The following is a 137,821-nucleotide window of genomic DNA, read 5'->3' as shown; positions in this document are numbered from 1 at the left end:
GGCTCAGTGGTTTGGCACCTGCCTTCAGCCCAGGGCGTGATCCTGGAGTCCTGGGATCAAGTCCTGTGTTGGGCTCCTTGCATGGAGCCTGCTTCTCCCTCTGCCTGTGTCTCTGCCTCTCTCTCTCTCTCTCTCTCTCTGTCTCTTATGAATAAATAAATACAATATTAAAAAATAAAAATAAAAATAAAATAAAATAAAATAGATCTCTCAACGTGTCTCCCCAGAATCAATCAATACCCTATAAATAAAGAAGCCCTTAATGGCATCAAGCCCATAATAGAAAATTACAAGCCTCAGAGGCTCACCATCCCCTGCACTACTCCCTGTAATGGTCTGTTTTTACCTGGGAGAAAACCCAATGGCCAACGATGGAGGTTTGTCTAGAACCTCTGAGCACTATTACCATTGTTAACCCTTGGCACCCTGTTCTTCCTAACACCCATATGCTACTGACTCAGTTTCTAATTTATGCACATTCCAGGAGGAATACATGACTCCAGGTTTTTATCAACAGAATAAAAAAATTTCCCCACGTCTGAAAACTGCCAATATTCAATTGGCTACTTTTAGACCTAGGGTCCTGGTTTAGAGCCGTCAGACAATTTGCAATTTTCATGTTACTTTTGCTTTTATAATTGTTGCTTGTCAAAATGTTTTAAAAATGATATATCCATCAAGGAGATAATCTCCAACGCTTACCAACTTGATAAATAGGGACCAAAGATGAGAAATGCCTGAGACTCCTCCCTTCTAATCTTTCTTGTTACTCAGTTATGGCCTTAACTGGTTTCCAACTGCTATGCACTCTCCCTGTGCCATGGGACATCACAACCAGGAAAGGTCTTTCCTGGCACCAAGGAACAAAACCACTGAACATGGAAAACCAACTTGTAAAAAAAAAGAAAGAAAAAGAAAAGAAAACCGACTTGTAATCAATCAGTGATACATTTGAGGAATTTTTTAAAGATTTTATTTATTCAGAGACGCCTGGGTGGCTCAGCGGTTTAGTGCCTGCCTTCAGCCTTCAGCCCAGGGTGTGATCCTGGAGTCCTGGGATCAAGTCCCACATTGGGCTCCCCACATGGAGCCTGCTTCTCCCTTGCCTGGGTCTCTCTCTGTGTGTCTCTCATGAATAAATAAATAAAACTTTTAAAAAAAGATTTTATTTATTCGTTTGAGACAGAGAGAGCATAAGCAGGTGGGGGAGGGGAGGAAGAGGGAGAAGCAGACTCCCCACTGAGCCAGAAGCCCAACATGACTGATCCCAGGACCCTGAGATTATGACCTGAACCATCTGAGTCACCCAGGAGCCTGAGAAAAGATCCTTATCAGAGGGAGATGTGTAAAAACTAATATAGGAAAACCTTGTTGGGAATGGAGTCAGGAGGGGCGCCCGGGTGGCTCAGTCAGAAGCCTGGGCTTCTGACTCTTGATTTTGACTCAGGTCATGATCTCAGGGTTGTGAGACTGAGCCCTGCATTGGGCTCAATGCTCAGCAGGGAGATTCTCTCTCTCTCCCTCTGCTCCTACCCCAGCTGTGCTCTCTCTAAAATAAAACCAAAAAAAAAAAAAAGAGAAGAAGAAGAGAAAAGAAGAAAAGAAGAAGAAGAAGGAAGAAGAAGGAAGAAGAAGGAAGAAGAAGGAAGAAGAAGAAGAAGAAGAAGAAGAAGAAGAAGAAGAAGAAGAAGAAGAAGAAGAAGAAGAATGGAGTCAGGAGGCCAGCAGGTGGGGCTCCCGCACCCTACCACTCAGTCAACTGCAGACCCAACAGCAAGAGAAGGACCTTGCAGTTGCAAGTGGATACCACTCTACTACGGCAACAGGAGGAAGGTTATTTTCCCACATGGCAACAGCCCAGGCAGTGAGAGACCATCACAACTCAGCCAATGAGACGCAATAACACTTCCAAGCCCAGTTTGTGCCAATGGACTTCTTGTTTGCAACAGCCCCTCCCCAATCCCCAGTTTCCTCTATAAAAGAGCCTCCTCTCCTCAGTTCTCTCTGGCTTGTCTGTGGTTTCACTGTAGCCTGCTTTTCGGAGTTGCAATTCTCACCTATTCCAGAATGAACCCATTTTTGCTGGCAAAGGTAATAACAGTTTCACTTTGAAGGGTAACAACTCCTTTTTTTTTTAAGATTTTATTCATTTATTCATGAGAGACAGAGAGGGAGAGAGAGAGAGAGAGAGGCAGGGACACAGGCAGAAGGAGAAGCAGGCTCCATGCAAGGAGCCCAACGTGGGACTCGATCCTGGGACTCCAGGATCACACCCTGGGCCAGATGCGGGCACCAAACCGCTGAGCCACCCAGGGATCCCCAACAACTCATTTCTTAGGCATATTCATACAATGGAATATTATTCAGCAATGAGCAGAATGAAGTACTGATCCAGGACACAAAACCAATGAACCCTGAAAACATTCACAGGCTTCACAAAGACCACACATGGTAAGATGTCATTTATACAGAACGTACAAAACAAGCAAATCAATAAGAGAGGAAGACTAATCAATTGTCTAGAAGCCAGGGCTGGGATGCACTAGAATGTCACGTGACTACCACTACATGCAGATTCTCTTTACGGAATTAATATTTAGAAATGAGAATGTGAGGATGGCTGAACAATTCTGTAAATACGATCAATACCACGGAACTTTATACTTTAAGCAGATAAAACATCATGGTATGTGATCCATACCTCAGTTAGAGCCATTAAAAAAAATAGTCATAGAGGGGCGTCCAGGTGGCTCAGTTAAGGTTGAGCATCCAGGGGAGATATATATATATATATATATATAATTAAAATAAAATAAAATAAGATAAAATAAAATAAAATACCCACCATTTGCTTCAATGTGGATGGAACTGGAGGAGGGTATGATGCCGAGTGAAATGAGTCAATCGGAGAAAGACAAACATTATATGGTCTCATTCATTTGGGGAATATAAATAATAGTGAAAGGGAATAGAAGGGAAGGGAGAAGAAATGGGTAGGAAATATGAGAAAGGGAGACAGAACATGAAGACTCCTGACTCTGGGAAATGATCTAGGGGTGGTGGAAGGGGAGGTGGGTGGGGGGTGGGGGTGACTGGGTGACGGGCACTGAGGGGGACACTTGACAGGATGAGCACTGGGTGTTATTCTGTATGTTGGCAAATTGAACACCAATAAAAAATAAATTCATTATAAATAAATAAATAAACAAACAAACAAATAAATAAAAGTACTTCAGAGTCACAAAGGCCTTTATGGGGAACGTCCGATCTCGATCTGCCCCAACTTGTTTTATGGATAACTCGTCAGGAAGTCATGACTCTGAAACCCCGAACGCGACACACCTCCTAATCGGTACCTCCAGACTTGCAAACACGTCCAGGCGTCTCCGTGGGCCTCACAAAAGCCTGTTTGGAACTTAGCTGCGGCCAAGCACTGAGTGGGCACAAACGGCTTCTGAAGCGTCGCCTCCACGTGCCCGGCTGGGCCCCCCACCTTCCCACACGCTCTGCCGACCCCTTCCTCTGGCCCCGGCCTGCTCCCTCCTCACCTCAGCCGATTAAGCCCCAGGCTCCGTCGAGACCCGGCCTAAAGGCCCCCGAAGCCCCCGAGGCCCCCAGCCCCGCGGCCCCACGGCTTCCCGGGTCTGCGCCAGTGGCACGCCGCTGACGGCCCGCCGCGCGTGGGGTGACCCTGACCCCGGAGGGACACAGACCCCGAACTTCTGGAAGACTCTACGACACTCGCTGGAAATCGCCCCTGAGCAACTCCAGTAGCCCCTGCGGACGCCGAGGAGGACCCAGAGCCCAGGCAGAAGGGCCCGCGCCCCCCAGGGACCCGGGGTCTTTCCGGCCCAGTGGAACCTGCCACACCGGGTCACGGGCTCGGCTCCTTCTTTTACTTCCAAGCACCAGGAGGGACTGGGAGGGCCCCACAGGCAGCCCTGGCGCTCCCCGACTGGCGACCAAGGCCCCTCGAGCCCGACGCCTCCAGCTGCCACGACGGCTGCGGGGAGCAGGCACATCTGCCAGAAGACTGTCACCAGCTCGGCCCCCAGGCGCCGGCGCCCTGCCCCGGCCAGTCCCGATCCCTCGCCCCCCGGCCGGGCTCCCCCAAACCCCGCCGACGCGCGGGGGAACCTGTCAGGTGCGGAAGCCGGTCTGCACCCCCGTCGACCTGGACCTCCCCACCGGAGGCCACCCCCTGCCGCGGGGCTCCCACCGCGGCCTCCCCGTGAACCTCGGCAGGTCCGTGTCCTGATGCCCAGGCCCGGGCCAGGGACGCCTCCCACTGAGCCCCCGCACCTCGATGCACTCGCCGCACTCGTTCCTCACAAAGGGTCACGCGAGGGATCCCTGGGTGGCGCAGCGGTTTGGCGCCTGCCTTTGGCCCAGGGCGCGATCCTGGAGACCCGGGATCGAATCCCACGTCAGGCTCCCGGTGCATGGAGCCTGCTTCTCCCTCTGCCTGTGTCTCTGCCTCTCTCTCTCTCTCTCTCTCTCTCTCTGTGACTATCATAAAAAAAATTAAAAAAAAACAAAAAAAAAACAAAGGGTCACGCGGGAGCTTCATCCTCCCAGGAGGGGAAGGTCAGTGCACAACTGGACAAAAGGGACTGAACATACCTAAGGGTGCATGAAAGGCCCTGGACACCTCTCATCCGCTCCAGCCCTGACGGCCATGGAGTCCGGCCGCCCCCGCCCCCCCTCTCCGGGGAAGTCCTCCGCTGACATCGGCAGGATCCACGGGCGCGTCCCGTGAACACGCGGGATAATCCCTCAAAGCTCTGCCAGGAATTAATCAATTCCCCGTAAATAAAGAGGCTGCAAAGGCATCAAGCCCATAAAGGAAGAAGACAAGCCTCAGAGGCTTCTGGCCCCATGACACGGGCACCAACCCTGTAACGCCCCCCCCCCCACCTGTGAGAAAACCCAAAGCCTGGCACCCTGCTCCTCCCAACCCCCACACGCTGCTGACATCCCTTCCCACCGAAGGAACAAACTTTCCACGTAAAGAAACGACGCGGCACGTTTCTCTGGTCCGGTTGGTAAGACGGCCCGCTTGCTTTGCTTTCATTTGGAAGGAACAGAACTGGGGATCCCTGGGGGGCTCAGCGGTGGCGCGTCTGCCCTCGGCCCAGAGCGTGACCCCGGGGTCCTGAGATCGAGTCCCACGTGGGCTCCCCATAGGGAGCCTGCCTCTCCCTCTGCCTGTGTGTCTGCCTCTCTCTGTCTCTCATGGATAAACAGGAATCTTAAGAAAAAAAAAAAAAAGAAGAACAGAACTACACGTGGACATTCAGGCCCAGGGCTGCACAGTCGTCCTGATTTCCGGAGTCGTAACAGCCCATCTGGGATGGGAAGTCCGTGCAGGGTCTACTTTGCTGTAACACCTGGATGAGGCTCTTCTCTGTCCCCTCAGGCCCCTTCACAGGAACACAGGATCCACCTGTTTCATCTGTTTGCCCTCACAGGCCAGCAAGTCTCCAAAGAAAACCTGCAGGTTGTTCTCAACCTCAGGATCCATACACAGGGCGTCTCACCCGGGAACAGGCCCCAAGTGGGGCCACGTGGGACCCCTCGGGACCGCGTACCGCCCACAGCTCACCTCCAACTCCCTGCACGACCCACGGGAAGTGCCTCCCACGGACGCAGGGTCCCTGGGCTAGGGGTGGCTCCTATTTCAAACCTGAAAACGGTGGGGGCCCCAGGCTGGCTCAGTCGGCGTGCACGGGCTCAGAGACCACACACACACACACACACGCATAATTACAAGGATGAAATGAAATAAATAAAAGTTGAAAAGGGTACACAGGGGGATCCCTGGGTGGCTCAGCGGTTTGGTGCCTGCCTTTGGCCCAGGGCGCGATCCTGGGGTCCCGGGGTCGAGTCCCACATGGGGATCCCTGCATGGAGCCTGCTCCTCCCTCTGCCTGTGTCTCTGCCTCTCTCTCTCTCTCTCTCTCTCTATTATGAATAAATAAATCTTTAAAAAAAAGAAAAGGGTACCCGGTGTGCTGGGTCCGTGAGGGCAAGGCCCGGGAAGTCACCGAGCGGCGCTTTCCGCTGGCTACTTCGGCTCAACACGCCGCGTCCTCCGCCCCGACTCCGGCCTTTGTCCCTCGGCACGTGTGAAACTACAAATGTTCAAGCGGAGAGTCACGCCTGTCGGGGAGCTCACGACCTTGAATGTGATGGAGACAATGAGGTGCCCTCCCTTCCAGTGGGGATCACGTAAAAATGGCTCCTCTGCCCCAAATTTATTAGATGTCTTACTTTAAGTGACCTCTGGCACGAGGACGGTTCCTGGTTCCAGATTGGACCACCTGGAGGCCCAAAAAAAACGTTTTGCTGATATTTCTTCAATAAAAGAACAGAATGGATGGGACCCCTGGGTGGCTCAGCGGTTGGGCATCTGCCTTCGGCCCAGGGCGTGATCCCCGGGTCCTGGGATCGAGTCCCGCATCGGGCTTCCTCTCCCTCGGCCTGTGTCTCTGCCTCTCTCTCTGTATCTCTCATGAATAAATAAATAAAATCTTGTTTAAAAACAGAAAAAAAAAAGAGGGGTCCCTGGGTGGCGCAGCGATTTAGCTAAGCCTGCCTTTGGCCCAGGGCGCGATCGGGGAGACCCGGGATCAAATCCCACGTCGGGCTCCCAGTGCATGGAGCCTGCTTCTCTCTCTGCCTATGTCTCTGCCTCTCTCTCTCTCTCTCTCTCTCTCTCTCTCTCTCTGTGTGTGTGTGTGTGACTATCATAAATAAATAAAAATTAAAAAAAAAAAGAAAGAAAAGAAGGGGCGCCTGGGAGGCTCAGTGGGTTGACCATCCCAACTCCTGGTTTCAGCTCAGGTCATGACTTCAGGGTCATGAGCTCGAGCCCCAGGTCAGGATCTGTGCTGAGCACGGAGCTCGCTCACGATTCTCTCTCTCCCTCTCCATCAGCCCCTCCCCACAACCCCATGCTCACATGTACCTCCCCCCCAAAAAAAACTGAAACCCTGCCCTAGGAAACCACAGGCAGACACCTGTCTTCGTCCAAAGGGATGTTTTCCCCAAATGATATTTTACAAAATTGATAAGAGATACCCAACAACTAGCTCCAGAGAGAGGCAAAGAGTATAGCAATCTAGTCCTCCTCAGGCCAGTGAAGAAGTGTGTTTTGGACCAAATAACAATCTCGCCCCACAGAGATCCCATAGTTCCCTCCACTCATCGCAGGACGTGCGTGAACCGACCCACTGGAACAACCCAGCCCTGTTTTTTTTCGCCGGCCGTGTTCAGTAACAGTACTAGTGCAGAAATGTTAACGAGGCCACAGAGTGCCCAGCTCCCGGTCCCAGGCGTCTACATAAACGGGGGTCCCACCTCTTGTGTGGACGGGAGGACACTGTGGTCACCATTTGTGTGTCTTCTCACGGGACAGAAGCCTTCGTGTAGACAGTCCAGGGCCTGTCCTGCGGCTGCAATTCTCTGAGATCGTGCCCGCCTGGCGAGCAGCTCTCACCCCTCAGGGTGACCAGAGCACCCATGTCACCAGCCAGGTGATTCAACAGGTCCATTCCATTTGCCCGGGTTTACACCATCACTTCGCGAACCATCCACAACCCCGGGCGGAGGGAAGCTCTCACGGCACTGCTGATACTCAACTGACACGGTCCAGAGAGACACACACACTCCCCACCCCCACCCCCCACCACCACCCCCACACACAGACCACGTCTGACAGCCCTGCTGTAGGTCCCTCTACATCTACACCCCCCACCCCCCCAGGACCCCCACACACCCACCACCGAGATGTCACAGGGCGTCCAATGCACGGCCCCAGCCTCCTCTGACCCTCAGGGGACAAAAGGAGACAAACTTCAATACTGGGAAAGACCGATCGCTTCTACTGCAAACAGCCACGCTGGGGAGAGCGGCGTGCACAGCGCCCGGCCCGGGAGGACCGCATCACACCCGCCAACCTGCACATTTCGTCCCTGAAAAGCCACCTCCGGCCTCTCCCTAGCTGGGCGGGCCCCCGTGTCGCCACCCTCCAGGGAGGAGGCCCTGGGATGCACCTGCTGCGTCTAGACTCGCGGTGAACCCCGGGGGGCCCTGCACACCCCGTGCAGACGGGACAGCGACAACGTCCCAGGGCGACAGCCGATGACACCTGAGCCACGGGCTTCCGGAGACGTGGGGCCCCAGCCTGGGCTGCTCCTCACTGCGCCTCCTTCTCTCCTTCCCGGACAGACACGCTCCTCGTCTGCCTGTGCAAGACCCAGCGGGAGGGGGAGCCTCTTCGGGGGCCCTGGCCTTTCGGGAACAGGCTCATCGGGATCCCAGGACAAAGTGATCGTTCCCTTGCCTTTTCTCAAGTGTCAGAGGGCTCTGAGATCACAGTCTTCCCTCACCTGAGCTACTAGCCGACGCTGGCTTTGTACCCAAACTCACGGTCTCTCAACACACACCCCTTACAGGCTGTCTTACTGGGTAACATGAATTTGGTTCCAAACAGTTCTTCCAAGAAAAATAGTTTCAAAACAGGTTGGAAGTTGTGCTACTTTGGCAAACACGTCACCAGCTAAGCCCGTGTCCTCACCTGCCCTGTCTCCGCCCAAAGCCCTGGCCTCATTCTCTCCCCGAGCTCCTGCAGGATCCCCTCTCCCGCTCTCCTGCCGCCCGGAGCAGGGACCTCCAGGGCACACAGGACTCCGGGTTTGCCCACAGGGAGGACGTCCTCCCCCAGGTTGGAACAGGTGCCAGTCAACATTTCCGCTGGCTGCCTTCAGGCCCGGGGTCCTGGATTAGAACGGTCACACGATCCGGAATTCTGTTCCTCCGGTCTCGTATTTTGCTGCCTGTGAATTTGTGACACGATGCATCTCACGCTCCTGGTGAACACGGAGGGAGGGCAGGTGCCCGCGAGTCTCTCCCTCCCGTCCTTCCTTGTTACCCAGGTGCGGCCTTACCTGGCTTCCACGGCTCTGCACGTTCCCCGCAACAGAAGACATGACGACCAGGAGAGGGACCAGCCTTCCTGAAGCTGAGGGACAAGCCCACCAGTACCGCAGACCTGCCTCTCGCTCAGAGATGCTCCAAGGAAAGATGTTGTTCCAATGAAGGAAAGAAGAACTTCACACAAAGTTCTCTGCGGTAGAGTGGGAGGCCAGCAGGGGGGCCCTCCTGCCCTGCCCTGGCCCTCATTGGGGGGCCCCACAGGAAGCCCAGCACCCTGCAGGTCCACACTACTCTCCCTGGGACTCCACTGCCCCAGCGGGAGGGAGCCAGCCTCCACCTCCCTCCACCGCCCACCACCGTCCAGCCACTGAGGAGCCCCTGGGCTTCCACCTGTCGGTTTCCTCCAAGACCTTTGTGTTTCCACAGCCACCCTGGCTCCTCCTTTCCCCTGTAAAAGAGCCTTCCCCCCCCTTCCAGAAATTGCCTGTGGTTTTGTGACCTCACACTCCACAATGGCAATTCTCTGCTAATCCGGAACAAATTTGGTTTTGATGGTAAAATAACCAACAGTTTTCATTTTAAAGTTACCGGTGATTGGAACGGTTGGCAGTAACAGTGAAGGATGGACAGATACCCTGATGGAAAAGAGCGGAAAGCACGGACACCTCCCCCTGCCCTGATTCTGGCAAGTGGATCTACGCACAGCAGGTGCTCCGGGGCAGGGGCAGAGGGGGTGACGCTTGGACGCAGGGGCCGGGAGGACTGGCTGTCTGCAGGGGAACAGGAGGTCCTTTCCCTTGGCAACTTTACGGGCAACAACCGATCCTGGGGATTTATTTCACTGTAGTAGAAACAAGCAGAACACACAAGGAGGAGGTTCCAGAAGGTGTGTTTATGCCTGAGCCATGGAAGGGTTCTCTCATGGCACAAAAGAAGGGTGACCAACACAGGAAGACACAGGGAAGGCCAAGTGTATTAAACACGTGGAGAGTCCATCCACGCAGACTCGCAGGCTACAGGGGACAACACGCTGGAAACTCTTCCACAGGAGGCGGAACCCCACCCGTGAGGATGCTCCGCCCTAGTGGGGATCAGAGGAGCCCACGGGGGACCCCAAGGAGATCCCGCGTCCCGCCCTCCAGCTGGACATGAAGCTGCATAACCCGCAGTGCCCGAGGGCCAGGCATCGGCCCACGTGAGATTCACACACCACATCCGTGTTTCTCTATAAATTTTAACTTCCCTTGATGTACGATATGCAATTTTCTGCAGGTGTAAATAATTAATACGGGTTTACACCCAGAGACCAAACAAGACCGACGCAGCACGCTGACAACCCCGAAGCATGGACTTGGGACCTCGGGCCCATGAGGCCCAGGAGGGAGGAGCTCACGGGGTGACCCGCGTCGAGGGCACCTGCCCAGCGACACAGACCAGGGCTGAGCAACCACACAGCAGCCATGACGTCCGCAGGGACACTGCCGACATATTCACCGGCATCTTCAACAGGGCACAGTCAGGTGACACCGCCTGGTGGTGGACACGTGTCCAGCGGCCATCAGGAAGGGGCAGGACACGGGTCACCTTGGGGGCAGCACACGGGTAGATGCTAACACACGAGAATTCAAAGAGCCGAGTCCTGCAAATGTGGCCACATGACAAAAGTCGTATCACCCATGCTGGGCTTACTGGGCAGCAGGAGCCTCTCCAGGAAACACGCGGGAGCAGCAGCAAGTGGGAGCCAGCACAGGTCAGCCCCCGCTGCACCCACACAGCACCAGAAACCCCAGGGTGGGGGTCAAGGCCGGTCCCATCACGGGGGCCAGCTCTCCCCGCTGACACTGGCCAGGGTGGCCGCTGCCAGGGAAGGGGGAGGGGACCCTGAGCCCCCGGGGAACGGTTCTGCAGCTCCACGCACCCCCGCCCCCCCTCAGTGTGGAAACGGCCCCTCCTCCGGGACCCCAATTCTCACCAGGGAGGAAACCCTCAGACTTAGGTGCTGACCCTTAGAGGCTCGCGCTCATCAGCCCTTCCCACGGTGCTTGAGCCCAGGGGGCCCCCTCAGCCTGACCTTCACAGACGGCCCCAGTTTGCACAGATCCCCCCTGACTCCACCAACTCTGTGGCTGATGCCAGGACCAGCTGGGAGGGAGCAGCCCCAGGGCAGCCCCAGATCGCCCCACACTGCAGGTGGGCACGACCCCCCGGCCCCAGGGGCAGCCTGTCTGCAGCCCTGGGAGCACCTGCCTCCAGCACCTGCGTCCCTGCACCAGGACCAAGCCGCTGACCCACGGCGTGAAGCACAAGGTTCAGAATCGCTGTCCCCCGCCCTCCCCCACTCCCCACCCCCCACCCTGGGCTTGAGGGAGCAGGGAGGGAGGCTCGGGGTACACTGATGGTTTAAATAAACGGGAAATGTTTATCCTTTTCAGAAAACACGCAGTTGTTGACTTTACCGTCGTGGTAACAAATCATAGGTCAGAACTGACCACGTTCAGTTCACAGAACCTCCACGATCTCCGTCCGACCTTCGGCAATTAGCCGGAGGGAGACAGGATCGCCCAGTGTCCCAGCGCTGTCCCCGCGTGAACACTCACTAGGATTAGGAGGAATCCTTTCATCCATGAGTCCACCCGCCCGGCATGAAGGTGCGGACCCCCGCACGCGCCCAACCCTTGTGCACAGGGACAGTGTCGGTACCAAGACATCTGCCCCCCCACCCCCGGGCACGTCCCCTGGAGAAGCCCCAGAGCCACACAGTCAGCAGGAGGAGGGCAGACCTCACGCCCTCCGCCCTCCACCCCCAGGGGAAGAGAGGAGGCAGGAAGGGGTCGGTCACGCTCCACCTCCACCTGCTGAAGCCCAGGCTGGCCCGGGAGGCAGCTGGACGGGGACCAGGCTGCCACCGGGGGCGGTGAGCCTGCGGGTCCCCCCAGAGCCCATGCTGCTGGGCACACAGCAGGCGAGCGGCCCGTGGGCCTGGACAACAGCAGGCTGCAGAGAGGGCCCGGCCCCGGCAGAGGCACGACTCCCAGGGAGGTGGCCCGTCCCCACCAGGGCCGCGGCCCAACCCCCAGATCCGCGCCGGCTCCTCGGCCGGACTAGCGCGGCTGCTTGTCCCGGGCCCACGGGCACCCAGCACCTGCTGCTCCCACGCGGCCTGGCTTCGCCCTCCTCCGGCCCGCACGTGGGCCCGGGAGCTGCCCTCCGGGAGCCCCCACGCAGCACCACGCGGGGTGGCCGGCGCTGTCCTCTCCAGCAACGCCTTTGCCGCCGCACCCACGGGTGTCACCGACTCCCCCAGGCCTCCGGCCTCCCCACGGGCCCCGACTTTGTCTCCCCATCGCCACCTGGCTGGAGCAGGTGCTCGGATGCAGAACGCGCCACTGCCCACCTGAGCAAAGGAAGCTCGGAGCACAGGGAGGCCACTCCGGCCAAACCTCCTTTCCGTCGCTGCTCCTCCCGAGGAAAAGCCCTGTTTCTGCTGGACCGGAGGTGCCGGGAGCCTGGGGCCCGAGCAGCAGTCCTGGGAACGGCAAAACGGAGACAGCGGCCCCAAAATGGACTCCTGCGTACCAGGCTCCTTGTCACCAAACCCAGAATTCGCCTGACTGCAGTTTCGGCCTCTCCCAGAAATGGAATGTGACACCAGCCGGTCGCGAATGAGCTGGTCAGGAGCGCCCAGGTCCTGCGGCTGCTAGACCCCAGCCACCCCTGCCGCGGGACGGAAGGGGACCTGCCACAGCCGGCCCACTTTCTGTCTCACAGGCTCCTGCTCCCACTCCTGGAGCCTGTGAAAGTCTTTCATTTTGTGCAGCTCCTCCGAGCTCCTTCCTGCCCGCGAGATGGCACGCTGCCCGGCTCATGAATCACTGAAGAGAGCCCATTACTCGGCTGGATTTTGTTTTCTAGCAGGAACAAGGTGTCCTTAACCACGTACGGATGGGACTGTGTCAGGGGGAGGGAGGGGCCCCCCTCCGCCGCCCCCCGGGGCCCGGAGCCCCTGCCCGCCTGCCCTGGGGTCCCTCCACCGTCTCTGGGATCCCCACCCAGGGGAGGACCCGGCTCGGCCCCGGGGGGGGGGGACAGGGCGCTGCGATCCCACCCGCAGCCGAGGGCACAGATCGGGTCACGACCCCCCCACCCGGGGCGGGACCGCCTCCTCCAGCCGGTCCCGGCCGGTTTCCAGCAGCCCCTTCCCGAACCCGCGCACTCACCATCTCGCGTCCCGCTCGGGGCTGTCCCTGCGACCCGGGCCGCCGAGACCGAGGAGGACGGGGACACCCGCGGCCGCGCGAGGCAGGTGCGCACGGGCGCCGGGACGGCAGCGGAGCGATGGACACGCGGCTGGAGCGCGCCCTTCCCCCGCCCTGATTGGACGGCGCTCCGGGCCTCTGCGCCCTGATTGGACGGCGCTCCGGGCCTCTGCGTCTGATTGGCTCGTCTTCCGGGCACCGCCCCCGGAGCGCGGGCGTACGGTTAACCACCGGGGGCTTCCACGCCTCGGCCCCGCCCCTGCCGCCCCTGATTGGACAATCCCCCAGGCCCCGCCCCCTGCGTGCTGAGTGACAAGCCGTTCGGACACATGTGGCCGACTGGCCTGGGCTGGGAGCAGATCCGCCTCCCAGCGCTCGGATCTCCGGCCACCTGTGTCTGGCTCCCCGACCGTGAAGTCCTGACTCAGTTTCCCCGCGGAGCTCCCCTTGCTGAGAGCTTGGACCGGAGCACCGGAGTGGATGATGAGCCCTAGGGTCAAGGGTTACCGTGGGGGCAAGGTCAGGGCGTATCTGTGCCTTTTGTTTAAGAACAAAGATCCTCAACAATGACGTCACTGCGTGCTGGGAGAGGTCAGTGGGTTTTGACCTGTGACCTTTCACAGCTGGAGGCCCTGACCTCGCTCCCGTTGTTCCCACCTCTGGGGCTTGCGGTTAGCAACCTCGCCCCAACCTTGGGGATTTTGCACCACTACCACCACCTTCCTATCCACCCCCCTACCCCCCACCCCACCCCCGTCCCCGGAAGTGGGACCCTAGCTCTGCAGCCAGTTGTAGGACCCCTACTCAGCACAGCTGCACTGTGAAGTGTTAGAATCCTCAGATGTGCACTGTCCTCTTCACAGTCAAGGCCGCAAGACTATAAAGCATCCAAAAGCTTTTATTTGGGGTCTTAGGCATTAGGATCTGGGAGGCACAGAGTCAAAATCCAGTGTGCTCCAAATTGCTAGCAAGGAGTGCAAGCTTATAAAGGCGAAAAATACACAGTTACATAAGTTGTTTTGAAAGAATTATGATTGGTGCTGGCAGAGTTTGAACTGACTGTCTAATCCGTGATTGGCTATTGCGCTAACAGGCATTACATTATCTCTATTTCAGTCCCCAGTAGGAAGATGTGTTCCAGGAGGTGGTCCCACTGCAAAAGACAAAAGTCAAAAGTTCATGGTGTTCTGAAAATTGAAACAGGAGATGTGCATAAACCTTGCTTCCTCAATGTCCTTCCGACTTTCTTTTGAGTGACTCTTTTAGAGATGCCTTCATTTTCAATCTTCCTTCACACCCTACAAGGAAATGTTTTTAGATGTTTCTGAGTGTATCTCTAGAGAATTTTGTAATATAAAAGGCTGTGATATCCTGAAAGCAATTGAATTCATATTTTAACTGATTTAAAAGCAATAAAAGCTGAAATAAATTTATGTTGGACCTGAAACTCTTAATACACCAGGAGCAGCATTTAATATGACTGCTCATTTCAAAAATCTCTCCCCGCACCCCCCTCCAGTTTTGGATAGAGAAGCATAACCTCCAGTAGCTACTGACCATTTTACTCACAAACATAATTATAAAAATTAATTTTCTCTGTTTTGCAAAAAAAGTCTTACTTTCATAAAAATAAGTGTTCGGGGGAGTTAACAAAATTCATCTCAGTAATTTGAATTTGTAATTGGCTTTATTTAATGATTCATGAATCAGGCGACATCGCATCTTAGCAGATGGAAAGGAGCTCCAAGGAGCTCTGCGCCCTGATTGGGAATGGTAAAACGGAGACAGCCATTTTTAGAGGCAGAAGGGGATGGGAAAAGGAAGTTTCTAGCAATGACTGGATTGTTTCAGGCAAGGTCACCTTCCTTTGAGGAAAGGGGGGTCTACCCAGCAGGTTGTCCCACTGGTGCTGACCAGGCAATCACAGGCTGACTGGTGAAGTTCACATTCCTCACAGAGGCCAAATCTACAATTAGGTTAGGTGTCAAGTCTCCATGTGCTGATGTGTGACTTAGCACAAGTGACTCCATTTGGGACCTGTTGTTTCTTGTGTGTGTGTGTTGTTGTTGTTGTTCTTTTTTAACAAGAAGAATATATTTGAGAATGGTTTCCTATTCAGAAAAGTGACTTTCAATTAAAAATAAATTACTTTTGAGGGCCCCCCCCCGGGGGGCTCAGACCATTAAGCCTCTGCCTTTGACTCAGTTCATGATTCCAGGGTCCTGGGATTGAGCCCCACATCATACTTTCTGCTCAGCGGCAAGTCTGCTTCTCCCTCTCCCTCTGCAATCTCTCTGGCTCTCAGGCTCTCTCAAATAAATAAACAAAATCTTTAAAAAATAAATCACTTTTGAATTATAACTACCTAAAAATCTTTTCTTTGTATGCATTAATAATGAGTGTCATGCATAAAAAAAAATCAGCCTGAGATTTAGAAATCTAAGACTTTAGCCAGGCTTAGGTAGCATGTCCTTCAGCAACTGCTTTCCTGTACATCTGCTCAGTGTTTGTGTAAAAAGGAACAAGTTCACCTACCTGTGTTGTTTTATTTCCTATGTTCTAAAAAAGTAACAAGGTGTACACATTGCAATACAATTTGCTTTTTTGGTTCAATTAAAAATAAATCCTACAGCTTCTCACTTTAATTGGTGACTTTCATAATCTTCCTAAGGGGATATAAAATGATAGAAGTTCATGAACCAGTTCTCTCTACTTATACACTGGGCTTATTTCCAAACTTCTGCTACTCAAATACTGCTTTCTGTTGGGGCAATATGATTGAAAACAAAACCTCCTGCCAACCCAGAAAACCCCTCACAAAGCTAGGAGAAAACAATTTCTGGATCAGCACTAAACCAGAATGTGACATGCGTCACAGGCAATCCTCTAAGAGACTGTAAAGACAGAAAGACATCTCTCCCACTTATACAGCCAAGCAAGGCCAGTGGTGACATACCTGTTCTCAAGATGAGTGTTAACCAGTCCTCACATGACAAAAATCAACAATCGTGTATCCTCCATCCACCCAGTAACTGGGTGGCCATCCGTATTAGTTATAATTGGCTTTCTGCAAAGAAAAAGAACAAACTTCTCTTACCTTTATGGCAGTAGGTAGTTTTGGAACTGATGCATCTCGAAGTGATAGCTCCCAACAAAGACTCCTGGTGGTAAAGCAGGCAGCTTCCTTAGCTTTTATAGAGGTTTATATAACATTTCAAAAGACAGAGAAAGGGTTTATAAACACAAGTTCTCTAAAGAAAATGCTCTTAAAAAAAAGAAAATAAAAATGGAGAGAGAAATGTGTTTCCTTATTTTCAACAGGGAGAATGAAAGCTCTTCGTCTGATCTGATTTGGCCTTACACCTATACACAGTAAATTTCAAAGGATCCCACCATAAAAGTCGTGAGAACCTCTTCCAAACTCAGCGTAAAATCAAAGCTGGGGTGTCTGGGTGGCTCAGTCTGTTGACATTCTGCTTTTGGCTCAGGTCATGATCTCAGGGTCCTGGGATCGAGCCCCACGTTGAGCTCCCTGCCCCTCCCTCTCCCCTCTGCTCTTCCCCCAGCTCGTGCTTGCTTACTCTCTCTCTCTCAAATAAATAAAATATTTTTTTTTAAAACTAGGCATTAAGGGGACACGTGACGTGATGAGCCCTGGGTATCATATGCAGCTGATGAATTACTGAACTCTACATCTGAAACTAATGATGTTCTGTATGTTGGCTATTTGAATTCAAAACAACTGGGAGAAGCTCACATCACGTGGGAAAATAAATATTTGAAAACTGTACAGTTCATGCTTTAAAAAGTCTTTAAATTTGTATTGTGAAGCACATAGTATTCCGGGGGGGGGGGGAATGCACTGAATGTTTCATGCTAAGTTTATTTTTAAAATTTTTTTTAAGATTTTGTTTATTTATTCATGAGAGACACAGAGAGAGGCAGAGACGCAGGCAGAGGGAGAAGCAGGGGGACTTGATCCCAGGACCCTGAGCTGAGGGCAGAGCTCAACCCCTGAGCCACCCAGGTGCCCCCTCATGCTAAGTTTAGTAATTTTAAGTTAAAAAAAAAAAACTATGTGACATTTAAGGAATAAACAATAAAGGCGACTAAACCCAGGCACCCACATTCATGAACATGCTGTTCATCTCTTGGGGTGCCCCCCTCTCCTGACTCGTCATCTCCGGCCTCTGGAGGTGATCACCACCCTGAATTATGTCTTGCTCTTCATCACTTTACCAGCTATTATTTGTGACTAAATGTTTGGTTTAATTCTGTCTCTTCTGAAATTTCAGAAAATGGGTATTCCTGGAATTACACTCATAAGCCGCTTTTGTAGGGTGCGTATCTGTGTTTTCTTACAAGGCTCTGGTCGACCGTGTGGGGTTCCCACCATCCCCTAGTGTTTCTTGTGGATGAAACCACAGGCGAACAGATGTGGAGTTGCGATTTTGCTCAAATTACTCCCTAACATATTAATTATCTCGTGACCCATCTGGTGTTCGCAAAGCAAGTGCTCCAGCAGAGCTGACGCTGCATATTTATTACTTACACTGAATTGTTTTAAAGTCAAAACCGAAGACAATGTAGCATCCCTTAATACTTCCAGTGTATTGGGACTGGCTCAGTCGGGCATGGGACTCTTGATCTTGAGATTGTGAGTTTGAGCTCCACGTGGGGTATAGAGATTACTTTAAAAATTTTTTAAAGATTTATTTATTTATTTATTTATTTATTTATTTATTTATTTATTTATTTATTTATTCATGATAGACATAGAGTGAGAGAGAGAGAGGCAGAGACACAGGAGGAGGGAGAAGCAGGCTCCATGCCGGGAGCCCGACGTGGGACTCAATCCCGGGACTCCAGGATCACGCCCTGGGCCAAAGGCAGGCGCTAAACCACTGAGCCACCCAGTGATCCCCTTAAAAAATTTTTAATAATAAACTTAAAAATACAAAATAAATACTTCTAATGTGTTATTTTAGACAAAAAAATCTACATAGAGAACCCTTCATTATCACCATTATCAAAATTATCATTCCTTTATATCTAGTCTGTGTCTATATTTACTTCAATTGTCCCCAAAATGTTCTTTGTAGATGGTTGTCCTAACCAAGATCCAACACAAGCCATATGGTGCATGGCTTCTTGTTTTATGTTGTATTACACACCAAAATTGATTTTATTTTGGGGGTGTGCGGATCTATAAACTTAGTATTAGTATAGTGTTATGGAAATGAGTTGTGTCTCACCTTCTATTTATTTATTTTTTTAAAAGATTTATTTATTTATGATAGACATAGAGAGAGAGAGAGAGGCAGAGACACAGGAGGAGGGAGAAGCAGGCTCCATCCCGGAAGCCTGATGTGGGGCTCGATCCCCGGACTCCAGGATCGTGCCCTGGGCCAAAGGCAGGCGCCAAACCGCTGAGCCACCCAGGGATCCCCTCACCTTCTATTTGTTTGTGAAAGTCCTGACCTCCAGGACCTCAGAAGGTGACTGTACTTGGAGACAAGGTCTTTAAAGATAATGAAGGTACAATGAGGTCACAGGGTGAGCCCTATGCCCATCTGACCCGTGTCCTTATAAGAAGAGATTAGAGGGGTGCCTGGGTGGCCCACTCGGTTCAGCATCTGCCTTTGTCTCAGGTCAGGATCTCAGGGTCCTGGGATCGAGCCCCGTGTTGGGGAGTCTGCTTCTCCCTCTCCCTGCCCCCCACTCGTGCTCTGTCTCACTATCTCCCTCTCTAAAATATATGAATAAATAAAATCTTTAGAAAAGAAAAGAAGAGATTAGAACACTCACACTCAGAGGGACGGCCCAGTGAGCTCGCGGGGAGAAGACAGCCGTCCACACACCAAGGAGAGCGGCCTCTGAAGCAACAATCCTGCCGACACCTTGACCCCAGACCTCCAGCCTTCGGGACGGCGAGGACATAAATGTGCTGTTCCAGCCCCCCAGCCTGTGGAGTCCTGTGACGGCAGCCCAAGAAGAAGAATATGTAAGTAATCCAGACCGTGCTTTTAAAAAAACGAAACAGGGCTCCTGCTGGCTCCATTGGTAGAGCATGAGACTCTTGATTTGGGGTCATGAATTCAGGCCTGATGTGAGGCATACAGCTTATATAATTTTTTTTTAAGATTTTACTTATTTATTCATGAGAGACACTGAGAGAGAGAGAGAGAGAGAGAGAGAGAGAGAGAGGCAGAGACACAGGAGAGGAGAAGCAGGCTCCCTGTGGGGAGCCCAATGTGGGACTTGATCCGGGGTCTCCAGGATCATGCCCTGGGACGCAGGCAGGTGCTAGACTGCTGAACCACCCAGGGATCCCCCTATAGATTTTTTTAATCAATCTTGGGGCCCCTGGGGGGCTCAGTGGTTAAGCATCTGCCTTCAGCTCAGGGCATGACCCTGGAGTCCTGGAATCGAGTCCCACATCGGGCTCCCCGCAGGGAGCCTATTTCTCCCTCTGCCTATGTCTCTGCCTCTCTCTCTGCATGTCTCTCATGAATAAATAAATAAAATCTAAAAAAAAAAAAGTGGGCAGAGTGGGCAAGCTGTTTCCTGCCTTGGAATTGGTGACCCCTGATGGGCTGTGCCTCCAGGGTCAGGAGGCCCTAAATGTCCAAGCATCAGAAGACAGAAAACAAAAAGCCATGAAGATACATGGGTGAGGACGTGGAGAAGGGACGGCTGCCCACAGCTGGTGGGAATGTCGGGTGGTTCCTCAAGCAGTCAGAGGTAACGTGACCCTGTGACCCAGGGACCCCGCCCGTAGGTACGCACCCACAGGAGCTGGAAAGGGTCTTCAAATAGATGCCGTTCGTCACTGATCATCACAGTGCAAGTCACGAGCTGAAGCTCAATGAAGGGACACGCACAACGTGGCCACCACCCATGGGAACGCCACTCGGCCTTGAACAGGAGCCCAGGCCCCAACGCTGTTCCCACCAACAAAGCCCCCCAGCCCAAAGCCCCCTCCCCAAGGGACCGGGCACAGCTCCTGCTTGTCCCCCACCCCCAAGCCTTGGAATCATTCACACAAGCCAATCTCATCCCACTCCAGGAACCAGCGCCACCACCGTGTCACTCAAAGCCCTCCTCCCGCAGCCCCCGTGTTCACTCTGTGCCCCAGTGTGTCCCCCAAGTGGCCTATGGTATCTGCTCCCCCAGGCTGTGAGTCTACATGACGAATTAATGGCTTGAGTCTCATCTGCCCATTGTTGGATGCCAATGTTGGTTGTCCCCGTAACCTTGGGGTGAGGATCCCCAATGGGTCAAGGGGAGGCGATTAGAACAGATGGTGTCTCACATGGAGAGGGGCACGATGCCCTTTATTGCTTTGGACCAGCCAACTCTGTCCACACACGCATGAGACTACTGGTCACCCTCGTGCCCTCAGCACGGGGAGAATGGAGCCAATGCAGGACCCGGCATTAAAGTGGAAAGCGGGGCCGCCTGGGTGGCTAGGTCCCTTGAGCCTCCGACTCTTGATTTCTGCTCAGATCATGATCTCGGGGTCACGGAATTGAACCCCGCTTGGGGCTCCACGCCAAGGATGGAGTCTGCTTAGAATTGTCTCCCTCTCCCTTTGCAGCTCCTCCCCCCTAAAAATAATAAAAATCATTTAAAAATAAGGTTTTTTTAAAATTTATAATAGTCACAGAGAGAGAGAGAGAGAGGCAGAGACATAGGCAGAGGGAGAAGCAGGCCCCATGTACTGGGAGCCCGACGTGGGACTCGATCCCGGGTCTCCAGGATCGCACCCTGGGCCAAAGGCAGGCGCCAAACCGCTGCGCCACCCAGGGATCCCTAAAAATAAGTTTTTTAAGGTGGAAAACACTGTCACCACACAGAGAGGAAAGGAACCAGCCAGCCCACATACAAAGATGCAGGACACTCAGTCCTCATCCGAACTCGATGCATCAGGGGTTGTGGCGTCCTTAAAACAGGAGCTTCAGGAGGGACCTCTGGGGGGATGAGCGGCTGTGTGTCCTGATGTGGCTGGCGGCTGCACAGACCCACACGTGAGGTAAAATGGCACAGAAGTCTACACACACACACACACACGTGCGCACACACACGTGCAGATAAAGCTGCTGAAATCTGAACGAGGCCTTCGGTTTGTAGCAACGTCGCTCTCCCAGTTTTGATATGGCGCTAAAGCTGTGTCCCGAGTCACCCCCTGGAGTGATGCACAGGGGACAGGAGGCATCTCTGTACTACTGCAACGTCCGATTTTTTTTTAAGGTGATTTTAAGGGACGCCTGGGTGGCTCAGTTGGTTAAGCATCTGCCTTTGGCTCAGGTCAAGATCCTGGGCCCTGGGGTCCTGGGGTCCTGGGGCCCAGCCCTGCATGGGGCTCCCTGCTCAGCCCGCAGTCTGCTTCTCCCTCCCTCTGCCCACCCCACTGCTCATGCTTGTGCTCTCTCTCTCTGAAATAAAATCTAAAAAAAATAAATAATCAATGGCGTCAGCCAGCACACACTTCTTTTCCCCACACGTGGAGGTGCAAAGGTGAGGTCACGGGGCGGGGGCCCTGGAGCTACTGCAGGTGCAGGCCCCGCGCCCGGTGCAGCCTGTGCCTGGGACCCTCCGGCCTGCATGGGGCTGCCTGCAGCCCAGGTGCAGTAAGAGGCCAGGGAGCCGGGGTGTGGGGGGGAGGACCCGCAGGTCCTCTCCCTCCTGGTGACTCCCCCCACCCTGTCACCCAGGAAGTGGGGCGCCGCAGCCATCAGATGCAAGGAGAGGCAGGGCGGCGCTTTGTTCCCGGAGGCCGCGCTGCCCTGAGCGCAAGGGCCGCTCGGCTTGGAAGGACGCAGCGGGTGGCCGCGAGGGCGTCTGCTCTGCAGCCGGGGCACACCTGTGAGGACGCAGAATTCTCCTTCTCAGCACAGGCCCCGAATCACACCATTCGCACTGGCTGGTGAGGGGAGCACCGGTGACCCAGGCCAGCAGCAAGGTGCCAGCAGGGCGGGCGCCCCAGGATCCGCCTCCACTCGGGGGGGGGGCGCTCCCGGGGGGGTGCCCTCTTCACCCCCTTGCACCCAGAGGGACCCCAGGTCACCGGAGGCGACCCTCGGGGTCACACGGAGGGGCTCTGGCCGCTGCCAGTGCACACCCTTGTCCCAAGGGGTGTGCGGTGACCCCAGCTCTCGTTGCCGGAGCCCCCAGCGCACCTGCTAACAGGAGAGGACCAGCGGCTGCGGGTCCCCGCCCGGCTGTTCGTGGGGGCGCCCCGGGGCCTTGAACCCCGCCTGCGCTCTGGGCGCAAGGCTCCCCGGCGCTGGGCTTCCAGGGGGCTCCATCACCCACAGGCCTGTCCCAGGTGGCTGTCGGATCACCGTTTCCTCCTGACTTCTCTTCCAAACACTCCTGCAGACCTAGGAACGGTTTACTTGCGAGAATGTTCCAGAAAGCAACGTTTGAGTTAGGTTTACGGTGGAGCTGACAAAGGATGACACGCAGGCCAAATCCAACCCACTGCCTCCGTGGGTGGAAGTTGTGCCAGGCCCTTCCTCAGGGCCGCCTGCGCTGTTCTCAGGGGCAGTGGCAGAGCCAAGTAGCTGCCCAGAGGACACACGGCAGCAGGCCAGAAAGAGTTGCCAACTGGCCTTTGCCAGAAAAAGTTTGTGTCCTTTTCCCCCAATTCATACTTTGCATGGACTTTTCTCCTGAGACACAAAAGGTCTTGAACAAAAGCCATTTCTCCTACATTTCTCTCCTGCTCCTTTGCTTATTCCCTAACTTTGGGTACCGACTTCTCCAACAGCAAAGGACAAGATTCACCCCTTTGTGAGTCTTAACATTTGCATGCCACCCAACATCTTCTCTCCCAGAATATCCTGTTTAGAAGTTGGCTTCTTGATTTTTTTTTCTAAGCAAAGTCTGCGCACAATGTGGGCTTCAAACTCATGACCCTGAGATCAAGAGACACATGTTCATTCCACTGACTGAACCAGCCAGGAGTCCCTGGCTCTTTGAGTTAGGGTTAGGGTTTGAGTTTGTTTCCTCCACTCCAAAACAAAGTGGACAAAATATATATATATATTTAATGTCATAGAAAAAAGATACAATACTAAACAATAAAAAAGACCAAAACATATAATCCCAGGTTCCTAGGATTGAGCCCCGCATCAGGCTCCCTGCTCAGCAGGGGGCCTGCTTCTCCCTCTCCCTCTGCTGCTCCCCCTGCATGTATACTCTCTCTCTCTCCCTCAAATAAATAAAATCGTGTAAAATAAACAAAAATGAAAAGACCAAAACAGGGTGTCTGGATGGCTCAGTAAGTTGACTGTCCAACTCTTGGTTTCAACTCAGATCATGATCTCAGGGTCCTGGGATTGAGCCCCATATCAGGCTCCCCACTCAGGCGGGCTCCTGCTTGAGCTTCTCTCCTTCTGCTTCTCCCTCTGCTCATTCTATCACTCTCTCTAAAATAAGTATTTTTTCCTTTTTCCATTTAAAAAATAAAATAAAAAGATCAAAAAAATGAAAAATGGGCAACACATTTTAATAGGTATTTCTCCTAAGAAGACATACACATTGCTAATAAGCAGATGAAGAAATGCTCGACACCATTATTCATTAGGGAAACATAAAATTATAACAACACGCTGCTTCACACCCACTGCGACGGGGATAATCAAAAAGACTGAGGATTAAAAAAAAAAAAAAAAAAAAAGACTGATGATAGCAGTGCTGACCAGGACAGGGAGAAGTTGGAGCACTTTGTATACAGCTGCTGTGAATGTATAAATGGTGCAGCCCCTTGGGACACAGTTCTGCAGCTCCACAGAAGGTCAGACATGGGGTTACCACATGACCCAGCAATTCCACCCCCAGATATACGCCCACAAGAATCACAAGCCAGGACCCAGGAGGAAGGAAAACGTTTCTGCACAAAAACTTGCTCATGTTGTCATTTCCGGGCGGCGCAGGACAGAGTGGCCAACGGCCTGCAGAGCAACATGCCTAAGTTTTATTGTGACTACTGCGACACATACCTCACCCATGAGTCTCCATCTGTGAGAAAGACACACTGCAGCGGTAGGAAACACAAAGAATGTGAAAGACTACTATCAGAAATGGATGGGAGAGCAGGCTCAGAGCCTGATCGACAAGACAACCGCTGCATTTCAACCAGGAAAGATACCTCCTACTCCATTCTGGGCTCCTCCTCCTGCAGGGGCAATGATCCCACCTCCCTAGTCTCCCGGGTCCTCCTCGCCCTGGTATGATGCCAGCCCCCCATATGGGGGGCCCTCCCATGATGCCAATGATGGGCCCTCCTCCTCCTGGGATGATACCAGTGGGACCTGCTCCTGGAATGAGGCCACCTATGGGAGGCCACATGCCAATGATCCCTGAGCCCCCAATGATGAGAACTCCTGCCCGTCCCATGATGGTGCCCACTCGGCCGGGAATGACTCGACCAAACAGATAAGGAGAGACAGGAACCTCTTTATATTCATTTTATATTACTTGTTCTACTTCACCAGGAGATCATGGTGCTGTGACTCTGGGTGTTTTCTAACAGCATGACAAGGAAGACTTGTTTCCCCTTCCTATCAAAGAGAGAATAGTTTTTGCAGGGGAGTAGTGGGACAAAAAAAAAAGGGAGGAATTTTCGTTTGTATTGTGAAATGTGAAAATAAAATTGTCAACTGTTTTAGTTAAAAAAAAAAAAAAACTTGTTCATATACGTTCATAGCAGCACGATTCCCAACAGCCCAAAAGTCCAAACAACCCAAACGACCATCAACTAATGCATAAACAAACGTGTCCATTCATACCGTAGAATGTTAATCAGCCATAAAAACGAAGCAAAAATTAATAAAATAAAGCCTTATTAAAATAGAGGCCGGCCCAGGTGCACCGAGCCCAAGTGCCCATATGAACCTCTCTGCCCCAGCCGAGGGGAAGACTATCTTGAAGTCAGAGTGTGCAGAAGCCAGAGTATGAAGTGGAATGAATGCTCCTGTTCTGAGAAGCACACTTGTTGTAACTGCATCTTTTGGAATCCTTTTTGGGGGAGGCGGGGACTTATGTATTTTATTTCAAAGATTCTCTGGTCACAGGTTTTCCCCAGGGAAATTCTGAGAAATTTGCATTTCTTACCAGATAAAACATGGAGATTTTTGCCCTTAGTCCTACCCCCCAACCCCTCCCTCCTTTTTTTAGTTTTAATTTATTGGTTAAATTGATGGTGGCAATCCGTGAGGTGTGTCAAAGAGCGTACAGATGTATGTGTGTATATTGTATGTATGCTAACATATTACTGAAGGACACATTTTAATAAAGATTTCTGTCGTAATTCAAAATAAAATAAAATAAAATAAAATAAAATAAAATAAAATAAAATAGAGGCCAGGATGAGAATCCCTTGTCCCTACCCTAGTCCTCCCTGGTCCTCAAGGCAGACCCAGAGGGAGGCCCAGCATCCTGGGGGCCACACTACTTTAGCGGGGGACTTCATTGCCCCAGCAACAGCCCAGCCAATGAGAGACGGTTACAGCCCAGCCAATCAGAAGCCACCACGGTAGCACCTCCCCCCCACGTTGCTCCAATGGATGTCTCTGTTAGCGCAGCCCCGCCCACATCCTCTGCTCTGTAGAAGAGCGGCCCTCCCTTCCTTCTCCAGATTTGCCTGTGGTTTGGCTGTGTGGCTCCCAGCTTCCCTGTTACAATGATTTATTCCCACATAAACCCAGTTTTCCTACAAAACAACTGACATAAAGTTTTATTTCTTTTTTTTTACGTTTCCCTTTTTTTTAAGATTTTATTTATTTATTCATGACAGATGCACAAAGAGAGAGGCAGAGACCCAGGCAGAGGGAGAAGTAGGCTCCATGCAGGGAGCCCGATGTGGGACTCGATCCCGGGACTCCAGGATCGTGCTCTGGGCCAAAGGCAGGCGCTAAACCGCTGAGCCACCCACGGATCCCCTAAAGTTTTATTTCTAATGACAAACCTGTGACTTGGTGATCATGCACGGGCCCAGAGAAGACCCCAACCACTCCCAGCTGCTGAGCAAACAGGTACGGGTCCCCCCAGGACCCCCCACTCTCCCCCCGACCCTGAGCTGAGGCTAAGTCCTGTCCTGGGGTCAGAGCCCCGCTCCGGTGTGCTCTCTGCAGGGTCGGCTTGGGACCCGTGTGAGGGGCTCGTCCTCTGAGACGACTCCCCGGGCTTTGGTTCCAGCTCCTTTCCTCTCTGAGCGGTGCCTGATGGAGATGTGCTGGCTTTTGGGTTGACTCCTGGTGCTCTAGGGGACATTTCCCTTTTTCCTCTAGAGAAAAACCTCTAGGAAATGGGATCTCGGTCACCCAAGTGCTTTGTGGGCAGCACTCCCTTCTTTCTCGTGTGTAAAAACTGGGCTCCCGGGGATCCCTGGGTGGCACAGCGGTTTGGCGCCTGCCTTTGGCCCAGGGCGCGATCCTGGAGACCCGGGATCGAATCCCACGTCGGACTCCCGGTGCATGGAGCCTGCTTCTCCCTCTGCCTGTGTCTCTGCCTCTCTCTCTGCGTCTCTCATGAATAAAATATTTTTAAAGACTTTAAAAAAGGATCCCATGAGCTGTTTGGAGGGATAAAAAGTTCAGAAATCACAAGTCCTTCCTTCATTTGAACTATTAAGTGAGTTAGGATTCTTATCCGAATTCAAGGTCGCTGAATTTGCAACCTTACAGGCTGTGTTACTGATAACACATTCAGTTCCAAATAGTTTGAGATAATTACACAGTTTCAAAACAGGTTGGAAGTTGTGCTACTTTGGCAAACACGTCACCAGCTAATCCCGTGTCCTCACCTGCCCCGTCTCCGCCCAAAGCCGTGGCCTCATTCTCTCCCCGAGCTCCTGCAGGATCCCTCTCCCGCTCTCCTGCCGCCCGGAGCAGGGACCTCCAGGGCACACAGGACTCCGGGTTTGCCCACAGGGAGGACGTCCTCCCCCAGGTTGGAACAGGTGCCTGGATTAGACTCATTTTACCACTTGGGACTGTCACGTTATTTCTGTTTTGTAAAATTATTTCAAGTTTGCATACTGTTGCCTGTGAAACTTTTGTGGAAATGATGTACAGATGGGATGAGCACTGGGTGTTATACTATATGTTGGCAATTTGAATTTAAATATTTTTTTAAAAAAAGAAAATGATGTACATAATAAGTAGATGCTCCCCAGAGCTTACAATCCTGATTAACTCAGACTAGACGGGAAGTGCCTGAGTTGGATGCTTGACAATGAGGAGTTTAACAGTATCTAAATTACACCTCAATTTTAAAACATTAATGAGAGGAAGAGGAGAAGAAGAAATCATTGGATGAAGGTGAGTAGGAGCCCGAAGCCCCCCGGAGGTGTTTTCAAGCCTGGATCCCGGGTGCGGGCAGATGCGGGGAGCCCCCCACCCCGGGGGCAGAGAGCAGCGCGGGCGGGCACTCCCGGGGGTTTGCTGCCGTCACCCACAAATGGCACAAGTGGTAGATACTTGGGGAAGGATTATTTTACAATAAATGAGGCTGATCCTCAGAAGAAGAAACGGGGGTGACCCACATGGGAAGCCACGCGCACAGACCCCACGTGAAGCTGAGCTCGTGCGCTGCAGGTGTCTTTTTCCCAAGGTCCCTGTGGGCACTGGACGGGGTCCCCCGACATTCCTTCATTCAGTCCCGACCCCAGCGCGGGGGTATTTGGAGATGGGCCTTTAGGGAGGTAACAAAGGGAGGTTAGGGGGAGGCCCAGATCCAACAGGACAGGTGTCCTCGTTAAGTCCAGACAGCAGAGAGCCCACTGAGTGCACGCAGCTGCCCGGGTGCCACGGAGAGTTCCTCCCCAGGAGACCCCGGGAGGTCCAGGGGCTGACACCCCGATCCTGCAGGGAGATGTGGGGGGACCCAGCGAGGAATCCCAAACCCTTCCCCAAACTGGGGCCGAAACCACAGACCCTGGGGTGCAGGTGTTGGCAGGTCTGACTTAGGAGCAGCAGGGAGGGGGTCGCACCTGTAGGGACACAGCTGACGGTCCTCATGGGCCCGGCGTCCCCAGTCGCAGCCGAGAAGCGCCCATGGCCTCGGCCGCCGGGCTCCGCACTCCCCGGAGGACAGGACCCTGTGCTGACCAATGAGCTCCCCGCCGGCCGCACCCGCAAGAGTGGTGGCAGCTGCTGTCACGGGGCGAGCCTGCCCCCGGGGGGCCCTGGTGGTCCTCAGGGCCGGGGGTGCTGGTGCAGACACACGCGGCTGGGTGGGGCGGGTGAGGGCTCCCGGGTCCCCACTTCACCCCACAGAGATTCCGGGGGGGGCTCCGGCCACGCCCTCCACCAGGGGGGAGTCCTCGGGGAGCACCCAGTCCTCCCACAGCCGCTTGTGGCTTAAAGGCTGCTCTGGGGCCCCTGAGTGACTCAGTGGGTTGAGTGTGCAACTCGGTCTCGGGTCAGGTCACGGTCTCAGGGACGTGAGACCGGGCCCCACGGAGGAAACGCTCCCCCACGGGCCGGGCACAGCGAGCGGGCAGGAACGAGCACCTGCAGGGCAGCTTCCACCTGCTGTGAGGCTCAGGCACCGGAGGGAAGGTGCAGCCCAGGCCCCGCCGGCTGCCCGGCTCCAGGCCTGGGAAGGAGGCGCCTCGGTCTCGGCCTCGGCCTCGGGGTGCAGGGGTGCGGGGGTGCAGGGGTCCTTTGGAGGAAGGAGGAATTGGCCAGCTCCTGAGAACGCAGCCACCGTCCCTCCCTCACGGGCGTTCCCCTCATGGGGATGCACAGGTGCCCCGGCCCTGGGGGCAGGTGGGAGACGGGGGCCGAGCACCCCAGGCCCACGCCGTCCTGGAGGCCACCACACGCCGACCCCAGAGCTGCGGCCTTGCCACACTCACGCCTTCACGGCCGCTTTGCAGATTAGCTCAGGGTCCTCTGGCTGCCGCCTGGGCCAGGCGCCCAATGAACTCATGAATGGGGTTCCGGGATTGCCCCCGGGAGAACCCCCTCCCCATCAGACACCGGCCGGCTGGGCACCGGGGCCTTGGCGTCGCCAGCCTCTGGTGCGGCCAGGAAGCAGCCGGCACCGCGCCGGCCCGTGCCCGCAGCCCGATGCCGCCAGGACCAGGAGCCGCTGGGGGTGCCCACCTGTCGGGGTCAGCAGCCGGGTCGCTCCTGGGCTGACCCGCGGCCACGCCAGGATGCTCGCCGGCGCCCCCCGGCCCCTGGGCGTCCTGTCTGAACCATGAACCCCCGCAACCGCCTGTCCAGCACCCCGACCTCAGATCGTCCCCGTCCCAGGGAAGGAGGCGAAACGGGAGCGCCCTTAACCTTGAAGACACAGCACTGCCCGTTACTGATAGGGCACCGCCGCGGAGCCCCCGGGAGGTCACGGGCGTCAGGCGGGCACCAGTGAGCTCATTAAGCTTTCATAATCAGTGTAATTAGTCAGCTCGGGCCATCAGAACAGCGGGCCCCAGGTGCTGGCCGGCGGGCTCTGCAGGCCCCACGGAGCTCGGCACGGCCTGGGCTGGTTTTCTGGAGACCCCCACCCTGCAGCCGGGCCATCCCTCCCCGCCCGGGGCCCAGGCTACCCTCATCTCTTTTTTTTTTTTTTTTAAGATTTTATTCATCCATTCATGAGACACAGAGAGAGAGAAGCAGCGACACAGGCAGAGGGAGAAGCAGGCTCCATGCAGGGAGCCCGACGCGGGACTCGATTCCGGGACCCCGGGGTCAGGCCCTGCACTGAAGGCGGCGCTAAACCGCTCAGCCACCCGGGCTGCCCTCATCTCTTTCTTTTTTAAATATTTTACTTATTTATTCATGAGACACAGAGCGAGGCTGAGCCACAGGCAGAGGGAGCAGCAGGCTCCCTGTGGGGACCCGACGTGGGACCCGATCCCGGGACCCCGGGGTCACACCCTGGGCCGAAGGCAGACGCTTGACCGCGGAGCCACCTGGGCACCCCTTGGAAAGCCCTTAGTGACATAGGATGGGGCCATAGCCTGGAGCACGTTCGTCCCACCGGCCCCCGGCGCCCCCACGACCCACGACAGACAGCACTGACCGGCCAGACCCCACGCAGATCACAGCATCCAGGTGTGTGTGATGGGCCCTGCTGAGGGGGACGGCAGGCAGGAGGCTGCCCAATATGCTGGCGACACGGTCACCTTGATAAGGGACGTGCACTGGTCACAGAGGATCCTTAAGGCTCAACACCAAGGAAGCGGGGGATGCCATCGGAAACGGGCAGAGGACCCGAGAGACCCCTCCCCAAAGATGCGGGGACACGAAGCAGGACATGGGCGGATGCCCCACCTCCTAGGTCATCTGGGACACGTGAATTAAAGCAACGACAAGCTACCAACACAGGCCTGCGACAATGCCCTGCACCAGGGCGCTGGGCCCCAAGTGCAGCAGGAGCTCCCTGTCCAGGCTGGTGGGGACACGAGGCTGGCGGCCACCCGGAGTCAGTTTGGTGACTCGCTACGAAACTGATGAACGGCCTCTCACGGGACCACCCGACTCCTGGGGGTTTACCCGGACTCGAAGGCAGGGCCACACAGAAACCCCGGCGGGGACGTGCCCGGCCGCTTGGTGCAAAGTCGCCCAAACCCCAAACAGTCCTGGTGTCCCTCCCGGGCAAGCGGGCAAGAGAACTGTGCGACAGTCGCCCAAGGACCTTATCAGCCCTGGAAAGGAAGGGACCTGAACGCAGCCGGCGTGCAAGCAGCCAGTCGGGAAGGGTCCCCGCCGTGTGATTCCAAGTCTACGACAATTCTGGAACAGGAGAAAACCGTGGGGACAGTACAAAGATCAGTGGCTGTGGGGGCTCAGCGGGGAGGCAGGGATGCATGGCCAGGCGGGAGGGGGCTGGAGGCAGTGTCACGGCGGTGGTGGGCACATGTCACCCCGCACCCGCCCGAAGCTGGAAGGCAGCGCGGCGACCCTCCTGTCAGCCACTGGCTGTAGTAAATAGTCTGTGGACACCAGGTCCCCCCGCGACGACGAAGGCTCCAGGGGGGCAGGATGCTTCGGAGGAGGCGCAGCCTAGGGCCCGTGGGAACCCGTACTTTCTGCTCTAAGTTTCTACAAATCTAAAGCCACTCGAAAAAATTAAGTCTAGGGACACCCGGGAGGCTCGGCGGTTGAGCGTCTGCCTTCGGCCCAGGGCGTGACCCCGGGGTCCCAGGATCGAGTCCTGCGTCGGGCTCCCCGCGTGGAGCCTGCTTCTCCCTCGGCCTGTCTCTCTCAAAAACAAAATTTTTTTAAAAATAAAAAATTAAGTCTATTAAACAAAAAATTAAACACAGTTAAGATTGTATTGGGGTGTCTGGGTGGCTCAGTCAGTTAAACGTCCGACTCTTGATTATCTGCTCAGGTCATGACATCAGGGTTGTGAGATCAAGTCCCATGTCGGGCTCTGCGCTCAGCGTGGGACCTCCTGAGGCTCTTGTCTCCCTCTGGCTGCCCCCCACCCCGTCGCCCCGCTTTCACACATGCTCGCTCTCTCTCCAAAAACATAGAAAAAGATTATAAGTACTGCTTTGTAATATTTTTATTTAACTATACATCTTAAGGGGAAGCTGGCTGGCTCAGTCAGTGGAGCAGGCAACTCTTGATCTTGGGGTTGTGAGTTCGAGCCCCGTGTTGGGTGTTCTTACTTAAAAATGTAATGGTTGTAGTACTTAAAAATAAAATCTTAAACAATCCAACACTTTCCCATGTCGTCAGAAAATTAACAATAAAATTTTAATGACTGGTACATTTTTTAAAAATAGATAAATGGGGATCCCTGGGTGGTGCAGCGGTTTAGCGCCTGCCTTTGGCCCAGGGCACGATCCTGGAGACCCGGGATCGAATCCGACATCGGGCTCCCTGCATGGAGCCTGCTTCTCCCTCTGCCTGTGTCTCTGCCTCTCTCTCTCTCTCTGTGACTATCATGAACAAATAAAATCATAAAAAATAAATAAAAAAATAGATAAATGGGGCGCCTGGATGGCTCTGTCATTAAAGCTTCTGCCTTTGGCTCAGGTCGTGATCCCAGGGTCCTGGGATGTCATGCTTCCTGCTAAGCAGGGAGTCTGCTTCTCCCTCTCCTTCTGCTGCCCCCCCCCCCCGTGCTCGTTCTTTCTCTCAAATAAATAAAATCTTTTTTTTTTTTTTTTTAAAGAGCTAGCTGGAGCACCTGGGTGGCACAGATGGTTAAGCACCTGCCTTCGGCTCAGGTCATAATCCCATGGTCCTGGGCTCGAGCCCCACACCAGGCTCCCTGCTCAGCAGGGAGTCTGCTTGTCCCCCCATTTGTTATCTCAAATTAATTTAAAAAAATCTTAAAAAAATAAATTCTAAAAAATTTAGAAGATACCTATATGAAGGACAATACCATTTGCATTTAGGTAAGCTCTCCGAAACCACCCCGAAAACCCATACACTGTTGAAGGATGAGGACATGTGAACTGGAAAAATACACCAGCATAAACACTGCATACCTCTGGGGAGGCTGGAAGGGGTTTCAGAGAGAGCTTCAAACTTTACCTTCTTTTTTTTTTACAAAACAAGATTCAAAAAAAATTTATTTACTCATGAGAGACACAGAGAGAGGCAGAGACCCAGGCAGAGGGAGACGCAGGCTCCACGCAGGGAGCCTGACGTGGGACTCGATCCTGGGTCTCCAGGATCACGCCCTGGGCCGAAGGCAGGCTCCAAACCGCTGAGCCACCCGGGTGTCCCCAAACTTCACATTCTCATGCGTCGAGACCACCGCGGTTACATTTCACTAAATCTGAGTGTCAGACACAGCGAATGATGTTGCATTAGTCTCTGAGCTTTCCTTCGACTTACTTCACACCAAACAAGAAATACAAACGCAGATGGAAGGGAATGGTTTAAAGGGAATCCCGAACGCAGGATTCAAGAACTAAACTGGCTTCTGCACAGATGAATTTTGCGATGGAAACTGGCTACCGAGAATAAGGAGCCTTTGCCGTTTGTCGGGGTTTGCTCCGCGCCCTTCTGCACGATGACAGTAAAACCCCGGCTGCACAGATACAACGTCCACCAGGTGCGCAGACTGCCGGAAGTGCTTCTGTATTAGCCCGGGTCAGCGCTTCCCCCCACCCCGTGCGCACACACACGCGCACACACACGCCTGCGGCTGTGCACCCCGGGCCTCGGGGGAGCACACACGACACGTCGCTGCAAGAGGCGGCTAGAAAAGACCGATCACAGGATCTAGGCTTAGCTCTGGGAATACCGAGGAAGGCCTGAGACAGCCGGGCTTGGCTCCTGGGCTCCGGATCGGGTGCTGTCCGGAGCTGGGATAACCCCGCGATGGCCCAGCTCAGCTACGGAAGGGGAGGCTGCGACTGCCCGAGCAGCGGCCCCGCCCACACCCGCGCGGAGGGCTGCGGCGATCTCCGTCTCCGCCGGGAGCCCAGCAGCCTGCCCCCCAGGAAGCGGTTGCGGAACGATCCGCGTTTGTCCTGATCCATCCGGGTCCGCGGCTGGCTGCACCCGTCGTGCTCGGGCAGCCCGGGTGGCCCAGCGGGTTAGCGCCGCCTGCAGCCCAGGGCGCGACCCTGGAGACCCGGGATCGAGTCCCGCGTCGGGCTCCCTGCGTGGAGCCTGTGTCTCGGCCTGTCTTTCTCTCTGGGTCTCTCATGAATGAGTAAATAAAATCTTAAAAAAAAAAAAAAAAAAAAAAAAGAGCGTCCATGCTCACGAGGAGCCCCCGTCTGCCCCAGGGGGCAGCGGCGCGGTTAGACGCCCATCCGCCAGGTCCCTAAGCCCAGGTCCTCGCCGCCCCGCCTCAGCCCTCCCGGCCCCGGGGTGCGGCCCGTCCTTCCGCCTCTGCGCCGTCCTGACCGAGACGTGACCCGGGGTTCGGCCGTTCGCTCAGGACCCCGACCCTGTCCCCCCGCCAGCTCCTCCCGGGGTGGGCCGGACACAGCCAGACCTCCCCGCCCCTCCCGCCTCCCCCTCCGGCCCCCGCCGGTCTCTAATCCTGCGAAGTCCGGGGCCAGCGCCGCAGCACCTCCCGGCCCCCCCCCGGAGGGAGCGTGGCGCGGAGCGGGTCCCGAGTCCCCGCGGCCCACGGGTCTCCGGAGCCCCCTCCGCGGGGTCGCACACGGACCCGCCGCCAAAACCACGCGCCCAGCGCTTCGACCGACCCCCGCAGAGCCCCGGGGCCGCGCGCGAAGCCACTCGCGGTCGCAGCCAAACGCTTCCGCTTCCGGCTCTGGAGCCGGAAGGGATGAGGCTTTCGGGGGCCGGGATAGGCGGAACCTCAGAGCCGGGCGGGGCGAGCCGAGCCCTCCAATCACCGGGTGGAAACACCCTAGTCCCCGCCCACCGGAAATGCCTTGGGCTTTAGGACCCAACGGGGCGACTAAGGTGTATCCAGGGACTGAGACTGCCCGTGGGCGTGGCTAGAAAGGCTCTGTGGGCGTGTCCGGGGGGGGGGCCAGGTCTTTTAATTTTTTTTAAAATGAAAGTGGAATCATTTCATATACACATTTCTGCAATTAACTTAAAAAAAGATTTTATTTATTTATTCATGAGAGACACAGAGAGAAAGGCAGAGACATAAGCAGAGGGAGAAGCAGGCTCCCGGAGGGCCTGGATCCCGGCCCTGAAGGCAGACGCTCCACCACTGAGCCACCCAGGCATCCCTACTCCTAGGTATTCTTAAAAAAAAAAAAAAAAAAAAAAAAAAAAAAAAAAAAATATATATATATATATATATATATATATATATATATATATGTTTTAAAGATCTTATTGGCGGTATTTAATGAATCAGCATGTGCTCTTAGCAAACAGAAAAGAGCTCCAGAGAGCTGTACAAAATGAGAGGTTTTCATAGAAAGAGGGAGAACACAGAAGTTATTAGTAGAGCGGACTGGTTTCAGGCAAGGTCACCCTTGTGGGACAGAAAGGAGCCGTCAGGCAGATCACCTAACCGGGGGACTCCCAGCTGCCTGGCTGAGATTCCTGGGAGAGGCCGAACTGCAGTTACGTTAGGTGTCACGGCTCCGTTTGGTGGCATGGGCTTGGCACAAGTGACTCCATTTCGGTACTGCTGTCTCTTTAACAGTATCTAAGGAAAGAACTGAAAACAGTTTCGAACATATCCTTGTACACAAATGTTTACAGGAGGGGATCCCTGGGTGGCGCAGCAGTTTGGCGCCTGCCTTTGGCCCAGGGCGCGATCCTGGAGACCCGGGATCGAATCCCACGTCGGGCTCCCGGTGCATGGAGCCTGCTTCTCCCTCTGCCTGTGTCTCTGCCTCTCTCTCTCTCACTGTGTGCCTATCATAAATAAATAAAATTTAAAAAAAAAAAACAAATGTTTACAGGAGCATTACACACAATGGCCCAAAGGTGGAAGCAACCCAAATGTCCACCGACAGGTGAGGATATGAACAAAATGTGGCCCATCCACGCCCTGGAAGATCATCCAGTCTTTTTTTTTTTTTTAAATTTTATTTATTTATGAGAGACAGAGACACAACACAGGCAGAGGAGAAGCAGGCTCCAGGGAGCCCGATGTGGGACTCAATCCCGGGTCTCCAGGATCATGTCCTGGGCTGAAGGTGGTGCTAAACCGCTGAGCCACCGGGGCTGCCCAGATCATCCAGTCTTAAAAAGAAATAAAGCACTGACAATGTGGATGAACCTTGAGAACTTTATGAAAGAAGCCAGTCACAGAAGACAACATATTGTATGACTCTATATATGAAATATCCCAAAGTGGGAAATCTCTAGATGGAAAATTTATGAGTGGGGGTGAGGGGATAGGGAAACAGGGTGGTGGTAGCTAAAGGGTAGAATTTCTTTTGGAAGCGACAAAAGTATCCTAAAATTGTGGCAATGGTTGTGCAATTCTGTGGGTGCTAAAAGCCCTAGATTTTTACACTTTATATTTCAGTAAAGCTGTTTAAAAACAACATACGCTAAACTCTTTAAATAAAAATACAATTTTTTGAAACCGCCTCATGGGGCTACCACATGGGACAGCATTTGCTGCTGAAAGCAGCACCACAAAAATCACAGGTTGCAGAGAACAAGGAGAATTACAAGAATTAATTCTGAGAAATAACTGGAAAAAAATAAGTGTGTATAAAAATAACAGAAGAATCAAATCTTATCAACAAGTGAGTTCTCCAACACCCGGCCGAGGAAGCGTGCCATAGAAAGCAGCTTCAAGACACAGGAGCTTCAGTGAATAATTTGAACAGTCGCACAAGTGACAACTGAGTCAACCCTTCTGGGTGACCATGAACTCAAGATTTTCAAGTACTGGCCAACGTTGGGTAAAATCAGCTCTTATCAGGCCCTGCAGGCTGCTCCGAGGACAATCGGGCAGTTTGCATTGCAATTTAAAATGTACACGTGGGGGGATCCCTGGGTGGCGCAGCGGTTTGGCGCCTGCCTTTGGCCCAGGGCGCGATCCTGGAGACCCGGGATCGAATCCCACTTCAGGCTCCCGGTGCATGGAGCCTGCTTCTCCCTCTGCCTGTGTCTCTGCCTCTCTCTATCTGTGTGATTGTCATAAATAAATAAAAAATAAATAAATAAAAATATTTAAAATGTACACGTGGGCAGCCCAGGGTGGCTCAGTGGTTTAGAGCCGCCTTTGGCCCAGGATGCCATCCTGGAGTCCCGGGATCAAGTCCCACGTCGGGCTCCCTGCATGGAGCCTGCTTCTCCCTCTGCCTGTGTCTCTGACTCTCTCTCTGTGCCTCTCTGGAATAAATAAATAAAATATAAATGAATGAATGAATGAATAATAAATAAATAAATAAATAAATAAATAAATAAATAAATAAATAAATTGCACATGCTAGGAGCACCTGGGGGCTCAGTGGTTGAGCATCTGCCTTCCGCCCAGGGCGTGACCCCGGGGTCCCGGGATCGAGTCCCACACGGGGCTACCTGCAGGGAGCCTGCTTCTCCTCCCTCTGCCTGTGTCTCTGCCTCTCTCTCTCTCTGGGTCTCTCATGAATAAATGAACAAAATGTTTTAAAAGAGAGAGAGAGACTGGAATGAGGATGACCATGATGATGAGCGGACATTAACAACTGACACTTCTCGGCACCTGTTACTTGCCCAATGCAGGTCCCGCTATACTTTAATTTTTACAGACGTGGACTCAGAGGCTCTGAAGGGCTTGGCAGACTGCGTGTTACCATCTGAGAACCAATTAAGGCTTGGGGCCAGGACGGGAGCCGGAGGCTGGCGCCCAGGCGAGGACGAGGGCGCACTCAGCACGGCAGGCAGGCGCGACAGGACGAAATCAGCTGAGACAGTAAGTCCCTGCTCTGACATTCAGGGGCCGGGAGGACGGAGGCAGTAAAACCAACTGCAGAATCAGCAAGAAATATTTCCTCCAAGAACGCGCTGCAGCGCCGGGTGTCACAACCACCCAGGTCGGAGTCCCCCCCGCCCCCCTTTCCCAACTTGCTGAAAACCGTGTCCCTTCAGTTAAGAAGGGAACGTCCCTCTTGTGCATGGACGATCTGACTCCCCCGGACGCTCGAGAATCGGGCCGCATTCCCCAGCAGGCGCGGAGGCTCGGGGAAGGGGCTCCCCCGGTCGCAACCACCTGCATCTCTTTGCGGTTGCCAAGGAGACGGGCCCCGGGTCCAGCAGGCCCCGCCCCCTGAGCGCGGCCCCGCCCCCTGCACGCGGCCCCGGAACACAGGCTGCATTGACGCCGCACCCACACGCGCCCTTCCCCTAGCCTGGGCTCGGCCCGCGCCCCCGCGCCCAGGGCGTCGGGAGGCGCAGCGCCCCGCCCCAGGGACCACCACCCGGGCTGGACGACCCCGCCCGCTGGCCCAGCCCTGGCTGTCGAGCAGACGCAGGGTCGGACTCCGCGGAGGACACAGAAACGTCCACTAGGAAAGGCGAGCGTCCCGACCCAGGTGCCACCGCAGCCCCAGCCGCCGGCCGGATCGGCGCCCTCGCTTCCGGTTCCGGGGCTGCCGGGAGCGGAAAAGGAAACAAGCCTGGGTCTCGGGATTGGTGGAGCCTCCGTGGTGGGAGGGGCGAGCCGCGTCCTCCAATCGGCGAGCAGAGAAGCGCTAATCCTCCCGCCCTCTGGAACGCGATTGGGTCCAGTCTCCGGGTCCGCCCCCTTAGGGCTTGACTGAAGCCAGAGGGCGCTAGGGGCGTGGTTAAGGCTGGATCCTCCCCCCCGGGGGCGTGGCTAGAGGCAGGACGAGGCCCCGGGGTGCGGCCGGGGGCGTGGCCACCGAGCGCGGCCTGAGCGCCCCGTTGACGTTGGTAGTAAATGCTTCTTGCACGCTTTCCGCGTGCCTGCACACTCCTGTGAAAAGATATTCACGCCATTGGGATGTTTCTCCCTGGAATGTCTTTTACTTCTTCCAGAAATGGGGTCAGGGTTTGTGCATTTCCCTACAGGCGGTTTTTCTTCCTAATGAGCGTGGTATCCTGTCCTGACCACAGGATGGCGGCCTAGTTCACATTTTCACGGTCGTGATTATTTTGTTGCACTGGGTAGACTCCGGAAAAACGCCTGTGGACTCCTCCAACACCTACTCATGAGGCATCTCTTGTATCCCAGACTCTGTCCTCTGCACCGGGGCTCATGGCAGTAAATGAACACAAAAAGCCTTGCCCTCATCCTTCTTAGATTGCAGCTGGGAGGGACAAAAGTATTAACTATATTAATAAATGGCATATATGATAAATGTAATACATCCCAGTGTGGACAGCAGAGTGACTGCAAGCCTGTCCCCTCTGCTGCCTCCCCCAGGCCCTGCACAGCTGTTTGAGTCCCATCACTCCCAGGCAAGCCCCTACCCCGCTCCCCACACTTCCCCCCCCCCCTCCTCCGGAGCAGCCCCAGCCTCTTCCAGGTTCCAGCTGGATGCTTCTGGTGGGGGTGGGGGGCTGGTCCAGGGTGCCTGAGGAGGGGCTGGGACAGGCCTGGGGACTCTGGGCATCTCCTGACTGGGAGCTCCCATCTCAGGCACCTGCAGATATTCCAATGTGCTATGCATGGTGACTGGGATGTGCTGGGACAGCTGGTTACAACTGCATTAAATCAACAGGCCCAATTTAAGGCGAATTGAAAATTCTTACAGGCCTTCCTTTTAAGAACATGCCTGTGTATGCAGAACCAGTGAGTTCATCATAGGGTAGCGTATGCAAATCAGTTCTGAGCCAATCGTAGACCTGAGTGTAGAAGCTGAAACTCCATAAACATCTCAAAGAAAACACAGGATTAAAAAAAAATCCTGGTGATGGATATCTGGGTGGCTCAGCGGTTTGGTGCCTGCCTTTGGCCCAGGGCGTGATCTTGGAGACTTGGGATCAAGTCCCACGTGAGGCTCCCTTCCCTGCACAGAGCCTGCTTCTCTCACCGCCTATGTCTCTGCCTCTCTCTGTGTCTTTTATGAATAAATAAATAAAATCTTAAAAAAAAAAAAAATCTTGGTGACCTCAGGCCAGGCAAATATTTCTTAGATAGTATGCAAAATGTGACAAACACACACAACGAAAAGATCAAGTGGGTCGTTAAAATTTTAAGTATTTGCTCTTTGAAAGCCACTTTGAAGCAAACAAGGAAGCAAGCGACAACAAGGAGAAAATATATGCGAAACATATACAGACAGTGATTGTTTCTAGAACGTAGAAGGAATTCTTTCAGTGGAGAAAAAGTGTGATCACAAGAGGGCGCCCCTCACTCTCAAAACCTAGTTCACTGCAGTATCTCAAGATAAAGGGGCGCAGAACGCGATTTACTCTCAGGGTTAAGAGGAGGAACACCCATAATTTGTATATGTGTGTATACAGGCATGTACAAATATGCACGGGCACGTGCGCGCAGAGACGGGAACACGTATGCACACACAGACACGTGCACACAAACACAGACACACATGCAGACACACGTACACGCACATACGTGAATTCTTCATACTATTCACGCAGAAGTTTCAAATGATATCAAAATAAAAAGTTACCCAAAAAGAGTTTTCTAGTGTGTACTATCAAATATGCAGATAGCCAGCAAATGATCAAAGAACAACAAATGACCAATTCTAACTGTTTGCAACCATTTCCCTTTATTCTTTTCCCTGTATCTCTGGTTTTATTGCCGTTTTTTTTTTTTTTATTTACGATAGTCACACAGAGAGAGAGTGAGAGGCAGAGACACAGGCAGAGGGAGAAGCAGGCTCCATGCACCGGGAGCCCGACGTGGGATTCGATCCCGGGTCTCCAGGATCGCGCCCTGGGCCAAAGGCAGGCCCCAAACCACTGCGCCACCCAGGGATCCCTATTGCCATTTTTCAAGAATATAACTGGTAACATTATTCCTTCCAGGAATTTGAGAGTGGCTTATTTGCAGTTTGAAACACAGGGTCCCAGGGGCGCCTGGGTGGCTCAGTGGGTTCAGCGTCTGCCTTCGGCTCAGGTCATGAGCCCTGAGCCGTGGGATCAAGTCCTGAGTCGGGCTCTCTGCTCAGTGGGGGGCCTGTCTCCCTCTCCCCCTGATCTCCCTGCCCGCCCCCAGCTCATGCTCTCTCTCTCTTTCTCTTTGTCAAATAAGTAAATTAAAAAAAAAAAGAAAAGAAAACAGAGGGTCCCAAGTGAAGCCATTTCCTTGAGTCACCCGGAAGCGTTCCTTTTTGCTTTTCATCCCAAATTTTATCCTCAAATCATTTCTGTAAAACTGATTTGATTGGGTGCTAACAGGGAAAGTCATTCATGTAGCTCTACAAGGTCACTGCTTGGAAGCTGCAGCCCCTAGATTCTTCCATTCAGCCTCATGCTATTGGCACATCTGCTGTGATGCTATTTTCCTATGTTCCTGTTCGTATGTCTCTTTTTTATTTTTTTATTTTTTAATATTTTATTTATTTATTAATGAGAGACACAGAGAGAGAGAGAGAGAGGCAGGGACACAGGCAGAGGCCCAGGCTGCCCAAGTATGTCTCTTTTTTAACTGAAATTTTTGAGAGAATGCCCATTCACCTGAACTGGTACAGAGAGATCCCGTCCACATGTGTTCACTTTTTCTCTACTGGTAACATTTTGCAAAAGTAGAGTTGAAGGTCACAAGCAGGGTATGACATTGATACAGTCCATCCATCTCAGGCAGAGGGTCCCTTTCCCTTGGGGTGGCTTCATGTAGCCACGGCCAAGATACAGAACACTTGTGACATCCCCAGGACCTCCTCTAATACCCTTGTGTATTCACGCCCCCACCTCCCTCCTAGCTCTCAGGCCACCCCACCCCACCAGGAAGCTATTTAAAAAGATGCTCACTGTCCCAAGAATCCCTAGTTTCCGCTCCCACACCTGCTGGGCTGAAGCTCAGAAATCTGCCTATTTACAAAGATGATCCCAGGGCTGGGGACAGGAGAGGAACAAGAGCCTGGACCATCCAGTTCTGCCTGAAAGCCAGGAGGCACTCAAAAGAATGATGGGGCATGTCACAAAAGCACAGAAGCCAGCTTGAAAGGGGGCCAAGTCTTAGACAATGGGACCATCAAAGTAATTAAGGAGAATGATGCATTATAAGCCATTAAAAAAAATGGGACTGTGCATCCACACCAAGAGTAAATAGACTCGCGGGGGACAAGGGAAGGCTGTCACTTACAGCTGAATACCAAGGGCCCACTGGCAAACGCGGGGAAGCGATCGGGGTACAAAGCAAGAGCAAAAGCTGCTTCAGGCAAGAAGCATCCACCATAACAGCTTCCAATGACGCTTGCCTCCTAGTTTCCAAATTAATATACTGTGGTCCACTGGTGAAATGGGTGTGAAGATAAAAGAAAACAAGATAAGGAGAATAGAAGGCGCCCTGGGCAGACGTAGGGTGCGGTTTAATGTAGGTGGAGGTCGGGAGAGGCCACCCCGAGGAGGTGACACTGAGCTACGATCGGAAGTATTAGAGGGAGTGAGTCAGAGCTGTCAAGAAGAGTGTTCCAGATGGGCAGACAGCCCGTGCAAAGGTCCTGTGGTAGCCCGTGAGGAAGAGCAGGAAGATCTGTGTGGCTGGAGTGAAGGTCCTGTCATCGGGATTAATCAGAAGGGTGGTATAGACCCTGCAGGGCCATTCAGCTCTGAATGGGAGTGAGAGCCTGGGGAGGAGATTGGGCAGGGGAGGGACAGGATTCCACTCAATGTTTAAAGGATTGTCCAGTTGCTTATTAAGAATATATTGTAAGGAGGGGGCGCCTGGGTGGTTCAGCAGTGGAGCGTCTGCCTCTGGCTCAGGGCATGACCTGGGGTCCTGGGATCGGGTCCCACATCAGAGTCCCCACAGAGAGCCTGCCTCTCCCTCTGCCTGTGTCTCTGCCTCTCTCTGTCTCTCATGAATAAAAAATAAAATAAAGTCTTTAAAAAAAAAAAAAAGGATAGGGGATCCTTGGGTGGCTCAGCAGTTTGGCACCTGCCTTTGGCCAGGGCGTGATCCTGAAGTCCCGGGATCGAGTCCCACATCAGGCTCCCAGCATGGAGCCTGCTTCTCCCTCTGCCTGTGTCTCTGCCTCTCTCTCTCTCTGGTATACATAAATAAAATATTTAAAAAAAAATAAAAATAAATTAAATAAAATAAATTAAAGGATATATTGTAAGGAGAGGGAAAAAGAAAGAAAAAGGCAACTAAATGCTAAAATGAACACCCCGAGTGTCTGCCACGTGGTGAACACACACAGCATGTCCACCACCCATGGGAGCATCACTAGGCTGGCAACAGGAGCGAGGGGCCCACACGTGCCGCCCCAGGGATGGACTCCGAGCCCACGACACAGGAGGCCCCACGGGTGTGAGTCCACGTGTGTGACACGTCCAGGACAGGCTTGTCCACAGACAGGAAGGGGGCCCATGGGGGCTGGGGGCTAGGGGGGATGGGGGTGACTGCTGATGGGGATGGGGTTGCTTTCTAGGGTAATGGAATGTTCTGGAATTAGATAATGCAATGGTTGCACAACCGTGTGAATATACTAAAAAAAAATACTGAATTCTACACTAAATAGGTTGATCGCTATGGGAATTATAGCTCAATAAGTTTCTTACTAAACAAAATCATGAGCACAACAGAGGAAGAGGATGCTGCAAGCACCACCATCCAAGGAAAAGACATTGTGAGCTACATATGCAACTTAAAGTTTTCTAGGGGTGCCTGGGTGGCGCAGTCAGTTCAGTGTCCGGCTCTTGATTTCGGCTCAGGTCGTGATCTCAGGGTTCTGGGATCGAGCCCCGCGTGGGCTCTGTGCTCAGCACCGGGTCTGCTTGTGCCTCTCCCTCTGCTCCTCCCTCTGCTCCTCCCGCTGCTCCCCCCGCTGCTCCCCCCGCTGCTCCTCCCCCTGCTCGGCCTCTCCCTCTCTCTCTCTCCCTTGATCCCTTGATCTAAAATGAATAAATAAAATCTTTAAAAAAAATTTTTTCCTAGACACGTCTTTTAAAAAAGAAGAAAAAGTAAAATTAACTTTAACAGTATATTTAACCCAATTTGTCTGAAATAGTATCCTTTCAAATGCAATCAGTATGAAAAATATTCATGAGCATTTTACCCTTTTTCTTTTTGGTACAAAGTCTTCGAAATCCCAAGTGCATTACACACTCAACTCAGACACTTAATTGTCATTGCAAATCTTTGATCTGCATTTAGATTTCGTGAAATCAACCGTCAGACAATTAGATTTGCATACCCAAATTGTCCCAAAGAGAAACATTTTCCTATACGTTTGTGGTGACCACTCCGTCCCAGTGAGCCCGGCACTGGCTGGGTTTTAGCCCCGCACGTCCTGCCAGGCACACTGGGACGCTTTAGTTGCCCTAACCAAGGGTCATTTTATAAATTCAGATTTTAATTAATTTAATTCAAAGAAAATTAGACACCCAGGTACTGGGTTCCGCGAGCACATTTCGATGGCCACGTGGACCGCAGGGCTCAAACGACAGCGGTATTTACAGGTCGTGGTAACAGCAGTGCCCGGGGTCCATGAGCCCAGCAGGATGGTCACAAAGGGAAGCGGACGGGAAGATGGGGTTTGGAGTGATGGATCTGAGCCCTGCACCCCCACTGCCGAGCCGTGGAGAGAAGCTTCTCCAGGGTCTCCGCACCGGCTGCATCTGCGTCACCCGGGAGCTGCTTGGGCCCCTCCGCAGACCTGCTGTGTCGGGCCGCAGTGATCTGTGACTCAACAACCCACCCCCATCCAGGGATTCGGGTCCCTACCAGTTTGAGAACTGTTGCCTGGGGGGCCCCTGTGGGGCTCAGCAGTTGAGCACCTGCCTTTGGCTCAGGGCATGACCCTGGGATCCTGGGATCGAGTCCCACATCGCGCTTCCTGCATGGAGCCTGCTTCTCCCTCTGCCTGTGTCTCTGCCTCTGTGTGTGTCTCTCATGAATAAATAAATAAAATTTAAAAAAAAAAGAAAGAAAGAAAAAAGATGGATAAACAGAGAGACAGACTGGAGGGACAGGTCCCCACCCAGCACGGGACCGCAGCACTTGGGCATCCCAGACCCATGTGACTCCATGTGACTCCGGGGCTGCCGTGCAGGCTCCGAGGACCCTTCGGAGAAGGGAGAAGTGCCTGCCACCCGGAATCCCCCCATTTAGAAGCTTTCCCACCGCGAGTACGTGGGAGCAGCCGGGGCCCCACACAGAGCTGGTGTGAGAGCGAGCCGGTGCTGCTGCTCCGGGGAAAGGCCTGGAAGCTCCGGGAAAATTAGACAGACCCGTGATCGCACCGTACCTCCCGGTTCAAAGCAGAGGCATCCACGTGAGAGAGATGAACGCAAATTGCCACACACACACACACACACACACACACACACACACACACACCTGTTCGTGGGTGCTCACAGCGGCCGCGCACGCGGCCACCCAAGCTGGAAACAACCAAACGTCCACCGCAGGCCCTGGAGCAACAAACCGGGGCCCGGACACACAAGGAAACACTCGTCGGCAGCAAATGCAAGAAACCCCACATGGATGCATCTTAAAAAATCACGTTCGGTGAACGAAGCCAGACACAAACAGACACATATTTATAAGCCCATTTATATGACGTTTCCAGAAAAGGCGATACTTCCTCCCAGCGAGAAAGCTAGGGACGGGAGGGAGGACGTTTCCGAGGTGGCCGCGGTGAGGGTCAGGCAACCGGACAAGTTTACTGAAGACCCTGCAACAGCAGAGCTTGAACCCGGTGGGGACCCCGTGGGGAAGCCTGCGACGGCGCTGTCACAAGACGTTTGGCCAGCACGGGGCGCCAGAGACCACAAGTTCAACCCCCTCCAGGCCAGGGTGGGTCTCCTGGGGATCCACCCTCCCACCCGGGAGGCAGTGAGCCTGACCCTCAGGAGGGGTCTGTAGCCTCTCCCTGCCTGGGGGTCTCACGGGATTCGTGGGCCACCTGGGAACCTGCTGGAAGCCTGCAGCCGCCCAGCGCCCCCGTGAACCCACCGTGGTCACTCTTGGTCCTAAATGCAGACCAGCCAGCTGGATGGGCAAGGCTCTACATGACAGAAGCATTGGTACCAGGCCCTCCTCCACGTCCCAGGTCTTCCCCAAGTCCCACAGGAAGGCTCCTTTTGGGGTGAAGTGTAAATTGGGATGAATGTATACTTTGGGATGCATGTGACAAGGTCTACGGCTGGGGGGTAGGCAGATGATGACCTCGGACCACAGCCTGTCCCACCGCACAGAGAGGGAAGCGTGTCAGAACTGTGCCGGGTCCCAGGGAGGGCGAAGCCACTTAGGACCCTACAACTAGGACACAGGCATCTGGGGAAAATAAACACAAAATAGGCACATGGGTGGATGTAGGTGTCACCCACCCAGCTGTCCTTCTGGCTACGTGCACACACGACAGAGGAACTTAGAACAACAAAGTACCGGGTGGTAAGTCGGCCCAGGGACACGGGAGACAGTGACGGGGCCTCGCTGAGATTTTTGAATGAACTTCTGGATGGCAGAGCATGTTTGCTGGGAAGCGGGGGAGAGAAGCTGCTCATCAGCCCCCCAGACGTGCTCCAGCAAAGCCGCCCCCAGATTCCTGAGCACCAGAACCTGCATGAGAGGACAAACGCTTCTCGTTGAAGTCACTAACTCTGGGGACAATTTGTTATGAAGCAGTAGCTAGCTCATACACCTGGATTTCTTTAGAAGCGAGAACCAGGTCCCGGAGATCCCGAAATCCACTCCTGGAATGGGTGCACCTTGCCCCAAGCTCGGGGCCACAGGTGGTTCAGCCTAAAGCCGCTACGTGGGCAGTTCAATGGCAGGAGCCTAATTGAGACGTAGGCCTTATGGTGTCAGAGTTACGAGGATACTTCCCACAGCCAGGGTTCAAGTCCGTGCCTCACCCCTTCCTAGCTCCATGGCCCCGGAGGGGTCAGTTAACCTTTCTGGATTCGTGGTGGGTTATAGCTACTTAACGCCCCCTTTGAGCCCGTGGGGGAGTAGAATGGTGCCCTTCAAAACAATCCCTTTGAGTCCTAACCTCCCAATAGCTGGGAATGATTTCAGGTGTGATTAGTTAAGATGATATCCTGGAGCAGGGCGGCCCTAGATCCCACGACTGGTGTCCTTTAAGAAGAGAGAAATTTAAAAAAAAGGAAGAAGAAGAAGAAGAAGAAGAAGAAGAAGAAGAAGAAGAAGAAGAAGAAGAAGAAGAAGAAGAAGAAGGAGGAGGAGGAGGAGGAGGAGGAGGAGGAGGAGGAGGAGGAGGAGGAGGAGGAGGAGGAGGAGGAGGAGGAAGAAGAAGAAGAAGGAAGAAGAAGAAGAAGGAAGAAGAAGAAGAAGAAGAAGAAGAAGAAGAAGAAGAAGAAGAAGAAGAAGAAGAAGAAGAAGAAGAAGAAGAAGAAGAAAAGAAGAAGGGAGAAATTTGGGGGCATCTGGGTGGCTTAGCGGTTGAGTGTCTGCCTTCGGCTCAGGACATGATCGCGGGGTCCTGGGATCGAGGCCCTCATCGGGCTCCCCATAGGGAGCCTGCTTCCTCTGCCTGTGTCTCTGCCTCTCTCTGTGTGTTTCATGAATAAATACAAAAATGAAATCTTAAATGAATAAAAAGAAGAGGAGAATTTGGACACAGTCATGCAGAGGGAGAACCCCATGTGAGGACGGACACAAAGATTGAAGGGATGTGTCTGGGATTCCTGGGTGGCGCAGCGGTTTGGCGCCTGCCTTTGGCCCAGGGTGCGATTCTGGAGACCCGGGATCGAATCCCACGTCGGGCTCCCGGTGCATGGAGCCTGCTTCTCCCTCTGCCTGTGTCTCTGCCTCTCTCTCTCTCTCTCTCTGTGGGACTATCATAAATAAATTTAAAAATTTTTTTTAATTAAAAAAATAAAAAAAAAAGAAGGGATGTGTCTACTGGCCTAGGGACACCAAGGATCAGTGGCCACCGCGGAAACAGGAAGGACAGGGGGGGTGGGGGGATGAGGGTGCACAGCCCCGCTGACACCTGGATTTCAGACGCCAGAACAGAATAGAGTAGGCTGCTGCTGTTCGAAGCCACCAGGTTCGCTGTCATTGGCTGCAGCAGCCCCGGAAGTGAATTCGAGCCTGCATCCACCAGATGGCAGAAGGCAAACTTCAATCAATTCTGGGTAATTCAATCAATTCACTTTTCCTGGGGCTAGGTCCAAGTTCAAGGGCATTCCTGTGGCATCGGAGAGTGCCACAGCCCAGAGGCATCCTGCCCCTGAGTCTCACCCAGTCCCGCCACCGGCCACCGTCTTTGGAGGGTGTCTGTCCTTCCGCCTCTTGATTATTCATCTGTTGACCAGACACCAGGGTCCTTCCTTCTACCTGCGGGGGCTCTGCAGCTGCTCCTTTACCTCGGGTCACTTGGCTATAGTCACTTGGCCACAGGGGCCACTGGGATGTCCTGGGGGGGGGACTGGAACCTGCCACCACCTCCCTGTGGTCACTCCATAGCCCCCCTCTGCAGCCTGGGCTTTCCCTCGAGCCTTCCGTCTGGGCCTACGCCCAACCCCAGTAACCCTGAGCCTCTGGGAGCCTGGGTCAGCCAGGGCAAGCCAGGAATTGCAGAGCTTTGGAAATGCAAACCCCTTCTCTGTCAATCTTTCTTCCAGACCTTGGGCTTCCAAGTCTACCAACCGCAACAACTCAAAAGCCAAGAAGCACATCTTTGCTGCCTGCCCTCCTCTCTACTGTGCCCTTGGCTCTTCCAGAGGGCTCGAGGCAGGCTGCATCCCTGGGGGCCAGCCCGGGTTATGCGGGGGCCAGTGGGAGGCAGGAAGGGGTGAGCGCAGGCCAGCCGACCCAGCTGCCACCCCACCTGCAGGTGGGGCTTCAGCAGAAGAAAGTAAAACAACCTCTGGGGGGGAGAGGCTTCTGACCTCTCTGACCTCGACGTGGACCTAGGGATATTTCCTCTTCACAGGCCTCAGATCTGTGCCGTCCCCTGGAACTTTCAGCCAGGCTGGGAATGTTCTAGATTCTCACTGCCCTGGGGTGGATGGTCATCCCCAGCCTTGTGTGGCTACTGAGCGATTGACATGCGGACAGTGAGCCTAAGGAACTGAGTTTTTAATTCTATTTAATTTTAATTTGTTTTAATTTAAATAGCCACAGGTACCCAGTGGATCCCGTGTGAGACAGACAGCCTCGGATAAACTGGTGTGCCCAGCAACCGCGAGAGGAGGAGAGCCAAGTGCACAGAAGGAGGCAATTAGCAGGCTGGCCCATAAATAAAATACACTTCAATTAAGGGCCAGTGGAGGGATCATGGGCGAAAACCTTTTTTGCGGCTCACACATGGCAGCCCTCACTTCCCCTCCATACACCAGCCACAAAACCCAAGTTGTGTGTTTACATTACAACCTCCAGGGGGGACTGTGCATCCTGAGATCTGAACCCCAGGGTGCCCCTACCCCAGACAAATCACAGAAGAGGGGCCAGCGGAGTGTTCTCACACTCCCCTGGATCCCACGCCAGCATACCCACCCGGGCAGGGACAGGCGGGCGCCCCGTGGCCCGTGCGAGAATGTCTGAGAATCCCATCAGCAGTTACCTGAATTTTGAACACAGCAGGACTTACAGCCACTGAGATTACCACGAGATTAGTGCCAATTCAAACCACGTTTGGAGAAAAATGAAAAAAGAAAGGGAGGGTGGGGGTGGTGTTGGAAGTTCATTTTTAAAAGAGATGTGAGGGGAGACCTGGGGAGGTGGTGACCTCGGGTAGACTGCTCAAGGAGGGAGCACGGCCGGCCGTGACTGTCAGGGGGAGACTAGTCCCGTGGAGGAGGAAATGGTTAGTGCAAAGGTCCTGGGGTGGGCAGGACCACAGCACACCTCCAGTAAGCATTGCAAACCGAGCCAGAGAACAACTCTAGAATCCCTGGACACCCCCCTACCGCCCCCATCCCTTATCTTTCTATCATCCCAGGCCTGGAATGCCCACCACCACCCTTCCTACCCTGGCCTTGAAGCTGGAAAAGTTGTACCAGTTTCAAGGCCTCTGCAGCCCCTGCTTTTGGTTCTCAGATCCTGGGCTTGGGGAGCAGTTGGGAAAAATTCACGACAAAAATTGAGAGCCCAGGACTGGGTGCTGGATAAAGGGGAGCTGTTTTCCCCATTAAGGGGGCTTGAAGCTTCGCTTGCACTGCCCGTCATTCATATCGAGGAAAATGTTATCAGCCCCTATCCGGGGATTGGGATGAAGGGGAAGGATTCGGGTCCCCTCTCCCAGCACCACCTTTACCCTAAACCACTCCGGGGCGCGCCAAAACTGATCCGGCTTTTCACCAAACAAAGCAACCTCACACCGCCCAGCCCCTTCCGGGGTTGCGCCCTGTGACCCCAAGCCCCACGCCCTCCTTAAATATCCTCGCCCCCGCCGGGACCCCAAACCGCCCGCGGCTCTGCACACCGCCCTTCCCCACAGCGGTAGCGCAAGGGTTAAGCCGAGGCGCCGGGAGCGCTGATTGACAGCCGGGCCGGCGGCTGGGGGGAGCCGACCAATCAGCGCGAGCTGCCGCGGCCCACGTGGGCAGGCGGCCTCGCGATTGGCCAGAGCCTGCAGCGGCCGCCCGCGGAGTCCGAGCCCACGTGCAGCGGCTGCTCCTTCATTGATCGTCCTCGTGGTGCAGGTGGCGGCGGGCGGGGCGGGGCCGGGGCGGGCAGGGGCGGGGTCTGGGCGGGCCGGGGCGGGGCGGGCCGGGTCAAAGGGCCCCGGGAGGAGGGGAGACGTGGAGGGGCGTTCTCTCGGGGCCTGAACTTGGTTGACCTCCCGCAGTTTCGTCCTGGGGTACTGGGCCTCTATCCTGGGGGGGGGGGGGAGTAGGAGGGGGGCCTCCGGGAGGACCTCCGTGCCCTGGGGCCGGGGAGGCCGCTGAGGGCCAGAAGCCAGGCAAAGAAGGGGCTTAGGGCCGGAGGAGTGCCTGGGGTGGAGAGCGGTCTCTTTCCTCCTGCCTGAGAAATCCCTCCTAATTCACCTGGCCGACTCTTACTCATCCCTCAAAACCCTTTCCCAATGATGTTTACCCAGGCTCTGGGAAGTTGTCTCAACACTAAGGCTGAGTTTTAGCGTCCTTCCCCGGGGTCCCCAGCAGTGACAGCTCCTGGCAGGGAGTGTAAGTGTTTGGCACCGTCAACGTCCACCTCCTGGAATGACGCTCCTATGAGTTGGGGCTGGTGGAGGCAGCAGAGTTTGACAAATGAACAAAGGGTCTAGGGCATGCAGTGGGGGGCCGGAAATCAGGGAGGGGGCTTGGGATCCAGGCCAGGGGTGGGGTGGGGTCGGTTCTGCCCCTGGCTGCCCGGCCTTCTGCCCTCAGGGACCTGCCATCTCTCCTTGGGAGTTCCAGGCTAAAGTCCTTTGGCTACTGCCTGAAGATGACCTCTTGGGACCGTCTCAGCCGCCAGCAGCACCCTCCAAGGATGAGGAGGCCCCCAGGAACTTTGGTGAGGAGAGTATTAACTGCGGGGGAAGGGGGCTCAGCTCAGACCTTGCTCTCCTGCTCCTGAGGGAGGGACACGGGCGGGTGGCCAGGCCACTGACAGGTGCCAGGCCACTTTCTTTTTAAATTGAACCTGCTTCTCATCACGCAGGTGATCAAACACATGCCTACGTCGTTTCTGGTTAATACTTTAGGAACAGAAGCCCCTCCTTCTCCAGAGAGGACCCTTTATAGTGGTTGAGGCCGGGGTGGGCGACCTTTCTCTCTCGAGGGCTCTCCAGAGAGTCTGTATTTGAGACTTTAGGCCAAGAGGCAAAATGGGAGACACTCCGTGGGGACTTAAGTAACCAGAGAAAGCAAATTCCCTTCAGGTTTGGGTTTTTGCTTTTTACTATTTTATTTATTTGAAAGAGAGGGAGAAACAGAGCACGAGTGGGAGGAGGGGCAGAGGGAGAAGCTGACTCCCCGCTGAGCAGGGAGCCCACGAGGGCCTGGATCCCGAGATCACCAGATCACGATGCTCTCCTGACTGAGCCCCCCAGGTGCCCCTCCCTGCAGGTTTTAGGCGGGTCCCAGCCCACCCTCTGGGGGGCTGATTGGAAATGTGGCCTGAGGGTGGGAGAGCGGGAGGCGGGGGTTCATCTACAGCCTCCTCTGACCTTCCCAGGCTCCTGAACTGAACTACCACGGTGTCCTGGGTCAGCTCCGAGAGCAGTTCCCCAGGTGAGGGTGGCTCTCAGGGGCCCGCGTGGAGGGGGAGAGACTCCCACCTGGTCTCTGGGTGGCCCAGCAGCCCCTGGTCCAACTGACAGAACTTGGTAACAAAGAGCCTTATTGGAGCCTGAAGCAATAGGAAAGAAGCACCATTACCAATCCGGGCCTTCATTTGAATTTTCCAGTTGTCCTTGTGTTGTTTAGCATGAATTTTTTTGCACCAATTATACGTTTAAAAACATTGCAAGGAAACGGCATCTCTGATGCCGCCTTGGGGTGGCTCCTTGGAGGGGTGCGCAGGGGCCAGGCCTGGGTGGGGTGGTTCTGGCTCTAGTTCTGGGGAGGGGTCTTGAGGGCTCTTCTTCGGTTGCTCCCCCCCCTCCCCGACCCCACAGGTTATCCCCTCACCTGGCAGCGCAGGTGGACAGCATGTACTACACGGTGAGCCACCCCGGGCAGCCCCCAGGAGCCGGGCTTGGGGATGTGGTCTCCTCCACTTGCTTCTGCTTCCTTGGGGCGAGCAAGGTCCCCCAGCAGGCCAGCTTCTCCAGGAGCGTTTTTCCTCATGTGTGCACACCTCGCTGCCAAAGTTAGACATTCCATATTTAAAGGAAGGGTTTCTTTGGCTGACCACTCATCACTGAGGGATAGGTAACGGGAGCCCCTGCTCATGAGGAGTATATGAGCTGGTGTGGTGCTGGTCTTCTAGAACCTTCCACAACGATGGGAATGTTCTATACCAACAGTACCCAATATGACACCCACTGGCTGCTTGTGGCTGTTGAGAACTTGTAAAGAACCAATTTTTTTTTTTAAGATTTTACTTATTTATTCGAGAGAGAGCAATGGAAAGAGAGCACAAGCAGAGGTGAGAAGGAGAAGCAGACCCTGAGATCATGACCTGAGCCGAAGGCAGATGCTTAACTGACTGAGCTCCCCAGGTGCCCCAGGAACTGAATTTTTAACTTGATTAAATTTAAATAGCCACACTTGACTAGTGGCTAGCTCCATGAACAGGGCACCCCCGGGGCAAGGAGAGAGATAAGAAAGTAGAGAAACGGGCTTCACAAATTGTAACCACTATAAAGGAGACAGAAGATAATGGGATGGAGTGATACAGATACTGAGCTAAGCTAGTCAGGGAGGGCTTCTTGGAAGAAGTGGTGTTCACAGGGAGATGTGGAAGATAAGGAGGTCCTGCCATCCCAGAGAGAGTGGGGAAGGGGATTCCGAGCAGAGGCACAGCCTGTGCAAAGGCCCTGGGGCAGGACTGGCCTTGGTCTGTTGGAGGAATGGGCAAGGAGGCCTGTGTGGCTGGAGCAGAAGGTGGAGGGGAGGGGCCGGGAGCAGGTGTGCAGGGCCTTGTGGCTGTGGGGTCTTTGTACTTCACGTGGAGAATGAAATCCGAGGGTCTCCTTGATTCGCTTCCACTCCGTGTGGTAGGTCACCTCCTTTTTGATGAGTGTAGTGACCAGAGAGGTAGAGCAGCTTTGCGGAGTCGCACAGTTAGGGAGAAGCATGCTCGCCATTCGACTCCTTGCTCTCCTCCACTTGCGACAGCCACCTCCGGGTGCGATCCTTGCTGTTCCTTGCAGCTCCAGAAGGTGCGGCAGGATCTCCAGGAACATCACCGGCAGGTGAGTGAGTAACCAGGAGCTGGGGGTATGGCTGGTCCTCCCTGAAAGGTGGGGGAGGGGGGAGCATGGTGACAGTTGTCAGGACTGCAGGGAAGGTTTGGGGTTTTCCGCAAAAGAGGTGGGAGCCCTGGCGGGCTGTGGGCAGAGAGGGAGCGGGGATCGGTGGATGGATCCCTCCCTGCCATGCACACGTGCGCACACACACACACACACACACACACACACACCCTACCCCTTCCTGGTGCATCTCCATCTGTCCATCCATCCTCGTCCTCGAGGCTCTTCCCTCCTGGCCTGCTTCCCGGGTCCCTGTGTGGCTCCCATGAGGCCAGGGGCCTTCCCAGCACGTTGCAGGTCAGCTGCTTCCGCTCTGAAGGGCCTGCTCCGTGCCAGGCACACCCGGATTACAGTCTTCCGTGTGTCTGCGAGTTCTCGAGGGCCTGGATCACACGTGAGCGGGGGCGGGGTGGGCCCAGCTCCCCGCACAGGGCGCCGGCCCAAGCTGAAGCACGTCCTCCACTCCCGCCCGTCCTCCCGCCACCTGGCCCCTGTCTCCTGGGTGCTGGCAGGACTTTCCGCCTGTGCCAGATGTGACTGGCAGGAGGCCAGGACCGTGTCTGCAACTTAGCAGGGCCTGGGGTGGGCAGTGCGGGGAGCAGGGAGGGACGGATCCAGAGTGACGGGGGCCGGAGGGGGGGGGGCAGGAAGAAACCAGAACACGGTTATTCATTCAACAGATATTTATCCATCACCTTCTTGCCAAGTGCTGTTGTAGGCGCCAGGGAAATTGCAGAGAAGGACACAGACAAACTTCTGCCCTTGGGTGGCGGGAGCTTGGTAAACAGGAGTGTCAGATGGTGAGGGCTGGACAAGGTGCAGGATGGATTAGAGCAGCCCTAGGGGACTGGAGGGAAAGGGCAGGGGTGGGAAGTCTTGCTGAGGAGGTGACATCTGAGCAAACTTGAAGGCGATCAGGGAGGTCTGGGATGGGAGGAGTGGAATAGAGGGCACGGCCCATGCAAAGGTCCTGGGGTAAGACAGCGCCACTGCCACCCAGTGTGTTTGACAACAGAGGAGGCCCTGTGGCTGGAGCAGCATGAGGAGAGGAGGACAAGGAGGGGGCAGGGCAGGTGCTCAGGAGCATCATGGGAGGCCCACAGGGCTGTGGGGGGGGGGCACCTGACTCGGGCTCACGGGCCCTGGAGGATGGGTGAGCTGCTGGGCGCTGAGAGGCTTTGGCAGTAGGGGATCAGGATGTGGATGATCCCGACAGCACTTGCTGAGCGTCAGGATGTGAGGGGACAGGACCCCAAGTAGCTGCTGTTGAAGCCAGGAGCCCAGAGAGGCCCCTGTGTCCCCGCAGCCCCACCCCCTGCTCCCGGGGAGGGCCTAGCCGGCAGGGGGGAGCAGCACTTTTCACGCTGAGTGCATTCAAGTGCCAGTAAATTGCGCATTAACGAGCCAAGGCGAACTGGGGAAGGCTCCCCTGGGCCTGTGCGGCGGGAGGGAGGCCCAGCTGGGGAACCATCACCAAGGCCCGCCGCTGGGGGCAGCCGGGATCCAGCCAGGGATGGGGGCTCAGAGAGGGGTCCCTGCTGCCTGCCCGGCCCCCTCCCTTGCCGTCCTGCCCGCCCGCCCGCGCGCGCCAGACCAGGCTGCCCTGGAAGCAGGTTGACGCCGCCTGGCCCCCCCCTTCCCCCCAGTCCTCCTGACTTGGGAAATTGGCTTTGCTTCCCGGGGCCTCTGTTTTCTCGTCTGCAAACTGGGAATGCCAGGAGCTGCCGTGAGACAGGACCGACCGCGTCGCCCTAGTCATTCTTTCTTGGTGAAGCACATGTTTTCCCAGGATCGGGGAGTTCGCCCAGGGCCAGGCAAGTGTGGGGAGCCACTAGGTGTCTGCCACGGAGGGGCGTGCATTGATGAGGCCCAGGGACACCGCTTTTCTGGGGTGCCGTAGGCCAAGACCAGACCTGCGCTGGCTTCTCCGGTAGCCACAGGGCACGTGTGGTTGTTTATACTGAAGTTGACCATAAACAAGTGGCCCCAGCCACGTTTCCGGGGCTCAGCAGCCGCGTGAAGCCAGCAGCTACTGCATCAGTCAGGGCCAGGACGCTCGGCGATCGCTAAATATAGCTGCACACGCACGTTCCCAGGGAGCTCTTTATCAGGCCAAGGAGATGGGTGTCCCCGCTCTGACTTCTTAGGAGCACTGGCTAAGAGGCTCCAGCCTCGCCGGGCACCTGCCAGGGACCCCTCCTCTGGGTACCTGGGCCACCCACATCCCAGCCACCAGCCCGACGTGGCTGTTGAGCCCTTGAGTGGGGCTGGAGAAACTGCGTTTTTATCTTATTTAAGATTTTCTTTCTTATTTATTTGAGAAAGAAAGTGCATGAGCAGAGGGAGAGGGAGAAGCAGAGTCCCCGCTGAGCAGGGAGCCCGGACTGGGGCTCGATCCCAGGACCCTGGGGGTCATGACCTGAGCTGAAGGGAGACACTTCACAGGCTGAGCCACTGGCGCCCCCCCCCCCCCCCCCGCCTCCAAATTTACTGGGACTTAACTTTCTGTGGCTGGTAGCTGCTGTGCAGGGCAGGAGGGGCTCCGGGCACAGCTCGTAGCTGTGGCAGAGGAGGGAGCCCATATCCTAAAAGGACGGGCAGATGGGAGCCTGCTGGTCGTGGGAGGAGGGAACCTGGATCTCGCAGCCCCTTTCAGGCCCAGGGAACCTGTTCACTTAAATTTGGAATTCCTGGTAGTCCCGTGGCCTGATGTTTAAGCACAGAGTGACGTTACGTGACCCTTCACAGGGCCCCTCTTGTCCCCTTGCCCGCCCCCCTCCCTAAGAGATAATCACTGGTTTCTTCGTATCCTTCCAACACCTGGCAAGTTCGCGTGTCCCCGCACAGAGGGACAGACGCGCAAACGGAATTGGCTCCTCGAAGCCATTGTATGCAGGGTGGTGTGGAGGCTTTACTTTTTTTTTTCTTTTTTTAAGATTTTATTTATTTGTAAGAAATACAGAGAGAGGCAGAGACACAGGTAGAGGGAGAAGCAGGCTCCCTGCAGGGAGCCCGATGCAAGACTCATCCGCCCTGAGCCCAAGGCAGATGCTCAACCGCTGGGCCCCCCAGGTGTCCCTGGGGCTTTAGTTTTCAAGCAACCTAAGAAAAGCAGCTGGAACAGGAACCCAGACCTGACGGTACTCGGTACCCCTCTACGATGATGACCGGCGGTTAGGGTTAGGGTTAGGGTTAGGGATAGCTGCTGAGTCCTGGGTGCCAGGAAGTTGCTTTGCACTCTGTGTAGCGGGCGGGCTCCGTGTTCTCACGAATCCACCCAAAACACGCTCAAAGCAGGCAGCGTGTCCCCATTTCACGTGCAGGACGAGATCTGTGCCCAGGCCATCCCCACCCAAGGAAGGCCTAGCTGGGCTGTGTCGTGTGTCACGCCCCCCCCCCCCCCCAGGCAGAAAGCTTCCTGCGGACCATGGAGATCTGGAGCAGGCCTCCGGGCTTACAGCCGGGGGAGGTGGGTGCCTGGGCCCTCGGGAGGGAGGGGACCGGCTGGGAGCACGGGGCACGTGGGGTGGTGGGGTCCTCTCGGCCCTCACCACCGTGTCCTTCTGCCGCCAGGTGAGCCAGGGCCCCTCCGATGTGCAGGCTGAGCGGGGCTCCTGGGGGCCGGCGAGCCCCAAGGCTTCCCCGCACCCCGGGGCCCCGCGGCCGCACTTGTCAGACGCCACGGCCACAGGGTCGCCGCACTGGCCCAGGCGGCCCTCCTGGGACTCTGAGCCCCGCTTCTGGCAGGATGTTCTGACCGAGCAGCTGTGGCAGGTCTTTGCAGGGACCCACGAGGAGGGGGACCAGCCACGGCACTGGCGTGAGTGTCCCCGGGGGTGGGAGGCCTGGGGCTGCTTGGGGGGCAGCACCACTGAACCTCCTACCGGCTTCCCCTCCGTCGGCACAGGGACGGGACCGGCGCTGGGCCCGGTGAGTGACCTCGCGGTCCCCGGAGGGGGGGCTCCCGGCTGCTGGGATCCAGGTCCACGGCTCCGGTCCCGAGCCCTGGATGCCCTTAGAGGACCCGGGACTGTGCCCCGAGCCTGCAGCTCCACCTGCACAGGACTTGGGGCCTGTTCACGCATCTCGTCTACGCCACCTTGGCCTCCGCAAGGCCTTCTGGGTCCACGACTGACCCGGGGCAGGTCCTTTGGTTGGAACTGATCGCCCCCAATGCCCGTGGCAGGAGAGTCAGGACCCAGGGCCACACCCCCCGGGACTGGAACCGCGTACCGAAGACCCTCTGGGTAATCGCAGCGTGGGGGGCGCCGGGAGCAGCCGGCCCCGGGGACCCCACGCCTGCCACTCACCCCTCCTCGTCTCTGCCCAGCTGCCAGCCCCCCCACGGACTCCCCCAGCCCCCCCAGCTCCCCCGAGGGCTCCCGGGAAGGGAGTGCAGAGCCAGGCACCAGAGCCGAGGGCGTGTTCTCCCGCGTGGCCCAGGTGAGGCCCCGTCCCATGCGGCAGGCTCCCCGAGGGCTGAGGACAGGGGCGCGGGGAGCTGGCATGGCTCAGCGGACCCTGGACCCCACAGGAGCCTGCTGGGAGAGCCTGTCCGTTCCTGAAGCCCATGTGAGTCTCTGTGCTGTCCCCTCTCCTCTGTACCCCCATCCCAGGCGGAGAGGGCACCGGACGTGCGGGTGTCTCCTCCTTCCCCACCACCGTGGACAGTGCTCTGTCCCCAGAGCTCAGGGGTCTGGGTAGAAACGTGCTGCTCCGGCTGCACTCAGGCTGTCCCTCCCCACATAACCAGCTCCTGGTTCTAGGGAAAGGAAATCTAGGGGGAAATTTAGGGATCTAGGGAAAGAACTCCCGTGGAAAGAGGGTGTTAGAGCTGCATGTGGAAGTCCCAACCTTGTGGTCTGAGGCTGGGGGAGCCCCGACAAGGACGGGGAGGCTTCCTGGAGGGAAGGGGCATGACGGTTAGGATCTTGCTGGATCAGTAGGGGTTTGCTAGGATGAGGCAACGCATTCCCAGTAGGAGTGATGTTTGGTTATATGGAAGGGAGAATACCTGAAGGGGCATGGGTGCCCCCTGGGGGAAGCCCGGTGTAGTCGGGAAACAAGGCCTGAGAAGGAACCCCAAATCTGAAAGACGAAGCTCTTCAGGCTCAGTGGGTGCCCCCTCCGGGCAGAGAGGCTCACAGGTAAGCTGGTGACCCCGCGGCCTCCCCTCCCAAGACTCTGGGACCCTGAGGACTTCGAGGACACGTGGAGGAGACCGGACGCCTTGCCCTGGCAGTCCAAGAAGTCAGCCCTCCCCCACCGAGCCCAGAAGATGCGGACGCTCAGGCACGGGGAGCCGGTGCTGGCCACGGCCGTCAGCAGCTTCATGCGCCACGCCTTCACCTGCGGCCGGGGCGGCGTCAAAGTGTGGAGCCTGGTGGGCCAGGGGCTGGAGGACAGGTGTCCTGAGAGCCACCTGGGTGTTCAGGTGAGGGAGGGGCTGGCTCGTGGGAGCAGGAGGGGCTCCCGCGGCGGAGGAAGTTCACCAGCCTCCGCCCTCGGCCTCTGCAGACCCGCCAGGCCTACCTGCGCACCTGCCTGCTGTCCTCGGACAGCACGACCCTGCTGACGGGCGGCCACAACCTGGCCAGCGTGAGCGTGTGGGACCTGACTGCGCCCTCCCTGCATGTGAGCCGGGAGCTGCCCTGCATGGGGCTCTCCTGCCAGGCCCTGGCCTCCAACCCCAGGGACAGCCTGGCCTTCGCCGGCTTCACTGACGGCACGGTCAGGATCTGGGACCTGCGGGACCAGAGCGTTGTCAGGTGAGGCCCGGGGCGGGCGGGCTCATCCTGAAAGCCCCTTCCTGCTTACGTTTGCACCCCAGGGAGCTGAAGGCCAGACTTCAGGTTCTGGCGGGGGGTTTTCCAAGCCCAGTAGTGGCTCTTATGGTCTGCCTCTGTTTCCCCATGTATCACCTGGGTGTGATGGAGCATGTGGTATTCCCACGGCTCATTCTGAGCCCTGATGCCCTCCTGACACCCCTTCTGTCCAGGGACCTGCTGGGCCACCCGCCTGGAGCCAAGAGCATTGCTGTCAAAGAGCAGAACATCTGGACAGGGGGTCTGGACACCTGTCTGCGGTGCTGGGACCTGAGGACCACCAGAGAGCCCCTCGAATACCAGTTCGAGTCTCAGGTATGCAGCTGGGATGGGCCGTGCACTAAAGCAGGAGGTGGATGTTGCAGGAATGGGGTAGCGGGACCCTAGGTCTCTGGTGTTGGGAGTCCTAGGGTCGTGAGAAACGTCATCCCCACCCCACCCCCCAGCTGCCCGGGGCCCCCAATGACATGGGACACTTCCATACTCTGTATTAGGCGCGCATAATCCCTGAGGTAGAGAGCACCAAACCACTTTGCAGATGGGCAGACTGAGGCTGAGAGGTACAAAGTTGCCTGTCAGGGCCTCAGAAGCCAGGAAGCTGGCAGGCGGTCCACCCCACGCAGGGTCCCTGTGCCCCTGTCCACCTCGCAGTCCAGGACCTGACGGACCTCTTCCCTGCTGCCCGCTCCCCAGATCATGAGCCTGTCCCCCAGCCCCCAGGAGGACTGGGTGCTGGTGGGCACAGCCAACGGCCAGCAGTGGCTGCAGCCCACCCGAGGCGGCCAGAAGCACATGGTGGGGTGTAAGGATGGCATCATCCTGGGTCTCAAGTTCTCCCCACTCGGTGAGCGGCCAGGAGCAGGCGGGGGAGTCCTCCCGGCCCTCCCACCCCCAGCGCCCCTCATCAGCAGAAGCCACCCAGCGATGCTCCCCCCAGGCTGTGAGGGGGGCGGGGCCCTGCCCTCAGCCGCCAGGTGTCCCGTCCCCCCTTCCAGGCCAGTGGTGGGTGAGCGTTGGCACCGACGACCTGCTCGGCATCTACGGCATGCCCGCGGGGACCCTGGTGTTCCAGGTGCGGCAGGGGCTGCGGGGGGCCGTGCCCGGCTCCTGTGCTGAGTGCAGGGTCCTGAAGCAAAGGCCCCGGGGCGGGGGGCCCAGGCGTGAACTGATGGGGAGGTTGGGGTGGGGGTTGGGGCGGGGAGCCCCCTCAGCGCATCCCGGCCTCCTGCCTTCCCAGGTGCCCGAGGCCACCTCCATCCTGTGCTGCGATGTGTCCCCCAACAACCGGCTGATTGTCACGGGGTCCGAGGCCCACGCCTCAGTGTACCAGCTCACCTACTGAGGGTCCCGGCGCTGGCGTCTGCACCCTGGATCTGGATCCTTTTTTCCTGTCTTTTTCTTTTGTCTTTTTCCCCTAACAAGGTGGAGGCGTCGTGGTGGGTGGGCCGGGTGTCTTTCCCTTTGCACGACTGGGCCAGCGATCTTTGTGGCCTGTAATAAAGCAACTGGAAAACGCAGAGGGGTCTGGTCTGTCGTGCAGCCCTTGCTGGGCCCTGCCGTGTAGAGAGGTCTGGGAGGACTTGGCCAGCTGGGTCTCCCAGCCTTGAGTCCGCATTCCCTGAGCACCCCTTCAAAGCTGCTGACCTCCCTGCTGTTGGGAGTAGGGGTGGGTATGGACCACTCCTTCCTGTCCCGGTAAGCTGATCCCCCCTCACCCCTCCCGGAGGGGGGTTCCCACCCAGGGATGGGGTCCTCCACCCTCCCGAGAGCCCCGCTGCAGTAGGTGGGTGCATCTCACCTCGGGGTGGACCTAACCCCGGGGGGGCACATGGCAACATCTGTGGACGGGAGCCGTCATTGTGACTTTGGGGGGGTGGTGGCATGCCTGGCATCGAGTGAGTGGGGAGAGAGTAGTGGACAGCAGTCACTGGCCGGCTGGCTTCTTCTCCCCCCTCTCCCAGGGGCTCTCACAGCCTTTGGTGGCCCTGGCCCTCCGGGATAAGCGTCCCCATGGTGCCAACAGGTCTGCTTTCCTTGCCCAGAGAAACTCTCCTCTCCGAAACTCCCCAGAGTGTGACTGGCTTCCCCCAGGGACCCCACCATCTCCACCCAGGAGGTCCCCAGCAGCGTCCCTGCTTCACCACGGCCCCCCCACGGGAAGCTCCCTCCACAGGAGCTTCCAGAACCTAGACCTGAGGCCGGCCCCGCCCCAGGCTGGCCCACGTCCATAGACTCCCTCTGCTGCAGCCTGGGCTGCAGACCCCGCCGGCCTGGTTTCCACCCGGCCGAGCTCCTTCCCTCGGAGCCTGTGCACACGCGGTTCCCTCTGGACCTGCACACTCGGGTGCAGCGGCTGCTTCTCGTTAGCTCTCGGTTTACGCTCTACCGTCACCTCCCCTGGGACTGCTTGCTTACTAGCACCTTGGGGTGGGCCAGGCGTCCTTGTGCACCAGCCTCTCAGCATCACCTGTGGGGGTCGGAGGGAAGCACCCCAAAGAGCCACGTGCTGCATGCAGTAAGTCCCCTGTGTATGTGCGCGGCGCCCTGGGATGATCCTGTCCCCTGGGCCGGGAGTGAGGCGCACAGCAGCCCTGGGCCAGAGCACACAAGGCTGCCTGGGACTCCCTCCGCTGCTGCGCCGGGTGCTGAAGCCACACATCGTGACGGCGAATCTCCACTGTCCTGGAGCCCTGCCGTCTCCCAGATGGCGCGCAGATCGTGGGGGCCGGCCCCTGGTCCCGGGCATCACCTGTGCTGTGCGGCCCCACAGCACACCTGTCTCCCACCCAGCCTGCCCCCGGTCACGGCCCGGGGAAAGCAATGCCCCCCGCCCCTCTGACCCCCATCCTCCAGCCCAGGACAGAAAGGAAGTTGTGATAAATACATTTATTTCCCCAAAGTCCACCTGCCCATCCAGCCCCCCGTGAGTCCAGCGAGGGCAGGTGTGAGGGAGGCAGCCAGAGGGCTGATGGGACGTAGCACTGGAAGGTAGGAGCAGAGGGGGGCCGTCGGGGTCTCTTTCCGGGATGCCCCTCCCCCAGGAGCCAGGCCAGGGCTGCAGGCATGAGGGGGTCTCAGTAGACCACCTCGTACACGGTGGCCTTCTTGTCACCCGAGCCTGTCACGATGTACTTGTTATTCCCGGAGATGTCACAGCTCAGCACGGAGGATGATTCCTTGGACTAGGGACAGGGATGAGGGGAGGGAGAGAAGGGGGAGGTGAGGTGGGGTAGGTGGGAAGAGGCAGGTGCCTGCGGGGGTGGAGGGGGGCCCTACCCCCAAGAATGAGCCTTGTTTCACCCAGGGACCCTGCTGTCTCCACCCTGCAGTCGAGGCTGGGGCCAGGATGGGACACGGGATAGGGCAGCTGGCAGGGGGGTCGGGACTCTCCCAGGCCAGGGGTGGGGGGTGATGACAGGGGAAGCAGGGTGACACGTTGTTCCAGGGGGAACATCCACTGAAACTGAGCCTCAGGACAGGTGACGGTGCTCCTGGGAAGGGCAGGACCTCTGTTCTCTTGACACCAAGAGAGATCTGAGGCCCTGCCCTCTCGAAGGACGCTCAGAGCGTGTGCGCCAGGCACGAGGCCGCACGGCACAGCGAGGGTGGCTCGCTAAGGCTCACCACGACGACCTACACCCGTAAAGGGCCCAACGATGAGTTTTCAGGCTCTGCCAAAGGTCCAAATACGTCTCTAGCCAACAAGTCCAGAGGCCAAAATAATCTGCGTCACAGCATTCTCCCTCTGCTGTACTGCCCTTTACAAATGTAAAAAAAAAAAAAAAATCGCCCCACACGCGCTAGGATGGCTACGAACAAAAAGGACACAATAACAAGTGTCAGTGAGGATGCAGAGACTCTGAACCCACGTGCACTGCTGGGGGGTGGAGAGTTTGTCCAGAGGTTACACAGTTGTCAGCAATTCCACTCCAAGACAGATGCCCCAGACATGAAAACGTGCCCACGGCAGCATGATTCAAAGTTGCCCAAATGTGGAAGCAAACCAGGTGCCCGTCAAATGGTGAGTGGATAAGCACCATGCCGCCCATCTATACTGTAGAATCCCACCCAGCCCCGGGGAGGAAGGGGCCCCGACCCCTGTCCCCACATGGATGGACCCTGAGGACACCGGGCTCAGGGAGGGGACCCAGACCCAGAAGGACACCTCCTGTAGGATCCCACTCCCAGGAGGTCCCCAGAGGAGGCCCGTCCACACCCGGGACACGACCCAGCCCCAGGAAGGAAGGGGACTGACACCTGCCCCACATGGACGGATCCCAAGGACACCAGGCTCAGGGAGGGGACCCAGACCCAGAAGGACACCTCCTGCAGGACCCCACTCTCAGGAGGTCCCCAGAGGAGGCCCGTCCACAGAGACAGAGGTGGTGGGAGCCAGGGGTGGGGCGGGGGGTGGGGGTCAGTGCTTCCTGGGGATGGGGCCTCCGTGTGGGGAGATGGAAGGTTCTGGAGGCGGTGGTGGGGGTGCGTGCAGGGCGGGGTGAGTGTGCTTCGTGCCCTGAGCTGTGCACTTAGAGTTGGTTACAATGGTGAATTTTATACATATTTTAAAAGTTAAGAACATGGGCAGCCTAGGTGGCTCAGCGGTTTAGCGCCGCCTTCAGTCCCTGGTGTGATCCTGGAGACCCGGGATCGAGTCCCATGTCAGGCTCCCTGCATGGAGCCTGCTTCTCCCTCTGCCTGTGTCTCTGCTCCTCTCTCTCTCCTCTTTGTGTATTCTCATGAATAAATAAATAAAATATTTTTTAAAAAAAGTTAAGAATAGAAATTAAAAGAACCCAGGGTGCATGCAGATGTGGCGTGTGGCCAGTTTGCAGACCCTGCTTTAGCAGCTTCCTGGCTGGGGTTGGGGGACATGGTGTACCCACCAACCACCTGGGGGCTCCGGGACACCCTGCCCTGCCCTGGGGGCTGCAGACTGCCGGGTACCTGGAAAATGCTGGCTCCATACGGCGTCCTCCAGGCGTTGAGCAGGTTGTCCTTCCCGGTGCTCACGAACCAGCGCCCTGGGGAGGGGAGGGCCAGGGGAGTTCCAGGAGGGAGGAAGCAAAGACAACCCAGGACTGGCCTCTCCCTTTCTCTTGGACACCCCTGCTCTCGTGAGGGGGGCACCCCCAAGGGGCTCGGTCTGGCTTCCAGAAGGGGGAGCCCCCAGGAGAGGGCTGCCGGATAAAATCTGGGATGTCCAGTTACATTCGAGTCTCGGGAAAATCACAAATCACTTTTAGTACAGAGGCGCCTCGAGCATCGTCATTTATTCTTTGTAGTTTACGTGCTTGGGATACACTTACACTAAAAATCACTTGGCTTACTTTTTAGTGTAAGTATATCTCCTGAACACGTAGGCATTTACACAGCAGTGGCCTTTCCGTAAGTCTGTCCCGTGCAATACTTGGGAAAACCTCACACTAACGAGTGATCTGCTAAAATTCGAATTCCACCGGGCGTCCTGTGTCCTGCCGTGTGGGTTGGCAAAGCCCGCCCCAGCGCCCCAGCACCCCGCCCAGCCCAAGCACCCACCGCAGGAGGCGAATTTGAGGGCGAGCACACAGCTCTCGTGAAGGTGCAACTGATACTTCTCTGGCTTGCGGACGTGCAGGACCTCCACGTTGCTGCTCTCCATGCCCACCGCCAGCCAGTCCTGGTTGGGGCAGTGGCCCAGAGAGAAGATCTGGGGGTGCAGAAGGAAGAGGGGGCATCAGAACCCGCTTCCGATATTGGAGGATGCCCAGAGGGGGTGGAGGGGGGAGGTCCGGCGCCCTCCCGCCGCAGCCCCGCATGGAGAGGCAGCTGGCCCAGGGCCTGGAACACAGCAGGCAACTGCATGTCAAATCATTAATATTAATCAGAATTACACGGAACCCTGGGGCCTCACATCCATTATCCGCTCCGAACGCACAACAGCTCTGGGAGGCGGGTGGGCGGGCGTGAAGCCGGCCGAGGACAGCCGCCCCCTTGAGCAGATGGTGGAAGGCAAGCTGAGGCCCCCCGCTCGCTCAAGGTCATGCAGCCGTGAAGGATCAGGTCCTTGGACTCCCAGCTCGGAACGCGCCCCACTTGCCAACACCTCCTTTTATTTGGATCTGCAGGGGCTTGGGGGCCTCATCACCCCGTGCCCCAGCCAGAGCAGGTCCAGAGCAGAATGAGGCCTTGCTCTGCCCTAAACTTCTCACAATCTCACTGACGGGACACATGTGGAAAGAACCCTAAGTTGACAGCAGAGAGGAGACAAGAAGGTTTTACGTGTTCTCTCGTGGCCGCACAGAAACGTCCCTGTATAATAAAGACAGGTGGCCCAGTGGGATGGGAGATACTCACCACGGGGTCCCCAGAGAACAACCCATCTAAGTCTCGGGGGCAAGGGACCGGCCACCACATCCACCTGCACCCTGCCTTCCTTATCAAAGAGACTTTTAAGCTAAAGAGAAGGGAAGGTAGAACAGAAAAGGGTTTGGGAGTCAGCTACCCCCAGGCTTCCAGGAAGGGGGCAAAACGGAGGTGGGTTCTGAAGGATGAGCAGGAGCTCACCAATTGGTAAAAGGAAGGGGAAAGCGTGTCAGCTGGAGGGCACAGTAAGTGGAGCAGTCTAGAGGTGTGGCCGGGCATGGTGTGTGTGAGACCAGAGTTTGGGGGTCTTAGATGTCAGGCCACGGAGCTCCCACCCTGTCCCGAGGCAGTGGGAGAGAGGACCTGGGTGACTGTGCCCAGCCCTGAGGAGTCCCCTGATTCTGTCCAGCCCTGTCGCTACATCCTTCAGCCCAGACTCCCACAGCGCCCTCGACAGACCTCTGTGCAACTTCTGTGTCAACCTTTGCCTGTCTCTCCAGATCAGTGGCTCCCCTATGCTGAGTCCCAGAGGGGGGTGAAGGCGGTGGGGGGTAGGGGGTGGTCAGGAGCTCTCAGGAGGGTCAGGAGATTGAAGGCCGGGGGGGGGGGGAGGAGGAACAAAGGAATAAGGGGGTGGCGTGGCACAAGCATCTGGGAAAACGATCTGAGGGTCTTAGTGGGCTCACAGCTTCATAGGAATCAGCTCCTCTGTGCTTCCCTGTAGCTGTCCTGGGAGAATTAAGGGGAGAGGCCTGCGGATTTGTCTTAAGGACGAACAGATGGACAGACATCAGGTATTTGAACCACTCGGCCTCTGGAAGTGAGTGCCTTGGGTGGAGAGGAGGGGACTCCGGGTTCCAGAAACTTTCTACGGCCCTCCCAGCAGACCCGCTGCAGCACCTGGGAGCTGAAGTCGTGCTGCTGCAGCTGGCGACCCTCCCGCAGGTCCCAGCAGCGCACAGTGTTGTCCAGGCCCCCGGTCCAGAGCCGAGTGCCGTAGTCGGAGATGTCGATGCAGCTGGCGCCGTCGGTGTGGCCCTGGAACTGCCTGCGGAGAGAAGGGCCCGGGCGTCACTCCGGAGCTGCTTCCGCTCCAGTGCCCTCCCAGGCCACCCCGGGCCCACACGGCACCCAAGCAGAGGGGGCAGGACCACCCACCTGACCATGGTCTGGTTCTGCAAGTCCCAGACCACGATGTTGCCGTCGCTGCAGCAGGAAAAGCAGACCTTGGCGTCGGGGCTGACCGCCAGGGCGTAGCAAGCGGGGGCGGAGGAGGTCAGCTCTGCCTTGATGCGCGGGGTGGGTGCCGCCAGGTCCCAGATGGACAGGGTGCTGGCCTCGCCGCCCACGATCAGGCTCCGGCCATCCGGCAGCAGCTTGCAGGAGCGAATGTAGTTGTCCCGGTTCTGGGACAGAAGAGAAGCGAGGGCGTGGGGCTGGCCCTCCCGCCCTGGCCTCGGAGCGCCCCCCAGAGCGCCCCCAGAGCACCCCGTAGGCTGCGAGCCCCGCCCCCGCCGGACAAGCCCCGCCCACGCTCTCCAAGCCACCGCCCTGCCCGACAAACCCCGCCCCCAGGGCTCCAGGTCCAGTCTCCATAGGCTGTGAGCCCCGCCCTGCCGGACAAGCCCCGCCCACACTCTCCAAGCCCCGCCCCACCGGGCAAGCCCCGCCCCCAGGGCTCCAGGTCCAGTCTCCATAGGCTGTGAGCCCCGCCTTGCCGGACAGGCCCCGCCCCCACGGCCCCAAAGCTCCACCCTGCCGAACAGGCCACGCCCCCTCGCCGAACAAGCCCCGCCCTCACCGGCGGCGGGCCCCGCCCTCACCAGGCAGTCCAGCTGGGCCACGGGCGTCTTGGCGCCCGGCTGCCCCACGTCCCACACTTTGACGCAGCCCTTGCCGCCCGTGTACACGTGCTGCGTGGAGCCGCTGATGGTGACCGCGCAGACCACCTCGCCGTGCGCCAGCGTGTGCAGCTGCCGCGCGTGCCGCGGGATGCCCGCGCCCACCAGCGCGTCCGAGGGGAAGGGCACCGGCTGCATCTGCCCGTCGGCAGATACGTGGAAGGAGTAGGCCCTGGACAGGCGGAGGACCGTGACGGCAGGGAGGGTCAGCCCTGGAGGTGGCACCCTCGTCCCCGCGCCCCGGGTGCCCCCACGCCCTCGGGGAAGGAACCCCGTGATCACATGTGACCCAACAGTCAGCGTGGTGCTAAAGGCCTAGCCCGGTGCCCGGTGCGCGAGCCCTGGGAGATGCCTGGAGAGCTCCCGAGAACGGGGCCCAGGGGTGCCACCAGCCACGGGCGGCCAGTTCAGCTTAAATACATTTACAACTCCGGTTCCTCAGTGGCCAAAGCCACAGGTGGCCGATGGCAATCAGCCTGGACAGCTGTAGGTACAGAACGTTCCGCCACGGCAGGAAGTTCCTGGGTACTTGGGGCCGGGGCCAGTCTGTGCGCTGCAGGGCCTGCAGCAGGATGGCTGGCCCCAACCCACGAGAGGCCGGATGTGGGCGTGGCAACACAAAATATCACCAGACAGGCCAAACGTCCTGGGGTGGGGGTGGGGAAGGTAAAACCCCCCTCCCGGCGCCCCCCCATTGAGAAGCAATGGTCTACATCTTGCTTGTTACATAACCCCTCTCTCCAGACCTCCTCAAAGAGATCTTCTGGAAAGGCAGCCGGGAACCCCAGCCCCCCACCCCACAAGGTAAGCACCTGACAGGAGGCCGGGAGCCCCGAGCCAATACTCACGGCTTTCCACCAGGGATAGTGGGCAGGGAGGAGGAGATGGATGACCCTCGGAGATGTGGGTGACACTCAAATGCCATCTGCCAAAATGCCAGAGGGGGTGTCACAGGGCAGGGGACTGAAGGCCACCTCTGCCCTCCCCCAGGCTACCTGCGGTGTTTCTGTTTATCAGAGGATCCCTCACCGGTTCACCAGCCCCTCCCCAGGAGGAGCCCCGTCCTCCATCCATGCTGCAGATAGGAGAGCAGAGGCTCCGGCCAAAGACTCCCTGCCCAGGGAACCTAGAACCCCAGAGTTGGCAACCTCTGGCCCCCTGCTTCTTTTTTAAATAAAGTTTTATTAGCACACAGCCACACCCACTCATTTATATGTTGTCTGTGGAGGCTCTGAGCTGTGAAGGCAGAAGCGAGTAGCTGCGACCTGTGACACAGACCACCCGGTCTCCAAAGTCAAAACTATTTACTGTCTGGCCTCTTGCGGAAAATACTTGCTGAGCTCCGTTCTACAACATCCCTCCCAGGTGCCACCCAGCCTAGGGGCCGGGATGTCCCCAACGACGGCATTTTCTTCCCTCTGGAGGGATCCTGATCCACTTCAGCCATCTGTCCCTGTACTGCCCTCTGGGGCCCACAGGGGTCTGCCCCCTGCGCCCCAGCTCACAGGTCTCATGCCCCATTCCTCCCACTCCTCCTGAGACCCCACTTCTCGTCCTCTCCCCGGCCTAGTCCTTCGTCCGCAGTCTGCTGGAATCATCACAGTCCCTGAAAACAGGACTAGCAATGGCACGCCCTCTGCCAGGGGCCTGAAGGGGACCCTCAGCCCTGGGGCGGGGGCTCTCTGCTCCCAACAGTGCAGCACACTCACTGTTGTTTCTTTGTATTCAGCTTGTGGGCCACTGGGACCCTCGGATCACCCTCCCACATGCATATGCACTTGCCAAGCAGGGGTTCCTGTCCCTTGTCCCTTTCCCTATTCCCTTGTCTCTCCTTATGTCATTGGTTTCTCCTCCCGGCCCCCTGCCCCCCCCCCCGCATCCTGCTGATAGCACCTGGTGCCCCCACACCGAGCACTCACCATGGGGGACCGTCCATACACTACAGAGCCGCTGACCTGGGGGGACAGGTGGAGGCTGACATAGGAGCTGGGCACAGAGAGGTCCCCGTTAAGGGCGCTGTGGGAGCTCAGGCTGAAGGATGTGGTGAATGGACTGGACAGTGTCAGGGGGCTCCTCAGGGCTGAGTACGAAGAGACAAAGACAGGTCTTCAGATCCCCCGGACCCAGACCCGGCCTTCCACGGCCTTGACCGCTCACTGGGGGTGGCTGTGCCCTGGTCCAGGCTCCACCACACCATGTCATATTTCCAGATGTTTGAGAATCTTTCCCTCTGGCTTTCCTTCCTCAGTTGCTAAGCTCCTACTCACCCTTCAAAACCCCGGGCCGATGTCCAGCAACATCATCAAGCCTCCCCACCCCCACCCCCGGCCCATTTTGCTTCCCTCTGTCTATGCTAGCCCGGGTCACACATGCCTGGGAGCTCCTCGAAGGCAAGTCCCAGGGCTGATTCTTTCTGGGGCCCCAGAACCAGCCAGGGCCAGGCCACAGGACAGAAATGGAAAACACCGTCACCCCCACGTCAACAATGGGGAATCTGAGGCTCAGAAAGTTTGAGTCGCTCGCCCAAAGTCAGGCTGATGAGTACCCGAGGCTGGCCTCAAACCCCAGGCCGTCTGACCCCAAGGCCTCTCGGCCCGTGCACTAGGGCTAAAGCTCGTGAGTAAACCAGTGCCTCTCTGGGCCTCGGCCTCCGGACCTGTGAAGCCAAGACCCTGAGGAGACGGAGGCCCAGAGTGAGGCAGCACTGGGCTCCAAGTCCCGGAAAGGGCCAAGGCCAGGCCAGGGCCGGATTCTGGCCTCCCGCCTCCCCCACCCCTGGCATCTTCTAGAACCCCCCAGAGAAGAGACCTGGTCTGGCGGGCCCCAGCCCACGCTCACCAACACTGTCGGTGCAAGGCGCTGGCTTGGCAGCAAGCTGGCGGAGGTGACTGGCTGAGCTGGGCCCGGGGGTGGACGCATCCTGGGGCGGGGAGGAGTCGCAGGACTTAGGGGCGGGAGTGCTGGCAGGAAGGTCGTTCTGGGGAGAAAGGTCAGGACTGAACACCCCTGTGCCCCGCACCTTGCTGCCCACGCTCTGGTGAGAAACCAGGTGGGAGGAAGGAGCAGGTGTATGCGAGCTAGGCCGGGGCTCATGGGCCCCGCTAGTGCCCCTCTGCTATTTCAGGGACACGCGAGGGTCCGCACACTGGGAGCGGCAGGCGGGCGCCTGGGCAGGAAGGGGCACAGCACCTGCCCACAGGGGTACAGCGGGCGCAGGGAGGGGCACTCACACCTGCTGCCAGAACCGTGCACGCGTATGATAAGGCATGCAGTGCGTTACACGGCTAGGGGTTACAGGGTCACGAGTGCAAGTGCGGGTGTAGACTGGCCTTGAGCAAGGGCCACACCTGCAGGGAGAGGGCGCGCTGCGAGAGAAGGGGGCAGGGTGTGGGGCGGGAGAGCACAGGGTGTGCTCCTGGATGGAGGATGGGGACCCAGGACAGAGGACCGGCACCGGGGGAGGAGGACAGGCACCCGGGGAGGAGGACAGGGACCCAGGACGAGGGACTGGCACCCAGTAGGGGCCCGCTCGCCCTGCTTCTGGGGAGCGGTGCCTCTCGGGGAGGGGGAGACACCTGAGCAGGGGGGAAGCGGACCTGGGGAGGAGCTCCTGGCCTGTCCTCCTCCTGCTGAGCCTCCCCGACCTGCCAGGAACCTGGCCGACCTCGCACCCGTCCTCGCCTCCCCAAGCCCGCCTTCCGTGCCAGCCGCCCGGGCACCCACGAGGGCCGTGGGTGGGGACCACGTGGACAGGGAGGCCGCGGCGCCCCTCCCCCTCGGCCTCCTGGAGTGGAGGAGGTCACAGAAGATGCCACGTGAGCCCCAGCCTCTGCGTCGCCATAGCAACCTGCTGGGAGGGGAGGCCTAGAAACCGGCGCCTCTCCCTCTCCGCCTCTCCCTCTCCCTCTCCCGGTAAGTGGGTAAGTGCCCGCGGGGGCTGGGGAAGATTTGGGGGAGGGGGCGGGATAGATGGAGCCCCGCGTGGGTGCCAGGGCGCTTCCTACGCGGAGAAAGTTGTTCCCATAGTATCCTCCTGCCCGGACCTCAGGTGGGGCTGCTGCGCCTCCAGCGCCTCTCAGGGGCCGGAACACTTGCAGGGCGGGAGTCAGCCCTGGGCCCCGATTCTATGGTCACTGGGCTTATTTCTGGGGCTCCCTACTTAAGCAAGCAACCGTCTCCCCAGAAGATGGAGAACGTGTATGTATTTGGTGTGTGTTTAGGCCCGACGGAGCCAGTCCGCTCGGGAGAAGTACTTGGGCAAAGTCAAGGCGGATTTTAGGAGGGTGACAAATAACCACGAAGGACAAGCCTCTGGACACCCCCCCCCCCCCGGCCGGTGGGTTCCCGCCCCCCTCCACATCTCAGGTGTCGGCATCTGTTTCCAGGTCCCCAGGATGCACGAAGTGAGTTTCCAGGCCTCCCCCACTCCTTACCAGGACAAGCTCCTTGGCTCGGGGGAGTGGCGAGCCGAGGCTCGAGGCCAAGGAGGCTGGACTGTCCACGAGGTCCCGACGGGCAGGGACACAGATGGGGGCCTTTCCACACGGGGTGCTGGCAGGGCTGGGGGGCTCCGACGGCTGGTCCTGGGTTTGAGGAGGTGAGGTTAAGTGGAGAGGAAGCGGGTAAAGAGGGCGAGCCCATCCCTGTACCTCCCAGACCCCGTCCCACCCTCCAGGCTGGGCCCCTGCGATCCACCCCGTCCGATGGGATTGAAGGTACCTGCACCATAAGCACACATGGCAACGACTACGTCAGGGCTTGCTTTTGGTGTCCCCCCCCTGACTGGGGGGCCAGTGAGGCCGGGGAAGGGGCACAGCGCCCCGTCACTCAGCGAGGGCGCTTGAAGCCACTGCCCGCCCCCCAGGGTTCTCGGGGCCTGTGCTATGGAGGGGAGGTTGTCCCGAGCTGTCCCCTCATCCCATCCACCTTGAACCGAGAGGGGGCCAGGACGCCCCCTTCCCTCCAAGCCCAACACTCTGCCAAACCTGCCACTCGCTGTGCCCAGACCTCTGGGCCCTGCTGTCAGAGGCTGGACCCCGACTCACCTCGTCCACCACTAGGTTGTAGTCACTCTTGTCTTCGTCACTCTCCTGGGGGGGGGGGACACAGAGGAGAGGGAGAGAGCTTACTGTGGCCGTGCCCCTGCCTCCACGTCCCCTTATTCGTCCCCAGGAGTGGGGGCGGACACAGGGCCAGCCCCAGTCTGATCAGGGCTCTGGGGGCTCCAGAGGCCCCTGTACCTGGTTCGGAAAGAAGGCTGCCATTTGCTCGGGTCCAGGGGCCGTTGGGGAGGGGGCGTGAGTCCCTCGTGGAGAAAAGTGAGGGGGGTGGAGCTGCATGCCCACGACGTGCTGTGGGGCCCTCCCCGGGTCTCAGTTTCCCTGCTGTGTGCAGTGTGGGGAGAGCCATGGCCTTGGCCCTTCCTCAGGCTCCTGGCCTTCAGCTTGCCCCCTCCAGGCAGCCCTCCAAGCTTGCCCGAGAGGGATTTTCTCCTGACGCCTGCCCCTACATCAGTTCTCACTCCTTGTGCGGCTCCCCACGGCCCTTGGGGGAAACAGCGTTGTCCAGGGCTGCCCCGTGTCAAGCAGAAAGGCCAGGAAGACCGAAGGTACAGCCTGAAGCCCACGTCTTCCCAGCAGGAGGGGCTTCTCTGACCCCCCCCCCGACCCCCAATTATCTTCTTTAAAAACCAAAAGAGTTGCTGACGTGTATAGAACAAGCTGTTCGGATTCTTAAAGAGCAAAGGCATCTGTGAGAAACAGAGGAGGACCTGCGGGCTCTGGGGCTGCCAGGAAGGTGGCACCAGGGTGAGGCTGGCCCCGCGGATGCGACAAGTGCCCCCCCCCGCAGCCACAACCCCAGCCTCCACTGCGGCCCTGCCCTGGGGGGGCCAGAGGTAGAGACTACAGGTGCGGGGCTTGTACAGTGAGGGAGGGGTCCCGGCCCTGGAGGGGGCGGGGGGCCAGGGCCAGCCTCCTGCAGGACAGAGCATTCTGGGCCTCCTAGAAGGGCAGGGGAAGGGGAGTCACAGAGGGCTGCACGGGCCGGAACAAAATCCAGGAGGGGGGCATCGGCTGCCTGGTCCAGGGGCTTCAGACACAAGAGCAACTAGAGCTGGGCCTGGCCCGCAGGGGTCTTCTGATTGCCCCGCGCTCCGTGAGCAAAGGGGAGCTATGGAAGGCCCTGGAGTGAGAGAGTCACGGCCAGAGCTCGGCTCTGGTCGGCTCTGAGCAGCAGGGCTGGGGGCCCGCCCCGGTCTTCTGCTTGCCCCCCACTTACATAAGGTCCCGACAGATCTTTGTCCTCAGCGCGCTGCTTCCCGCTGCCGGCCGGGCCACCGGGCCGCTCCTCCTCCACCACACTCTCAGGGGGTGAGGGGGATGCGCTCTGCAGAGAGACAAGGCCAGGTGGGACAGAGGGTCAGAGCCCCGAGGCCCCAGACCCCATCCTGGCACAGCCAAGCCCGAGGGTCCCCAACACTGTTATTGGGATCTGGGCCTCAAGTTTCCCGTCTGGGAAATGGGACCTTCTGAGGGCAGAGTCAATGCTCAGTTCTTTTTTTTTTTTTTTAAGATTTTATTTATTTATTCATGAGACACACACACACACACACATACAAAGAAGCAGAGACATAGGCAGGGGGAGAAGCAGGCTCCACGCAGGGAGCCGGATGTGGGACTCGATCCCGGGTCTCCAGGATCCCACCCCAGGGTGAAGGAGGCGCCAAACCGCTGAGCCACCGGGGCTGCCCCAATGCTCAGTTCTTGAACCCCCACAGCAAGCTTGTGGGGGGAGGTGATGGTTAATCCCATTATACAGACAGGGAAACTGAGCCCAAGGGAAGGCAGGGCTGTGCCGTGAAGGAGGGGCTGAAACAGGACTCAAAGCCAGCCCATAGGTGCCAACAGTCCGGCCTTCGAAGGTCAAAGCCTGGGTCAGCTGCATCCCCCTCCCCCAGCATCAACCTGCCTGTGGGCCTCAGGCAGTCGGCTCCTTCCCTGGGACTCAGTCTCCCCATCTGTATGACCCTGGGGTCCTAGGATCGAGTCCCACATCGGGCTCCCCGCAGGGAGCCTGCTCCTCCCGCTACCTGTGTCTCTGCCTCTCTCTGTGTCTCTCGTGAATACATAGATAAAATCTTTTAAAAAAGAAAAACAATTTAGAAATAATAAAAACTACACACAGGGCTACGGGGCAGCTCTGATAGATAACAACATCAGCTGGATGACGGGCGCGTTGATGAACGGAAGCGGGGGTGGAGGCTACTCCCCGCACGTTCACTTATCCAATTGCAGAAAGAAGCTCAAGGAGGCAAACTTTTGATAAGAAGAAGTCTAGGGGCACCTCCCACAGCAAAAGGTTCCAGGAGCTGCCCGGGGTCTTGCTCTGAGGACCCCATCAGCTCAGAACCCCCGGCTCCAGCCACCCGCGAGTACAAAGCGAATGTCACACGAGTTCCTGGGCGCCCTGCAACTTACCCTGCTCGGGGCTCTGTCCACTGGCAGGACGCAGGGGAGGCGAAGAGAGAGGGGAGACAAGGTGAGGGTTTCGTAGCTCGTGGTGCCAGGGGCGCGCCCCTCTGGAGTTTATAGGGCCCCCTTCCCAGCTCAGAACCCCCCTCCTCCTTCCTACACCCGCGTCCTCCCCTGAACATTCAGACAGGTGTCCAGAGACAGGCAGTAGCTCGCCCAAGAACACACAGCGGCTGGGAGGAAAGCTGACCCCAGGCCCGGCGGGCCCGGTCACTCGCTCCCTGGCGCTTCGGGGAGTCTGGTGCTCTGGACAGCCTGGCCTGCCAGTCCCCCTCCGCACCCGGGCTCCCCTGGCCAACGCCACCCTGTGGGGCCCACTCACCTCTGGGTCCCTCGGCCTCCCCACCTGCCCGGTCTTCCTTGGCGGCCGCAGCCAGCTGAGCCTGCGCGGCCAGAGCTCCGGACAGGGCCAGCAGCCCCGTGGCACTGCTGCCCACCAGGCCAGCAGGGCGAGGGGTGAGGGGTACAGGGGGGGCATGGTGGGACAGCGGCTGGAGCTGCTGCTGCTGGAGAGAGGACGGGTGGGCCAGGGCCGGGCCGCAGCCCAGCAGTGCCCCTGGCCCGAGAGGCAGCAGAGACCTGCACCGGGTGTGGGCAGAGGGGGGCGCCCCGAGGCTCCGGGGAGGCCAGAGCCCCCTCCAGCAGCCCACCTGGAACCCCCAGCCTTAGCACCTCCAGGGTGCCCAGGACCGGGGGTGGGGTCTCCCCGGGACAGGGTAGGGGCTGGGAGGACTCACCCCGATGAGGCTGTTCAGCTCCCCCACGGTCACCTGCTTGGCCCGTTCCACGGCCTGTAGCACCTGTTGTTGATGCTGAGAGGCGGGGGTACTGGGAGGGGGTGCTCAGGCTCCCTGTCTGCTGGCAGCCCCCATCCACCCCCGCAGTGCCCTCCAAGGCCCCAGCTCCCCCCCATCCTTGTCCCCAGCGCTCGCTATTTCCAGCATCCCTGGCCCCCACCCCCTCGGTGCCAGGAGCACCCCCAGTGTGACAACGCAAATGTCCCGTCTAAATCAGCACCTGGGGAAAACAGCAACAGGTCACAAAGTAGAAATTGGCGTCCCTAGTAGCCCGGGGGCCTCTGCCCTGCCGCCCTTCTTCCTGCCTCTCCTTGCCTCAAGCAATGACAACACATGCTCTGTCCCCACTGTCGGAGCCCCGCAGGTGCTACTGAGCACTTGAGATGCGCCCAGCCCCGTGCAAGTGACGAAGGAACCGTTTCACTTAATCTCATTTAATACAAATTTAAGTAGACACGTAATGTAATACGTTCAAATAGAAACATAGACGAATGTACGTGTGAGTGACCGCACACGGCTGTGGATCCACACACCCGCGTGTAAGCGTGTCTAGGCCGAGGGTTGGCCCACTTTTTCTGTAAAGGGTCACAGAGTAAATATTTTCAGTTCTCTGTGGCACCTTCTCTCTCCGTATCCTGCCATGCAGACCATGTGCCTGAACGGGCCTGCCGGTGTCCCCATAAAACCTTATTTATAAAGCAGGCAGAGGGTGGGGTGTAGACCCCGACCACACCATCCCCTGACCCCTGGGCTAGAATGGACTCGCTGGGGCACCTGTGTGTGTCGCTGTTCACTTCCTAGTCCGTTTACCATCTTTCTTCCCGTGTTGCTCTTGTCACCGCGGCCACTCGGTCCCCACCCTCTGCTCCAGACACCATCTCTACAGTCTCACGCCAGCCAGGATATCCCTCCTTCCCGAGCTTCCAGAAAATCTCAGATTTGGCGGGGTCCCATCCGAGGTGAGCATCTCCCCCTGTTTTTGTTCACGGTCACAACTGGCGGGGGGGGGGGGGCTCCGTTTACCCACCCTGCAGGGGGACCTGCCCTGGTGTCTCTTGTGGATGGAATGCTCCAGACAGGAAGCAGGGACAGCTGCTGCAAAGGTCCTCAGGCTGGCAGGCCCTTGGAGAATTCTTACAAGGGCTAACTTTTTTTTCCTTTTAAAGATTTTATTTAAATATTTAGAGGGAGGAGGATCCCTGGGAGGCTCAGCGGTGGAGCGTCTGCCTTTGGCCCAGGACGTGATCCTGGAGTCCTGGGATCGAGTCCCACGTCGGGCTCCCTGCATGGAGCCTGCTTCTCCTTCTGCCTGGGCCTCTGCCTCTTTCTCTCTCTCGGGTGTGTGTGTGTGTGTGTGTGTGTGTGTGTGTGTGTGTGTGTGTGTGTCCCTCATGAATAAATAAATAAAATCTTAAAAAAAATTTAGAGGAAGGAGAAGCAGACACCCACTGAGCCGGGAGCCTGATGTGGCGCTTGATCGCAGGACCCTGGCATCATGACCCAAGCCGAAAGCAGACGCCTAACTGCTACCTGAGCCACCCAGGCACCCCACCCCCGCTTTTTTTTTAAGTTTCAGTGAGGTGCTCACACTGCTTATTATGTCATCTGCCCCGGTTCTACCTTTTTAAAATTATTATTGTGGTTACAGATACGTACGAGTCACCATCTTAACAGTCTCTAAGTGCACAGCTCAGCGGCAAGAAGCACACTCACATCGTCGCGCACCCACCCCCACATTCCATCTCTAGAACCTTCCATCTCCCCACACGGAGACTCCCCATCTCCTCCCTCAGCCCCTGGCTCCCACCACCATCTCGTCTCTGTCTCTGTGCACGACGAGACTCCTCTAGGGACCTCCCGGGAATGGAGCTGGACGGTATTTGCCCTTTCGTGACTAGCCAGCTGCGCTGAGCACACATAGGGCTAACTCTTCCTGGGTGCTTGCTTAGCACCCAGTATCGCCCTGGCGTGTATCAGCTTGTCTAAACATGACCACAAAGGCACAGACAAGGCAAGCAGCCAAGGGCACAGAGCCAGGACTCGGACCCAGGCAGCCTGGTGGCCGGGCCGGAGCCCCCACTCCTCGCCCTCACCCTCCACCTCTGTCCATCCCTGTAGCCCCTGCCCGGTGCCCCCTTCCCGGCCCCCCGGCGGAACCAGTCCCCGCTCTCCCAGTCATCCAGCTCCCCGTCTGCCCCCACAGGCCCACTCACCTCCTGGGTCAGGAAGGGGATAATCTGAGCACAGATACCACTGAGGCGCTTCACAATCTCGGCCTGGCAGGAAACAATAGGGAGGAGGCTTGTGGGGGGGGGACCCTCACTCCAGACGTAATAAGCCTTGGCAAAGCCCGGGAGGTAGGGGGCCGTCACCAGCGATGCTGAAGCCAGAGAGGCAAGGCTCGGGGGGCAGACGGCGGCCTGCGGAGCTGATGCCCAGGGCAGCCGGGAGCCGGAAGGCCGGGACAGATACAGACACAATCAACAGATTCCCAGGAAGCAGCCACCAAGACGCCCAACTCAGATGGGCACTGAGGGGCTGTGGGGTCATCGCAAACAAAGCAGTGGCCCTCCCAGGCCGTCTCTGGGGGGCACAGGCTCCCTCTGCGACCTGGGCCACTGCCAGGCCGAGATCCCAGTGCACCAGGCTCAGGGGAAGGGCTTTGTGGTGTTGGGCTAATAATAAGAAACCTATCTTGTCTTTGTCCCACATCCTGGTACAGAGGAGCCCCTAAAACTCTCAGAATTTCCCAGTGATGGGGGCAGGGAGCGTCTTTTGCTGTTCTCAATACCTGAGTATGTTAGAGGGATGGAGGTCGAGTTAATCAGCAACGGCGATGATGTAACCAATTGGGTCTGTGCAATGAAACCTCCCTAAAAATCCCTAACGGAGTTGGTGGGGAGCCTCGGGTGGGTGACCGGGTGGGTGACCGTATGGAGGTGCTGGGAGGGTGGCGCACCAGGGCAGGGCATGGAAGCTCTGCGCCCCCGCCCCATGCCTCGCCCCGCGCCTCTCTTCCATCTGGCTGTTCCTGAATCCGATCCTATAGGATAAGCGGGTAATGTAACAAGCCAACTGTTTCCCTGAGTTCTGGGGACTGTTTGGGCAAATTATTGAACCTGAGGTGGGGATTACAGGAACCCTCAATTTATATATAGCTGAACGGTCAGACGCTTGGGCCAGAGACCCAGACTTTTGCTTGGCATCTGCAACAGGGGCAGCCCGGTGGGGCCGAGCCCCGCACCTGTGAGGTCTGAGCTAATTCCAGGCAGGCAGTGTCAGAATCAAGCTGAATCGCAGGACATCTGCTGGTGTCGGAGCAGGAGGATCGGCTGGTATGCGGGGAAACCCACACGTTTGGGCGCAGTACAGGGAGTGGAGGGGAGGCTGTGGTTTTACAAGCGGGTGTCTTCGGGGACAGGATCTGAGCCAGGGGAGCCCCGAGAGGCTGAACAGAGGGAAAGCTGCTGCATGGGGGCGGGGGGAGAGGGGCAGGTATGGCATATCCAGGTGTGTGCAGGGTCAGGCTATGCTTTGCCTCTGCCGGGGTTAGAGGGGTGCTGTGTGCCTCGTGCATCCAGACGGGGCTTGAGTTCCCACTGGGAGGGTGGGGGCCGGGCCCTAGCACCTGCCTGCCCCCTCCCACCCTGTAAGATGGTCTATTTCATGCACCCCCAGGACCACGCCCTACTCCAGCCAGGTCAGCGCCCCCCCCCCCCCCCCGCCCGCCACGGCCCACACCAGAGCCAGCAGAGCCCACGCATACCCAGAAAAGCACACCAGGGCGGGCACCCTGAGGCAGCCCACACTCCCAGCCCGCTCCCCCTCCTCTTCCCACCCACCCGGAAGGAGTGTTGTTTTAGGCTCCACCCCCCCACCCCTACCCTGTTCTGATAGTCTCAGGGACAGAACCTAAGACCCCATCAACCTCACAATCTTTTGGGGTCCCTCATCTATCAGAGAACCTTGAGATCAGTGTCAGGTTCTTGGGGTTAATTTTTTTTTCTTTTTTAAAGTAGGCTCGGTACCCAGTGTGGAACCCAACACAGATGGGGCTTGAACTCACGCCTCTGAGATCGAGACCTGGGCTGAGATCAAGAGTCGGATGCTTAACCGACTGAGCCACCTGGGCGCCCCGTCTCGGGGTTAATCTTGAACAACTGGAGTCAATTTGAGACCCTTCTGGTCTAACTGAGAACCCTGCATCACACTCAGAAGCTGATGAGAGTCTTGGACCCTCAGGGCACTAGGGCCAATCTTACATCCTTTAAAGCATCAACAGCAGCTTGGGGTCCAGCTCAGATCATCAGGATCCATCCTCCAAACATGAGACTCTCTGGGCTGAAAGGGACCTCCCTGGGCCAGAAGTCACCTCCACTGCCTGCCCGACCTGGCTGCCAGCCTCTGCCGCAAGCCCTCCTTGACCCCTCCTTGACGGGGACACCTGGCTCCTGCCCGCTTCTCACCTCTGCTGGACCCTGTCTCCAGAAGTTCAGAACTGTTTTCCTTCTGTGAGGCTGAAATCTGGCCCCCTGGTCCCAGAGATTTCAGGATAAGACCCGGACTGCCTGAGCGCTGGGTCTCTCTCACAGCTTCCAGACCCTCACCCTTCCTCCTGAACACCCCGAGCCCCAACAGTTACCTGTTTATGCATTTCGATGTTGAGCCCGTAGGACATCTCATAATACTGCAAAGGAAGAGCCAGTTGGGAATGTCTACTGTGCCAGTTGGTGCCCAGCCCTGAGCTGGGTGATGCTGGGCCTTCCGGGGAGCCCCCAGGCTGGGGGAATCACAGCAGGCCACAGAGCCTCCCCCGAAGCCCAGAGGGGAAGACCAGAGGAGCAAGCAGGGAGGGCGGCAGGAGGAGGTGCCCAGAGACCCCGGCCCCTCAGAGATGCCCATCAGGAGAGGGGACATCCTTGCCTCATTGTTTGTAGGATGGCCAGGAATCCCAACCAGCCCCGTTTACAAGACAGGGAAAATGAGGCCCTGAGGGGCAGGGTGAGCGGGGAGTCAAACCCCCAGCGCCTTCAGTCACAGCGGAGCCCCCTCCCCACTGCCCGCAGCTCCTGGCACCCGAAGCCCCTCACCATGACATAATGTCGTTGCATTTCTGTCTTCTCACTGGCCAGCTTCTCACATTCCAGCTTGAGGCTGGGAAGGAGAGGGGGGGGCATGGGGATCCCACTCTGCGCCCTGCCTCTACTCCCCCCGCGCCCCACCCGGCACAGGACGCAGAGATACCCGGTCTGGGCCAGTTTCCAAAGTGATGGCTTTGGCTCAGTCCCCTGTCCCCACTTCCTGCTCGCCGCCCCACCTCCCGTCCAGTCCCTTCCCGCCCCTTCTCAGGCTCCAGGCGCCCCAGGGCTGAGCGTCCCCAGCCACCTCACCTGCGCTTCCACCTGGAAGCCCTCCCTCGGCCCTGCAGGGGGGGCTCCCTCCTCCCGGCACCCTGGAGGCCCCGCCCCCGCCTGGCTGCGCCCGGGGCCCCCAGCGGGCCCGCCCCCTCCCGCCGGGGGGCTCCCAGGTGAGCTCCCAGGTGAGCTCCCAGGTGAGCTCCCAGGTGAGCGCCCGGCTCCCCCGGGGCGCGGCGCCCCGCCGCCCTCACCTGTGGTACTGAGCCTGAAGAAACTGGAATTCCTCTTTGATGCGGTCGCAGATCTCCAGGATCGAGAACTTGAAGGGCTGGCCGGACTGGAGCGGGGTCTGCGGGCGGGCGCGCCGCGGGGTCTGAGCTCCGGGCGCCCGCGCCCCCCGCCCCCGCGCGGCCCGGGCCCCCACTCACCGGGTGCCTCCCCTGGGGGTACATCCTGGCGATGCGGACGCCCCGCGCCGCCGGAGCCGACGATCCCGGGGGGGGGGGGGGCGGCGGCGGGGCCGGGGGCGCCCGGAGGCAGCAGGAGGGGCGCGGCGGCGCGGGGCCGGGACCCGGAGCGCCCGCGCCCCCCCGAGCGCGCGGGGCGGGGGCGGGGGCGGGGCGGGGGCGCGGGGCGCGGGGCGCGGGGCGCGGGGCGGGCGCGGAAGGTCGCGCGAGCCGCGGCCGGTGTCGGCGGAGGCGCGGGCGGCGGGCCCCGCGCGGAGCCGCCTCCCTCCGGCGGGGCTCGGCCGGGAGCCGCGGGCAGAGCCGCCTTAAGGTGGCGCCGCCGCCCCCCGGCCCGCCCACCCGCCCGCCCGCCGCGCCCCCGCGCCTCGGGCCCGCGCCCGGGACCCCGCCCCCGCCCGCCGCCCCGCCCCCCGCCGGGCCCCGTGGGGAAACTGAGGCCCGCGCCCAGTCCCCCGCCGACGCCGCCCGCTCCCTCCCCGGGGAGAGACGAGCAGGTCAGCCAGACACCCCTCGGCGGGTGGGGGGGCCTGTGCGGGCCGCGTGCTGGGGAGGGGGCGGTTGCGGTGAAGGGGCCCTCCCGAGGAGAGGGCTGAGACAGGTTCTGGAGGAGGCCGGGAACCTGCACCGTGGAGGGCAGACCCCGCCCGCCCCCCTCCGGCCTCAGTATTCGCATCTGTAAAATGGCAGAGCCTGGAGCTGTCCTTTAAGGAGATGGGGCCTGAGCAGCCCCCAGCCTGGCCCGGCACGAGCAAACTCTCCGCAGGTGGGACTCGGACTCCCCTTGCCACCAGCAGCAGACTGCGAGCTCCTAGAGGGCAGAGCAGGCCCGGAGAAGGGCAGCCGAATCCCTGCCACCAGACCGAGGTCGCTGGGGGCAGGCGCTCCCCTCGGGGCACAGACCGCAGCCAGCCTGGGAGCATCCCCCACACTCACCTGGGACATCGCACCTCCTTGCTCCCATCTTGCGTAGGAAAAACCTCAAAGTTTGTTAAGTCGGTCAACAAGCGTGCCTGGAGCACCTCCTGCGGACCAGGCACAGCTCTAGGCACGAGGCGCAGGGGACACGAAATAGAGAGAAACCCCTGCCTCGCCGTGATGCCTGCCCCTGTGCTGGAGGCGGGGGAGCCAAAGTAGACGAAACCCTCCTGAGCTGAGCACCACCGCCTTCCAGCCAACAGGTAATTTATTGAGCATCTATTAGGTGCCAGGTATCCTTCCAGGTGCCAGGAATACGAGGGTGACCGAAGGGGAAGCGATTCTGGCCCTCTCCGAGCTCTGCGGACAAGGCACGATCACGGTTTGGCGACTGGGGAACTATTTGTGTGTACAGAGAAAGACTTTGGGGAGCAGTGGTGGAGACAAGAGGGAACCTACTTATCTGGGGTGCCTGAGAGACGTGCGACCTACCCAGGGTGGGACCGCAGGGGAGAAAGAGATCCTGAGGACAAAGATGTGTGTGTGTGTGTGTGTGTGTGTGTGTGTGTGTGTGTACTAGAGTGTTCAATGGCTCCCTATTGTCATCAAAATAAAATCCAAACTCTTCTCTTTTCCCACAAGGCCCTGCACAAACCCCATCTCTGCCCTTCCCTCCCTGGACCCAGCTGCCTTCATCTTCACCCTCATCCCCTCTGCTTCCGACACTCTGGCCTCTCCACTCTTTTCCTAACCCACCAGATAGGGGCCTGCCTCAGGGCTTTTGCATTTACTGTTCCCTCTGCCTGAAATGCTGTTCCCTTGCTTTGGGTCATTCAAGTCTCAGCTCAGAGGTCACCTCCTAAGAAAGCCCCCTCCAGGCCACCCATTTGTACGGTCATTTACTCATCCCACCTGGTTATTCCCAAATCCTGTATCCGTTCTCCCTCCTTCGAGGTCCTGCCAGAGTGTGTTTTGTTTCGCCAACACCACATTTCCCTGCGGATTGTTCTATTCGGCATTTGTCTCCCTCACTAGGCTGTGTGGGGACAGAGCCGTTTCTTGCAGAGCCTGGCACACAGCAAGTGCTCAATAAACAGATAGGCAGAGGAGCTGGGGAGAAGAAACAGCTGATCAGCTCAAGCCAGAAGTCACTGGCCGCACTCCTGCTGGGAAGGGCTAGGAACGGAGTTCCACCTTTCTACAAGGCCAGGAATCCCTGGTTCTGGGGTGGGGGTCTGTGAAGTCCTAATTCCAAAACCTTTCCAGGAAGCGCCATGCCTCCCTGGGATGTCCCCGGGGTCACTAGGTGTAGCACCTTCCCCCAGACCTGGGCCCTGGTCCTGCTCCCCAAGACAGAGCATTGGCCTAGGCCTAGCCCCTTCCCTCCCCTGCACCTGCCCCCTCAATCTTGCTCCCTATCCACATAGCCGCCCCCTCGGGCCTGAGCCAGCTCTTCATCCTCCCCCCTCTGAGCTCCAGCCCCAGCGGCTTTAACTCTTGCCATCATTTTTGGGCCTGGCCCTCCCGCATAAAAGCTTCCCATGGGGACACGTGGGTGGCTCAGCGGTTGAGGGTCTGCCTTCCGCTCAGGCTGTGACCCCAGGGTCCTGGGATCGAGTCCCACATTGGCCTCCTCACAGGGAGCCTGCTTCTCCCTCTGCCTATGTCTCTGCCTCTCTGTGTGTCTCTCATTAATAAATAAATAAAAAGTTTAAAAAACAAACAAACAAAACCCTTCCCATGGCTTCCTATGGCAAACTTCCTCAGGACAAACCCCAGATCCTCAGGCTAGCCTCAGATGTCCTGCAGCACCTGGCCCGGCCTGGCTTCACCTCCCTCCACCCCTTCACCTACTCTCTCTGCTCCAGCCCACGCCAGTCACATTACCTACTCTGTGTTCTCTCCCACCTCCTGGCTTTGGCTTGCGTGGTTACCTCTTCCTGGGATTCCCTACTGCTCCTTCTCTGCCTGGAGAAAATCCATTTTTTTTCAAGGCCCAGCCCCAAAGCATCTCCTGCAGGCATCCTCTCCTCCGGAAGGTACCTTCCCCCTCCACACAGTGAGCACAGGCTGTTCAGGTGGGTATTTATTCTACAACCCACCCTCATGCTGGAAGGCCCTGGGGCTCCTAGAGACGCCTGGCCCAGGATAGGGAAGTGGGGGGTGGACAGAGTTAGGCACTGACTCCTGGGTCACTGATGCAGTGAGCGCCTGCAGACCAGATGGACAGGGCCTCTGCCTGGTGAAGCCAGAGAGGCTTCCTGGAGGAGGGGACCTTGAGGCAACAGGCTTTAGACGTTTCTACCAGGCACACCCCGCAGGGGAGGGTAAATACAGATTTGTGGATTGCCCAGAAGCCACAAGACCACACACACACACACACACACACACACAGGATGGTGTACGGGATCCGCCAGGAGGGAAGAGACCGTTTGCTGTGAGCTCTGCTTTGGGGGCAGCTTTGAGAATTTGGGGGGGCTCAGCTGGGAGCGCTGAGATGGGGGACCCCACCGCACCTCGCTGAAATGCACACGCGGCCGGGGCAGCAGGCCGGGCCGGGCGAGGACCGCCGCGGTGGGTTCCGGGCTGGACAGTCTAGCACGACCCTCTCGTTACCCCAGAAGCCTGCGCCCCGCGAACTCGCCCGCCCCCTCCCCCGCCGGGGCTGCACGCCCCACCTGCAGAACCGGGCAAGAAGCTGCAAAATGGGGGAAGGGACTTCGCTTCTGATCCCCCTCCTCCCGCCGTACGGAACCGCTCAGCCCCAGTCCCTGCCTGGTTTTTATGAGGTGGGTTTTTTATTTTTTATTTTTTTTAAAGGAAAAAGCCGAGAAGCAGCGCTGGGACCCCGGATTGCTCGGACCACCTTAAATCAGCCTCTCCGCCTCGGCTACTGTGGAAATTCCTCTCTCCGCGGTGGTTGGCTGCGCGCGCCAGCCAATCGCCTCGCGGCGCTCCCACATGGGTCCGTGACGTCACAATGGGCGCCGGCCAATGGCGATCGAGGAGCCCGCAGCCAATGGCAGGAGGCACTGGGACGCGCTTGGCCAATCAGAGGGCTGCCAGCGGGGTAGGAGCGTGTGGCTCCCCCCCCCCCCCCGCCCAGACGCGGAGAGCCTCGTGGACGCCCGGCCTCGGTGGTGCCGGGGCTGGGGATGGGCGATCCGGTGCCGTCAGGCTCCGAAACCCGGGGTAGCGAGCCACCCCCAGCCCGGCGGGCCCCTCCTCAAATGCCAGAGCCCCTCGCCCAACACCCTGCCCTGCACAAGCCCGGCCAGCTGGCGCCCCACGGGGCGCCTCTCGCCCTATTTCACAGATGGGTAAACTGAGGTCGAAGGTCCCTTCCCGCCCCCCCACCCCGGGAAGAGCCGAGATCTCGCCCTGGGCTGGAAGCTCGCTAGCCCGCGTCCGTTTTTGTTCCCAGGCCAGATGGGGGTTGGGATAAGCCGACGTGGAGGCGGAGGGGAGGGAGGTGCGGGAGTCCCGTGCCTCGGTTTCCCCGAGTGCAAACGCGAGAGGAGGCGGGAGCGGGCCTCTCGGAAAGACTACGATCCCCAGAAGGCGTTGCGCGGCGCCCGCCTGGGCTGTCAATCAAAGTAACGTGGGTCCCTCTCGGGCCGCGCTCCCCCGCCCGCCGCCTCGCTCCTGCCAGCTCCCGCTCCCTCCCCGCCGGCTCCGGGCCCGGCGCGGTATAATTACAGCCCATTGATCCGACCCGGGCCGGGAAAGCGGCTCCCTCGGGGAGGCCAAGCCTTTGGCTTCCGACTTCGCCAACCTCTGCCTCCCGCCCCCCCGCCCCCCGCCCGCAGCCGAGCTGCTGGGCCACCAGCCAAGCCTGTCCCCTCCTGCCGGCCAGGGCTCTCAGGTGACCTCTGAGCCTCTGTTCCTGCCAAGGTTGGCGCTGAGCCCCCCCAGAAGAGTCACTCACACGTCGCCCTCCACCTGGGAACGTGGGAGCCCTGCCCGGGCTTCTGGCGCCCCCCACCGTGACCTTAAGACGCTCGCGGGCCTCTCTCTGGGCCTCAGTTTACTCACTTGTACAGTGAGATGGTTGGAAGCGACTTGTTGGAGAAACCAGTGCTCTCTGCTGTCCCCAGGGTGAGCAGCCAGGCTAGGCCATGCTGGGGATTCAGGGAGGGGTTCCCAAGTTGGGGACAGCAAGGGGGAGACCAAGCAGAAGACCCTCTCAGCCCCCTATAGTCAGGGCTGAGGTGCAGGGACCGGGACTGGACTGTCGGTGGGAGCAGAGACGGAGCCGGAGCAAGGTCCCTGCTTGGGAAGTTGGGAAGGCTTCCTAGATGTCAGAGGGGGTGTTGAAGCTGGGGTTCCGCAGAGTGCATAGGAGCTGCCTCATAGAGGAAAGCTGGGACAGTGTTAAGTCTTCCCCTGGGATTGAGGAGTCATGGGCTCTGAGGCCTCACCTTGCAGGGCGCACCTCTGGCCAGGCCCACGCTGTGAAGTTGCTGTGAAGTTGCGGGGGGGGGGGGGGGGGGGGGGGTGGAGGACATGGTCAGGCCCCATGGGGTGAAAGGCCCCAGCTGCTCCTTTCACGAGGGCCTGCAAAGGCGCGATGGGCTCTGACGGTGGGAATCAGGGACTGGGCAGCCAGGGGCAGGAAGGAGGCACTAGGATTGGCTGAAGGCTCCCAATACCGGCCCCTGCAGATGCAAAAGAGAAAAGAAGGGGCCACAGGGAGTCCTGGATGGCCTCTGCTCCGCTCCACGGGGCTCCCCACCTGGAAACTGAGGTTGAGGACAGAATCTTCCAGGAGGTGAAGGCCAATCAGGTATTTTAAAATAACTCCTAGTAAATGGTCCATGTTGGGAAGCCACTGTCCGGCCATTGTGGCCCAAAGGCCTTCTCTCCCTGGCCTCCCGCTTCACAGGGGTCTCTGCATGCACCCTCCCTTACCCCCACCTGTGTACCCATTAAAATGGCTCAGTCCGGGGCAGCCCTGGTGGCTCAGCGGTTTAGCGTGCCTTTAGCCCAGGGCCTGATCCTAGAGACCGGGGATCGAGTCCCATGTCTCCCTGCATGGAGCCTGCTTCTCCCTCTGCCTGTGTCTCTGCTTCTCTGTCTCTAATAAATAAATAAAATCTTTACAAATAATAATAATAAAATAAAATGGCTCAGTCCGTAGAGCATGCGACTCTTAATCTCCGGGTCTTGAGTTCAAGCCCCATGTTGGACATGGATATTTACTTAAAAAAATATTTATCTGTCTGTATACGCGTATGATCAGATCCCATCCTTTCCTCGGCTCAAGAATCTTCCAGAGCTCCCCATCACCCTCAGAATGAAATCCAAACTCCCCCCTTTGTCTACATGATCCAACCCCTGTCCTCTCCTTGACCTCATCTCCTTCTCCCTCTCCCTCCCTCCCCTCTCAGGCCTCTTGGTTGTTCCTCTAATGTACCAGGCAAGGTCCTGCCCCCGGACCTTTGTATAGGCTGTTTCCTTTGCCTGGACCACGGCTGACTCTTCTCCCCTTCCAGTCTTGGCTGGAGCATCACATGCTAGTGAGGCCTGCTCCAGCCAGCCGGCTTAGGGGGGCCCTCAACCCTCCTACTTGGTCAGCCGCCCTCATTTTATGAACACTCATCTCTGAGCACTTACTGAGGATTTTACGGTCTGCCCAGGCCCGACACAGAGCCTGCTCTATGTATTTGTTGGGAGGATAAAGAGGCAAGCCTAGGGAGGGACAGAGCCTGTCCCAAGTCACCCAGGATTTGGGGCAGGGCCCCGGAGCCCCTGACTGCCTGCCCGTTGCTAACCTAGCTTGCGGGGATCAAGGGCCACCTGAGGTCACACTTCCCTTGAAGGCCTGGGTTCAGATCCTGCCTTGCTGTGTTCCCGTGATTCTGTGAAAGGAGAGGTAGGAACTTCCTCCTATCATCACAGAATCCAACAGGGGCTCAGGCAAACCGGCTTTGCCCATCACTACTGTGCCGGTGTGTGCAGGGGGCAGCCCGGCAGGCAGGAGCAGGCACAGGAAGGCAGCCTTGATTTGGGGAGCCCCTGGTCATTGCCCATATCCCAGACCCCATACCACGTACACCCCCTCCACCCTGAGTCTGGGCCTCACCTCTACACTGCGGCTGCCACGTGCCAGATCCCTGTGAACCCTACCTCCATCCCTACTCTTGGGGTGCTCCTTGCTGGACCCCCGATTCAGCATCCCCAGGGGGTGGGGCACAGATGTGTGTGGAAAAGACCATGTGGCCCCATTGGCCTCTGGTTTGCTGTGAGACCTCTCACTCTGTCTGGGCCTTAGTCTGCTCATCCGACAAAGGGGCTGAGCTGCCCTGACAGTGCTCCCTCCCGCTGCCCTGAGTGCTGCCCCCCTTATTCCCTCCCCCCATTCCCCCCACCTTGCCTTTGATGCTCACAACAGGCCTGCAAAGCTGGGGATGAGAACCTGCCCAGAACAGGCGGTGCTGCCTCTGTCTGGGCTTCTGCCTGCAGCGCCCCCCTCCCCTTAGCCATCTTCCCTGGAAGGCTCCTGTCATCCAGGTCTTAGCTCAGATGTCACCTCCACGGAGAGAGGCCCCTTGTCATTCTCTGTCTCCTGCCCTGTTGGATTTCTCTTTGTAGCCTTTGACTGTTCTCTGAAATTATCTTATTTGCTAGTTTATTTGTTATCTGTCTTCCCTGGATGCTGTGGACTCCATGAGGGTCAAGAAGCGCTCTGTCCTGGGTCCCTGGGCACCCACCCCAGAGCCCAGTACACAGCAGGCGTCCAATAAATGCCTGGGCCAGTCCATCTGGCTTGGGAGCCGTGGAGTGGAGACGGCCAGGTCTAGAGACGCCTAAGGACCTGCCCAAGGTCACACAGCCCCGGTGCTTGGGGTGGGCTAGCCCCGTTCAGGGCCCGGTCCACCCCCTCCCCGCCGCCCAGGTGGGCAGACCAAGTGCCAGGCCACCCGCCGCCAGGGCGGGGAAACCCACCATTCCCCACGGGGGCGGGTCAGCCCTTACCCAACAGGCCCGATCAGGCCCAGCAGGGCACCGGAGCGGCCCCGCCTCTCCCTCAGGCCGGGGAAGGAGGAGGGGTGAAGGGGAGAGGGGTGTGGGGAGGAGGCAGGGCTGGGGATGGGGAGGAGGGGGAGAAGGGGGAGGAGGGGGAGGGCGAAGGGGGTGGAGGAGGAAGGGGCGGAGGCGGGAGAGAGGGGGTGGGAGAGGGCGGAGGGTCAAGGGCGGGGGAGGGGCCGGCTTCCAGGCCTGGCTGGCGCCCAGCAACTTGGCCCAGGGGCCCGGGTGGGTGGGAGAGGCCTGTGCGAGGGGAGGTGGAGGGGGATGGAGGGTGGGGGCGGCTGCAAGGGGAGGCTCCGATGGGAGGGAGGGGGCACAGAGCGTGGGTGGGGGTCACACGGGGAGAGTAGGAGGGAGAGAATAGGGAGGAGAGATCTAGAAAGACCTCGAAGGATGTGGGGGGCGGGGCTGCAGAGAGAGAGAGAGAGAGAGAGAGAGACAGACAGACAGACAGACTCTGGGACATCCAGAGCCAAGGGTGGAGACACGGGAAATGCTAGGATCTGGGAGGGACCCTGGGGGGGGGGAGGTGTCCCTGGAGGGTGGGTGGGTAGGGCGCATGGGCCCCTCCTGCAGCTCCCAACGTGGGGAAGCATCTAAATGGGAAGGCCAGGCGCCCCCTGAGCCCCTCCTCTGCACCAACACCTGTCGGGGCTCCTGGGGGCTGGCTCTGGGCCACCTTCTCTGCCGCTGCCCGAGGCTCCCGGAGCCTCCCCTGCCTGCCTACTGCGTGCCCGGCACCCTCTCAGCCTGGGGCCTCGGCCACCGCCTCAGACCCCATCCCTTTTGTCCGGGAGGGAGCTCAGAGTGAGGGGAAGAAGGAGAACAAGGGAATATCTGTGGACTTAAGTTGTGAGCAGTGATTGATGCCGGAAGATAAAGCGGGAGAGGGGGTGTTGATGGCGGTGATGGCAGCGAGTGCCCAGCTCTGGGGACAGCGTGTTCCAGGCGGAGGCAAAGGCCCCGAGATGGCATCAGGGTTGCTCACCCGCCCCCAGGCATGGGGAAGAGGCCAAGAACTGTTGGGATGGAGGCCTCCACGGGAAGGGGGGCCCTCAAGGAGCACTCTCACCGCCCCCCCACCCTCCTCAGCCCAGCCCCTCCTGCTGGCCCCTGACCTGCTGGCCACCCCATCCTTGAAGCCCCCCCCCCCCCCAGCACTGGCTCCCAGAAGCTCTCTCTTTCTCTTAGACACAATGGCGAGGATCCTGGACCCTGTGGATGGGACCTCCCTGCCTCAGGATCCAGGTTCCCGGCTGTGAAGCTCTTGGGCAAGTCACTACCTGTCCTGAGCCTCAGTTTCTTTATCTGCAAAATGGTCCTCCCTTCACAAGGTATTTTCAAGAAGTAACAGAGATGAGGCGCCTGGCTGGCTCAGTCCAAAGAGCACGTGACTCTTGACCTCTGGGGGTAGGGGGTTCGAGCCCCACGCTGGGGGTAAAAATGAATAAACATAATAATAAAAATGAATATATATATATATATATATATATATATATTTTAATGAATTAGACTAGTCCAAACCCTTGGCCAAGACTGGGGCCGTGACAGATGTTCACATCGTGGCTGTTGATGATTTGTCACCCCTGTGACTTGCTTGGCCTTCCTGATTATTTCCGGTGGCTCCTTGTGGGGCTGTGAGCCCCTTTACTGCAGCCCGAGGGTCCCACCTGCCTCGTTCTGTGGCCCCAACAATGTGCTGCAGTTTTGCTGTCTGCAGAATGGGCCCGTGACATCATTTCCAGGTCCCAGGCTCCACCAGCCTTGGCAGCAGGGCCTCTTTCTGTTTCCCCCCCAAGACTGAACCACGGGTGTACCCGGCCCGGCTGGACGGTGTCAGGCCCGGAGTTCCAGCTCCCCCTGGGGGAGGAGGGCTGGCTCTCTGGGGCTGGGGGCTCTCAGACCTAGGAGTCCCCGGAGGTACGGAGGGGCCTAGGGGGACAGGGGCGGCCGGGATTCTCCAACACGGAGGACATTAGGACCACTGTAGGGACAGGAAATCGAGGAGCAGAGTGTGTGGGGGGCGCACACCCCTGATGCTCGCAGATCCCCCAGCTGAGAAGCCTGTGCGTGAAAGGGGAGTGGTAGGGGAAGGCGGGGCCTTGGGCGAGGGCGCAGGGGGCTCCCCTGCAGGGATGCTGAGAGGGGGTCGGGGGGTCAGATGGGGGCGGCACCCCGCCGCTCCCGGTCCTCACGTCCGGGGGCATCGCCCCTCCCCCTCGGCTCCCGCCCCCTCCCCGCGGTGCCCCCCGCGCTCCGCCCGCCCCCTCCCTCCATCTCCGCCCTCCTCCCCCCTCCTTCCACCCCCGGGCTTCCTCCTCGCGCTCCCCCTCCCCCCTCCCCTCCCGCGCCCCCTCCCCCCCTCCGCGCCGCTCTCCGGGGCCCCCCTGCGCCCTCCCGCCGCCCCCGCCCCCTCCTCCCGCCTCATTAGGCGCGGCCGCGGCGCGGGGCCCATTAGCGGATCAATTAGCCGAGGTCGCCGGCGGCGCGGTCGTTAAGCGCGGGAGGCCGCGGCGGGGAGGGGGCTCCGGAGGCCGTCCCTGCGCCCGCCCGGCTCCGCGGCCGCGGTCGCCACCCCCGGGGCCGCCCCCGCACCGCGCCCCGCCCGAGGGGCTCCTGGCCCCTCCCCAGGTGGGGGGAACCAGCCCTGCAGCGGGACTGGGGGGCCCGAGCCCCAGAGCGAGACCCCGAGGGCGCAGAGCCCACCCCCGTGGCTGGGCAGGGCGCCCCTCTCCGGAGGAGCCCCCTGGTTTGGGGGTGTCGGGTCGTGACCCCCCTCCCACGGCGCCCTTCGTCTGCCAGCGGCATCAGGAATCACAGCATCAGCTGACAGCCCGGGCCCTCGCAGGCTCCCTGCTAATTCTCCCACCGATTTCCCAGAAAGTGACATCAGACAAGTGACTTCACTTGCCTCAAATCTCCCGTTAGGGTCTGAGACGGTGGCAACCCAGGTCGGCCCTCAATAAATGTGCTAACATTTATTAAGTTGCTCCTATGAGCCAATTAAGAAAAAAAAAAAAAAAAGAAAGAGAAAATCCTGCCACCAACCCTCCATCCCTGCCGGGCCTCGCTCCCTATCCACACACACGTGCTGACACACTCTCTATTTTCCTGGTTATCTGTCTTTTCCAGCCAGAGGGCAGGGATTTATGTCTTCTGTGTCCCGGGGGGCTCGGAGGTCTCAATAGATGAATGAATGAATGTGGCCAGAGCCGTAAGCATTTCTGCCGATTAAATAATACGATCTTCATAACGAGGTTTGTTCTGAGATCCTACCCATTTTACAGATGGGGGATCCAGGATCCACGGGGGTGGAGCTGCTCCGTCTACACTCTCCAGCCATGAGAGCAAGAGCCAGGATTTAAATAGAGGCTGGAAATAAATTAATAATACATAAATAAATAAATCGAGGCTGGAGACTAACCATTTTCCTGGAACCATCATGTGACATATTAATATGTTGTCTGTGCGGGACCCGGGTGGAGGGGCCCCAGAGTCCTGCTTTGGGGGAGGGTCAGGGGACAAAAGGGATATCTGGAAGTCTCGGAGGATTACAACCCTGGGGAGGAGGGGGAAAAAAGAACAGGGTTCCAGACAGAGGGAACAGCATGTGCAAAGGCCTCTAGGCAAAGGAACAGCAAGATGCTGCAGTCTGGCTGCAGCCTGCTGAAGAGGGATAACTGGGAGGCTCGGTAGCAGGACCAGCTGCCATGGAGGCCCCCAAAACCTATTTTTTCAGGATTTTTTAAAAATCGTGAATTGTAACACACAAAAGAGCGCACAGATTGTAAGCGAACAAGTTGATGATTGCAAAGTGCACACTCGCGTCCTGAGCCCCCCAGTTAAGAAATGAAACATGGGCAGCCCCGTTAGAAGTCCCCCTGTGGCCCACCTCCCTGCCAAGGTTACCCCCATGACACCTACCACTGTAGGTCACCTGGGCTTGACTTTGTTCTTTTTTTTCTTTTAATATTTTATTTATTCATGAGAGACAGAGAGAGGCAGAGACACAGGCAGAGGGAGAAGCACCCTGTGGGGAGCCCGATGTGGGACTCCGATCCCCGGGCCCAAGGCAGACGCTCCACCGCTGAGCCACCCAGGGATCCCTTGACTTTGTTCTTGGTAGAAATGGGACTGTTCGGTATTTACGCGTTTGTACCCGGCTTGCCTTGTTAAAAGGTGCGCGAGATGCGGGGGGCGGTGTCGGTGGAGCCGGGCCTCGCTCTTCTTCGCGGCTGCATCGTGTTCCAGGCACGATTCGGGCACGGCTTGTCTGTTCTGCTGTGGTTTCCAGTCCGGGGAAGCGGTGACTGGGGACAGCAGCTCTGAACGCCCTCGTTCTGTCTTTGTGGGGGCAGTGGCCCGGCGGTGATGGCCAGTCTGCCGGGACACAGATCCAGGAGCCGGGGAATCGCGAGGTGGGGCCCAGGTAGCCTTCCAAGTAGCTGTGACAACTGGCGCTGCAAAGGGTTTACGCTCTCCCAGTATCCTGGGCAAGTTTGGGCTTTCGGCACAAGGATGACTGGTAGGCAGGGAGGGACCCCAGCACGCTGGCATTTCTGGAGGTGCTCCGGCTGCGGTGGTGGACGGCTGGGGCACAGCAGGCGGCTGGTGGGACCACTGGGTCACGTGCCCCCCTCGGCCTCTCTTTCCTCGGGGACCTGAGCCACTTCCCCAGAGGTAAGGAGTCCACCCCAACCCCCCTCCCTGTGCCCGTGGTCCAACCTGGGAACCCACTGGATTGGGGGGGCAGGTGGGAGTTTCTCGGAGCCAGAAGTCCCCTGGGTGCCCGGGTCCCTTAGGGTCTGCATTCTACACTGCCCGCCCTGCCTCATCCTCAGCCTTGCCCCGTTCCCTGGGTGGGCAGCCGGAGGCCTCTTGATAGCCTTCCCTTGGGGTTCCCTGGGTGGTCCAGCTGGGGCGTGGCAGGGATGTCTTGGACAGGTCCTCGGAGGGTCCGGTTCAGCTGGGGGGGGGGGGCGCTGTGTGTTCTCTGATCTGGCCAAACGGGCAGCGTGGGGATGCAGTGGGCGTGGGTCCTGTGGGCTCAAAGTCTGGTCTCTAAGGGAAAAGAATGGCACCGAGGAGCCCTGTGGCCTGGGGACGGGAAGCCGGGTCTGCTCCGCTTCAGGCCCCTGGGCCGGGCTGTGTGACCCAGAGCCTCCAGCTGCCCCTCCGGTCTGGGCATCAGTTCGGGAGACAGACTACAGGGACAGGCCAGACCCCCCACCGCCCCCCACGGGGACTCTCCGGATCCGTCCCGTCAGGAGGAGGGAGCTCAGCCACGAGGGAAGCCCCCTCCTCCCCTGGGAAGGGGGCACCGCGGCAGCCCACAACACAGAGGCAGGAACAAGGCAACCAACCTTCTCACATCTTTATTTGAAAGGCACAGCTAAGCCCACCCTCGGTACAGCAGTCTCCCTTCTCTGCGCAGCGATCAAACGACTCTACACAACAAAAGCTGACAAGTCTAAAAGGCTATATACAGACACAGGTGTGGGTGTTGCTTGTTTTTTTAAAACATTTTTCTGTCCTTTTTTTCTTTTTTTTTTTTTTAAATATCCCTTTTCTTAAAAGACAAGCTAGTGTACTGGAAAAAGGAAAAAAATAAAATAAAAACCAAGACAACTTGAGTACCCTCATCTTTATTGGGGAAGGGGAGAAAGGGAATTCTGGGACGCCCGCCCGCCCCCACCCCTGCGCCTGGCTAGGCTCCCTCTCTCCTCCCCCTCTCCTGCGGGCAGGGAGAGGACCGGTGGGCGTGGGCTCTGGAACTAGCCTCGAGGAGGAGGGGAGTGAGGGGGGAGGGACGCGGGGTGCCCAGGGCGGGAAGGGGCAGCTAGCGTGGTGTTTGCATGCAGTGCCAGGGTGGGAGGCTGGGGGCGCGCCCTGAGGGGCCTGGCGGGCGCGGGCGGGGAGGTGCGGGGGGTGCTGGGCTTCTGGAGGCTCTGCTGTCTTCAGGCCTGGCCTCCCCTGTGCGCCTCCAGGCCTCAGTTTACCTCCCGGGTGGAATGGGCAGGTATTGGCCCATCCGGCTGCAGGGGGGGGTGGAGGAGGGGAGAAGGAGGAGGAGGAGGGAGGCTGGAGCCGGGGGTGTGAGAAGCTAGGGGCGGCACACAGGCAGGGCTAGGACCCCAGCAGGCGGCTACCATAAATACTACCGAGTTCAGCCAATCCCGAGCTACACTGTGTCTTGCGCTAAATGTTCCTCTCTCTCCGTGTCTGCGTCCCCTCGCCCCCCCACCCTCCCCACCCCGCCACCCGCTAATCCGACTTCTCGCCGTCATCCTCCTGGTGGGTGTCACCGTCGTGCCCGTTCTTGTCTTCCTTGGAGAGATGGGCCTGGGAGCCCAGCGCAGAGAGCGAGAGGAGGCCGGTGCCGGCGCTGACGGCAGGCAGCGAGGGCGGCTGCAGCCCCACGGGCAGTGGGGTCAGGGGCAGGGCCAGGGCCTGCAGCTGGGACAGCTGATGGGCTTGGAGCTGCTGCTGCAGGGCAGATGGAGGGAAGCATTAGCTGCCTGGGGACCCTGCCCACCCAAGGCCCACCCAAGGCCCACCCAAGGCCCAGACGTACTCGGATGATGGAGTTCAGCTCGGGAGCGGTGACCTGCTTAGCCCTCTCAATGGCTCCCAAGACCTGCTGCTGGTGCTGGAAGGGGGATGGGGTAGAGAGAGAGGAGCCAGGTGCTGTGCCCTGATCTCTGTGCTGGTTTGGGGCACAGAGCCCAAGAGGAGCCACCCTCCCTGCCCCGGAAAAACCCCTCCCTCCGGCCGCTTCTGTTCACCAAGCCCCAGTCTCTTCCTCTGGAAAATGGGGACAAATGACAGATTCAAGAAGACCCAAGGGGATTGGTGCCAGATACTGAAGAAAATGCCATTAGGGGAGTCTGAGAAAAACCCCGGACGATGACCTATTCAATGCCATGTGCAAAGGAGTTAATGAACAGTGCACAACCTGGCCAACCATACAGAGAAGTCCTGATCCTAAGAGCCTGCAGCCTGTGCCTCTGAGATCTGCTAACCCAAGATCCTCTCCTTCTACAACTGGGGAGGGCCCAGTGGATTCTGGGTTCAGGGCAATCCCTCCCACACCTGAGCACTCCCTGAAAGTCTGTCTCTCCCGCCATCCAATGCTAGAATCCATCAGTTTCCCTTTTTGCCTTTCCTGCCAAGAAGCTCCTGTCATGAAAGGAAAGCACAAGTCTAGGTCTATCAGAGCCCCAAGAATCCCCTTCTCTAGGGTTTTCATAGTATCCTTCTGGAATTATCTCTGGGCAAGCAGGTTACCCAAAGGGCCCCAAGACACGGTCAGGAATTCAAGAGGAAATGATAAATTATGGACAGGAAGCCTGGCAGAGGGCAGGAATGGCTCTGGTAATGGAATGGGCCTCACACCAACAGTCTTAAAACCCCAAAAAGCCGGGATGCCTGGTTGGCTCAATGGTTGAGCATCTGCCATCGGCTCAGGTGGTGACCCTGGGGTTCCAGGGTCGAGTCCCACACTGGGCTCCCCGCAGGGAGCCTGCTTTTCCCTCTGCCTGTGTCTCTCAGAAATAAATAAATAAAATCTTAAAAAACAAAAAACAAAAAGCCAAAGCAAGAGCTCAGTGCGTGGTTCCCCAGGGCGCGTGTCCACGCGTCCCTGCGTTCATGTGCGTGCAGACCTGTGTCTGCAGGTGCACGTGCGAGCCTCATCTATCTGTGTTGCGCCCGTGCACGCCTGCCTCTGTGTGCACGTGTGTGTGTAAGTGCCCTCCCCGAACATGCGGCCCCTGGTTTCTGGCCTGAGGCGGCCCCCAGGGGCCTGGCACACAGATCTCAGGAGGGAAAAAGGCAGAAGCAAGAAAGGGAAAAATAAAATCCTTGGTGCAGCCTTTGGCTTATCTGACGTCTTCACCCACGAAATGACTCACTCAGGCTGGGAATTCCACAGCAGGGTGAGGCCCCTCCCTGTACTGGCCTGTGCCCCTGGGGTTCCTCCGATCTGCGGATCTTCTGTGTCTGGGAGGTCCAGAGAGGGGAGGCGTGTGCCCTGGGCACCCAGCAGCTGCTGCCCCAGAGGGCCGTGGGTGGGGGTCGGGGTGGGGGGAGGCCCGGGCAAGTTCATGGCCCAACCACCTCCTCCTCCCTTTAGCCCCAGGGGTGCCACTCACCTCTTGGGAAAGGTAGGGTAGGACCTGGGCACAAATCCCATTCAGCCTCTTGACGATCTCGGCCTGCAACACACAGAGGCTTCAGTGCAGGGGAGGCGGCGGGGAGGCGGCAGGGGCAGGTGCAGACCAGCCCCAGTAGCCGGCGGGGCTCTGGCTGAGAGGAGCCCAACTGGGCCCCGGGTCGCATCAGCACCTCAAGCCTATGGGCACCCAGTCGGCGGCAAAGGTGGGCTCTGGGACCAACCGGGAGTCCAGGCTCGGGGACTGGGTGGCCCTGGGAAGATGCCACCCAGCATGGGGGAGAGGGTGGCCCACAGCACAGTTCTTAGGACATCCCTGATATTGGCCAACCTCAGGGGGCCAGAGGGCGAGGGGCAGTCTGGGGGTTCTCAGTGTGCTGGCGTGTCACCCCCTCCCACAGGAGTCAGCCAGGTGGGGGTGGTAGTTTGGGGGAGGCCGGAGGAAGAACGGGGAGAGGGGTGTGGAAGGTAACAGGATAGGGGGGTAGACCTGGGGGTCACCAAGGGGCGGGCCCACCTGCCTGGGGTGGTGGCCTACCTGCTTGTGCATCTCGATGTTCAAGCCGTAGGACATCTCGTAGTACTGCGTGGTGGGGAGACAGAGAGAGAAATGGGGTGGGCCAAGGATGGGACGCACAGCGGGGGAGGACGAGGGCAGGTGGGGCGCGCATGCGGGAGCAGGGTCTTGGCCCCTCATGGGGCCACTTGCGGGGAGCTGGGGAAGTGTCAGGGCCCCAGCCTGGCCCCAGCCTGGCCAGGCTCCCCTGGCTTCTGGAGTAATTATCCAGCCCCCTCTCGGCACACATACATTCCAGGGCGCCTAATCTTTTATCTTTATGTGTCTTGTCTGCGGGTGGCCCCAGACTCCAGGGAAGTTGGCCTTCCTGGGTATAAATAACCAGGATAAACAAAGCCTGCTGGGTCTGACTCTGGGGTCAGCAGCACCCCCTCACGCCCCAGATCTGACCCTGCCTCCTCCCTCCTCTAAACCCCCTCGTGGCTCCCCATCATCCCTGGGGGTGGGGCAGGGGCAGCCAAGTTCATCCCCAGGACTTTCCGTGGTTTCTTCTTCTCTGTCCAGCAAGCTCCTACTCATTCTTCAAGACCCGAGCTGCAGTGCCCCCGCTTGGGGCAGTGAGCCCCCCCTCGGGAATCCCCCAGTCCCCCGTGGCTCTCTCTCGCCCCCTCCCTATCCCTCTAGGGCCAGGAGGGTCAGTGCCCAGCCAAGCCTGGGAGAGCTGGGCTCTGGGCTGGGCCAAGGAGGGGGGCTTTTAGATGTAGGGACTGCCACCTGGCGGGGATGGATCCAGGCAGGATCTCAAATGTCAGGCAAAGAATGTAGTGTCACCCCTTCCCTCCCCCTCCCAGGATGTCAGCTTCCTGCCCGGCTTCCCCCCCCCCACCCCCAGTCCTCCTGCTGAAGCTCAGGCAGGGAGGGGTTAACCGCTGGGCCTGTGGGGGCAGGGAGGGATCCGGCCGCTCCCCCAGTCAGTTCCTGGCTTTGGCTTCCACAGCAGCGGCCTCCTCTGCTGCCAAGGACAGCCGGGGGACCTGGCAGGCCCGGGCTGCAACCCGGTGGTTTGGCACCTGGGCCACTGGCTGGGCGGGCGGCCAGGCCAGCGAGGCGGCCTGGGCCAGGCCCCGGGGCCGGCTGAATGGAGCGCGGACCCCGATCCTCGTCCATCCCAAGGAGGTGGCCAGGGTGCAGGCAGCTGCCAGGGCGGGTGGAGGAGGGTCCAGGGTCACCCCGCGCCCCCTGCCCTGCCCGCCGCCCAGGGCCAGCTTACTTACCATCACATAATGACGCTGCATCTCGGACTTCTCGCTGGCCAGCTTGTCACATTCGAGCTTCAGGCTGGAAAAGAACAAGATGGGGGGGGGGCGGGCTGAGCCCCCTGTTGTGCGGGGAGAAGGCCGCGTCCCCCTCTGTGAAGATGGGGCGGGGAGGGGAGGGGACGTGTGTGCCCTCAGGCTCCCTAAGTGTAAACCGGGGATCCTGCAATCAGCCTTGTGGCTCTGGTGGCCGAGAGAGTAACGGGGAATAACACAGATAAGCAGAGTCGAGCAAACACGCCGGGTCAGCCAGGGACTCCGAGAAACTTCTCCGCGCTCCAGACGCTCGATGAGATCAGTGATACGAGCGTCATCCTCATTTCAAGGATGATGCAACGGATGCCCAGAGAGGTTGAGTAACCGGCTCAAGGTCACACAGCCCCGGAAAGCTGGCTTCGGAGGCCACAGTCGGAGCCACTGGGGAAAACTATCCAGCCGGGGACGAAGGACCAGAAGCCACAGCGGCCGGAGAGGGCGGAGGGCGGGCTGGCGGGGCCCTGGGCCCGGCTCACCGAGGGGTATCCGAGGGGGCCCGGCCTTGATTTCACTAGCGGGGAAGAGTCCACTGTTGGGTAACAGATGGCGAGCCGCTGGCCTCTCTCAGGCCCCCGCCGCGGGGACGGGCTCCGGGCACCTCCCAAAGTCCCCCCCGCCCCAAGGGGGAGGGCAGAGAGAGACCTAGAAAGCCGCGGGCGCAGACCCCAGCTACATGCGGTGGCTTCGGGGTTCAGGCCCGCCACCTCGCTGCTGTGTGGCTCTAGGCAAACCCCTCCACCTCTCTGGGCCTGGTCTCTGCATCTGTAGGGACGGACCTCCCAGGGTGGGGGTGCTGAGAAAAGGAAGTGGATGAAGACCAGAGAAGCTTCTAGAACAGCGCCTGGTATAGAGGAAGCACCTGATACGTGCTTGACCTTCTGGTCAGTCATCCCAGGGGCCTGGCGTCTTTGCTCCACCAAAGTGCTTACGACGGGTCCACCACTGTGCCTGTGGCTATGGGCCCCACGTGTTTTTTCTCCCTCTTTCCTTAAAAAACGTTATTTGCGGATACCATTGGGGGGAAAAAAAAACAATCAGGCAATTTCACGCCAAACTCTGAATTTCTGGCCCTGTTTGAGGGTCTGGCAACTCCTGTGTGTACCCACCCCATGGGAGGACCCCTCACAGTCCAGAGAGAAGCCCAGGTCCACTGGGTGCAGACCCCAAGGTTCAGAGAGGGGGTCGGGCTTAGCTGAGGACACACAGCCCTGTGACGGCCCTCTGACCCCTGGCTCTGGGGTTGTCAGGCCCCAGGGCTCACTACGAAGCGGGGGGCGCTCTGGAGGGGCTCCGAGAACCCAGGCCTGCCCAGCCCAGGCCCTAACCGCTCCACATCATGGACCACAAAGTTCCTGGGGCCTGCCTTCAACTGCCAGTGCCTCAGTTTCCTTGTCTGAGAAATGGGCACAATTAAGAGACCCACAGGGGGTAAATGCTACAAGAGGACATCGGTTCAGCATCTAGCACATGGGGAGTGAGGAAAGTCGCCCTGAAAGGTGAGATTTTTTTTTTTTAAAAATCTATCTACAGATCTGGATCTCGCTATTTTTCTTTCTTAAAACCCAGAATCTGTCTTGGAACCTGTCTGCGCAGGCCAACAGGCCTAGAGAGCTGCTGGGGTCTGCGACCGTGACGGAGGACTCCGGCCCGATTCCCAGGCAAAGCCCCCCGCCCCCCAACAGCCTTGAGAATCTGCGTTCCCCAACCCAGAGATTACAGGCACATCTCGGCCTGGTCTCAGTGCTGTGCATCCCCAGGAAATCTCTGCCCTCTCTGGGCTTGAAGTTCTTAAAGCATGAGACAAAGACAGCACCGGTCCCCCCCCCCCCCAACCCCATGCTGCACTTGCCCTTTACGGCGCAAGAACGTTAAATTCTGGAGGAAGAGCCTCCTCGGAGAGTCTTGTTGGGAGCCAGGAACTCCTTCCCCAAAACTAAGCAGAGAAGAGACCTAACAGGCTGCGGAATGTTTTCTTTCCGGGGTGGGGGTCCATCCTCCACCCGGCTCCTTGGGAGGTCTTTTATCCACGCGGGGGATTGCGGTGGGGGTGGGGAGACGGCCTCTGAAGCCACACAGCCCCAGTCTCTGGACAAATAATCTAACTTTCTGTGCCTCAGGCTTCTTACCAGTGAAATGGGTTGTCTTGAAATCTACGAGTTTAATATCCGGAAAGTGCTCAGGACAGGGCCTACCCGGTTCCAGGGCGCTTTCGGCCTCCATTTCTTCAAGTAGGTGTATAAAGCAGTAACCACCCCCCCCCCAGGCCTGGGGGGCCTCCACCCCCCCCCCACCGCCCGCGCCTCTGGCCCCCAGCTCACCTGTGGTACTGAGCCTGCAGCAGCTGAAACTCGTCTTTGATGCGGTCGCAGGAGTCCGAGGTGGTGAATTTGAGTTGCTGGGGTAGGTGAGAGGAGCCCTGCGGGGAGGGGGCGGCCGGGTCAGGGCCCCGCGGGGCGGGGTGACCCCCGGGGCAGGCGCAGCTGCAGCGCCCCCCCCCCCCCCCCCGCCCCACTTCCCGGGCCCGTGTTTACAGCCCCTGGCGCGGCCCCCGCCCTCGCTTCCTGCCCCCGCCTCTCCCGGGGGAAGGCGAGGGGGTGGGTGCGCCCGGGGCCGCCGCGCTCCCCGCCACCCCCAGGCTGTGGGGGTGCGTTAGCAGGTCCGCCCTCGGCGGGGGGCGGCGCGCGCCCTCTACCGCCCCTCGGAAGCGCGGGAGGGGGGTGCAACCCGGGGGCCTCCAACTGCCTCTGCGGGGGGGCGGCGTCCTGGAGGCCCCCTCCCCAAGTTGGTGGGGGTGCCCGGCCTCCCCCGAAAGTCCCCTAGGGGAGGGGGCCTCTCCCGGCGCCCGAGAGCACCCGGGGGGGTCCTCCGCCCCAGATTCCCAGCACCCTCCCGCCCGGCCGCGTTCTTCCGGGAGGGGTGCGCCTCGGGTCCCCCCTCACCCCGGGCCTCCAGACCAGCCCCGGAGCTCGCGGGGCCCGGCGGGGCTCCCGGGGTGCCCCAGGCCCGAGGCCAAGGCCGCCCGAGGCCCGGCCTGGCTGGGGGGGGGGGAGCCTGCCCCGGGGGCCGGGGGGAGGGGGAATCCGGGCCGGGAGCCGGAGGGGACCGGGCCTGGGAGCTAGGGGGGATCCGGGCCGGGCGCGGGGGGAGGGACCGGGACCTGCGGGGGCCGGGGAGCCCGGGCGGTGGGGGCGGGGGAGCAGCGCTGGGCCCCGCGCCGGAGTCGGGGGAGGCGCCGAGCGGGGAGCTGGGCATGGGGGGCGGCCCGGCCGGGAGCGGGGAGGGCGACGGCCAGGCCGGGACCCCGGGTGCCGGGCGCCGACCGGGGAGGGCGCGGGGCGCGGCCTGGGCGGGGGGGCGCGGCGCGGGGATGCGGGGCCCCGACCGGGGTGGGGGCGCCGGGCCGTCGGGCCCCGCTTACCGAATGCCTGCTTTGTGGAAACATCATGTCAGTCGCGGCGGGGGGCGCGGGCTGCGCCCCGGTCGTGCGCCCCGGCTCGGGCGGCTCGGGCGGCTCGGGCGGCTCGGGGCGCCGGGCGGCCGCGCCTTTGTCCCGGCGCCGATCGGCAGCTCCCGGGGCCGCCGCCGCCGCCGCCTCCCGCGCCCGGCCTCGCCCGCTTCCTGCGCCCCCTCCCCGCGCGCCCGGCCCCGGCGCGCCCCGGGCCCCGCTTCCTGCGCGCCCGGCGCCCCTCCCCGCCCCTCCCCGCCGCCCGCCTCCCCGCACGCCCGGCCGCCGCTCCTATTGTCTAATGGCGGCGGCGCCGGCACTGGCCGCGGCCTCGGCTCGCGGAGGCTCCGGCTCCACCTGCTGCCGCCGCCGCCGCCGCCGCCGCCGCCGCCGCCGCCGCCGCTGCTTCCCGGGCCCCGTGCGCGCCGCCGAGGGGGGCGCGCGCCCGGGAGGCCTGCGGATCCCCACCCAGCCCGCCTCCCGCCGGCCGGCGCGGTGACCTTGGGCTCGGCGCCCCGCCCCGCCGCGGCCCCTCCCGGAGGGTGGCCGGCCGGCCGCGGGCCTCGGTGTCCCCGCGCGGCCGCGGAGGGCCCGCCGCCCCCGTCTACACCGCCGGCTGCGTCGTGGCGCGACCTGGACGCGTGCCAGGGACGTGCTCCGTAACCTTGGCCCGCGGGCCGGCTGCTCTGCGGGGAGGCCGCGCTGACCCCGCCGCCGCCACCCGCGCGCACCGCGGGCCTACTGTGTGCGGGCCCCGCTCGGGCCCTGGGGTGGGGGCGGGGGTGCGGGGGGTGTGTGCGCGCGCGCGCGCGTGTGCAAAATCCCGGCCTGGTGGAGATGGCAGGAGACAGACCCAACCCCCAGCTAGGGGGCAAATGAGCCAGCGGGGAGGGCCAGGAAAGTGCGATTTGAAACAGAGGAAGGTCAGAGAGGCCTCCTCAACCGCAGAGGACCTGAAAGTGAGAGACAGCCCTGGTGGAGGGTGGGGGGGGGGGAGGCAGGAGTAGCAAGTGCAAGGGCCCTGAGGCAGGCCCAGCCTAGCACTGCGGGCCGCGCAGGGAGGCAGGGCCGGCAGCTTCACACCTTGGTTCCCACTGGAGGCCTGTGCTCTGAAGGGCCTGTGCCGGGTTCATGACCTGCTGAGCTGGTCTGGAAATTCCTAATAGTTTTCCAACAAGGGGTCCCACAATTTTTTTTTTTAAGATTTTATTTTTTATTTATTCAGAGAGAGAGAGAGAGAGAGAGGCAGAGTCACAGGCAGAGCAGGCTCCACACAGGGAGCCCTACGTCGTCGGACACCATCCCTGGACTCTAAGATCACACCCCGGGCTGCAGGCGTTGCTAAGCTGCTGCACCACAGGGGCTGTCCCGGGGTCCCACAGTTTTGTCCTGCACTGGGCCATGTGAATTCTGTAGCCGGGGCTGGCGGCATGACAGATGGTGCAGGGCCTTGAGGGCGGTGGGGGGTTTTACTCCAAGGGAGGCTCTCCGAGGCAGGAGGCCGCGACCCCCTGAAGGCCCCGCCAACTGGGATTCTGATAGGATCACTCTTGCTGCCATGTGGAGAACAGGCCCCAAAGAAGTTGGTGAACTAATGCCCGGTTAGCCCGGCAAGTGCTAAATACAGTCTCTTAATTACCACCACCATCGCTGTCATTATCGACTATGCCGCTTGCCTCCCCGGATATCTGTGACTTCTCTGGGCCTTGGGTTTTCCCCGTCTGCAAAACGGAGACTTAGGACCCCAGACACCTTTCCTGGGCAGATGGAAGGCCAGACGAATATGAGATAAATAAGCAAAATTTAAGGCTTCCTCTGCCCTCCCCTCTTCCCCCCCCCCCAGAAAAAAAAATTCCTTCAAGATAAATACTACTTTAATGTTCTTTAAAAATAAAAATCCATCCCAAAAGAATTCGTGATGAGCAGAATATTAGTGTGTTACATAAAGACGCTAGAGATGAGTAAGGATAATGTGGGTCCCCCTTGTCCCGTGCTATAAGAAAAAAGGAACCCATTTTTGGAAGGTTCTTCAATGTTCCTATCGGGTTCCGGAACACACAGACCCCACAAATCATATCAGAGTCCCCGATGTAGATGGGCTATAGAATTTTGGGTCAAGGAAAAATGAAAACGCAGGATCTCTTGTTGAAAATTGGTAGGAATTTAGGAATTTCAAGATGTTGACAACAGAGCATTAGACCGAGAGCAGGGCCCGTCCTTCTAGTGCCTGGTCCTTTGGGACAGCAGGAGCCACACGCCAGACCCTCTTTCTCCTGGGAAGCCACCCGCGTCTGAGCCTGAGCTAGGTAGGCAGTTCCCAGTATTCAGGCATTTGGGGCCACGCACTCTCATTTTTAGCAGACCCCAGGCTTGGCGGGCAGGGGCGGAGCTGGACTCAGGAGCCCCCGCCGTCCAGTGGGGTCAGGGCCGGGCCCTTCAGCAGGCACAGAGGCCCAGCATTGTGTCCCAGACCGTGAGTAAAATCAAGCAACCGAGCTGTGTGTGTTTTTACCACATGCCAGGCTCTGCTTTAAGGATTTTAGCCTTAGGTAATAGAGCCGTTTGAAGATGAGGACATCAAGGCACCATGAGGCGAAGTGACCTGGCCAAAATCTCACAGCTTGAAGGTGGCAGGGCCCGGGTGTCAAGTCAGGTAGTTGGGCCTTGCCCCATGATGTGACACTGCCCCTCCAGGTGGGGCATGAAGGCAGGCACGGTGGGATAGACCAGAGGTGGCCAGGAGGCCTGAGGAAGCAGGCCCCTGAGTTCCAGACGGAGAGGTTGGCATTTTACACGGAGGGCACCGGGGAGCCTTGGGAGGTTTCAGAGCAGCGTTTCTCCGTCAGCCTCTGCGCTCTTGACCGTTCTGGCCCGGCTCATTCCCTGCGAGAGGGCCTGCCCCGGGCACCGTGGGGAGCTCGAGCAGCATCTCCAGCCCCCCGCCTGCTCGGTGCCAGGAGCGCCTCCCTGCCCAGGCTTGACAAGCAGCAGCGTGTGCAGACTCCTACAAGTGTCCCCGGGGTGGGGGTGGGGGGGCGCGAATCGTCCCCAGCTGAGAAGCTCTAAGCACAGAGAGTCGGCCAGGTGGAAGCCTGGTTGTCGGAATGGAGGAAGGCCAGGTGGGAGGCCGGGAGGTGGGGTGGACAGGGTCGGCCTGGGCTGGGCCCCCCCGGCAGGAGCGGAGGGTGGGGGCCAGGCGGGGAGCAGGCCGCAGTCCCAGACCAACAGTCCCGACTCTATAATTAATTGGGGTGGGTGGTGGGGCTTTCGAGGATCTCGCGGTGGGGAGGTGCCACTGCGCACCCCTCGGCTCCCACCGTCCCCGACTCTAGGCCACATCCTGGGGTCTCCGCTGCCCGCTTGCCCGGGGATCTCAGGGTCGCACACGGGAGCAGGTGGGGGCAGGGACCTGGCTCGTGGACGTGGCCTCTGAGACCAGAGCACCTGGCAGGCTGCTGCTTACGGATGCGCCGGGCCCCGTGGGCAGAGCCGGGCACGGCCTGGGCGTGATGGATGGGCTGCCGGCCTTAATCACAGGTTGGGGAGGAGACAGGTGACCACCCAGCCGAGCGCCGGGTGGGGGCACAGCGGTCCGGCTCCGGGTCTGAGCCTCTGGGGCGGTGTGAGAGTCCTACCCTGCCCCTCACACCCCCGGCCCTCCCCCAGAAGGGAGCCGCGGCTGGTGCCCTCCCGCGGGGAATACCTGCCGCACCTACTGTGTGTCAGGTGGGATTCTAGGAGGAGGTTTATGGCGCTGATGGGGGAGGCTGAAAATCCCTCCGCTTGCAGAGCCAATGGGCTTTAAAAAGTTGACTCAAATCCTGTCTTTCCTGGGGCCACAGCCCTCCCTGAGGTGAAAGCCCAGGTCCTCCCTGGGGCCCCCAAGGTCCTGCTGGAGCTCGCCATCCCCTCCCTGTCCTCCCCTCCTCTTCCCTCTGCTCCCTCTGCTACAGCCAATGGGGCCTCCTTACTGTTCCTCCGACACACCAGGCCCCGGTCCACGCCCCAGGGCCTTTGCATGGGCTACTTCTTCTGCTCCAATAGGCATTCACCAAATGCCATTTTGACTAATTCTTTCCTTTTTTTCCAGGCTTGGCTTAAAGGTCACCTTCTCAACGAGGCCTCATTGTGACTTCTCTATTTAATTCTGGCAGGGCCGGGACTAGGGTAAGTGCAATTTTGAGTGAGGCACTTTCTTCAGGCATCAAGTTTTTTTTTTTTTTTTTTTTTTTTTTAAGATTTTGTTTATTCATGAGAGACACAGAGAGAGGCAGAGCCACAGGCAGAGGGAAGAAGCAGGCTCCCTAGGGGAGCCCGATGCGGGACTTGATCCCGGGACCCCGGGGTCACACCCTGGGCCAAAGGCAGGCGCTCAACTACTGAGCCACCCAGGCGCCTCAATAGCTATGACTTTATCGTGAGATTCTCATAGATGGGAAACTAAATAAATAGAATAGTTGTTCTGTCCATTTCATTATACCATGCGTTTCAATTGCCTGTTTAGTGAAAAATGGAGAAATCTGTAATTTTTGGCTTAAATTCTTAAAAACATGGAACATTGCATGAATTTGTGTGACTTCCTTGTGCAGAGACCATGCGAATCTCTTCTGTATCGTTCCAATTTCCGCCTATGTGCTGTTGAAGAGAGCACCCTCATGTTCTTTCAGTGAGACCCAAAGTCCTCCTCGCGGTCCCCAAGGCCCCACACGACCACCCAGTCCCCTCTCTGTACCCCCTCCTCTATCTGTCCCCCTTGCTCACCCTGCTCCAGCCACAAGGGGCCCCTTCGCTGTTCCTCCAACACACCAGGCCCAGTCCTGCCCCAGGGCCTTTGCATGGGCTGTGCCTGCAGCCTGGGAGGTGCTTCCTGTGGAAATCACCTGGCCCATCCCTCACTTCCTGCAGGTCTCGGCTCAGGTGACATCACTTCCTCCCATAGGCTACCTTGGGCCTCCCTAAACTAGCCCGATATCCATTTGTTCTCTTTCTCTACTTTAAAGGAACATCTCTGTCTTTATATTTTCCTGTGTGTGTTTATTGTCTCCACTAGAATAACGTCAGCTGCATGTCAGCTGCACGAGGCAGGGATTCGGGCTTTTTTATTCCCTGCACAGAGCTTGTCACACACAGTAGGTGCTCAGTCGACCTGGCTCGCTGTGAAGATCACCTTTCTCAGGACGAGGCCACCCAGCAAAGCAGGCCCAGGGCCTCCCAAAGCAAAGCACCCCAGCGGGGCCCTAATAAACAATAAGCACTCACTTCTCACAGTTCCCAGGCCGGAAGGTCCAAGATCCAGATGCCGGTGGTGGTGGCGGCGGATGAGGTCTGCTGCAGTCTGTCCCTGGCTGGGCCCGGACTCCGCTGCCTGGGGCCGCGTGCTCACGGCCTCTCCTCCACGGATGTGCACGCGTGGCCAGGCTGCCGCTGCCACCAGTGCTATCTGGTCACAGGATCGGGGCCCCACCTGGTGACCTTCACTACCCCCTACAAGCCCCATCTCCAGATGCAACCCCGCTGGGGGCAGGACCTCTCCGTCGAATCTGGGGGGCACAACGCACCCCCGGTATAGTTCTACGGGGCTCGTCCTGGAGAAGGACCAGCCAGTGCCGCGCGTGGTGCCCGCCGTGTGTGCCCGCCGGAGCCCGCGAGGGGCGTACTAGGGCTTGGCACCCGGCTGGGCGCCAGAGGCGGAGGCAGGCACTTATCCGATCATTCCCTACCAGGGCAATTCTGCCTCCAGGGGACGTTGGGCAGCGTGTGGGGACATCTGTGGCTGTCACAGCAGGACGGTGCTCCAGCGTGGGCGTGGGCGGGGCCAGAGAGGCCGCTCAGCCCCGGCGCCCCCCCAGAGCGCCCCAGCCCCGTGTCAGCTGCGTGGCCTGGGGGCTCCTGGCTGCTCTAACGAGAGCCAAATGGCAAATTGAGAGGAGGGAGGGGAGCTTCTTTCCAGGCAGGTTTATAACAATGGAACTGACCTTGGCTGAGGGCCGGAGGCTGGTGGGGAGGGCTTCCCCCAGTGAAGGATACGGGGGTTACCTAGGTGACCAGTGGTCGGTGCCAAGGCCCAGAGGCAGAGGGTGGGGCTGGGAGGGGTAAGGCGGGGAGGAAATGGGCCACCCAGGGGCTCAGCCTTCATTTGGACACCACTGGGGAGCCATGGAAGGTTTTTGGGCATCACAAGAGGGCAGCACGGTCCCACTTCGCTTCCAAACCTCGGTTGGGCTGCTTCCAGGAGAGTAGGACGCAGGGTGGCACCATGACTTCTGTGGGTCCGGGCTTCCACGAAAACCACTGAAGATGCTGTTTCCTTTTTTTTTTTTTTTTTGAATATTTTCTTTATTTATTCCTGAGAGACACAGAAGAGGCAGAGACATAGGCAGGCCCTACAAGGAACCCAATGTGGGACTTGATCCCAGGACCCTGGGATCACGCCCTGAGCTGAAGGCAGATGCTCAACCGCTGAGGCCCCCAGGCACCCTGAAGATGCCGTTTCCTGATGCATTGGTGTGTACACGCAGGTGTAATCCGGGGGGTGCGTGAGGATATATTCATGATCGTTGTACTCACTGTTTGCCTCTGATGCTGGAGGAGATGGAGACACTTTCCCGGGTCCCTCCACTCTCATGAGCCCCGGGCGCTGCCTGGCGGACATGCGGGTTGGGCAGGAACAGTGCCCGGAGAGCAGAGAGGAGCTGGGCCCGGCGAAGGCCTGGCGTGGACATGGACGGGAAGGGCCACGGTTGATGGAGATTTAGTGTGGGCAGCAGTGGGTGCGGATGGGGTGGCAGGGCCGCCAGCCTGGGAGATGGGGCTGGGGACACTTGCAAGCCCCTTGAGAACTCTGTGGAATGTCCTCAGAAACGTCCGGGAGGAGGGGCGCCTGGGTGGCTCAGTCCTTTAGACATCCGACTGCCGATCTCAGGGTCTCCATCTCAGGGTCGTGAGTTCAGGCCCCCGCGTTGGGCTCCGTGCTGGGCCTGGGGCCTACTTCAAAAAAAAAAAAAAAAAAAGAGAGAGTCAAGTTGGGGAAAATCAGATACACAGGACTTCATGAGAATTAAAAAGTTTTGTGCATCAATCAGAGGACGCCAGCAAGAGAATGAAAAGACAGCTCCCAGGATGGGAGACAATCGTTGCAAATCCCGACAAGACTCCATTGTCCCGAATATAGAAACAGCAGCAGCGAACAAACCAGCCAAGGTAAGAGCAGGCAGAGGACCTGGACAGACGCTCCCGCAAAGACGACATACAGATGGCCGAGAGGACGCACCTCCTGGCCGTCGGGGCAGGTGTCAAACCTCCGTGAGATGCCACTCCACGCCCACCAGGGTGGTTGTGATTTAAAAAAAAAAAAAAAAGGAAAACACCCAGTGTTGCTGAGGACATGGAGACCTTGGAGCCCTGGTGTGCGGCCCAGGAGGTGGGGGGGAGGTGATGGGGCGGGGGGGGCGCGGCCTTGGGGAGACGGTCCTGCGGTTCCTTACAAACTTAAACACGGAGTCACTGTCTGACCCGGCGAGTCCACTCCTGGGTGTGGCCCCCAGGGATTTGAAAGTGGGGACTCAGCAGACCCTCACATACCCGTGTTGATAATAGAATTATTTACAATGGCCCGAAGTAGAAACAAATATCCACAAACAGATGACTGGATGAGCAGATATTTACCGTTTCAACCATTAAAATTTTTTTTGAAAGATTTTAATTCATTAATTAATTTAAAGATTGTATTTATTTATTCCTGAGAGAGGCACAGAGAGAGGCAGAGACACACGCAGAGGGAGAAGCAGGCTCCCTGCAGGGAGCCCGAGGTGGGACTCGATCCCGGGACCCCAGGATCATGACCTGAGTCCAAGGCAGATGCTCAACCACTGAGCCACCCAGCGGTCCCTCAACTATTTTTTTATTTTTTTAATTTTTAAAAAATTTTTTTCAACTATTTTTTTTTATAAGTAATCTTTATTCTACGCTCAGATGGGGTTCAAACTCCCAACCCAGAGATCAAGAGTCACATGTTTTACGAACTGAGCTGGCTAGGCACCCCCCGACGGTCTCTAGGCGCACAGCTCAGGGCACGAAGCACACCCACCCCCACCACCGTCTCCAGAACCTTCCATCTCCCCACACGGAGACCCGGTCCCCAGGAAGCACTGACACCCCCCGTCCCTGCCCCCCACCACCTCCTCTGTCTCTGTGGACAGGCCTCCTCTGGGGACCTCCTGGGAGTGGGGTCCTGCAGGAGGTGTCCTGGGTCTGGGTCCCCTCCCTGAGCCTGGTGTCCTCGGGGTCCCTTCCTTCTGGTTGTCAGTACATTCACTGAGTTGTGCAACCATCACCACTAATTCCAGAACATTCCATCACCTTCAAGGAATCTCTTTCCCCCAGAGTAGTCACCCCCTCTTCCCCTCCCCAGCCCCCGGCCCCTCCGAGCCCCCTCCCCATCCATGGAGGAGCCCATCCTGGACGTGTCACACACGTGGGCTCACACCCGGTGGGGCCTTCTGTGTCTGGGTCCCTCCCTGAGCGTCGGGGACTCGGGGTCTGACCCTGGGGCAGCGTGTGGGCTCCTCGCTCCTGCTTGCGGTCCAGGGACCTTCCCGTGCATGGCGGATGCCCCGTGCACATCTGTCCATCCGTGGATGGACACGTGGAGGCTGCTGTGAATCCTCTGCTGTGAACACGCGTCGTGGGACACACGTTCCCCTTCTCCGACACCGGGAGAGGACTTGCCGGGTCACAGGGCCGCTCCGTGGGCCAGCGTTTGAGGAACTGCCACGCCGCCTTCCACCACGGCCGCCCCCTCTGTTCCCCCAGCCCTGTGGGTGCCCCGACTTCTCCCAGCCTCACTGGGCGCCGTGGGCCCCTCTGCTTCCGCTGTCCCGCGGTGGGACCTGCAGCAGAGCGGCTCCTGCTTCCCAGCCTGGCGACAGATGGGGGGGCAGCAGGTGACAGTCATGACGATGGGGTGGGACAGGGTGGTGTGGGGCGCCCCACCCGGGGGAGCCGCCCTCGTCTTCTGCGCGTGCTCCTTCACTGCCTGCTAACCCACTTTGCAGATGCACGCGATAGAGGCTCAGGGAGAGCGTGGCCCGGCCGGCGGCCTCCCAGGCTTGGGGGACGGGAGGGGCCCTCCCGAAGCCTCTACACCTGCTGCCACAAGCCAGGCTGCGCGTGACCGTTCCGGGCTGTGTTTTCGTGGGCTTGCTCTTCCCCGGGAGCTTGTGGCCGCACCCTGGGGAGCCAGGCGTTGGCAGGGCCGCGAGCTGCTGTTGGGGTGCTTCAGGGCCTTAGAAAGGGGTCTGGGCATTTCCCTGGGGCTGTGGGGTAATTAGGCACCACGATTAGCAGGCTGCTGCGGGGGGGGGCTTGTCTCTGGGGACCGGGGAGCAGGAGGTGTGGCCGCCCACCTGCCGCACCCTCCAGAGGCCCTAAGACACCCAAGGACCACGTGCCAGCTGCACCTCCGTAACTGGCGGGCTGTGTGGCTCTGGGTGAGGGTCTGTCCCTCTCTGGGCGTCTTTCTCATCCCTCTGGTGGAGGAGACGACGGTGCATCTCCCGCGGTGCAGGACCTGCGGCCCAGAGGCCCCCCCAAACAACACAAACCCCCCCTGCATCGGAAGTGGCCGAGGCCCGCCAAGCTCCCGCACGTCCCCACTGCTGTTCCCAGCGCTTGGGGTGGGCACAACGTCCTCTCCTGCTTTACAGCTGAGGAAACCGAGACCCAGAAGCACAGAGAATTTGAGCCCCGGGCCCAGAAGCACACGGCGGGTGCAGAGAAGAGCCAGGATTTGGGCCCCAGCCACCCCGCCTGCACCACCATTTGCACGAGTGGCCGCGTGGAGAATCGTGTCCCCCGCCGTCAGCTTCCGTGGAAGCCCTGACCCCCAGTGGGGCCCGTATTTGGAGGTTGGACCTTAGGTGCTGTGGGTTAGGTGAGGGCATGAGGGTGGGCCCCTGTCCCCGGAGGGGGGATTAGTGCCCCGGGAAGGGAATGAGGGACCCCTGCATGTGAGCCCCCAGCGAGAAGGCGACTGGCGTCACCCAGACGGAGAGCCCGCACCGGGCGCCCAAGCAAAGTCAGACGGCAGGTCATCGAATGTCCTCCCCAGAAAAGCCCCAGGAGGATGTGGTTGCAGTAGAGGAGACCCAGAGGCTCAGAGAGGGCAGGACGCCTCTGTGAGGTCACACAGCAAGGAACCGACGGAGGGGAGGTTCCCACACCAGTCTGCCCCGTGCCCTTCTCAGCCCCATCACCCCCCACCTCACCCCAGCCCGCCCTGACCTTCCCCAGGACCCAGCAGACCGCTCTAGCGAGGCAGCTTGGCATCACGGTTAATAGACTGATGTGGGTTGAAATCCTCACTCTGGCATTGTTTTTTCTTCCTTTTCTTTTTTTAATATTTTATTTATTTATTCATGAGAGAGAGAGAGAGAGAGAGCAGAGACACAGGCAGAGAGAGAGGCAGGCTCCCTGCAGGGAGCCCGATGCGGGACTTGAACCCCGGACCCCAGGATCACACCCTGGGCTGCAGGTGGCGCTAAACCGCTGGGCCACCCGGGCTGCCCTCTTCCTTTTCTTTTAAAAGATTTTATTTTTAAGTCATCTCTGCACCTAACGTGGAGCTCGAATGCACAACCTCGAGATCAGAAGCTGCTCGCTCTTCCGACCCAGCCCCAGGGTGTTCTACTTGCCGAGCGATGGGCCTCAGTCTTCTTCTCTGTGGAACGGGAGCCGTACAAGTTCCAGAAAGTTGTGGGATGGAAGGCAATTAAGGCCCGATTGGGACGCCTGGGTGGCTCAGTGGTTGAGCGTCTGCCTTGGGTTCAGGGCGTGACCCCGGGGTCCCGGGATCGAGTCCCCATCGGGCTCCCTGCAGGGAGCCTGCTTCTCCCTCTGCCTCTCCCTCTGCCTCTCTCCGTGTGTCTCTCATGAATAAATAAATAAAATTAAAAAAAAAAACACCGTCCTAAATACACACGTCTGCCAACCTGGGGACACAACGGCCTCCATCACACACTCTGTCTCAGGCCCCCCCGCCCACGGATGAGTGTGCCTGTGCACACTGGGCTGTCCACTTGGGTCACTGCAGGGCACTCGTGGCTCTTAGAACTTTGGTGTAAATGAATTGCAATGACAAGAAATTAAAAATTCAGTGCCTCAGTTGCCCTGGTCATATCTCGAGGGCTCGCCCCACAGCCCGGGGCTAGAATATTCCAATCTCGGGATGAAAGAGGTGGGGACCCTCCCGGAGGTCAGGCAGTCAGAGCCCGTTCCATGACCGTCCACACGGGGGCGGCGTGTCACAGGGACGGGAGCCCCAGGCCACGGCAGAGCAAGGCCAGCCTCCCCCGCTTGCACACCCAGGTCCGGGCTCTGGGCAGGACTCGGCGCAGTCACCGCGCGGCCTGGCCCAGGGTCCTTCCCTGTGCCCTTGGACGTTCTCTGGGTGGGTGCTGTGGGGGGGGGCGCTGAGCAGCATCCCCCAACCCCCATGCCAGGAGCACCCAGGCCTGACGACCCCCGATGTTCCCAGACGTGGCCCAGCGTCCCCTGGGGCAGATCAGAGTCGTGGGGAGGCCACCAGCCTCACTGACTGTCACTTGGCGGACACCCTCAGCTGAGAATCACCGTCCTCGTGAATCAACTCCTCACACGCACCAGGGTTAAGTTATGAAGAAAGAAGCAGCGGGGAGCCTTCAAGCCCTTTTCCGGGGCGACAGACATGTCCACCCAGTGAAAAACGTGTGTCCCTTTACCTACGTGCACTGGCTCGGGGCGCACGTTTGCGGCACCCGTGACCCCAGTAAACTTGCACAAGGGGCCTCTCGCCCTGGCAAAGCATGAGGCGCAGCGCTGGCTTCTATTCTATGTCATTTCTTTTTTTTTTAAGATTTATTTATTTATGAGAGAGAGAGAGAGAGAGAGAGAGAGAGAGAGAGAGAGAGAGAGGCAGAGACACAGGAGGAGGGAGAAGCAGGCTCCATGCCGGGAGCCCGACACGGGACTCGATCCCAGGACCCGAGGGTCACACCCTGGGCCGAAGGCAGATGCTCAACTGCTGAGCCACCCAGGAATCCCTATTCTATGTCATTTCTTTCTTTTTTTTTTATTTATTTATGATAGTCACAGAGAGAGAGAGAGAGAGAGAGAGAGAGAGAGGCAGAGACACAGGCAGAGGGAGAAGCAGGCTCCATGCACCGGGAGCCTGATGTGGGATTCGATCCCGGTCTCCAGGATCACCCCCTGGGCCAAAGGCAGGCGCCAAACCGCTGCACCACCCAGGGATCCCTTTTTTAATTAATTTATTTATTTAATAATTGATAATTTAATAAATTGATTATTTAATAATTTAAAGATTGACGAAAACGATGGTTCAGCTTACGGTGTGTGTGGGGGGACCCGAACCCGGAGCCCAGCCCCTGAAGCCCTCCGGCGACAGGAGAGGCCACGGCAGTGGGTCACCGCGTGGAGGATGCTCGGCGGCTGCTGCACGCATGACGCAGAGCAGAGGAAGCCAGACACGAAGGCGCGTGGCAGCCCCACGGCACATACGTGAGGTTCAAGAGCAAAAGCCAGACTGACCCAGCTAACCCCGGGACGAGGAGCTCTTCTCCACAGACATCTCCTCATGTCCAAGAAGCACGGGAAGGATGCTCACCGCCAGGGAAAGGCAAACCAAAACCGCAGTGAGATTCCCCTGGTACCCACTAGGACGCTAGAGGGATGATGATGATGATAATAATAATAATAATAATAAAAAAATCATCATCATCATCATCATCATCATCGTCATACTTAGAAAGGAACAAGTGTTGGTGGGTGGTGGGGATGGAAAACCACGCGGCTGGGGAAGACAGTCTGCTGGTTCCTAGAAAGACTAAACACGGAGTGACCATCTGACCCAGCAGCTCCACTCCACGTATCTATCTACCCACGAGAACTGAGAACAGGGACTTGAGACCTATTTGCACACCTGTGTTCACAGCAGCCTGAGTCACAGCAGCCAGGAGGTGGAAACACCCAAGTGTCCATCCTGTGGATGAAGGACACACACAGCACGGCCTGTGCACACCTGGAATCCGAGCCACCCTTGGAAAGGAAGGGACCTGACACCTGCCCCCACGTGGACAGACCCAAGGACACCGGGCTCAGGGAGGGGACCCAGACCCAGAAGGACGCCTCCCGCAGGACCCCACTCCCAGGAGGTCCCCAGAGGAGGCCCGTGCACAGAGACAGAGAGGAGGTGGCGGGAGCCAGGGGTGGAGTGGGGGGCAAGGGGTCAGTGCTTCCTGGGGACGGGGTCTCGGTGTGGGGAGATGGAAGGTTCTGGAGACGCTGGTGGGGGTGTGCGTGGTGGGGTGAGGGTGCTCTGTGCCCTGAGCTGTGCGCTCAGACACGGTTAAAGTGGTAAGTTTTAGGTTATGTCCACTTTCCTACAACTTAAAAGTGTTAAGAAAAAAAAAATATAACAAAGAGAAAGCCCAAACCTGCTGGGGTGGGGCACACAGCTGCGCAGGACCCAGGGCTGGGCTGGAGGGAGGGGCCGGGGTGGGGTGCAGGCCGGCGAGGACTTTGCCTGGGCTTCTGGCTGCCAGATGGACTAGGGGACGCCCAGGTAAATGAGCAAGGATGTCCTGACACGACACAACATTTATCTGAAGTTGCCGTTCGACGGGGCGACGAGTGATTTTATTTGCTAAATCCAGGGGCGCCCCAGGCCGCCCGCGCGCACCCTGCTGGGGCCCCTTGAGGCCTCTCTATTGGGAGGGGGTGGGGGTGGGGGGGTCAGCAGGGGTCCATGCAGCCGGGCTGCGGGGGGGGGGGGGGTGCTCCCGGGAGGTGCCGGGTCTCCCTGCCCACATGGCTCCTTATCTGTGCGCGCCCCCGCCCGGCCGCAGACCTTGGTGACTTTATGGCTGCACAGAGATAAGGGAGTCCTAAGGGAAGAGTTTCAAAGAAAGCTCGGGACCGAGAGCCTTTGCAGGCACGCCCTGCAGAGCTTCCGTGCAGGCCAGCTGGCTGGGAAGGATGCTGGGCCGCGCCCAACTCTGCCTCAGTTTCCCTCCCTGCCTTCTGCTCAGGGCGTGACCTTGGGGTCCTGGGATCAAGTCCCGCACCGGGCTCCCCGCAGGGACCTGCTTCTCCCTCTGCCTGAGTCTCCGCCTCTCTCTGGGTCTCTCAGGAATAAATACATAAAATCCTCAAAGCCCCCGCTTGTAATGTAGGTTGTAGGTCTCGAACCCACGGCCCCTAGCGCAGGCGCCCGCCACCAATGAAGCTTGTCACAGCGCAGCCCTTTCCTGCTCAGACAGGTCCCCGGCTCCTGGAGCTTAGGAACACTAGCTGGCATTGGGCGCTTGGGGTCCGTTGCACCCAGCAAAGCAACCCCACAAAAAGTGCAAACGAGCAAACCTTGTGGCACTCGAGACAGCTCGGAAGGGACGCTGGGAAGCACAAGGCAGGAGCGTCGCCTTTCTCCACCTCGGCTGGGCACGTGCACCCGGGCTCACGCTTCCGCCCCCTGCCCATGTCCGCTAGTGACTGAAAAAGCCCCCGCATGGCGATTTTAGGGCCGCGGCCCAGGGTGCATGAGGGGTGAGTTCGCGAGTTCGGGGTATGGGGTAAGACGGTTCACCTCCGGCGGCCGTTACCCGGCTCTGCTCAGCATCAGGGCCTCGGGAGGGACACCCTGGTGCCCTGAGCAGACTTAGCCCCAGATGTTGGGCTCTACGTCCCACCCTCCTACAGAAGGAGCCTGGATTCATCCTCTCTCTCTCTCTCTGTCTTTTTAAATTTTATTTATTTATTCATGAGAGACACAGAGAGAGACACACACAGGCAGAGGGAGAAGCAGGCCCCCTGCGAAGAGCCTGAGGCAGGACTCAATCCTGGCACCCCGGGGTCACAACCTGAGCTGAAGGGAGGTGTTCAACCGCTGAGCCACCCAGGTCCCCCCCTCCCCTTTTTTAAGACAAAGTCTTGGCTCAGTTACTTGTTTGAGGTCTCAGTACAGCTGGAATTTGTAAAATGCAAGACCTCAATCAGGCACTCCTCCCTTCCTCCCACCTCCCTCCCTCCCTCTCCCCTCCCTTCCCCTCTTCCTCCTTTCCCCCTTCCTCCCCCCTTTCCTTCTTCCCTTCCTCCTTCCCTCTTTCCTCCCTCCCTCCCCCTCCCTCTCTTCCTCTCTTCCTCCTTTCCCCCTTCCTCCCCCCTTTCCTTCCTCCCTTCCTCCCTCCCTCCCCCCTTCTTTCCTTCCTTCCCCCCTTCCTCATTCCCTTCCCATTTAGATGCCCCTTTCTGTGAGCAGCCGCATGGTGGGCGCATCCTGAGACCTGGCCGTTTGGAGAAGACAGAACTAGGCATGGGTGCTTTCAGCTCGAAGAGGTAGAAGAGGGGACCCGAGGCTGGAGAAACCCCAGGGAAGGAGTGAGGCAGCTGTCAGAAGGAGACTGGCAGCGATTATGCAGAAGTGGGTACATTTAAGCTGGGGTTTTGAAGGTTAACTAGAAGTTCACCACTTCCAGCTGTTGAGAAACCCGTCGTCTGAGGGAGGCGGGCCAGTCACAGGTGCTCCGAACCCTGCAGGGTAGGGGCTGGAGCAGAGGGCGGGACTTGGGGCTGGGATCCTCAGGAGTGGGAGGTGGGTTCTGTGTGTAGCAGGTAGACAGGGAAGGCTTCCTGGAGAAGGTGTCGGAAAGGAGGTGTGGGAAACTGCAAAGCAGAGAGGGTGAGGAGGCTGTTCCCGGCAGGTGGCATGGCATCTGAGGCTGCGCCGAGGGTTCGCAGGGACTGCAGCAAGCTCAGTCTCGCTGAGAGGAACGGGGCTAGGAGGGGAGCTTCTGGGGACGCTGGGGTGGTAACACGCTCGGGAGCCCAGCCGGTCGTGCAGGGCTGAGGTGGACGGAGGGGCCGAGGCTTGGGGAGCCTGTGGGGAGGGGATGAGGTTCCTGCCACGCCTTGGAGCTGAGGTTTTGAAGGATGAGTAGGAGTTTGCTAGGCCGGGTCCTTGTGCAGCCTCTGAACTAGGGAGGAAGTTTGCATGGAGGGATCCGGGGACTGAGAAGGGACGCAGGTGGGGGCCGGGGGGGGCAGGGCTGTGCTTGGAAGAGTCAGGAGCCTCATCCCTTCCTTCAGGGCCTCCTTCCTGAGACCTGGCCCTGAGCTGAGAGCTGGGGACACGAAGATGACAAAGCTCCGGTTTCTGTCCTCGGGGAATCCACCGGGGAGTGGGCCCGGAAGGTTCCCCAGGAGGCGGACTGAGGGAGGAGGGGTCAGCGTGAAGCAGGTCCTGAGTGGACGGCTGTACCTGGCGTAATGAGTGGGGACAATCGCTATTATTATTATTGTTGTTGTAACAGAAACCAACACTCGTAGCCTGTGCACTGTGGACCAGGCCTCGTTTTAAGTCCTTTGCGTGAATTAAACCTCCCGAGGTAGGTACGGGTTAGATCTGTCTTAGAAAAAAAGGAAATGGGGAAAGATTGAGACCCTGTCTCAGGGTGATGGCTCGAGGTCACGGAGCTGGGGTGTGGCCCGTGGGCCATTCCTGAGGAGTCCGCTTCCTGCCAGTCCCCAGCCTCCACCTGGTCCCGCCTTATCTTCACCCGCCCCTGCCAGGCGGTGGCCACTGTCCTGTCCCACGCTCCGCCCCCCGGGCCTCCCCAGAGCAGCGGCCACCAGAGGGCGCCCATGATCACCCGAGTCAGGTCCCGCCCTCCTCTGCCCACAGCCCTCCAGGGCTCCCACCTCCCTCGGGTAGAAGCCAAGTCCTCCTGGAGGCCCCCCAAGACCCTGCAGGACCTGCCCCTTCCCCTCTCTTCCCTCCCCTCCTTGCACTCTGCTCCAGCCACAAGGGCCCCCTCACTGTTCCTCCAAGCACACCAGGCCCCGTCCTGCCCCAGGGCCTTTGCTCTGGCTCTCTCTGTTTATTACATCACAACACTATCACTAATATAATCACTTACACATATCAACAACAAAATCTTACACATCCTACCAACCACTTAATAACTAGATAAAAAAAATAAAAAAAAACAAAATCATTACCACACACAATCCTAATTACAATCCCAATCTTCTTACTATTCTTCCTATCACCCCAACCACACAAAAAAAACTATAAAAAAAAAACTCAACAATCAAACAAACAACATCTCTATCCTCTCTCTCTATTCTTCCCCTTCCTTTCTAATCTTCATTATTTCTAATATTTTAACTCATCCTCTTTCGACTTACGAATACCATCTCTCATTCTCATCTCCACCCCAATCTCCCCACATTTATCCCCTCAACACCCAACCCAAATACCCATACACCACCTATTAAAAACTACACAAACACATAATATCATCCATTCCCCACAAACTCAACAACAAACACATCCCCCTCCCCCCACCAAACCAACCTACCTCCCCCCAACCATTCCCCAAATCACCCCTACTTTCTTTTATTATTTCTACTTTTTATTAATTCATCTTTTATACTCATATTGTTTTATCCCTATTTTTCAAAAAAACATTCCCTTCATAAACTCCTTCATTCATTGTGTAGTTATACCTAACATACAACTATTTAAATAATTGTATATCATTTAAATATATTCAACTCTTTCGCCCCATCATATCCCCCCTCTTATATACTTAAAATATCTATCCATGTGTATGTGTTTTGATTTCTTAGGTAAAGTAAATGAGAAGTGATTGTTATTTTATAATCCATTATTATACTAGTTGTGTTATTTGATGTGTTCAATCTTCTGTAGTCTGTTACGGTTCTAATTTTTTATTATGGTTATTGCCTGAATCTTTTATGGCTTCTGTGTCTTAAACAAACTCTCTCCAACTCTACTCCTTTTTTTTAATCCCCTTTACTCCTGTTTGAACCCACAACTACTACTTACCCAAATCAAATCTAATGTATCACTCAATGCGACACTTATCTTATATTCATTCTCAGACACTCATCCAAAATAAGAATCCATAACCATACACCACCACATAAATTCACAAAAACAATAACAAATACAGAACCCTCCTTCCCTATCACGAAACAATTCCCATAAAAAAAATTAATCCTTTAAAAAAATATTATCTATAAAACTTAACTTTCCAACCTCCAACAACACAACCCATCTTAACTCCCGACTATACACCATTCCTCTCTCAATACCTTATCCTCCTACTTCTTTACTCCTCTCTTTTCACTAATCCCAATCTCTACCAACTTTTTTATATTTTCACTATACTTCAAACTCAATTTCTAATTCGTTTTATATAGATCTTATTAAAATTCTACATTTCACCATCTTACAATTCATTATCATCCTTTAATTTCAAGTATTCCATCCAATCTTTAACTCTTCTCTCACAATAGATAGATCTAAAACATCTTTTCAATCAATACTCAATATAATCACCATCACCACACTAAAACCACCCTACCTCCATTCCAACCTCTATTTTTCTAAATATATCTAAAATCCTCACTACTACATTCCCACCTCATTAAAAATAAACATACTTCTTCTTCCACCTTCTCCCTATTAACGTCACAATTTCTACTATAAAGACCTAAAAATAACCTACTCATCATCAAAATCTCTCCCTTACTCGATATCTATACCCCACTATATACCCCAACTCGTCAAAGAATTACCATCCAAAATTATACCCATACTCCAAAAAACCCATCAAATCCATCATGCACTTATTGCTTATCGCAGTTTAACTCTATATTATCTAAAACAATCACATTATCCAACCCAAATTAACCTTTATATCCATTACTAATATTCTATTTTTCTCACCTACACATCTACATCACACCATTTTATTTATTCTTTTCCTACCTCTCCTACCATTTTACTCCAATACCACAATTTCATACTACCATATACAAAATTACTCACAACTTCTCACCCCTCTCTTCCATCCATCCACTACCTCTTTTCTATTCTCATAAAACTTCATACATTAGTTAATTTGTCTAAATTAAAATATTTAATATATTTACTTATTTTATACTTGTAAATATGCAGTTAAATTGTACTAAATAATAATTATAAATTATCTAAACTATACTCATATGTTTTGACATACTGATAATTAATACAAACATAAATAACTTTAAAACACAAAAACAACAAATACAAAAAAAAAAAACAAACTACAACAAAAACAACAAACAACTTTCACACATGAATTTATAATCATCTCGATATAACTTTAATTTTAAAAAATATCATCACAGCATTAATGTGTTTCAATACTCAGAGATATATGAACACATATTATGTGTCATATATATACAATTCCTACACCAAAAATGACCTAGAACTCATATAATACTATAGTACAGTAATGATAACCAAAAGAATGTCAACAAATATCACATTATACATACTTATCCAAATTATAACACACAATAATACAAAAAAAAAACTCTCACACTCTCTCACACAAAACACCCACTACTCTACACACACATAGAGATAGAGCTATCTTCCAACCACATACATCCAAACCACAAAAAACATTATCTACAAACCAAAGAAACTAAAACTATATAACTAATATACCTCTCTCAAAACCCACCAATCCCTCCTCCTACCACTACTCTACTACATCAAAAAACTACAGATATGATATATATCTATAGAAAACTTCTACAAGAGAGACTACAAACACACCTCATACAAACCCCACTACTCACACACACCCAAACAAACCAACAACAACACAAACAAAAACAAAACAACACACCACATCATAACAAACTCACAACAAACATAAAACAAAATATCCCACTCCATCTCTCATCACTCTCTCAAAAAACAAAAATAAAAACAACACACACTCCAACCCCACCAAATAAACACCTCACATACACACACTCATATATTACACACACTCTCACTTCCACAACACTCTCCCACCACTACACACTCAACCTCAAACCCACTCACACATCACACACTCTCACACATACCACTACCTTCCTCCACACCATACTATATATCACCATACACACTACTACACAACAATATACCTCCACTAAACAAAACCACATAAAAACAACCCAAACAAAAAAATGATACATCATAATAAAAACAAAATTAACATACAATACAACAAAAACCATCTTCCCACAACACCATCACTCATCCACTACACCACTAATCACTCTCTCATACTCACTACACCCAAAACCACCAAACCCCAAACCACCACTCACCACCACTTCACTCCCACCCCCAAACAAACAACCCAACTCACTACTCTACTAACACACACTCCCCCAAACTAGACATAAACAAAACCTTTCTAAAAACTCTAAACCCAATAACAGATACTCATATATATCCCACTCCACAAAAAACCCCCCAAAACACCCAAATCCATCAACTCCAACACCAAACCACTACTCTCACTACTCATCGATAATACACTCTCTCTCGATAGATAAACAACATAAATATACCACACAAAACCTATCATACATCTACACAGAATCATAACAAGAGAAACTATACAACATATATATATATATATACATAAACCAAATTTTCAATATAGTAGAGAGTATGTACAATCTTAACACCCAAACATATAACAAAAAAAAAAACCTCCTCTCTACAACTCAACACACACTAATAATAAACCCTATACACCCAACTCACCCCTAACACAACAAACCAACCAACCAGAAACAACAAAAGATCAATTACTATAACCTAAGATAACCTATATTAAACTTCAAGAACCACAAAAATAACAAAAACCAATAAAACACCATCAACACCACCCAATCCCCCCCTTAAACAACACAAAACCAACACCACCCCCCCCCCCTAATAGAGAAGATAGAACTATCACTCTATCATCTCTCATCTCAAATCTAAACCCCTCGCATCCACCATCTCTAAACCACTTATAACTCACTCAGTTCACCCCAACACCAACAAATCCACAACCTCAAAAACTATCCTACCACCCCAACCCCACAAAATTCCCTACAAAAAAACTATTTACCATTCCATGAGTATATGCATATACTAATAAATAAATTAATTACCATCTCTAAACTTAATATTCTCTCGCTCTCTACGCTCACGACAGGATATATAGTACTGAGTTATCTCCTGTCTCTAACTCTAATATCTACTCTCACTCTATCTCTCTACATCTTCAATTCACAACGCTCTCATCTCATACACACTCTCTCTTATTTCCTTCTTATTTTCTTTCTTTTCTTTTCTTCCTCTTTCCTCAAAACAATAAAACACCCACTATCCAACCTTCTCCCCTCCCGCATATAGCTCCCCTCTTGTTATTTAATTTGATATGATGTTTTGGTTCTTTAACAAAAAACCCCTCTTCCCACAACCTTTCGATCGCTTCGCTCACTCTTTGCTCTCCTAGCGCCCCCCCCTCTGTGTAGATAGAGAAAGAAGAGAAGAGAGAAAGAAAGAAAGGAAGACGAAGAGAAAGAAGAAGAAGAGAGAAGAAGAAAGAAGAAAGAAAGAAGAAGAAGAAGAAAGAAGAGAAAGAAAGAAAGAGAAAGAAAAGAAAGAAAAGAAAAGTAAGAGAAAGAAAGAAGAAGAGAAGAAAGAAGAAGAAGAAAGAAAAGAAAGAAGAAGAAAGAGAGAAAGAAGGAAAAGAAAAGAAAAGAAGAGAAAGAAGAGAAGAAGAAGAAGAAGAAGAGAAGGAAAAGAAGAAGAGAAAAGCAGAAGAAGAAGAACAGAGAGGGAGAAAAAGCAGGGAGGGCGGAGGGAGGTTGGGGGAACCTGGGAAGAGGCGGAGGGGGCGGGGAAGCAAGAGGCAAAAGAGAATAAGAGCAGAGCTAGAGCAGCAAGCAGAGTAGCAGGGAAGCTGAAGTAGCAGCTGAGGCGCAGCAACAGCTAGCAGATGATTGAGAGCATGCAAGCGCAGGGAGCAGGCAAGGCGTAGGGGAAAGAGGGGGAGAGATCAGGGAAGAGCAAGAGGAAGCAGAGGGAGAGTGGGAGGAAAGAAAGAGAGAGAGTAAGGGAGGAGATAAGAAGAAAGAAGAAGAAAGAAGAAGAAGAAGAAGTAAATAGAACGCGGACACTGGACCCCCCACACCTCCCCGAGGATAGTAGGTAAGAGGCGCAGGGTGCGCCCCTCGACTCAGGGATCCTCCCAGGACTGAGATCATTGAACCGATTGGCCCCCCCCCACCCCCCCCCCCCCCCCAGGGCCCCCCCCTTACCTCTCTCTCCTCTTTCTACTTTGTACTTCTTGAGCTATTTTGTCCTCCCCCCCTCCTGGGTCCTTCTCTTCCGGGGGCTCTATTACGACCAGCTCTCTTTGAAGGATAGGGGAGAAGAAGAAAAAAGAACTAATTTTATGCCCCCGCCTCCTTTGCAGATGGGGAAAAGGGGGAGGAGGAAAAGGAAGGAAACAGAGGGGAGGGAGGAGGGGGGGAGGGGGAAGGGAAGGAAGGTAAGGAAAAGGAAACACGGGGAGGCAAAAAAGGGAGACAGGAGGGAAGGAAAGAAACATGGCCCAGAGGGCCCACCCCAGAGGAGGCAGACCCCCAGCCCCCAGGCCACCCAGTCACCAGAGGCCACACAGAGGAGGGTTAGGAACGGGTAGGTTAATTAAGTCGCCCGCCACCCCACCCCCCCCCCCCACCCCCTCCCCCGCCTACCTACAGGCTGCACCAGACGTGAAGAAGCAAAACCAAAAGCAAAAAAGGGAGAGAAGGGACAGAGGCTCCCTTGCTCAGCTTTGGCCCTGCATGAGGAGGCAGGCCGCCTAGGACAAGGGGCGGGCCGGAGCACAGCAGGAAGAAGAGGAAAAGTAAAGCAACGGGGGATCAGCACAGAACAGGGAAAAGACAGTACAGTGATTTCTTCTCGTCCAGAGAAAGGGAAGCAGCGGCAAGACAGCGTGCAAAAAAGTGGTTTCATGGGTTTGTAAAAAAACAAGGAGGAGCACCCATGTTTGCCAGGTGCTGTTTTAGAGCTGGGGATATCTCAGAGAGTGAGGTGGACAAAGTTCCCTGCACACGTGGAAACTTGCAACTGGGTGAGTGAACTGATTAGAGTGATTCGGTTTTTGTTGTCTTTTTTTTGTTGTTGGTAACCATCCATCTAGCACTGGCACGCGGGTGGGGGGATAGTGTGGTTTGGGGGATGTGGGGGAGTAGTAGTTGTGTCGTAGTTGGGGAGTTTTTTTTGGGAGTGTCGCTGGAGTGGGGATGAAAAGAAGAAATGAGGGAAAGAGGAAGAAGAGAAGAGGGTGAAAAGAAAAAAAAAAGGGAAAGGAGGAAGAAGGGGAGAGAGGAAAAGAGGAGAAGGAAAGAAGAAGAGAAAAGAGTGAAGAAAGAGAAGAAGAGGAGGAAGGGAAAGAAAAAAGAAAGGTGGGAAAAAAGCAAAAGAAAAAGAGGAGAGCCCCCGGGACCGAACCGCGTTCAGTCACTGCCCTCCTGGAGCTCTCAGGTCTGGTGGTCACTATGGAAGGCAAAGGATACCTGGAGCTTCCGTCTGTTTGGGGTGGGGGATGGGGGGGAGAGCCCCGGGCTGTGTGTCCCGCTGAGGGGCGGATGGAAGCCCCAGAGATGAGAGCTCTGAGGAGCAAATCTTCCCACACACCCATTCAACTAATAAAAAGAGACTTTGACCCTCCCCTCACCTCATATCTCAAGATAGGTAAGAACAGCATGTCAAGGTTCAGCTCGGAAGGTGTGTGATGGGATCTGGGCACGGCTGGATGGGGCGAGGAGGTGCAGGGGTCCCACTGGGTCAGGGCTGGGAGAGGTGCCATAGCAGGGAACCGTGCCTCACCGAGCCTCAGTTTCCTTGTCTGTAAAATGGGTTTCCTGCTTTAGGAACACTTTGGGCTCTTTGATTCTTTTCCCATGATTCACAACACACTGAGCACCCTCTCTGCGCTCGAACCTTGTTCTGGGTCTCTTTCTGTAAGAGGCCGGATGGTCACTATCTTAGGGTTGTCGGAACGGCACAGCTGGGCGGGTGCGGGGTAAAGCAGCCCAGCTCCACGTGCAAGTGGAAGGGCTTGGCTGCGTCCCAATAAAATGAACCGGGTAGTAGGGTTGTTTTCAAGGGCTTAAAGCAGTCCTTGGTATAAAGTAAGGTGCCTCGGGCAGCCCGGGTGGCTCTGCGGTTTAGCGCCACCTTCGGCCCAGGGTGTGACCCTGGAGACCCAGGAACGAGTCCCACATCCGGCTCCCTGCGTGGAGCCTGCTTCTCCCTCTGCCTGTCTCTCTCTCTCTCTGTGTCTCTCATGAATAAATAAATATAATTAAAAAAAAAAGAAAAAATAAAGTGCGGTGCCTCATGAATGCTTGTTGCCCGCCTGGAATACAGCAGGCACTGCGCTAATGCGTGGCCCATGCATGGTTTACAGAAGGCACACCATAATGCTTTTGCCCTGTCTGGTATGCAGCAGGTGTGGCCTTAATGCTTGGTCCGTGCCTCGGGGGGAGGGAGGTGCTGCCCTGGTGCCTGGGCCGCATCTGGTGTCCCGCAGGTGCTGCATTAATGCCTGGCTTACAGTAGGCTCTCCATGAATGCCTGCTCCGAACGCAGATGGAGCGCGTATCCTGGCAGAGGGCAGGCCCTGCACGAACGCTCTGTACGGGGCGGGCATACAGCAGGCGCTGCAGCGGTGCCGGCTCACGCCCGGTTTACAGCAGGCATTCCGTTAATGCTTGTTTCCTGCTTGGCACAGAGCAGGCGCTGCATCAGCGCTGGACTCCGGCCCGGTATACAGGAGGCGTTCCCTTAATGCTTAACGGATGACAGGAAGATTCGTTTCCGGCCTGGCATTGCCTCCCGGGAGACCGCGAGGGCCGATGCCCCACTGTGTGGCGGGGCGCGGAGCTCCCGCAGCCTCGCCAGCCCCGCGGCTGCCGCAGCGGCGGGGTCCGCACCTCTCGCGGGGGGGCCGAGCCGGGCCGAGCGGGGCCGAGCGGGGCCGAGCGGGGCCGAGCGGGGCCGAGCGGAGCCGAGCGGGGCCGAGCGGGGCCGAGCGCGGCCCAGCCTGCAGGCCGAGTCCGCCACATTCCCACAATCCCGGGCGGCCCCGCCCGGCTCCCGGCTGCGCGTCCCCCTTCCCACGTCGGCGCAACCTAACCCGCGGGCGCGCCCGCCGCCGCAGGCCCCGCCCCTCCCGCGCGTCGCCCCGCCCAGCGCCGCCGCTAGTCCCGCCCCCTCAGCGGGCGCGCGGGCCGCCGCCTCCTCCCATTGGCCGCGCCGCCCGCCCGTCGGCGCGGTCCCGGCGCGGGTTAGGTTGCGCACCGCTGTCGCTTGGTCGCGGCGGCTGCGGTTGGCGGCGGCGGCGGCGGCGGCGGCGGCGGCGCGGGCGCAGGGCGGCTGGGCGGGAGTGCGCGGCCGAGCGGGGACCGGCGCTCGCAGGCGGCCGAGGCGCACCGGCCGGCCCCGGGGGGCCGAACGCCGAGGGCCAGGCGGGCGCGGCCGGGGCGGCGGCTGCGGGGCCAGGGCCGGGCAGGGGGGCGGCGGCGGCGGCGGCGGGGGCGGCCGGCGGGCGGCCGGGGCCGGGACGATGACTCTGGAGTCCATGATGGCGTGCTGCCTCAGCGATGAGGTGAAGGAGTCCAAGCGGATCAACGCCGAGATCGAGAAGCAGCTGCGGCGGGACAAGCGCGACGCCCGGCGCGAGCTCAAGCTGCTGCTGCTCGGTGAGTGCGGCCGGGCCCGCCGGGCCTCCGTGCCCGCCCCGCGCCCCCGCCGGCTGGGGGTCCGCCCCGCCGGTGCCGTCCAGGTCGGCGCTGCCCGCGCGCGGCTTCCGGGGTCTCGGCGGCCGCCCCTGCGGGTGCCCGGGCCTGGCGGGGGGCGCCCCTGCACCCTGCTCGGCCCGGGAGCCCCTGCCCCCCCAGGCCCTGCGCTGCCGCCTGGACGCCCCTCGCTGCCCGCATCTGTCGAGGCCCGGGCCTCCGCGGCCCTCACCTCCCGGGGTCTCGCCTTGGGCCTTCCCAGCAGGCGGAGCCCCGTCCCTCCCACGTGCAGGGCCTGTGCCCCCCTCCGCCGCCCCGTTCCCTCCGGGATGGGGTGCACGCCCGCGGGCGGAGACAGCCTTTTCCTGCCCTCAGGGCTCCTGTTTTAGGCGCAGGCCTGGGTGGAGGCCCTGCAGGAGCGTTCGCAGGTCCTCCCAGCTCGGCTCGGCTCACCCCCCTCCGCCAATTCTCTCCTCTCGCCTCCGCGGGGGAGCCGCTCTCCCAGGTCCTCCCCGTCCTGGAGAAGATCATGTCCCCGACCGTCCCGTCCGGGGCTGCATCTCCCCCAGGGCACACCTGTTGTAAGGAGCCAGGCTGCCCAGCTGTTAGCAAAGTGCTGTCACCCAGGGGGAGGGAGGCCGGTTGAAGGACTCCGCCGCCAAAGGCAGGAAGGTCGTTTACAAAACAGAAACCCTTGCCCTGCCCGGCTCCTGGGCTCTGCTTCATTCCCGCACTGCAGGGAAGGTTGGAACGCCTTCCGCGGAGGCAGCTTGGATGGGCCCAGGGCGGGCGGAGGCGCTGTCACGGAGGGGCGCGCTCCAAGGGCGGCGGACGGTTTAGAGGAGCCGGGTCTGCAGGTGCAGGAGCCCCGTCGGTGGCCCCGTGGGAGGCCCCAGGTCTTGGTGGGCACGCATTGCTTCTCCTGCCTGCAGTGGCCCTACTGGGCCCTGTTTGTTGAAATACCTTCCCTGTTTGTTTGTTTGTTTGTTTGTTTTACTAACACGTTTTGGTTTGTTGAAGAGAGTATAAAAGAGGCCAGCTTTGCAGAAAAGACAGGCAGGGAGCGACCTTTGCGCCTGGGGGAGACTTGCAGTGGGTTCCGAGGGGCGTCTGGGGGGGCAGCGCGGCGCAGGCTGGTTTTGCAGTGTGCCGCAGACTTTATAACGGGAGGGGGACTTTAGAAGTTATTGTCACGTTAACGATGTTGCTGGCCGGCCTTTGCCTGGGGGCTGCGTGACCCCTCAGGGGCGCCCGCCACCCGTCACCCGAGGTTTGGATTGACGATGGGGTTCAAGGAGGCAGGGCAGCAGCTGAGGTTCTGCGGCCTTGGTGTGCGTCTGCAGTCTCCCTGGGTTGGGAGACCCAGCAGGGCCACCTGCTGAATGTGTCTGGTGCCTGCCTGTGGGCAGGGGTGTCGGCAGCAGGAGTACCTGTCTGCAGTCCCACACCGCCACCGCCCTGTGTGACCCTAGAGAGGCACCCAGCCCCTCGCCTGCCCCAAGGGGCATCATGCACCTGTTTCAGGGGGTCGTTAAGTTCTCAGTATGGGGGGGCAGATAGGAAAACGAGGAAGGAGTGAGCTCGCAGGTCCAAAGTGAAGGTCTGGTGGGAGGACAGCTGTCCCTGCTCGTGGCTCGGTGGGGGTGCAGGGCACATGCTGGGTTAGGCTGAGGAGCATCCCTGGCCCGACCCACTCAATGCCAGGAGCATCGCCAGTCATGACCACCACGGACGGCCGCAGATACCGCCTGGTGTGCCTTGGAGGCAGAATCGGCCGTTATCCACCGTTCGGGTCCTGCCCCCACCCAGTGCCCCGGGCAGAACACGGCGGCGGCGGGTGCACGGGTAGAGCTGGGGTGTAGTCAGCATGAGTGGCCTTGTCCGCTGTTCCACGACTGCCTACGAAGCGGGTGTTCTCGTGCGTGCGGCGGAGAGCCCTGTGTGTGCACCCGGTACCCGACGTGCGCGTGGACGTGGGGAGCGCCAGCCTCTGGCTCCGTGGGCACTGTTGCTCCAGGCCGTGTTCTCGGTAACGTCTTGTCTGCCGGGGCACGGGGTAGAGGGCACGGCTGTGCGGCCCACGCTCCCTGCCAGTCCCGGGCTCCGCCGTCCCGAGGACGCGCTATGGTTCTCCCGTTTGCTGGAACAGAACCCCGAGGTCAGGGGGCTGCAGACCCAGTTCGGAGCTCTTGGGGCGGGGGTCCCAGGCGGGCCCCGCTGGCCTCTGCCTCCCGTGACCTTCTGGGCAAGTCCTTTGCTGTCGTGTGCCGGTCACTTGGTAGAAAACCACGGAGGAGGCCCCTCGTCTGTTCCTCAGGGCAGGTTTCCTGTTTGAAAGTCCAGGTCTTTCCTGGGAACCCTGCTTGCTGGAGGTGCAGCGTGCTGGCCTGGCCGGGCCCGCGCGGCTCTGGGATTTCTAAATAAAGCAGGGCGGTCAGTTCCACAGGCTTCCTGTCGGCTGTGCCGGCCCCCAAAGGGCAGTGAAAAGGCCCGGAATCTGGCCTGGGGTGTGGTGGCCCTGGTGGGAAGGGCGCGCCTCCCAGTGCTTTGAGGTGAAGAGTGGAGCGTGGCCACTGGCTCCTGGCGGAGTCGTCACGCTGCGTCCCCTGCAGCCCCGGACAGCGGGAGCACCCGTGGGTGGGCTCTCGTGCGCCCCTGGGCTACCCCTGACCCACCCCGGGAGGTGCCTTATGCCCCTTAAATTTCCTTTTGCCGAAAGGGTCTGCTTTCTCTGGGCGCGGCCCCTGGGCAAGCTGCGGGAGCCCAGAACGGCTCTGAGCCCTCCCTCTCCCTGTTTCCCTGCGCGTAGCGGGAGGACCCAGTGCCTGGACGAGGCTCTGTCTCCCCCTAACCGTGGGGCCCTGGAGCGTGGCCGCCAGGTGTCCCCATGGCTGGGGCTGGGGCTGGGGTTGGGCCCGGCCGCCTCTGAACTCCCATCCGCACAGATGATGGCAGAGCGTCCAGGCTCTGCTCCCTCCCTGCTGGTCGGCTGGTCGCTGCGGTGGGACGTGAGGAAGTGTTCTGCCTTAGATATTTAACCACAAAAGGTTTCACTTTCATATTTTTGTGGTGGAGCCCTGCTCCGTGCAGCCCCGGGAGCACGGCCACAGGCATCGCTGTCTGTGGCACCGGGTGTGGAGTGGCGTGCAGCGAAGCCAGACGGAGCTCAAACGAGAACTCGGGGCGGGGGAGGGGGTGTTTGTCCCTCTGCGTCCCAGATGGCGCTGGGTGCAAAGTTCAGCCCCGGTGGGCGGGGTGGACGGAGCTGGATGCAGTCGGGAGGAGCGGTGCCATCTCTGGTGCCCTGCCGGGTGCTGCTGTCCGGGCCGGCAGTGCGGGCCTGTTACCTGAGGACAGCCGGCCTCAGTGGCTGGCTCACCTGGGGTCCCCCGGGCCCCCTGACAGCAGGGGAGATGAGGGGCGCTACCCAGGCTCACCTGGGGGCCCACGGAACCGGGATCCCAGGCCTCAGGCATGCCGGTTTGGGGAATGTGTGCCACCACTCACAGGTGTCCCCAGTTCCCGGGGCCCCGAGCCTCTCTGTCTTCCTGGGGGCCCACTGTATCTGTCCTGTGTCCGCCATCAGGGCAGTCATCCTGGTCCCGCGTGTGGCAGCTCACCCGCCCTGCGGTCTCCTTGTTCCCCACCTTTGGGTCCCCACCACCCTGGCCCATGAGGCAGAGCTGCCAGCCTCAGAAATGAGGATGGGAGTAAGTTGTCGCCACCACGCATGTTGCCCTCTGCTCTGTGAGTGGACGGGGACTCCAGGGGACAGCTCACGGTTGCCTTTCTCGTGAGGCCCTCCTGCCAGTGGGCGTGGGGGCCTTGCTCTGAGGGCTCCCCGTGGAGCTGACGCTCGTTTTGGGGTGAGGCCGTGTCTCCCATCCTCACATCCTTGTCCGACCAGTGGGATGGGGCCCTGGGGCCCGAAGCACTTTGTAGGATTAAGCGTGAGGATGCCATGAAGGCCCTCGGCACACAGCGGGCACACAGCGGGCACTCAGCAGGCAGAGGAGCTGTTTTGTCTCGTCACTACTCTCCCTCCTGGATGCTTTGCACAAAGTCGGGTGTTAACGCAGCTGCAACAGCTCTGGGGGGTGCACGTCCCCACCAGGACCGAGCTGGAAAGTGCTGGAGCGGGGTTTCTGTCCCTGTCTGACCTCCCCGAGTCTGGGTTTTCTCTTCTGTGAAGTGGAAATAATCACGGAGGTCTCCTAGGATGATCGTGAGGGTCAGGGGGGGGGGGGGCGCCACCAGCATTGTCTGTATCCGACCACATCGGCCGCCCCGTCGGCTGGTCCCCGTGCCCCTGGCTCACAGGCGCGGCTCTCCGGAGCTTGGACCTCAGAGGTGGGGGAGCCTCGCTTGCGCCCCGTCACCTTCCCTGCCAGCAGCTGGTGGTGCTGGGTGCACGGGGCGCAGCGTAAACACCGGTGCTCCGGCGGGGCCCGGCGGGAACTGCCCTCGTGCCGGCCGGGGCTCCGTGGGGGGGGGCTTGGGCCGCTTCCGAGGCCCTTGGGGCAGGAGTGTCCGCGGAGGCACCTGGGGCCCCTGAGGCCCTGGCGGCCTCTGTCCATTCATCCGCGCCTCCGTGGAGGACGGGTTGGTGAGCTGCGCGGGTGGGACTGGGCTCACGGCGTCCTGACTATCAGGGTGCCCCGGGAGGGCCTACGGTGAGACTCAGCACGCTGGGGACAGCAGTGTGACTGAAGGACACCCCCTTAGTCCCCAGGGACGGCCAGTCCCGCCTTTGGGCCTCAGGTGACTGGGCGTTGTGGCGCAGCGGCGGGTGGTCCGTGCCTGCCTCTCGGGGGCCCGCTGACCGCCCGGGCATCGGGCTTGCCTCCCTTGGCAGCGCGGGAGCGCCCGCCGAAGCCGTGGAGCCCCCGACCCTCTGTGCTCTCTGACACCTCCCCAGAGGCTGTGGTGATAGTTGTCACTGAATGAATGAGTGAGTAGGGGTGTGTGGTGCCATTTTACACTTTCTCCATCCCGGGGGCGAGGTCACTGTCCATCTTCGATCTCAGACGTGTCCACGCACGTGAGGTCCCTGTTGGGTTTCCAGGAGTCCCGGGCCCGGGGGTTGCTGGGGGTTCCTGGCTTCACTGCCGTCACCCCCGGTCATGGGCAGCCTGCCTGCCTGCTCCTGGCGACCAGGACTCAGTGGCCGACCTGGAGTCCTGGGGCCACGAGACAAGCCCCATCCTTCCTGCCCTGGAGCCCCTTCCCCCTGGCACCCCTCCTGGATCTCAGCCCCCAGGGAGGGCAGAACAGCGGGTCATCCTCCCACTCAGGCTTCTGCTTTCCCCCTCTTCCGAGGCTCAGCTGGACATAGGGTGGACTTGGCCCTCCTACTGGTGACGTGAGGGAACACGCCCAGAGGGAGCCTGCCTCATCTGACCCCGTGGGGCCACTCCCCAGGGGCTCCCCGCTCTTGGGGTAACAAGCAGTAGAGCCCCCTGCCCAGCCCGGGGATGGGAGGACCACGGGGGCTGCTTGACGGGGCCAGCATGTTGGGTCGGAGCCCAGTTCATCCTGTTCATTCATAAAAGCCTTGTGTGGTGCCTTCTGTGAGCGGCCTCTGGGGGGGCGGGGGGGCTGAGTCCCGCGCAGCGTGCACGCACGGGGAAGAGCAGACCCCACGGAACGGGAGGAACGAGTAGGGCACTGCCTGGAAGCCAGGAAATTGAGTCTCTCTGAAGGAAGCTCCAGTTGTGCTGGGGTGGCTCCTTGAGAGGAGAGCAGTGGGCCGGCCAGGGGACCCCCGGACGTGGACCTGAGGCCTCCCACGGCCGGGACCTGGAGCCGCTCGCTTGCCGCTGGGGAGGTGGTGTGATTTCATTACTCACCGCAGGGACCCTCCTGCCAGCCTTCTCTCCATGCCCCCCGGCCCCCACCCCGTGTCCCCTAGGCCTCTGCGTGCCATGCACTGGGTTTTCCCGCTGGGCATGGTTCCCTGGGCCCTGTCGGGCTGCTGCGCATCTACCGGGGGTTCTTCCCAGTGCTGAGGAGCGCTCCGCACCGTGGCCCGGCCACTGCTGTCAGTGTCTGCCTGCGCCCGAGGGACATCTGGGGGAAGCTGCCCTGGAATTCACCTGTGGGCGTTGGAGGGGACGTTGGTCTTCGCTTCGGCAGGCAACTGAGCTCCTGGGGTCAGGGCAGCTGCACCTGCGTGGCTGGCGGGAGGGGGTGCTGGGGCGGCTCTGTGGGTGCAGCAAGGCAGGCCTCCTGCTCTCCCGGTGGCAGCTGTCAAAGGCTTTGCAGCCAGGGCCTGTGAGACCAGCCCCCTTTAGGGGGAGCGTGGCTGAGGGTTGAGGCCGCGCTGGAGGCTGGAGACCGGGCCCAGGGCCTGAGCGGGTCAGCAGGAGAGGGCCCGTGGGAGGCTGAGGACCAGCCAACAGGTCCAGGCGGGCCTTGCCCCCGAGGCACTTCTGGGCAGGTGCACATCGGGTCAAGTGTGTAGCGCTTCCCGGGGCCAGGGATTGTGTCACGGGCCCGAGTCCCAGCTCCCGGGTGACAGACATGGCAGCAGCTCAGCTGGCCCAGGAAGGGCATCTGGAAAACTAACCTGGGTTGCTCTGGCCAGCTCGGCCTTGCCCCGAGCCTGGTCCCCCTGCCTGCCTCCCCCTGAGCGCTGTGATGGCCCGGCGCCTCCTGGGCAGTGGGCCTGGCGTGTGCCAGGGCAGAGGGCCCGTGATGGCTCTGCACCTGGCCCCCGGGCTTCCCGCTCTCGACGTTGGCCCAGTGCAGACGCCACGGGAGACACGCGTACTTTCCTCCGACAGCCTCACCTCCCTGCACCCGCCGCCTCCACACCTGCCTTTCTCTGTCCTTCCTGGCAAAGTGCTGGTGGCCCTGGGAGGGGAGGCCACTGATCGCCCCATTTCCCAGGCACACCAGACAGCAGGCCATGTGGTTCCTTTTTGCTACTCCTCCTTGGCTTTATTGATTTTTTTTTTAATCATTTGAGAGAGAGAGAGAGAGAGAGAGAGACAGAGACTACAAGCAGGGGAAGCGGCAGAGGCGGGGGCGGGGGGGGATGCAGACCCCTTGCAGAGCAGGGAGCCTGATGCAGGACTGGATCCCAGGACCCCGGGGTCATGACCTGAGCTGAAGGCAGACACTTCACTGACTGAGCCCCCTGGGAGCCCTTGTTAACACATGATTGATGTTAATAGTGTGTAAGTTTGTTTTTTTTTTTTTAAGATTTTATTTATTATGATAGACACAGAGAGAGGCAGAGACACAGGCAGAGGGAGAAGCAGGCTCCACGCAGGGAGCCCGACGTGGGACTCGATCCCAGGACCCCGGGGTCACGGCCTGGGCTGAAGGCGGTGCCAAACCGCTGAGTCAGCAGGGCTGCCGGATGGAGTGTAGGGTCAAGGGGGTCCAGCCTGATGATCTGATCACGGATGTGCATGAAGCAGTGGGCGCAGTTAGGTTAGTTAGCACGTCCATCACCACATTACGGTGCCTCTCTGTGCGGGTTTTGCTTCTTCTGGAGCTCAGCCCGGGCTGCGGTCTTGGCTGTGGCTCCTCGGCTGCGAGGGGGCATTAGTGGGGTTTGGTAGGGACCCAAGGGACCTCAGCCATGCCCTGGGTTCAGGACTCCCTGACATCTCCAGGGGCTGAACCCACATTTTAGGCTTTGGTTTTAAGGGAGCGCCCTGAGCCGTGGCCCGGCATCTTGCCAAATGTAAGGCTGCTCCCTGGCCCAGCCTCGAGGGGTCCCCTCACAGACATGCCCCCCATCCCCTCCTGGGGCTCGCGGCCGTGTGTCGTGCTGATTGATGCTGTGTGTGGTGCCCCCCTCAGCATGTCTGCACGGCCTCTGGAGTGCTCCGGGGGGTCAGGGTTCGGGGGGCCGGGTCTCTTTTGCCGTCATTATTTTTTTTTAAAGATTTATTTATCTTAGGGGGAGAGTGTGCACACATGATGGGGACAGGGAGGGGCAGGGGGAGACGGAGAGAGAATCTCAAGCTGATGGCACGCTGAGCTCAGAGTCCAGCGCGGGGCTCGATCCCTCCAGCTGAAGCCAAGAGTGACCGGCCGCACTACCCAGCTGCCTCGAGTTCGTTTTTAAAAAGCCGGCATGGGGCGGGTCCCTTTCTGCCCTGGCATGATTTTCACTGGGTCCACCCCCAGAGAGTGCCTCCGCCTGGTGTCAGCAGCACCGAGGGGCTGACCCTGGTCAGGGGAAACCACATCAGAAATTGCGCTGCGAGTGCGCATGCCCCGCCCGCAGCGTGCAGTGAGGGAGCAGCGTGGATCCCGCCAGGCCGCGTGGGCTCGTGTGCACGGCCTCACGCTCGCTCCTGGCCCCAGAGCTCTCCGGGTGTCGGTCGCAGGGAGCAGGTGGCCTCTTGTCACGTTTGTGGCAGAGGGGAGTTGTTTGAAATTGGAAGGACGGGGGACGGCGTGAAGGAACCGCCTTCCTTGAAGATGGACCCACGGTCGTTTTATTCATCCGGAAGGATCCGCGGCAGTTGGCAAAAGTACCAGAAAGGTGCTGTAGCCAAGGCCCCTGCTTCGTGACGTGGGGTTGTGGCTCGGGTCTCCTCGAGTGTGGTCAGCCCCTCGGATGTGGCCGAGGGCCTCTGGACTGCGGGACAGCGTGGACACGTCTCGAGGCCCCAGTCCATCGAGGAGGCCAGCCGTTTACCCCGGCAGGGAGGCTCCCCACTCGGGCTGCAGTCGTGGGTCCGAGCGTGGGAAGGGTGCCCGCCTGTGGGGCGCTGGAGCTTTCTGGAGCACAGGCCACATCGTGGGTGTGAGTGGGCGGCATCTGCCTGGGGACGCCACTCAGCCAGTGCATGGACGTGGGGGGACCCGGTGGTGGAGCCGCAGGGGCAGGGCTGGGGGTTCTGGGCCCCGGGAGGAGGCTCCGGGGCTTCAGTCTGGGGGGGCACCAGGTGGCCGCTGGGGGCAGTGCGCTCTTA

The 137,821-nt window shown here is 58.2% G+C and overlaps 5 protein-coding genes, 1 non-coding gene and 1 pseudogene across 18 annotated transcripts in view; 3 read left to right on the top strand and 4 right to left on the bottom strand.

Annotated features, from left to right (window-relative positions):
• The window catches only part of LOC129521906 (zinc finger protein 77-like), a 30,421-nt gene extending 7,798 nt beyond the window's left edge, over positions 1 to 22,623 (bottom strand). The window contains exons 1-8 of one of the 10 annotated variants that reach the window (XM_055343816.1): positions 22,379 to 22,623; positions 19,005 to 19,171; positions 16,294 to 16,385; positions 14,001 to 14,349; positions 13,158 to 13,686; positions 12,335 to 12,466; positions 8,952 to 10,579; positions 8,582 to 8,840 (exon numbers count right to left, since the gene is read on the bottom strand). In XM_055343816.1, coding sequence (XP_055199791.1) covers positions 8,582 to 8,752 — 171 coding nt within the window. In that variant the 5' untranslated portion in view covers positions 8,753 to 8,840; positions 8,952 to 10,579; positions 12,335 to 12,466; ... (3 more) ...; positions 19,005 to 19,171; positions 22,379 to 22,623. The other 9 variants (XM_055343820.1, XM_055343818.1, XM_055343817.1 and 6 more) reach the window with 9 other exon arrangements.
• Positions 22,624 to 24,160: 1,537 nt separating this feature from the next.
• LOC129522495 (U1 small nuclear ribonucleoprotein C-like) lies at positions 24,161 to 24,645 on the top strand (annotated as a pseudogene).
• Positions 24,646 to 50,595: 25,950 nt separating this feature from the next.
• Positions 50,596 to 60,760, top strand: TLE6 (TLE family member 6, subcortical maternal complex member). 2 transcript variants are annotated; one of them, XM_055342738.1, is made up of 17 exons: positions 50,596 to 50,770; positions 51,005 to 51,101; positions 51,765 to 51,820; positions 52,207 to 52,252; positions 53,407 to 53,448; positions 56,912 to 56,974; positions 57,079 to 57,325; positions 57,413 to 57,435; positions 57,692 to 57,752; positions 57,836 to 57,948; positions 58,040 to 58,077; positions 58,687 to 58,939; positions 59,023 to 59,273; positions 59,504 to 59,645; positions 60,024 to 60,174; positions 60,326 to 60,402; positions 60,568 to 60,760. In XM_055342738.1, exons 2-17 carry the CDS (start codon positions 51,033 to 51,035, stop codon positions 60,670 to 60,672), a joined length of 1,737 nt encoding a protein of 578 aa, XP_055198713.1. In that variant the 5' UTR covers positions 50,596 to 50,770; positions 51,005 to 51,032; the 3' UTR covers positions 60,673 to 60,760. The 2 variants fall into 2 exon arrangements, with proteins under 2 accessions (XP_055198713.1, XP_055198714.1); XM_055342739.1 differs by lacking the exons at positions 60,024 to 60,174; positions 60,326 to 60,402.
• A 1,441-nt stretch (positions 60,761 to 62,201) lies between these two features.
• Positions 62,202 to 81,761, bottom strand: TLE2 (TLE family member 2, transcriptional corepressor). Of its 3 annotated transcripts, none has more exons than XM_055343193.1 (20): positions 81,691 to 81,761; positions 81,514 to 81,611; positions 80,996 to 81,059; positions 80,548 to 80,592; positions 78,119 to 78,181; positions 75,846 to 75,920; positions 75,431 to 75,614; positions 75,055 to 75,074; positions 73,856 to 73,963; positions 72,622 to 72,666; positions 72,010 to 72,159; positions 70,415 to 70,553; positions 69,496 to 69,656; positions 68,425 to 68,501; positions 67,499 to 67,748; positions 66,834 to 67,081; positions 66,576 to 66,723; positions 64,869 to 65,019; positions 64,278 to 64,354; positions 62,202 to 62,512 (listed from the first exon to the last, which is right to left on the bottom strand). In XM_055343193.1, the coding sequence occupies exons 1-20, from the start codon at positions 81,712 to 81,714 to the stop codon at positions 62,405 to 62,407; spliced, it is 2,235 nt and encodes a 744-aa protein (XP_055199168.1). In that variant the 5' UTR covers positions 81,715 to 81,761; the 3' UTR covers positions 62,202 to 62,404. The 3 variants fall into 3 exon arrangements, with proteins under 3 accessions (XP_055199168.1, XP_055199170.1, XP_055199169.1); XM_055343195.1 differs by having other exon boundaries at positions 69,532 to 69,656; XM_055343194.1 differs by having other exon boundaries at positions 75,431 to 75,611.
• A 13,274-nt stretch (positions 81,762 to 95,035) lies between these two features.
• Positions 95,036 to 103,300, bottom strand: TLE5 (TLE family member 5, transcriptional modulator). The gene is made up of 7 exons (XM_055343197.1): positions 103,137 to 103,300; positions 102,037 to 102,134; positions 99,641 to 99,704; positions 98,388 to 98,432; positions 97,830 to 97,892; positions 96,251 to 96,325; positions 95,036 to 96,162 (listed from the first exon to the last, which is right to left on the bottom strand). Exons 1-7 carry the CDS (start codon positions 103,161 to 103,163, stop codon positions 95,941 to 95,943), a joined length of 594 nt encoding a protein of 197 aa, XP_055199172.1. The 5' UTR covers positions 103,164 to 103,300; the 3' UTR covers positions 95,036 to 95,940.
• Positions 103,301 to 107,707: 4,407 nt separating this feature from the next.
• On the bottom strand, positions 107,708 to 107,814 carry LOC129522645 (U6 spliceosomal RNA). Its single transcript, XR_008666944.1, has one exon. It is a non-coding gene; the product is annotated as a U6 spliceosomal RNA (small nuclear RNA).
• Positions 107,815 to 128,669: 20,855 nt separating this feature from the next.
• The window catches only part of GNA11 (G protein subunit alpha 11), a 22,280-nt gene continuing 13,128 nt past the window's right edge, over positions 128,670 to 137,821 (top strand). The window contains exon 1 of the mRNA XM_055344142.1: positions 128,670 to 128,846. Within this exon, the coding sequence (XP_055200117.1) occupies positions 128,711 to 128,846 (136 nt within the window). The 5' untranslated portion in view covers positions 128,670 to 128,710. The remainder of the gene's footprint in view (positions 128,847 to 137,821) is intronic.

This window comes from Nyctereutes procyonoides, unplaced genomic scaffold (genome assembly GCF_905146905.1).
Source record: "Nyctereutes procyonoides isolate TBG_1078 unplaced genomic scaffold, NYPRO_anot_genome, whole genome shotgun sequence".
Lineage (NCBI taxonomy): Eukaryota > Metazoa > Chordata > Mammalia > Carnivora > Canidae > Nyctereutes > Nyctereutes procyonoides.
This window is presented reverse-complemented; position numbering and strand designations above follow the sequence as displayed.

Bases quoted from the DNA above. Each gene is read 5' to 3' on its own strand.
- TLE6 (XM_055342738.1), top strand. From the start codon at position 51,033: ATGACCTCTTGGGACCGTCTCAGCCGCCAGCAGCACCCTCCAAGGATG. The intron at 58,078-58,686 runs GTGAGTCTCTGT...TCCCCTCCCAAG, and splicing joins TGTCCGTTCCTGAAGCCCAT to ACTCTGGGACCCTGAGGACT. The intron at 60,403-60,567 runs GTGCGGCAGGGG...CTGCCTTCCCAG, and splicing joins CGGGGACCCTGGTGTTCCAG to GTGCCCGAGGCCACCTCCAT.
- TLE2 (XM_055343193.1), bottom strand. From the start codon at position 81,714: ATGTACCCCCAGGGGAGGCACCCG. The intron at 78,182-80,547 runs GTAACTGTTGGG...GTTTCCTGCCAG, and splicing joins ACATCGAAATGCATAAACAG to GCCGAGATTGTGAAGCGCCT. The intron at 64,355-64,868 runs GTGGGTGCTTGG...TCCCCTCCCCAG, and splicing joins CCTCAAATTCGCCTCCTGCG to GGCGCTGGTTCGTGAGCACC.
- TLE5 (XM_055343197.1), bottom strand. From the start codon at position 103,163: ATGATGTTTCCACAAAGCAGGCATTCG. The intron at 102,135-103,136 runs GTAAGCGGGGCC...CCCTCCCCGCAG, and splicing joins TTCCACAAAGCAGGCATTCG to GGCTCCTCTCACCTACCCCA. The intron at 96,326-97,829 runs GTGAGTGGCACC...TCCCCCTTCCAG, and splicing joins TACCCTACCTTTCCCAAGAG to CACCAGCAGCAGGTCTTGGG.